At 34.5% G+C, this 144,179-nt stretch overlaps 1 protein-coding gene across 1 annotated transcript; it reads left to right on the forward strand.

Moving 5' to 3' along the window:
- Window positions 1–194: 194 nt before the first annotated feature.
- On the forward strand, window positions 195–91,312 carry LOC140596724 (low-density lipoprotein receptor-related protein 1B-like; the record flags this gene model as incomplete). The annotated part of the gene is made up of 13 exons (XM_072745201.1): window positions 195–311; window positions 1,970–2,143; window positions 3,776–3,901; window positions 9,043–9,207; window positions 23,211–23,372; window positions 46,507–46,681; window positions 50,810–50,914; window positions 51,780–51,893; window positions 72,129–72,205; window positions 79,176–79,266; window positions 80,417–80,561; window positions 83,388–83,486; window positions 84,950–91,312. Coding segments are annotated over 13 exons (1,691 nt in total), but the record flags the coding sequence as incomplete, so codon positions are not given.
- Window positions 91,313–144,179: the final 52,867 nt, after the last annotated feature.

Below are 144,179 nucleotides of genomic sequence, written 5' to 3' on the forward strand. Positions count from 1 at the left end.
CTCTACACATATATTGCACATAAGGAGTAATTGTTTCATTCTTTTCTTTTTACAGTACCGTGATATAGACTGGGTAATTTCTTTAATACTTGAAGAAAAACATCAATCATAATCATACATTAAGAAGCAGAAAAGTAATTTTAAATAATTTCAACTTTATTTTTGTTATTTGTCCTCATGTATTGATTTTGCAGGTCTGGCTGTGGATCATTTTAGTGAACGAATATACTGGGCTGACCTGGAGCTTTCTGTTATTGGCAGTGTTCTGTATGATGGCTCTGATTCAGTAGTCTCCATCAGTAGCAAACAAGGTCTGTGAAGTGCTCTTGTTTCATCTTTTAATTATTATTGAGAATGTTAAGTAATGGTACATAAATATAAATATGAAAGCTTTACATTCCCAATTTCCTCAAATTCTTTTTCTTTTTAAAAGGTTGCTCTTACTATGGATTATATAATTTTCATTCCTACTAAGGTAACAAAGAGGCCAGTCCAGAATTTCCTTAGCATAGGACAAACACGGTGCATCACTGCCCAGATTCAGAAAATATTCGTTCTGTTCCTTCTATAGATATTACATTCTGAGCAGGACATTCAAGTGTTCAAGATTAGTGCCTCTGAACACAAGTTTTTATTTCAAATTCAGTGGTAGCAAGTGGAATTGAATTACTGTATATAATAAAACATCATTGTAACAATCCTACATCCAAATGAAAAGCAGTGTGTAAAAATAACTTACCTCACCTCCAGGGAGAGCAGAATCTACTTGTGCTCTTCTTTAGCTGGTACCCTTTTTTTATCCCCACCTCTGTCTTTTATTCTCAATTTCTCCCGCTCATGTCTCACACCTGCTTTGCCTGGCAATCTCAGTTCTTTCTGCTGAATCTAATTCCTTTCCCTCTGTCTTTCTTGCTCTTCCCTATCACAGTCTCCTCATTTATCCACCACAAATTGCTTACAATATGTACTTAAAGTTTTTGTATCTACATATTACATATACTGAATATAGCTTTGCTTCTGGTTTTTTTAACAGAGCAGAGAAGTTGAAAGAAAAATAATTAAAGTGAACTTTCATTGTGCCTTTACCCAACGTGTGTTTTTCATATGATGACCCTAGATGGAAAAAAAAAAAAAATTCCACATTACTAGAATAGATTACAATACAGTTGACCTATTTCAGCTTAAGGACATTGAAGAAACATGTATAAGTTTTTATTTTATTTTTTTTTAATTTTTATTTATTTATGATAGTCACACACAGAGAGAGAGAGGCAGTTTTTAAAAGGCACTTTATGTTTCACAACCTCTAGATAATAACTATAAATGTTATTTTACTTGTTACACATCTCAGTGTCAAAGGTTAGGTTAATTATTCTTTTTCATGAAAATCTCTTACAATAACAGTCATTTCTTAAAATAAGAAAAACGATGGCCTCTACCATCATTAGCCAAACTAGTCATATGCATCATTACCATTTGCTAGTTTGCTTTCTTTATCCCATTTCTAAAACAGACAATGATAATGGTTTTTTTTTCTTTTCTTTTTCATTCAGGCAGTCTAATTTGATCATTAATTTGGTCTAGAACACAATTCAGAATTTTGTGAACTGCCTGTTTGTGTGCAATGGATAAGGCTGGCCTGTAGCTTTTCTTTTGTCTGCAAAGTGTATAGCAGAGATTACTCTGCATATAGTCAGCCTCCAGCAAATGCTTTGTGATGGTGCAGATGGCTAAAGTGATGATGGAAATGATTTTTATGTTGTGAGTGATATGTTTAGTATTTCACATATTCCTACTGCAAAGAAATTAATTCTAACAACTTTACATCTAATATCAAAAAATATTATAATTCTTAAAGTTTTTTTAAACAGTAGTAAGATTTTCTACATGATCTTGAATAAACTTGGTTTTAAGTCTGAGCACTTATTTACATTGCAACCTTTATAACTCCACATTTTAAAAATTCTAGGCTTGTTACATCCACATAGGATTGATGTCTTTGAAGATTACATATATGGAGCAGGACCTAAAAATGGTGTATTTCGAGTACAAAAGTTTGGCCATGGTTCAGTAGAATACCTAGCTTTAGATATTGATAAAACAAAAGGTGTTTTGATATCTCATCGCTATAAACAACTAGACTGTAAGTATATTCGATACTGTTTTTGACAAAAAAAAACAGTATTTTATAATATTTTAACTATTTCAGTACTTAGCCCTGTAAGTTAAGTAACTTTAATTTTTATATCACCAGATTTTTTTTAATCACCAAAGTCAAGATGCAAATAATATAAAGGTTTATTTTGCATTTGACTGTGTTTTCTTCAAACTAGAATTGACTTGGTTATTTAAAAAAGTCTCATTCTTTTTTTCTAAAATTTTAAATAAAACCAGAGTCTATACATAAACTATGCAGGTATTAAAATTCATCATTAGCCATTTTGACTCTTGTTTCTGATAGCAAGTAATAACCATAGCATCAACATTCCATCTTTAAAAGCAACTGAGGACTACTGCTTTCAAGGGTTATATTTTCTCTGATTGTTTATTATTTTTATTGTTACTTTCCCTACTAGAAAGGAATGTTATTGATGCAATTATCTTGAAATATCTGTCTCAAACACAACTATCAAAAACATTAAAGAACAAAATTAAAAAATGTGACTGAAATTCTAATAATCTGTTTCTATATGTGAGTTTACACTCCAAGAAACTTTAAGATTTATTGATAGTTTTTTTATGGCAAATAAAGAGAGACTTAACCTCATTCGGTGCAACTACTGGAAAGATAATAAGTGATATTTATCCAAATCAGTTTTGGAAACAGATTAAAACAGATCTCCCCCTAAGAACTTCCTGAAATCCTATCCAAACTCTTGTTGCTCTTTACCAATGATCCGACATATTTAGTTCCAAGATTAATATGAGGACACTCTCTGTCATCCTCTAGTTGTGTTTGGTTCTTTTTCATAGTCAAATATTACCACCTTCATAAAAACTATGTAAATAAATGAAACTCTGCCCTGAATACAATAGGTATTTGAGTAGTGATTCTGAGTCAAAGCCACTCTCACAGTCACTATTTCACTACCTGGGTGACATTTATGTTTTGTCCTAATGACAGATTCTTCTAGAAGAGCCACAGGAACAGTTATGACTGCACAGAATGCTAATTGGGTAGAAATTTAGACAAAAATAAATGTGCCAGACATTTACATGCACACAGACTGCAACCTGATGGAAAGGAAACCATGTTAAACGTGGGTTTTATAAAAAAGAGTCCTCTCTTTTGTTTGTGTTTTGAACAGACAAATACATATGTATTTCAAGCCTTTGTAAATACGAAGGGGAAGTTGTTTCTGTCTGTTCAACAGTTCTGAAACTCCCTAAGCTGGGGAGTAGGTCCCCCAAAGACTACAGTTGGCTTTACTGCTTTTTACATAGACCCAAACTATACTTTGTTATCTCAGACCAACACTTTTATCAAAAATAAGTCAGATGGAAGAGCAACAAAGTATGTGTTTGCATAATTTCTTCTCTCTTGTTGGAAGTGTAAATCGGCATAAATCCCCTGTTAATTATGAGTGTTGGGTAGTAATTTCTCTTTATCTATAAAGGGGAACAGTTTGACACTGAAATGAGATACACTCAGTAGGGATTTGATGATTTCGTTGCAACATTGTTAATGCATCCTTTCACCTTGTTGAGTTTTATGCTTCTGAAAATTATTGTACTTATAGTCATGTGTTTCCTTGTTATCCTTTGTTTTAATCAGTGCCTAATCCATGCTTGGACTTAGTATGTGACTTCCTGTGTTTGCTAAATCCTTTCGGAGCTACCTGTGTGTGCCCAGAAGGCAAATATTTGATTAATGGTACTTGCAATGATGACAGCCTATTAGGTGAGTAAACGTCATTATGCTGTAAATAATGAATTAATTTGTATGGTATATTTTCACACCTTTTGAAACCAAACAGAATTAGCCACTCAATTGTCAACATAGATGCCTTGATACTATCAGTTCTTGAATGCCTGCGTAAACCACTGTCTCTGATGATGACTTCCTATCAGTTTATTATACATTTATTCACAAAGCTACACTGAGCACTTACTATGCATTTAAGACTAGATTAAGAACTTTGAAGTCACTCACCAAATCAAGATATTTTTATATAGCTTTTTATCGGTGAAGATAAAAGATGCCATTTCCTTACAAGTTTAAACCCAATCTTAAAATCCTTTATTCATTCATCAGGTTCATAGCGAGCAACTTTCTCGCACCAAACACAAATTTAAAACTGATAATAAGAAACTAAGCTGTACTTTCTTCTGCATAAAATTTGATTCACAATACATACTACTACTAACACAAATATTTTGAGGGCTTGTGAACAAAACATAGCACTAATTTAGAAACTAAGGACTACTTTATAAATAAAACTGACAAGATTTCTTCATTCTTAGAGCTCATATTTTAGAAGCTACATTAACACTGAAACAAACATTTAAGAAAGCAAAACGTTATTTCAGAAGCTTATAAGTATTAAATAGCAAATCAAAAAATAAAATAACAAAAATCAAAAGCAAATTGATTTTGATGAGAAACGAGAAAGAAGAGACCTCTATCTCTTCATTATCCAGGTAGATGACAAGTAGTTCCCTCATAATCAAGACATTAGCCGTAATGGAAAAGCAAATTACTATTAAGAGAAAAGAAAATCAACACTAAATTTTATGGATACAGAGAAAAACACAAGGCTCTAAATTCCCTTGAGGGTCACATTTTTCCAGTGAGATACACTTTGGATCTCTTCATAGCAGGACTTTCTACCTGCAGTATTTTTCTTGGTTAGAATGAACTCTTCACATGAAAACTGTGTCCTTGCCCTTAGTTAGCATCTCTATCTCCATATCATTTTCTCATTGCTCTCTACTGAGAGTTACATGCAATCCAAAGACTTCTACCTTTCTAATATTCAAAGTGTGTTAAACTATCACAATGCCGGGATCCCTGGGTGGCGCAGCGGTTTGGCGCCTTCCTTTGGCCCAGGGCGCGATCCTGGAGACCCAGGATCGAATCCCACGTCGGGCTCCCGGGCTCCCAGTGCATGGAGCCTGCTTCTCCCTCTGCCTGTGTCTCTGCCTCTCTCTCTCTCTCTCTCTCTCTCTCTCTCTCTCTGTGACTATCATAAATAAATTTAAATAAAATAAAATTCTTTATAAACTATCACAATGCCTTCATTTAATATATATTCTTTAAGCACTGGATATGCAAAGCTGAAGAGGTCACAAAGATCATATGATGAATGACTTAAACACCAATAGGTATTTGTGTGAATAGTGATAGCAGGCACAGAAGAGACAGAGTTAAAACTATTAAAAGAATTCAGGGGCACTTGGGTGGCTCAGTGGTTGAGCATCTACCTTTGGCTCAGGTCCTGATCCCAGAGTCCTAGAATCCAGTCCCACATCAGGCTCCCAAGAGGGAGTCTGCTTCTCCCTTGCCGATGTCTCTGTCTCTGTCTCTGTCTCTGTCTCTCTATGTCTCTCATGAATAAATAAAATCTTTTTTAAAAATAAAAAAATAAAGGGATTCAGATAATCATCCAAATAGAGAATTGATTACAGGTTTCTATAGAATATGACTCTAGGATGAGGTCTGCAAAGACAGAGGGGATTCAGATTACATGGGAATGAGGGATCAGAACATTGAGACAGAGGAGCTAAAAAGGCATGAAAATAAAGCATGTAAAGAAAATAGGCAGTCATTTATTTTAGTTAATCTGTAGCACATGTGAAACACTGTAGTGGGTGACCAGGTCAGTAATTTCTTAACAGAAAGCTAATTATGAATCATGATTGGTATTTTGGATGAGTACTTTCATCCCAGTTCTAGAAAAGGGAGCTGTCACTGGCACTAGAATGCACCCTTTCTCCTTATTGATTATCTTTCCAACCAAAGTAACTGTGATCTCAACTATGATGATCAAATAAGAGAATTAAATGGATATTTTCAAATGTTATTAGGCACATTTTTCACTCTCTCCTCTGACATGGTTATGTAGGTAAACTAAGGCCATGTATTCTCCTTAACCTCCCAGAAATAGATCCTTTATAATAGCATTCTCTATATTAGATGATGTGCCGCATTTTTACTAGTTCCACACACTCATAACCAGTGATTTCACAGCTCCCCCTACCCCTATGTACTGTGTCTACTTATACTATTGTTTGGCTGGGAGAGACCCATGAGAGAGATGGGGATTCTGACCAGAATTATTCTATTGATGCCGCCCACCAATGTGACTTTTACATTAACTCAGATGTTATCAGTGTTATTTTTATGGTCAGGTTGCCTACAGTTTTTGTTGTTTTTCCATTATAACTAGACATTAATATCTTTTCTACATAACTTTCCTTTTTTCTTCTTTGCTTAGGATAAATTATTTACCTAAAAACCCAGATTTATTTAGCTAATAATCCAAAAAAATACACAGGAAGATGTTGGCCTGGGGGAGATCTGAGGTAGAGCTCAATTAATTAATTAATTTGTTTGGCCCTGTCCTCCCTTAGTCTCAGCTTCTTTTGTGTAAAATTAGATTAACAAATATTACTATGACTTGTTAATAATAACAAATAATCTGAAGGCTTATGAGCAAGGCATAATGTAAGTATATGTATATTATTGTATTTAATCCCCTCAAATCCCCTATGATAGTATTTTCATTGCCCCTATTTTTACACATAAGAAAACTGAAGCATGGAGAGGCTCAACTGATTGTCTAACATTACGTAATAATGGTGGCACCCCAAGGTGAACCCAGGCATTCTATACTCTTAACCATCATGTAGTACACCCTTATTACCAATGTCCAGAGTCACTGAAAAGACCAGAAATAACATATATAAACTGCCTACCACAATACTTTGGAAAAAGTAGACACACAGCACTTGAAGATAAATCTATCCTCCAGTAGATAAGAAAATGAAACAAGTTTTTTGCTATATTTATTCATCAAACTTTATAGTTTTATGTTTGGAATGAGAAAGCATGTTTGTCTAGATGTACACATATCCAAGATCTAAAACTTTTTAAGCAATTTCAGTTTTACTATTTCAGATTTGAGTGAGAGGCACTATTACAGAAACTTCCCAAAAGTTCATTTTGTAATTTAGAAGAAAATCTTATATTTTAAATAATCAGAGTGTTAAAAAATATTCACATTGGCCTCTATGAATATGTACGTTGGCAGCAGACAGCTTGGACCACCTCAGCGAGGAATATAAATAAGTAGGTTTCAGAATTATTGATTGGTGTAGATAAATGCCAATTAATTTTTTTCTTGACATTAACATTTGATGTAGCCAAGTTTTTCTGCTCTTTATAATTACTTGCCTTTATCTAGCTGCTATTGTTAAATGATGAGACACTGAATATTTTTAATCTTCGTGTAAGAAATTTGAAATTCAAATGCTACTCATTCTTGGAGAAGTATTCACCTGTTCTTTCCTATAGTTGATTATAATTGCTTGAGCTTGGCTTCTGGGGGTGATTTAGTTATTGACAAAAGCAGCCTTCTTTTTCATTATAGAACTCTTACAGTTAGGTTTTGAAACTCCACTCTATTTCATCAAGCTGTGTTCTATTTTAAAATTTCTCGAAACTCATGAGGCATATTGTAGAAATGTACATGTCCTAACATGTAGAGATTTTGAATAGCTATGTAGTTTACATAGGACATTTACAGATGAAAATGAACTCCCCCACAATAATCTTAACTGCGATCATAATGCCTTAAATATTTATCTTCACTGTTTACATTCACAACTCCAATCAGGATACTTTATGCTGAATGAATTGGAAATGTTTGGGTGAATTTTAAACTAAGCAAGTGTATATTTCCACCTGAGATCTTTCTTGAGAATTTAATGTCTGTATTCAACTCTGCTTTGAAATGAGCAAGTTTTAGAGTTGTCTGGTACTGCTGATAAATAGTCTCTATTTGTGGCAGTGGATATGATATTCGAGTCATTTTTTTTTATTTGAAGTCACTAAGGCTCTTTAAGCTGCTCTTGTGATTATTGTAGTGATATATTAAAGTTTTTGCTATGTGTGGGCCAATGGATCTTGAATAAAGAATACAGGCTGTTTTGATTTTTCTCTATTTAACTATAAAAGAGGCATGGCTTTAATAGAAGAGAATGCTTCTTACAATATTCTCAGCCTTTTGTGTTCCATTGGGCATCACGTCCTGCCCTAAGTAAAAGCAGTATTTCTAATGGAGTAAGTCCATGTCAATGCACATAAACTAAAAAATTATTCCAGACCAACTGAACTCATCATATTTTTAAGGATAATTTTGCAACCCCAAGGAATGACCATCCTTTCTTACCCTCAGCCAAAATGTATGAAGTAGACAGATTGTGCCAATCATTTTCCATAGGGAAATTTTACATATGGAAATATTTCTAACAATCTTTTATCAATATCTTATACCAAACCTAAGTGACTTTAGTTCTGAATTATTTATACATAATTAATAAGGATGTATATCAAAGAATGTATTTTCTATACTGTAAGTTCCATGTGTTATATATATTATATATACTATATGTGCACCATAAATTTAACTTACATATTTTAGTTCGGTTTAATATCAAACAGTCCTAAAAATAGGCCATGTTTACTTATATCTTTAAAAAATGTATTGATTGGAAAATATTTCATTTTTAGGAAGTTTCAGTTGGTTCTGTTGTCTAATGTTTTAATAAACACAAGAAATGGTTAAAATTCTTTAAGCCTAAAGAAGAATAAAAATTAAATCAGCATTTGTATTCACTATTCAAGACTACTTAAAATCGATATCCCTGTTTTCAGACAGCATTTATAGTATTTTGTTTCTTCGATTTTTATATTGAGGTATTTATTTGGAGAATTTTATGAAAAAAATAAAATCCTGATATTTCATGTTGTATATGTGAATTGTTCTTATTCTACCGAATGAATAGCATGCTAATTTGCGTGTTTCTTCTTATAACCAGATGATTCCTGCAAATTGACTTGTGAAAATGGAGGAAGATGCATTTTAAATGAGAAGGGTGACTTGAGGTGTCACTGTTGGCCGAGTTACTCAGGCGACAGATGTGAAGTCAATCATTGTAGCAACTACTGCCAAAATGGAGGAACCTGTGCACCCTCAGCTCTGGGTAAATACTTGAATTTCATCATATGTATATTCAAATAACTTACCTTTTTCTTTAAATGTGAAAAATATAAAGAGGAAGAATAGATTAACACAAATTAGATTTAATTATTAATGCAACATAATAGTATTTGTTCTATATTCTGTATGTTGAAGTGCAAGTCACAAAATACAACAATAGCAATGATCATGATCACATGCTGAGTGTGTACAAGTGACAGGGCTCAGTGCTTACAGATGCTGTGCTGGTTTAGAATGATTAAGTAAAACTATTTTTATAAGCCTCATATATTTGATTCCAAAATCTGTTCTTTTAAATATTTTTTTTTTTACTTTTATTTTGATATTTCAAGGTAGAGATTTTTTTTGAATTTTTTTTTCTAAATTCCAGTTAGTTAATATTCAGGTGTACGATATAGTGATTCATCCACTTCTATACAACACCCACTGCTCATCAGAAGTGCACTCCTTAATCCCTATCACCTATTTCACTCCTCCCTCCATCCACCTTCCCTCTGGTAACCATAGTTAAAAATATGTTTCTTGGTTTGTCTCTCTCTCTCTCTTTTCTCCCTTTGCTCATTGGTTTTGTTCTTAAATTCCATACATGAGTGAAATCATATGGTATTTGTCTTTCTCTGACTGAATTATTTCTCTTAGCATTAGACTCTGGCTCCTTTCATGTTGTAGCAAATGCAAGATTTTGTTATTTTATGGCTGAGTAATATTCCATTGCAGATATATATATATATATACCACAGCATCTTTGATTGGGGCTGTTTCCATTATTTGGCTATTATAGATAATGCTGCTATAAACATCAGGGTGCAGGTATCCCTTTAAATTAGTATTTCGTATTCTTTAGGTAAATACCTATAATGCAACTGCTGGATCATAGAATAGTTCTATTTTGAACTTTTTTAGGAACTTCCATACAATTTTCTAGAGTGGCTGCACCAGTTTGCATTCCCACCCACAGTGCGAGAGGGTTCCCCGTCTCCATTTCCTTGCCAATACCTGTTGTTTCTTATGTTGTTGATTTTAGCCATTCTGATGGATATGAAGCTATATTGTAGTTTTGATTTGTATTTCCCTGATGATCAGTGATGTTGAGCATCTTTTCATGTGTCTGCTGGCCATCTGTATGTCTTCTTTGGAAAAGTGTCTGTTCATATATTCTGCACATTTTTTAAAATTATTTTTTGAGTGTTGAGTTTTATAAGTTCTTTATATATTTTGGACACAAACCCTTCTCAGATATGCCATTTGCAAATATCTTCTCCCTTTCTATAAGTTGCCTTTTGGTTTTGTTGATTGTTTCCTTCACTGTGCAGATGTGTTTTATTTTGATGAAGTCCCAACAGTTTATTTTTATTTTATTCCACTTGTCTCAGGAGACATATCTAGAATGAAGATGCTATGGACAATGTCAAATGGACTATTGCCTATGTTCTCCTCTACAGTTTTTATGGTTTCCTGTTTCACATTTAGGTCTTTAATCGATTTTGAATTTATTTTCGTATATGCTATAATAAAGTGGTCCAGTTTCGTTCTTTTGTGTGTTCTTTTTAATTGAACAGTTAGCCTAATGCTAAACCTCATTTGCTATTGAGAATTAAACTCAATTAAATTAGATTTAAATTTAAAAATTAAGTTAAATATAAATACACTATATCAGTACATCTGATAGCAACATAATTCCTATCTAAAATCATAACTAGTTTATTGGCATTGCAATGTAGTGTATAATATGCTTTGAAAATATCAGGTTACTATATGTTAAGATACACTTGAAATTCTTATTAATTTGCACAATAGCTCTGTTTGCAAAAAGTATTTGCTAAAAACATATTTTTTCTACTTAGTGCTATTATATTTAAGATATGTTCCCATAGGAAAAATTAACCCCAAAGCATAATAAAAAATAAATTGTGAATTCCAAAATTCAATGCAAAGGACACTATGCAACTAAGAGAGTGAAATTTATGCACATTTAATTCTACTACAATAAATGCAAATTTAGTCAAATGGAAAATTAATCCATATGATCTTCACATCCCCTACACAGTTAATTTGTCTTACTGGGAGTTCTCACTGTTTTTATTGCTTATGCTATTCTTTGAAGTATTTAGCATAATGCTAGCTGAAAGAGCCACATGAAAAAGCATATTCAATGGAGTTCAGAGGAACCAAACTGTTCTGATTTGCATTCTAATAGTAAAAGCATTACTATTTCTTTAAATTTGATAATTTTATGTCTATAAATATTTTTGGCTTCTGATTAATTGATAATTAAAGTATTCTAGGTGCTTAATGGAATTCTGAAAACATATTCAGCAAGTTGACTGAAATAAAAAGGTACTAGGTCTTACTATATATTTTCATTCTGCCTATGAGAAGCTACTCCTTACAGTAGAATATATTCTATTGTTGTGGGAGAAATTGTACTGCTGGGACCATGCAAATGAAAACTGATTGAATATGTGGCAAACTGATACGACCTGTAATTGTATTTTAGTGACACAGATACCTTTTCTTTTAGGAGAGAAGAAGCTTTTCTTACATAAATGACTTGTTTAAAGATTTTTATTATTTGATTGTTAATTTTCTCTTTATGATAATAAAAATAATTGGATTACAATGAAATGGTTTTCTTCTATTTGCCTTTAGAAATATTTAAATGGAAAAGAGTTTGGTACTCCAAACTACAAGTATCTATTCAACCTGAAATGGATCCACAAAGACAAATCTCTACAAAACACTGAATTTGCTGTCCTATTAATGGATCCAGAACTCTATTGGATATAGCACAACTTTTAATGTTTTGTTGAAGTCATTGGTTCAGATCTTGCTATATTCTTAAAATCTATAGCATATCAATTTTATTTTACTTTATTTTTTAATTTTTTTAGCATATCAATTTTACCTATACACCCAGGTAGATCTTGATTCACATAGATAACATGTTCATAAAAAATTATATTTCAAATTAGTAATATAAATGAGTCTTTATATGAATTCAATTTGAGATATGGCCATATAGTTTATAGTCTTACAGCGTCTAATTAATAATAATAATATCATATCAAATTAAGTCATCTACAAAGCATTTTTTACTTTTAAAAATATGGTTTTATAAAAACATTGTTTGGCATTATAGACTGTAGAACCTCATTATCTCCACACAAATGTTAATTTGTTAAACAAATCCCAGCGGGCAATTCATGGATTTATTCATTGTTGGTTTACTTACAGTTAAGCCTTTTGGCAAATTCCTATGTGGACACTATATGACTAGGGTTTGGGGCAGCTTTAATTAAAATTTATAAGTTTATGACAGTTGTATAGGACTATAATAATTGAACAAAGGAAATGTCACCAGTTAATTAAAAGCACACATCTGAGAGGCATAATTAAAATTTTGCATCTTAGACATGAGTGTTTCCTCGTGCCTTAAGTTTTTTGTTGTTGTTTTTTTTTTATAGAGAAAGCTAAAACTGAAATATGTGGACTCTATCCATACAGGAAAGTACCACAAAGTGAAATCGTTTGACATTGATTATATCGACAAGGGTGCATGTAGTTCATTTCTATGACTTGCTCATAGGAGGATATTAAGATAAAGTTTGCCTTGGGCAAAATAATGGAAATGAGAGTAAAGTACTGAATTATTCAATCATTCTATTAGAGAAAATAGAGAAGAATTTAAGAATGTTTCTCATCATGAATATAATGAGGATATTTATATATATTTACAATTAATCTTCACTTTTATAAATATTTATTTTCTAAAATATATTGTTTGGTATTTTCAATACTCTTGAGTTCTGTTATTTAGACTTTTAATTTTCATATCGAAATGAATCACGATTTTCTACACAGCTGATTTAGAGTAGTAAAGCAAGAGAGTTTATCAATTTGGGGCAATATACCCAAAAACTCCTACTCATAAAGTTTGAAATTACGCAGCGGGGAGGGCAACTTTTAATTTGGGGAATTTGAAAATGCACAAAAGCAGGACTGCCCAGACAAAGGAGTGACAGTGCAATTTTTTTTAGTAGATAATACATTTGTATTGATGTTTAAATAAATATGGAAAGAAGAAAGCAGAAGCTCTCACTGTGACTCCCCCTATTACCACATCTGTGGACTTTGGCAGTGAAAGGTTTTGCTTTCAGAACTGAAACAGGAAGACAGTGGCCCCTGTTAAGGAAAGGAAAAAAAAAAAAAAAAGATTATTCTCACTACTTCTCACTCCAACCGGAAGGGCCTTAAAAATAATAAGTAGATGCAGGACGCCTGGGTGGCTCAGTCAGTTAAGCATCTGCCTTCGGCTCAGGTCAAGATCCCAGGGTCCTGGATCAAGCCCAGCATGGGGTTCCCTGCTCAGTGGGGAGTCTGCTTCTCTCTCTCATGATCCCCCTGTTTGCATACTCTCTCTCTCTCTCTCTCTATCAAATAAATAAATAAAGTCCTTAAAAAATAATAAGTATATGGTAAGACTTTTCTTTCTCATTCATTCAGGCTCTTTCTATCGAGAACACTGCCCCCAGGTATTAAGGTGGCATATATGGCTGCCATCAAATATGGTAAAAAAAAAAAAAGGCTACCCTAAAAATGTTTGCTAAAAAAGCAAGTTAAGCTAAGAACTTTTGGATACCCTCAAAACATCCTGAGAATAATGACAAAACATAAATACTGATGTCTCTTGAGTCACATCTGTACCTAGGACATAAAGTTTACAATCACCTAAATAATATCTTGATAAAGGGTGAACGTGCATTTAAACTGCCCACCTTTGTTTTCTTCCACTTTTATCTAAATGAGAGCTGTTTTTAAGTTAAATTAAGCTTGATGTCCTAACTTCCTAAACATAAATATTGTTTATATTTAGAGAGTACTAAGAGCCCTGGATATTTGGTCCTACTTGCTTTTTAAGGATATAAGGAATATTATATTGAAAATGTAAAAGTAGGGGCAGCCTGGGTGGCTCAGCGGTTTAGCGCCACCTTCAGCCCAGGGCCTGACCCTGGAGACCCAGGATCGACTCCCACATCACTCTCCCTGCATGGAGCCTGCTTCTCCTTCTGCCTGTGTCTCTACCTCTCTCTCTCTCTCTCTCTCTCTCTCTCTCTCTTTCTCTCTCTCACAAATAAATAAATATTTAAAAAAAGAAAATGTAAAAGTAAAAACATAAAAAGGGCATATATTTTTAACAAATAAGTGACATAGAAATACATACCCATAGCAAGAAGACGGCAGAAGACAAGTCTCACACACACATGTACACAAATATAAAAAAGGAAGGGAAAAAAGAAAAAAAGAAAAAGAAGGAGTTTGGAAAGGAAGAAGTGCAGGAGGAGCCCAGTCACACATAGATGAAACCAGCATTCGTAAATCACTGTCAGAAGAAAATGTTCATGGTGCAAATCTTGAAGCAAGCAATTTTGAAGTACTCTCCAAGAGGTTTAAAAAGTTTCTGTGTTCTTTAATTAAATAATGTCATTTTTAGAAACATATTCCAAGGATTACATAATGATAAAACCCAAAATTAGAAGTAAAGATGTTCAATATAGTGTTATTTAGAATATAAAACTGGAGAGAGAAATCTGAATCCAAATAGTTAATATGTAAAATATAGCGTATCTAAAAGATGAATGTTATATGATAAATAAAACCAGAATTGTAGAATATATGATAATATAGGAAAATATTCACATTGTATTTTATTTTATTTTCATTGAAGTATTGTTGATATACAATGTTACATTAGTTTCAGGTGTAAAATTGAGTGATTTGGCAACTCTGTAAGTTATGCTATGCTCATCACAAATATAGCTACCATCTGTCACCATACAATGCTATTACAGTATCATTGACTATATTCCCTATGCTGATTCCTTTTATTCTTGTGGCCTATTGATTCCATAACTGATAGTCTGTACCTCCCACTCCCCTTCACCCATTTTGCCCATCTCCCACTGACTCCCTTGTGGCAGCCACTAGTTCGTTCTGTGTATTTATGGGTTGGTTCTTTATTATTTGTTTTGTTTTTAAATCCCATATATAAGTGGAATTATATGGAATTTGTCTTTCTCTATCTGATTTATTTCACTTAACACAATACCCTCTAGGTCCATCCATGTTATTACAATGACAAAATCTCATTATTTCTTATGAATGAGTATATCCCATTGCACATATGTATCATGCCTTCTTTATTCATTTATCTATTGAAGGATACTTAAATAACTTCGTATCTTGGCTATTGTAAATAATGCTGCATCAATAATCATCAGGGAAATGCAAATCCAAACCACCATGAGATACCATCTTACACCAGTCAGAATGGCTAGTATCATAAAAACAGGAAATAAATGTTAACAGGGATGTAGACAAAAAGGGAATCCTCATACACTGTTGGCAGGAATGCAAATTGTTGCAACAGTGAAGAATGGAATTTTGAGGCTTCTCAAAAATTAGAAATGGAAACATCATAAGATCCAATAATTTACATTGTATTTTAAAGTTAAAAAGCACAAGAAATAGAACTATATAATATGAGCCTAATAGGGAAAAAATGCATAAATAAAGCATCTGTATAAGGAAATAGGTCCTTCCTTTTATGTCTGTTTTTTCCAACTTCCACAATTAACATGCATTGCTGTTAGAATTAAAAATTAAGTAATGATAATAATTATTATTAGAAACTTAAATAATAATTATTATTGCCAGGATCATAGTAATTAACATATATTTAACTGCTTACTGAGTTCCAGGTGCTGTTCACAATCCTTGCGCCTTCACAAAAAACCTGTGAGTGGCTGAAAGTAAGATTTTTAATTCTGCTGTTGACTTTTTGAATCAATTACTGATTCATTTGAACTACATGGTGAGAGTGGTACTGAACTATTAAGTCTTATGGCTTTCTAAGCTAATCTCAGAAGGTTTGAGTTGGCTTCCTTATATTCACAGAAAGGACAAAAATATTTCAGTCTTATTTTCAAAAAAGCTGGCTGAAAACGAACTTTCCAAAAGTATAAATAGATTGTGACCTATAATTTGAAACATGTCAGAATATATTAAGTAGTATCTGGGAGGGCGCTAGGTATGATCCAGTTCCTCCTTTTCTTTTTCAGGCTTTGCTGAATAGTTCTCTGTAATCTTTATGATACTTAAGACAACTCGACAGCTATAGTCAACTTACTAAAATTGTGTATAAATGGGCACTCACTTTCTGTTCAGGAAAACATTATATAAAGTGGAAAAGTAGAATGTCAAATCTCTTTATCAAAAAGACTAGCAATTTTTTTAAGCATTCAAAACTTTTATCACTTGAATCTAAGTCAGAAGTGAAGATGGATTTCAAAAAGCAGAGTGGTCTTGGGCATTAGGGGTCAGGAGATGGGCTTTCTGATTGCAATCTAGTATCTAACCAAATGAGGCTATGGTGACTTGTCTCTCAGCTTATTATTTTTCTCCTATATAAAATAACAAAAATGTGGTTTTTGTTCAAATAGTAAAGATATCGTGAGTAAAGGGTAACTTTCAGATAGTATTTTTGTGGAACATTAAATATAAGCATTTATTAATATGCTCTGCAGTTTAAATGTCAATGAAATTCTATTATCTAGACTCAATGTATTCATCAGACTATTGAATTAAACAATGACTGTATATATTGAAAACTTGTTAGGTAGAAAACATTACAACCAGGAATAAAAATTTATAAGCACCAGACTTACTCAACAAGTAAGGGTTAAGATGCATCGGGGTTCACATTGACAAATGACTATGAATTCAATAAATTGCTTAAAAAGAGAACTGACTAATGATGCTCACTAGCAGGTATCTACTCAGAAATAATAAACACTGTCACTGTCTCATAGGAAGTTCATATGTAATTACTTTTGCTAGCATTCCTTCATGGCAATCAACCACACATTTTCAAGCATTATGTTTAAATAGAAAAAAAAAGAGTAATGATTTATTTGTCCAATATTGAGCAGAGAAGTAATTTTACCTACTTAAAGTCATATAATATTGATTAAATACACTGAAGAGTAGCATATTTATAATCATCTTAAAAACTGTTTATTAAATAAATCTAGCTTTTAAAAACAGACACCAGTAGTATATCAAGTCACTGAAAAATGCCAACAGATACACATTTATAATATTCAAATATGAATATAGGTTTTTGAGCATATTGATTGATTGATATTTATTCATATATTACTTGACCAAAAGATTTATTCATATATTACTTGAACAAAAGCTACACAGCAAATTTTACTCTAAAATTATTAGCAAGTAAATAGTGATTTCTATATGGAATATATATCCAGTAATTAAAATATTTTGGAAATTTAACTACTTAATTTTGTTTATTATAGTGCCTACTACATTTTAAATGTTTAATAAATATGAAAAACTCTGTCAAATTCCTTAGACATATTACTTTATTTAATCCTTATCACTCTATTATGTCTAACATTGTGTTATTTTTCAGATGTGAACTTGAGTGGCTAAGTAAGAACACTAAAATCCAAGAATCTAGGATATTCAAAAGTCAGTGCTCTAAGACATTACTTATTATCACTGAAAATCAGCAATAGTCTGTCCATATCAGAGAAATCACTGGCTATGACTATATAGCTAAAAGTAACATATAATCAAATAGGTCCATTTATCTAAAAACTGTAACAAAATCATATAAATTTAACGTTCATTTAACAAGGACTAATGATAATTTTTTATGCTATCCATGTAGTTACCTATCTATATGATAGAAAAGTTTGCATTTTTATTATATATTTTAAAACATTATTTGAACTGGTATATATGGATAGGATATGGGCATATTATTTTCAAAAGAATATGGAAAAACTGTGTATTGGGATTCCATATGCAGTTTTTTAATAAAAGCATATGTACTCAGTTGTTTAAATAATAAACAATCTGTTTAATAATAATACTAATAGTAATTATAATACCAATACGACTACTACTTTTTTTTTCAATACGACTACTACTACTACTAATACTACCAATTAAGTACGTGCTATGTGGCAGACGTTGTATGATGTGTTTTACCAGCACATAGTAGGCATCATTGACACCATTTTACAGAATGAGATGCAAAATGAGATCTAGTGAGGAAATGTAAGTTTGGCAAAGCCACACAATTAATAAATATCTAACAATATTTGATTCCCAGATCTAATGCCAAAAATAAACAATTTTATTTGTGCCAAATTTATTTAGTTCTTGTTAAATATTCTTATGAACTATTTCAGAATTAATCATTTTTACTGAGACTAGTTTAAGTATGTAAGGGCCACGTAAGACCAGTGAAATTTCAAGAACCCTGTGAGAATCCAAGACATTTCCATTTCTCTCTCTCTCTTTCTTTTTTTTAAGATTTTATTTATTTGAGAGAGAGAGTAAATGAATAAGAACACAAACCAGGGGAGGGGTAGAGAGAGAGAGGGAGGAGACTCCCCACTGAGCAGGAAGCCCAATGCGAGACTTGATCCTTGGGGATCATGACCTGAGCAGAAAGCAGTCTCTTAACCTACTGAGCCAAGCAGGCACCCATTTCTCTTTTCCTTATGATCAATACAATCTTTAGTTGTGTCAGTGAATATTCCTTAATATTGACTATAGATGATTAGCACTTTTAATTATATTTTTGCCATATTTGACATTAGCTACTATTAGTTATCTAGTTAAATCTCAGTAGTTTATCTAGTTAAATCTCAGTAGTTTATTATTTACTTACCTTGTTGCATGAAAATTTGCTGGCACATTTTAGAAGATGTATGCAACAAGTTTCCATTTATCTACGAACGGAAGCAGATATATTAATAATAAATTAATCAAGAAAATAAACTAAGCTCCATTTGTTGTACACAGCTAGTAAGGCACTTTGCTAACTTATAGTGTCGAACTTGAGTATGGAGCATACCCGTCACTGGGAGAAATCACTAGTCTACAGAAATCACGTATGCTACCAGGACAATATTTATGAGAAGAATTTTCTCTCTTGTGGGTCATGGGGGAGTTGATGAGCCTAGGACAAAGAGAGAATGGTCTGTCAGTTACGAAGGACAAGGAGTCCAGAGTGAGAAGACTGAGACTGTAGTATTCAGATAGAGAATTATTGGAGCCATCAAACTGTATTACATCACCAAAATAAGTTTAGAAGAATATATTTTAAGAGAAAGAAAGAGAAAGCATAAAAGCAATTGAAAAGGACAATCAGAAAAAGATACGGACATCAGTAATGGTAATGTCTTAGACACCAAGATAGAATTTTCAAGAGGAGATGCGAAATAAAATGTGTAATAAAAATAAGAAGTTTCAAGAATAAAATGTGTAAAATTATGGAGAACATCTGAGGAGGATGATTGAAAAGAAATCAGTGGATTTAGAGATTAAGAGATCAGAGATAAATATATAATAAAGAAAACACACATTAACTTCTCCATCCCTAAACCTGTTTTACCACTAGGGAATCAGAAGTGCTTGATGTGAACAATACATACATATTGAGGGATCTGTCCTCTCTTCTGAAATAACAAAGAAGTAACAGATTAAGATACCTTTTTTTATATATTAAAAAAAAATTAAAACTGTAAACCCAGTGAAGGATTGGAATGTGACTTTATGATGGAAGATTTTGTTTGGTAGAATTGGAAGCTATGAGTATAGACTAAAAAAAAAAAAGCTCAAGTATGTATCAAAATTTGAAGGTATACAAGTAAATGGACTTGATAAAAATACTAGGTGTGCTTTATTGTTTGTGTTTCTCATGTGGAGTTTCTGTGTGTGTGTGTTTTCTTTTTAAAGTGTGGGATTAAATATGTTGAGAAAGTAAAGAGAAAGAAAGACCCATCCTTCAAAGTTAAAAATGTTGGAGTCTGAGAGTAAGGTTGATGGAGAATTTCTGCTTTATCCCATCGCTGCCATGCAAGCTCAAATTTAATTTTATCTTAAATAAATAACAAACATTAAATGTGTAATTTAAGACAGTTTTCCAAATGATTTTCTTAGAATGTGACGGTGTCTTTTTTAGGACGCAGTTACAAAGTCATAAATGGCGAAGCTCAATAGAAATAACAACAACAGTAATAATAATAAACAATTGGAGCCAAAGTATCATTGTGTGCTCTCTATGTGCCTCGTACCTTTAGAAATGCTTTGCACATATCATCTCATTTACTTTACTTTTCATTTCATTTACTATGATTCTCCCTAACAACCCCATATTATTATCTCCATGTTTTGCACAAGGAAAAAGAAGCAGAGAAGTGATGCCCATGGCCTCACAACCAGTAATTGGTACAGATAGTCTATAACCAGGCAGTCTAACAACTCACACTTTTCAGGTCTGAATGCTATAAAAACTAGACTGAGTAGAGGCAACAGACTGATCCTCTCCCTCCTTCCTCAGGTTAATTGATGCTCTTTTTGATTATACTACTCTTGTAAGCTGTCAACTCCCAAGCTCCCTGGATGCTTCACTGCTATAAATCTATACCTTAGTCTTCGTAACAGTATTGTTGCCTTTTCAAATGCCGAAATTAAATTGAGCTACCTAAAAAATCTTTATAAATAAATCCAATGCAACTTGTTAGGGCGCACCCAGAGAGAGTCGTGAAAATATTAGATGGAAGCCCATTATAAAACTCTGTGACAGGTGGTTCATCTCCCATCAGCAAACAAAAGATCTACTGTATCAACACACAGTTTCAAGTTGGTAATGTTCCCCTGAATATGAAGATTTCTACTTGTCAAAAAGAAATCCTCCTTATAAAGGAAGAAAAAGAGCCTTTTGAAAATAATTCAGCCAGGATCTAAATGATGTGAGGCAGATGCTGGATGTGGAAGTGGGGGGACAACCTGGTCACTCTGCCCTAGTTTCAAAGCAGCTACAGATGAGATGAAAGCATGGTGTCATTCTCTCAGTGACTGGGACAGAATAGATTTCAAGGGCCTTCGTGGGTTGCATTTGTTTCTTTCAAACTTCTTTCATTTTAATGTTTTTCACTCTTAATTTAAAGAAACCTAGAAAATAATGGAGAAAAACATAAATCCACGGTGCTGAAGTCCTACCACCATATGGCACTTTTTATGATTATCCTAATGCATTTTGATTTCTCCTGTATTTTCTGTTCTGTTTGTTTTACATTTAGCTCATGTTAATTTGTGTCCCTGTGTAAATGTTCTATTTCTCTGTAAGGCAGTCACTGGTTCTTGCTGATGAAGAGGAACTACTTCTTTTGTTCAGGGCTTTCATTTACCTTAGTAACTGTGTTCCAACAATTTGCTGTCCTCTTCATCTTCTACCACTATTCATTCCCTTGTTTGTGTCTCTGTCTTTCACCCATTATTGTTCCCATGAAGATATTTTTTTCTATATGTAAGCAACAACTAGAAAATTCACTACCATTATAAGAAAAATATTTAGCTAAAAGTTTTAAAGCCATTTTCTGGGAATGGAAAACACGATGTTACTCAGCTTTTAATGTACATAAAATTTACCTTGTTTCTCAACCTACTAATAGGCATTTATCTGCCACCAAAGTAATAACATTTATGCAGACGTTTTAAAGCAATGCTACTCACCATTAAAAATGTATGTAACTTTCTTCACTGAGAAGCAAAAGCTTCAAGCATGTTTAAAGGTGTGGAGAGCTTTCGATGCAAAATAAATAAATAAATTATGGAACCTCAACTTATTTATTCTCTTGGAAAGGCAGGTGGCTTTCATTTGGAGGCATTTTATTCACTTATGAGTGCTTTTCAAAAAAGTGTAGAACCTATGACAATAGAGAAAACTTATGTCATTTTCACATTTCAAGTCTTAAGACTTCTACTCATACATTTTTATGACCAGTCTAATTATACCTCATGTCTACAAAGGTGAGAGAGGCGATGGCTGGATATTCTCTGCTGCTAGTCAACTGGGTGACACTTCCGAGTCATAGTTAATTCAGATCTATGACTAAATTTCTTTTTTATTCTTTTTCATGTGATTTCTTCACATTTGTACAACCTCCAAACTTCGCTATTCCGCATTACAAATGATAGCTATTATTTCGTTTTGTTTTCCTGAGTTTCTCCTACATAGCTGCTTCGGTACTCCCATTTTCCACCCAGGCCTTGGCATTCCAGCCAGTTAGAGAGACTCATTCTTGATCTAACAGTTAACTGTGTTATGTTCCAAGCACCCTAAAGGATTGCTCACCTTTACTTGTGATATTAGTTTCCACAGAGCAAATAAAGAAAAATATCCATAGATGATCCATTAGATCTACTCTCATGTGCTGTTAACATTAGACTTTAAATCATCTTACTAGACTACAAGGGACAGTCCTTTCCCATGAATAAAAAAACACAAGATGAAATAAAATAGGACTTATTAAGTGCTTACATACTAAATGCGGTGTATAAATTTACATCGATTAAAATAACTAATCGCATAAATATTATAGATGGTATGACCATTTTAAACTTATTAAAATATTTATAAGTCTAAGCTCATGCTTTAGCAGTGGTGGTCCATGATGATTCGACACTGAGAGATATGATCATGATTGTCTCTATTTTATACTCTAATGGCTGATACAATCTACGTTACTATATGAGTAGAAAAAAATGATCGGAAAAAGCAAAATGGACATGAAGAGAGAAGTACAAAGAATAACGTGAGCACTTCAGAGCATAACACACCTGTATAAATGTGTAATTATTCATAAAATGAGCTCTGGTTATTTTACCTGATGTGAACCTGAGTTAATCTTCTAACCTAGGCTTCACTGGAATGTGGGAAAATGCAGACGCATCGAGGTCAGCCTCCTGCCTACAGTCACAGAGGAAGTGTGGACCCACCTTGACCAGCATCTTGGCTTCCTGTCTCTTGTCTAGTGAGGATTCTGTGAAGATAAACCATTCTAGCCAAGTAACTTCTTCGTTTTGTTACCTTTTCTTTTCCAATAGGGAGACCCACCTGCAGCTGTGCCCTGGGGTTCACTGGACCAAACTGTGGTAAGACAGTCTGTGAGGAGTTTTGTCAAAATGGAGGCACCTGCAGCGTGACTGCCGGGAACCAGCCCTCCTGCCACTGCCAGGCCGAACACACTGGAGACAGGTGTCAGTACTGTAAGTGACAGCAACTCCCACCAGACAGTCCGAGGGCATGCGTTGAGGTTGACGTGAAGTAGTTTTCTTATCTCCATGTTCCATCCCTTATCTCAATTTCAGCAGCCCCTGATTTTTCAGGGTCACTCCCTCTGTCACTCTAACTCCAACAGTATTTTATACTGTTCCTCATCCTTCTCATTTTAAAGATTCTATGTTTCTTCCTTCCCTAACTTATAATCCATCACTGTAATCATGACTTAGTATATACCCACAATTCCCTTGTTCCTTCTTCCCTTCTACTGTACTTTCCTAGAAAACTGTAATCACGGTTAACTCCAATTCTCCACCTGTTCTGAACCAGTGCCCCATGGCTGGATGCAACTGAAGAAAATCACATGCTCACTTGAGTTTTTATCACTAATTTCAAACGGGCACTTACTGTGGCTTCTACTGTATTTTGCTAATCTACTGGTATCTTTGTCATATCTTCTGTTTTCTTCCCAAACCTTGAATACCTGCTCCCCAGATTTATCCTGAGCTCAAGAACTTGCTTTCTGTTTCATTGATCAAAATAGAAGCTAACTAAAGAGAACTGCCACAAGCTCCCACCATCACATCTCTCGAATTACTTTATCTTCTACCCATAGATTATCTCCTTATGACCAGGAACCACATGCTACCCCAAATGCTACGCTGTCCACTCATACATCGATCCCTCTTAGCTACTTATGGACACATCTCTTACAACTGTTCCCATCTTTCTCCTTTATCAATATTTTCCTCTCTCCCTAGTTCTATCTTGAACAACCTTGCCTTGTGCCCACACTCCTTCGACCCACAACTTCATTTCCTGACTTACTATTTTTCTTTTACCAGTAGCATTACTCTAAAGAGTTGTTACATGCTACAGTTTCCTCTTTATTTTTCTTTTGACCTCACCTCTGTCAGGTTTTTATCTTCACTATTTTGCTTAAGTATCTTTCATCAGAATCAAGTTAATTTATTTTATTGTCATCCATGTTCTCATATCCAGTTACCAATTCTTATTTTATCCCACAGTCATCAGTAAATCACTCCCTCCTTAAAATACTTTCAATTGAAAAAAATAAAAAAATAAAAAAATTAAAAAAAAAAACTTTCAATTGTTCTTACCACTTTCTTGTTTCCCTTCCCATTTCAGTGGTTGCTTCTTTTCATCGTTTTTTGCCGGTTCCTCCTCTTCTCCCTGACCTTTAAACATTGGAGTGGCTCATGACTGTACTTGAATTTCTTCTTTTTTCTCAAAACACTCACTCCATGAGCCTGTGATTTCTATACAAATTGGAACATTAGAATAAACAGTTTTTATAAAATTTTGTAAGATACAGTTTCCCCAAACATCATCTCCAAAGATTCTGATTCTCTGAGACTTCCATACAGTTTAGTTTTCCACATGTTTCAGATGTGTGACTGAAATTGAAACCTACTGCCTAGATGATTTCAACTAACTGATGACTTTTAGATCATCCAAATACAGATGATTCTGAATGTATATTTCTAGGTGAATGTCTCTCCTGAATTCCAGATTTTGATACCGATGTGTATATATGACAGTTTGAGTTGGCTTTCAATTATTAACCTGATTTTCTTACCCAAAATTGCTTCTACCATAGTTTTCCCTGTGTCTATAAAAGGAAACACCCATCACTCAGATCCAAGTATCTTGAATTCATTATTATTTTTTTGATCTAACTAACTTCATTTTTTAAAAGATTTTTTATATCTATTTTTTCTTTTTTATATCTATTTTTTATTTTAATTCCAGTATAGCTACAGACAGTGTTATAGTAGTTTCAGGTGTATATAATCCAGCGATTCAACAATGCCGTACAACACCCAGTGCTCATCACAAGTATACTCCTTGATGATCCCTATCACATAATTGGATTCATTCTTGACTGCTTTCTTTCTTTTACATGAACTTCTTTCTCATTTTTTTCCCATTAAAACAGGCCCAGAATCTGAACACTTCTCACCAGCTCCATCCCCACTACCTTCATTGAACGAAGCTTCCAGCGTTGCTAACCTGTATTATTACTAATTGATCTCCATTCTTTCTCTCTGCACCCTCTATACCTACTCTCAAAAGAATAGCCACAGCTGTATGTTGTATTCATAATAAAAAGAATTGTTTTCTGTCTCAACCATATGTAATGAGATCTTTCTATACCCAGACACTCCTGTGGTCATTTCTTTTTTTGCATTAATTCTATTAGTCCATTTAATCCCACTAATGAACTAGGTGTTGCTTTTATTCTCATTTTACAGAGGAGGCTACTGACGAGGCACAAGAGCCTCCTGAATGTCACAGTAAATGGGAAGCCAGCATTCTGTCTGGGTAACCCAACTCCAGACCATACCCTCTAAAATCTACTCAACATTCTGGCCTCCAGGTGGTTTGATATCATTGAGGCCCTTACAAAGAGTAGTCTGGGTCTCTGCTCACTGCAGGAGACACATGGAACAGCATCAAATCAAACAATCTGCAATGACTTAATTTGAGAATAAAGAACAATATTAAATATTTTCCTTCTGTTATAGCAGGCAGTCATTTCTGTTGCAGCAGAGACAAATATGGTTTCAGATTGTTGTTTTTTTTTAAGTGTATATTCTGCTCATGCAGGCCAGCATCTTGACATCCTTAGATGCCACTACCCTCAGCCAATGCTCTTTTCACACTGCTTTCCTGGCTTTATCTCTTAAATATGTGTTATAGGCCAGCAGAGCTTATCTAGCAAACACAATCTGGTCATATACAGGTGTCACACCTTGCTTACACACCTTGCTTACGTCCTCGTGGCTCTCCCCTCCCCACTCTCCTCCCAACATAGCAGGATATTTCAGCACAACTTCCACCTACCAACTCATGGACTTTTTCTTTTTGGCTCCAATATTCTCACAACCCTGAAAGACTTCCAAGCATCAAGGACAACACCAACTACTACCTTGCATAATGTAGACCCTCATTACCATCCAGACCACTTTTGCAGCCTCTCCCTTATTCTAGTAAAACCACAGTTATCATGCTTCTCCACTTGTCAATTCCCATGGCATTGCAACTTTCTCCTGTTATTCCCTTCCTCTGGAATGCATTTTCTTTGGATTCTTTCTCACCTTCCTCTCTCCGTGCCAAGTCCTATCTGTCTCTGCCCAGTTTAAAGGATGTTTCCTTTTTGAAGTTGTTTACATCTGCCCTCAGTTTGAATGAATCTCTTTCTCTTTTGAATTTTCAAGTCACTACTTCTTTACCTCTGTCTGTTTCTATTCACTTTTGCTTGGTATTATTAATTGTGTGCATTCCACCTATTTGTCTGAGATGACCTCTTTGAGATTACATCCAACATTGGCCTTTGTCGAATAAATAAATAATCATAGATAAATAAATGAAAGCAGTTTAGAGACAAGTTAATAAAAGAACAATCAACTTAAAGCACAAGAGCTAGATTTAATCAGAGTACAACCATCTGGTATTTTTCTGTGCAGCTTTTCTCTGTTCCCAATTGGTCCATCATCATAGAACGTTGATCTTTTTTTTTTTTTTAACTTTAAAAAAATTAAGCTGAAGTATCACCATTTTTTATTTTTTTGATCTAAGTTGAAAAAATACTATGTGGCCATCATTATAGCAATTGGGTTTCTTAAAAAGAATAAATTCAGTTCGCATATATTTTAATTGGCAACTTAATAGAATCACAGTCTGAGGTAGCCTGATGCATTATAAAAGGCTGCATTATCATTTTATTATCACTATTAGCAGTCATAGCACTTCCCACCTTTTACTGCAAAGCACTTATTAAAATTAACCAATTAATCCTTAGACAGAGGTTAAATAACTTGCTCAAGGTCCCGACGTAGTAATATTACAGTCAGAATTGGACCCCAGGAGTTGTTGATCAAGATGTCAACAAACATTCCTGCAGTATGGTGATGCTGTGCTTTGGCAGCAATATAAGTCTGTGGACAGGGTCATTAAAATGATAAATCCAACAGCTGACAAAAGCATAATAAATTTAGGATCTATTATATGTGAGTCGGCAAGGTTCAGAGGACCTGGTGTTCTGTCAAAATTGTATCTTGCATATACAAAATCTTTTCTCCATAAATGAAGGAATGACATAATGGTTCATTACGGTGCCTAATTAAAGGTCCATTAGTGGGAGGTAAAACATCAGTTCTTAGTTGTGCTGAGTAAAAACATTTCATGATTCTAATGGCAATATAAAATCCTGAGGTCCAAATGCAAATTAATTTTAACTGAAGCACCCAGGGAGAAGAGACAGAGATAAATAATGGCAAAGTAAAATTGGGTATTCTTTAAGCAAGTTGTTTAGGAACAAATATAGCTCCATTTTGTGCAGATCTGGAGCAAGGATTTCTAATATAAATAAAAGAAAAGAGTAAGCATGTATTTTGCATTTAAATCTGGGTGTTAAATATGGGGTCAATAATATCTGAGGTTTTTAGTGGTTAATAGTAATAACATTAGAGCAAAAGGGCCAGGGAGGACCGACTCAATCTGTGCCTAAAAACCTGGTGTTAAAATCAAATAGCAATCTGTTTGTCTTCTCCTTGTTATTTTTAAAGTTCTTGGGCAGCCCGGGTGGCTCAGTGGTTTAGTGCTTCCTTCGGCCCAGAGCGTGATCCTGGAGTCCTAGGATCGAGTCCCACATCAGCCTCCCTCCATGGATCCTGCTTCTCCCTCTGCCTATGCCTCTGCCTCTCTCTCTGTGTCTCTCATGAATAAATAAATAAGATCTTAAAAAATAAAAAAAAAACATAAAGTTCTCTAGTAATCTGCTTGGAGAACCATTATAATTTCATTTAGAACTTTGTTTATTAGAAATACACCTGAATGGTTTATTCCCACTGGCTGCAATAAATACAGACATTAAGTAATATCTCAAGTTTATGACATAAGGAGTACCTGACAGTAGCCCAGACATTTTATCTATTGTAACTGGTATTAGAACCATAGTCTATCAAGTAATTATAAAAGTTATGAATATAGATATATGTCTACCGTATTTGAAGACATGGTGGGATCATTTTTACCATTTGCTTACTAGAGCAATTTTGTTTCATTAGTCAATTTGTCAATAAACATATTTGGGATTTACAAGGGCCTGTCACTATTAGGCACTGAGAAAACAGCAATATCAGAGATATTTCTCACCCTCAAAGGGTTTACAATCTAACGTGATTCTGAAAAAGATACAAAATATATCATAAGACAATTAATGAAATACAGTGGTTTGCAGAACCCAGGAAAGAACACAGAATTTAGTGGATAGGAACGATTTCTTGAAGGAAGTGACATGTAAGCTGAGACCAGAAAAAAGAAGCAGCTAACCAGATGAAGAGAAGCAGTGATTGGAACAGAACTTGCAAAAGCCTAGAAGGAAAAAAAAAAAAAAAACCTAGAAGGGAAAGCCTTTTGAAGTTGATCTTTTCTGTTTCCATTTGATGTTCCCAGGGGAGGGTTGGCAAGGGAAATGACAAGTCACTAAAAATGTATAATGTCTTGGTCACAGAGAAATATGCTGTTAAACATTATTTATCTGAACATATAATGTTTTACCAAATACACAACCCTGTGAAGTATTATTTGTCCAATTTTACAATTGCCAAAGTGAGATTAAGCTATTCTTGCTAATCTGTTCTACTAGAGAAAATAGGAGCTGCATTATATAGCCTCGTGGGTCTGACTCCAAGAGCAGCTTCTCCTGGTGTATTTTCCTGTCATTTGATATCTTGCCCATTTTGCTGCATCTTTTTAGGCTCACCATGGGAACATTCAAAGCTTCAAGACATGCACTGGTTCAACCTGATGGTTGCCAGTTTCGACTCCATTGAAAAGAGGTTTTAGTAAGAATTTTAATCTTGAGTTAATTAAGCCTATATCAGGCCCAAGCAGAAGAGACTAAAGGGTTTTAATAATGACCAGGAAAATAGAATAAAATGTTTTCAGTGGTCCCCGTTAGTATGAAGGACAATTAGAACTGAGCCTAGAACCCTAAGAAGGATCATGAGTTAAAAAGTGAAATTATTAGGGCAGCCCAGGTGGTTCAGCGGTTTAGCACCTGCCTTCAGCCCAGGCCGTGATCCTGGAGACCTGGGATCAAGTCCCACCTCAGGCTCCCTGCATGGAGCCTGTTTCTCCCTCTGCCTGTGTCTCTGCCTCTGTGTGTGTGTGTGTGTGTGTGTGTGTTCTCATGAATAAATAAATAAAATATTTTTCTAAAAGAAAAGTGAAATTATCAGAACTAGCTCTTTCAAGATTCTTAGAGCATTCGCACCTAGAGTGACAGAGTAATTTGGAGCTCTGGCTACTGAGAGTCCTCTAATCTTTTTCTCTACATGAGAAGACTAGTATTGCTTTTATTCAGGCTTTTTGCTCAGATTACTACAACACATTCACTATGTATCTTTTTTTTCCAGCCATGAAAATCTGTTTTCTCTAAAATGTGCCCCTTTGAATTGTTCATACCTCTTTGTCTTTACACGTGGCCTCCTTAACATCTGCTAAACCTCTCTAATCCTCCCACTTTGTCTTCTTAAACTGCCTTTGCCCTAGGACATCCAGCACTTCTCTTTGGCATTTTCACATTGTGTTTATATCATCATTCGTGTTCTCGACTTTCTACTACCCTAGAATATGAAGCAGGCCATGATGTTTTGCATACCTCATCAATCTTGGGGGTGCTTAACTCAGTGCCTGGATTTAGGAGAAGGTATTAGGTATGTGAGAGAATGTAAACAAAGTAGGAAAGTCTTGTTTCCACCCAGCTATGCCTTTTTTTTTTCTTTTTCTTTTTTTTTTTTTTTTCTTTTGTCTGTGCTCTAATAAGATACCACTTAAAAGAGTTCTGGGATACTTGTACTCAGCAGCTCATTAAGTCTTACATTCTATGAGGAATTTTGTGCTTCTATTTTCAGTTTGGAGAAAAGAAAAATAGTCTAAAAATAGAATTAAGTTTGAATTAATGTGCGTAAAGAAAAATAAATACATTTCTTTTCTCACATGACTACGTGGAGAATGATATGCTAAGGGTAAGGTAATGTAACCATTTTATTATCTTACTCTAGGTGGTTTAGATGAAATTGTCAGCATTATAGAAATATTAAAAAAAGAAATATTGATGATAGTTTTGATCTAGTATAAAACTAGAATTATTACAAACAGATTTTTTACTATAATATTATATACTATTATTTGGAAATATAAAATAATAAGAGGTAAAAGATTTAGGGGGAAATGCCTTTATATAAAGAGTTTATTGGAAATAGGCATTTTTCCCCCAAGGGGAGAATATGTCATATGTGAGTCAAAGTACATATTCTGATTATTAAAATTAATGTATTCAACTGATATATGTGAACACTTACTGTTCTAGGCACTAGGGATATATCATTATAAAAGCTCTTTGAAGATACGTGTCCTCATAATTTTTGGAGAATAGAAAAATCAGTGACATATCTTTGCAGATTAAAAGCCAGACAAAGCTGCAACTTAGACTTACATTTTCAAAAAGGGCCAAAGATTAGAAATGGACTTTATTCCAACCTATTTAGAAGCATACCATTATTTTTTATGCAATTGTTTCAAATTCCAACAAAAGTTTATAAAAGATAAGCTTTTATTTCTACGTCACATAACTTATGCTTAGAATATTAGTAATTATGTTTAATAATTTCAGTAATTATTATTGGGGAAAAAATCTTTAAAAATGCTTAATTACTTTATCTGGCATCATAGCAGTAACTTTTTTCCATGCCAGCTTCATTTGATTTTGAGAAAACTCTAATCTCACAATATTCTTCAAACAGCATTTCATCCAGTAATCATGCCAAGTTTAGCTGGTTTAATCTTCTACTTTTATACCATATTAGGGCCACCGACAAGTATTTACCCTTCTTTTTCCAACTTAAGGGAGAATGAGTATACAAAATAATGTGAAGGTAATGAAAAGCAGCCTTAAAACTGCTTTTTTAAAGGTTGAAAATAACTTGCCACACAAGTAAAGAGGAATTTGTATTGAAATAAACTGAACATGCACAGTTGAAAGCCCAGGAAAGGACAGGACAGTACAGGAAAGTACAGGAAAGGACAGGAAAGGACAGGACAGGAAAGGACAGGACAGTACAGGACAGTACAGGAAAGCCCAGGAAAGGACAGGACAGTACAGGAAAGGTCAGGAAAGGACAAGAAAGAGGAGGAGAAAGGCAGGTTTTTCATGAATAGAAGTCATCCATGATTGTAATTCTGCTGTACTTGATGTTTAGTAAACTGAATGGATTCATAAATAATTATCTAGAAATAGAATTGTGTATTTGAAAATAGCATATTACACAAATCATGCACAGAGACACAGATTGAACAAAAATATTTACTTGTCAAACCAAGTAAACTATTTCCAGTTAAATGCATCTATAACATTACTTTTGAAACAATTAATTTAAATATAAATTTAAGAGTAATTTTAAAACACATTCTTTTTATCGGATTTGGAATGTCAACTGACATGTTTTGAAAAAACATCATGAGTCAGGAACCTTTAAATCTTTTAAATGAAAAAAATTAAGATTCCTATCTTATATTTAATTGATAATGTACGTTTTTCACTATTAAAGATTTTTTCACTATGAACTGGTATTATTACTCTATTTTATGCAATAGATATATCTCTTTTGATAGTAAATATTGTGCTAGAAAAAAATTTGTATTCATCCTGATTATCGATAAAAATGGCAAGAGTATCAGGATGCCGTCATTGATTTTCAAGATTAAAAAAAAAACTGATTTTTTTTTAAAGATTTTATTTGTTTATTTGAGAGAGAATGAGTACAGCATGGGGGAGGAGGGGCAGATGGAGAGGGGGAGACCAGCTCCCTGCTGAGCAGTGCCTCAACCCCAGGACTCTGGCATCATGACATGAGCCAAAGGCAGACACTTAACCAACAGAGCCACCCAGGTGCCCCCTAAAAATTCCTAAATCTTAAACTTAGAGCTTTTGAATCCCAGAGTGTAAAAGAGCAAAGAAAGGTAGGAAGACTTATAATTTACCCTATGATTTTATAAATCATCAGATGAAGAAGAGCAGATCTTTCCTTACATCAAAACAGTGCATTAATAATAGTATTTATTGGGCAGCCCAGGTGGCTCAGTGGTTTAATGCCTGCCTTGGGCCCAGGGCATGATCCTGGAGGCCCGGGATCGAGTCCCACGTCAGGGTCCCCGCATGGAGCCTGCTCCTCCCTCTGCCTATGTCTCTGCCTCTTTCTCTCTGTCTCTGTCTCTGTCTCTCGATAATAAACAAATAAAATCTTTAAAAATAATAATAATAATAGTATTTATTTGTTCAATTTTATTCTCATGGATGCAAAAATGTTTGATTTCAAAAGAATGAATATATTTTAAATTCCATTGTTTCCCAACAGATGAAATAACGCTAAAAAGAGCAAAGGTTGGGATCCCTGGGTGGCTCAGTGGTTTAGCACCTGCCTTCGGCCCAGGGCGTGATCCTGGGGTCCTGGGATCAAGTCCTACATCAGGCTCCCTGCATGGGGCCTGCTTCTTCCTCTGCCTGTGTCTCTGCCCCTCTCTCTCTCTCTCATGAATAAACAAAATCTTTTTTAAAAAAAGCAATGGTTAAATAGAAAGGAGATAGCAAATAATTTTTTAAGGTTTTATTTATTTATTCATGAGAGATACCGAGAAAGAGGCAGAGACACAAGCAGAGGGAGAAGCAGGCTCTGTGCATAGAGCCCAACGTGGGACTCAATCCCACGACTCCAGGATCACACACCCTGAGCTGAAGGCAGATGCTTAACTGCTGAGCCACCCAGGCATCACAGCAAATAATTTTTTACCATATGTGTTCAATTATATGAAGATTAACTATTAGGGATAAAGAAACCACATTTATTGACGGTTGCCACTAGAGAACCAGATATATCTTAAGTATAAGACACTTTGAGAAATAGAAAGTCACTTGGTTTGAAATAGTACTAGAAGATTAATCCAAAGGTCAAGTATCTGAATTTGAATTTTTAGATTTGCATTCTCCTCTTAAAGATCCATGACTAAATCCATGGTAAGGAGATGATTTAATTTTCAATTTGATGAAATAATTTGCACTTTAGTTATTACTTCTGATAAATGGAAAAATCTATATTGTGATAATCTGAAATCTTGTCATAATCTGATAATCTTGAAAATAAAATGATTCAAAATTGATATAAAAAATAAGTAAATATAAATCAACATAGAGGCAGAAGCAGATAAATTGGTGCAAGACCATCTAATGCATGATACTTTATTTAACTCCATCAATTATTATCTGAGTCCAAGAACTCAGGTCCCTTCCATGGTATCTTCCAGACCATGAATAACTAGAAGTAAGCTAGAACTTTTCAACTCCAGATCTCTTATTACATTGGATGGTAGTGTGGGCTTCTGATCCTTTTAATAATCTCTTGCCCAAACAGAACAAATTCATCAAAGGTAGTGTAATTTCTGTGGGTTTCTGGAACCTCGCTGAACATACTCTCTAAGTTCATTCTTCTGGAATCTGTCAAGCTAGAATCCAAATGTAAGGAAGAAATACTGAGTGTTAGAGGTGATGGTATGGAATTAAAACATTTTTTAGATCATTTAAAACTATGTAGAGTAGAAATTTGTGGGCAAACAAATAGTATTCTACAACTTTAGACTTAAAATTATTTTCATCATCATAGCTGACACATGATTTGTAAAATAAATAATGATAATAGAACTTCATCTGCTTCTCAGAGTTGGAAGCTTCAAGTGAGATAATTTACAAGAGAAATCCTCTGTAAATTTTTAAATCAAATGCTTTTAACTTTTTTCATTTTTATAGATATTTTGAGTACCTATCATTTATAAAAAGGAATTAAAATATGTTATATATTTAAAGATTATATATATTTAAGTTATAGATATTGGATAATAATAAAAATAAATTTATTCCAATTCGCTTAGATAAGCAGGCCACTACATTGAAGAGATTTATTAGTTTTATGACATTTATGAACACGAGTCACATGAAAATAAGTAAATCAAACCACTGAAAAAAAACTCATCTCTTATAAAGGTATACTTCCACACACAGATTAGACTATGACCATGACCGTAAACCTATTAGAAACTGAAAAGTTCAGTCTAATTCTGTAGAATGCCCCATTTCTGTGAATTTGGTGGGTCGTAGCCTTCATTCACACGGCAGCCTAGGGTGTCTAGTATTGGCTTACTGATGCAGCAGCTGAGTGTATGTTTAATACAAGGACCGAATTTCCAGGGCCCGTTTACTGGGACTTGATGACATCCGTCTCTGCTCGCCATCTGATTCTCCTCTTCCATCTCCCACCTTCTCCCCCACCCACACAGACACCTCCTGGCAAACTTCAGTTAGTTGCAGGAGTGGTTGACTGATGCCATACTTACATATATAACTGCCCGAGGGGTTTTAAAACTAAAAAAATCAGCCGTATTGCTCTTGTTCTCTGACTTCTGAAGTGCCCTGCTTTCCAGTGGCCAGCCATTAATTCAACAAATAATGACAACATCTGATTGCATGCCGGCCACTGAAGCTTGGGATTTAGTCATGAATAAACTGAAAACTGCTTTCACGGTACTTTAGCATTTATAAATAATACACAAACATGTTAGATGTCAGGCAGTGAGGAATGAGATGATGAAAAAAAAAAAAGCAAGGTAAATTAAGAACCTACCTACTTTCTGAATGGAGAAAAGAGCCTATTATGGAAAAAAACATACTAGTTATGATATCGAAAGTTTCTTGCTACAGTATCTTTCAGTTCTCTGTGTGTATAAAAGAGTAATGACTTTATCTCACCCCCTTAAGGATGTTTTCAAAGAACAATAGTTTTTCTAAATAAAAAGGATCTTGGATTAAATCACTTTACTGAAAAAAAATCACTTTACTGACTAAATATAGCAATTCAATGCATACTTCTAATTATGTTAAAATTTAAATGCTACTACTAATAAAATTAAAATGATTTTGTATAGTCTTGGAATTATTATAAGTCTTAGTAAAGTGGAAGGCTGGTTATTATATATCAATAATCTGTTTAATTCCTGCATATCTGACTTATAGGAAAACTGCACATTTGACCAGTAAAAATCTTTTTGTAGCGTGCTACATATTACTCTGCCGGAGGCCTTTTCAAGGTGACTTTCTCACTGTTTTAGTGAACTCTGATTAAATAGTAATCACTTCTATATAATCCATTATTTTTCTTCTTGCTATCACACTAGTGTTGAAACCTCTCTCTATTTATATCTATACTGATAGCAGTACATTGATATATGGAGATACAGATATATATTCTGCAAAGTAACGTATTAAAGGAAAACTAGAAAGGAGGTCACATTTAAGGATATCAGAAATCCTTACTTTGACATTTACATTTGAAGTGAGTAGCTTGGAAGAAGGAAGGAAATAGGATGGAAGTGTGAAAGGGTGAAGAGAGAGAATTATACACAAAGAACTGCATAATCTTTCTAGGATGGCCTCATCTCCTCCCAGTGTGATGATGTGGGATATTCCCTGCCCTCTATTTAGGCTACAGCATGAGGACAGTAGCTTTGTTAATGGTAATTCCATCTGAGGAGCTTTTCCATGATTACCTCCCATCCAGCATTCTTCACTTCCCATCATCTCTCCATGAGATTCTTTCCAGTCTTCTAAAAATGAATTATTACTTTGTGATCTGAATTGTCTTTAAAAACCTACTTCTGGGGCTCCTGGGTGGCTCAGTCAGTTAAGCGTCTGCCTTTGGCTCAGCTCATGATCTCAGAGTCTTGGGATCCAGCCCCTTGTCCAGCTCCCTGCTCAGCAGAGAGCCTGCTTCTCCCTCTCCCCAACCCCACTCATACTCACTCTCTCCCTCTCAATTAAATAAAATCTTTTTAAAAATAAGTAAATAAAGTTAAAAAAATATTTCCATGTTCCGATTCGGTAAAATTTTTTATTGATCTTGTTTTTTTTTTCAACCATGTTAGCCTTGAGGGTTCTATCAAAGTATGAGCATTCTGAGGGCATGAGCAATATTAATCCAACAGATATTAACACTGTAGATGTTGACACATCTTAGTAGGTTGAAATTAATTAAACCTTAATACATATTCCAAGACCTGACAGAGAAATTAGGGAATAAATATGGGAAATGACTTGATTATGGTCACGGAGGTACCACCTTGTATGAGCCTGCTTCATTCTCATGATTTTTTAAGCCATCTTCTGCTTATTCACTTATTTGGTTTTCAGTTAGCATCATCTTATAAAATCATATTTAGCTGTCATCTGCAAGTCAGCTCACTTTCAAGTCTCAAATGATTCTCTACCACTTTATAAATAGTTACTTGCTAAAACCTTTTATAGCTGTATTCCTTTAAAAATAGAAGAACACTCAACCCAGAAATAATTACTTGCTAAAACCTTTTATGGCTGAATTGCTTTAAAAATAGCAGACCACTCAACCCAGAATATGATTATAAACAAAAGTTATACAGGTTTCTCTAATATTTGAAAAAAAAATATTGCCATGATAGTTTTATGAGTTAATTTTTGACTATTACTAAAATGATCGATGCTATCATTGTTAATACACATTTTGAAACAGCAATCTGCGAGAGATTTAATGCTGGTACTTTCAAAATCTCACCCCATATGTTGTACCTAAATCAACATTTTGATAACTTGGCTTTCTGAATTTTACATTTTCCTTTTACCTGGATACTCAGAGATAGCACTGTTTGCTTAGAATGGATTTCATTCTTTTGGATTTTTCAGTGTTCTCTATAGAAATATTTGGGATATGTTTCTATTTTTAGTAATATATTAGAAAATGCTAATTTTCCTAGACATGCTTTCCTGATGAAAATTTATCAGCTCTAATCAGAGTTTTGCACACATTTTTTCCCTAGTGAATATTTAATTGGCATACCTGGATTCAATGTTTTCCTACTTTATTAAACTCAGCTCTGAAACTGGAAGATATATTTAGACTATGCAATAAGTTTAATTATTAAAATATCTTAGGTCGTGTAAAACATTTGAGGACTGTAAAAAAAAGATAATTTTAACATTTCTTAAATTTGTTTTTCCATTTCCTTATATAAGCCTTCAAAGACAACAATCATAAAACTCTAAGCAAATTTATACAAGTTACTTTATATCTTCTGCCTCCTAAACTATGCTAGATGAAAAACTGACCCCAGAGACAGAAAGGCCACAATCAGTCTTGTCAACATATTTAGGAAGCTTTTCCAGAATCCTTCTAGATGTTTTCATCCTAAATGAGATGTCAGTAAATGGTAACACTCCAGACATGCCTCACTTTGTGATTTATTGGCTGTTTTTTTACAAATATTACTTATTTGTGTGGAGGGACTCATTATCAAGCATTATCCTGCTTGATAATGAAGATACCACCATGGATAGCTAGAAGTTTCCTCCAAATAAGGGAATCTAGGACTGTAAACCAGTTATCAGTGGCGAGAGAGGCAAATATTCAATCTGGGTTGGGATGTGAGGCTGAAAACGACATGTGAAATGGGAATGTTTGGATGAGGTGTGGGAATCCAGCTTGAGTTTCTGGGCTCTGATATTGCAGATTGTGGTGGCATCCAGTAAGCTTTCCTGAGCATGCTGCTTTTGATCTACAGGGTCCTTTAACACTTTGGCTGGTAGTGAGACCCTCGGTACCTACATAGATGGGGGCATATTTAAGATACACAGAAAGGAAGGAGACCACCAAAGATATTTAAAATTACTTTCTAGAGGTTTGTTTTATTTTGATGAATAAATGTATGACTTACAAGAAGAATAAAAGTTAATTCTCCAGAGTTAGGCTTGTTTGGGTTTGAATTCTGTTCTCCCACTTACTGTTGTGTGACCTTTGGTGAGGTGTTTAATTTTCTTGTGCCTCAGTTTACTCACCTATAAAATGAGAACAATATGGTATAATGCATGAGACTATAACCAACAGAAGAGCCTGGCGTGAAGAAGACAGCTAAAATCGAGTATTTATTATCATCGTGATCATCATTTCCATTATGGAAAATGGCCCTACTTGCCCTTGATGATATGAAGGGCACTGTTGGGGGCAAGTGGGGGAGGAGGGACTCATGATTGAATCTTAGGCATGTAATGCTGCCTCTGTTCAAAGATGATCAATGGGTACATTGGATAAATTAGTCAACTCAGATGAGGTCACATTGTTAGCCAGAGTAACAACTGAATTTAACCTCCAAATCCTTCCTATTCTAGGCAATGGTTTTATTTCCTTCTCTTTCTTATACACGTAACCCTAGCAAGTGTATTCAAAAGTTTATAAAATACCGTCGTTGGCTGTCTTCCACATTTTAGACCTACATGGAAGCTGCCGTAAACCTCCCAGTAGGGAGGATATTAGCAAAATTCATAGAACCTACTGCTCCTGGGACACAATTAGGTATCAGGGAAGGTGGAGTATGAATCGCACTGAGACTGGAGCTCAGCTATAGAATGCCTGGGGATATGCACTGTGGAGAATTCTCCGTAGTCGTCTTTGTGAAAGTAATACAATCCTACTTCTGGTTGGTTATTGTTGTTGTCGTGTGTAGTCCTAAATTAGCAAATGCTTACTTAAATTATGAATCTTCATGCCAATTCACGTAACTTATTTTTTAAAACGGGGTCAAAATTCAGTCAGTAGAACAACTGCTGTATATACATAGAATTGTATAATTTAGTCTCCTCTGTATGACCATCTGTATTACCCATTAAAGACTCTCCAGTTTCTGCATTATTCTTACTGAATATCTTCAGCTCCTGCTTAGGTGGTTTTATTTTAGTTTGGTTTTATTCTTTTTAAATAAATGTCACACTTCACTAACTATTACAATGTGAGTGAATAGCACAGTTGCAAATATGAGTTAATAGCTAAATAGTCTTGGCAATTACTTTTCAATAGAAAGAGATATTTGGGAAAGAAGTAAATGCAGCTAGAGATTTTATAGACATCTGGCTCCCATGAATATTCATAAACCTGTATATATACAGCCATACAGCCCATATTTTATGGAGTCTATTAAGATTCTCTAAAAATGGGGATCCCTGGGTGGCTCAGTGATTTAGCGCCTGCCTTCAGCCCAGGGTGTGATCCTGGAGCCCCGGGATCTAGTCCCACATCGGGCTTCCTGTGTGGAGCCTGCTTCTCCCTCTGCCTGTGTCTTTGCCTCTCTCCCTCCCCCCACCCCCTCTGTCACGAATAAATAAAATAAAATAAATCTTTAAATAAATAAAAAATCTTAAAAAAAAAAAGGATTCTCTAAAAATGATTAAAGGAAGAAGTATTTCCTTATATTTCTGGTTTCTTGAAAAGGAAAAATAGAGAAAGAGATAAAGAGTGCAATAATGGTATCCCTTGAAAATTACTTTATTTCCATTGCAGAAAATAGCCATTCACTTATTCTCCAGTTACTATGCACTTAATTACCATATGAATGCTCTGTAATTATATATCCATCGTTGTCCTTTAGATTACATGATTGTGTGTAGTGCTACTATGCAGTTCTTAGTGTAATTACCCTACAAAGGTTATAACAATTTTTATATTGTGAATATAAAGTGTTATTATATAATTTCATGGTAATCCCTACTTTCTTAGCACAGATTAATTACATTTCATTATTGCTCCTTCTTATCATATGTGAAACATCGTGATTGTTATGCCATTCAGGTCAGTAAAATGCTTAAAACTTAGGGGATGGAATGTTTCATAAGAAGGAAGATTTTGTTGGTAATAATATTTATAGGCTCTTGCCACAGTGGATATTTTTTGGATCAGTTTTGGTTCTTTTTCCTTCTTGTCTTAAACTTTCAACTGGGTTGTCAGCTCTCTGAGAGCTGGTGGCCTTTCTCATATTTCTGTCCTCTCCCTACAGCTCCCAGTATATAATTAGGCAGATGCGTGTTCCTCAGCAAATAACCAACTATGGATTCACCATTTCCATTTATTGTCATGGTTAAATTACTCATGTTGTTCAAAACAGGATCACCATATTGTTTTACCAGCTTTACTTTCCATAAATTCTAAGTATTCTTTCTGAATGGTTACTGGTTGATCTGGTTAGACTCTTTCAAATCTTTGACATCCAATCCCTTCCCCTTTCCATGCCCTACAACAAAAAGTGTCCTATCACTTATGTTTTCTTTTAATTTGTCTTCTTTTAGTCTACCACATTTTTAAAACTTTCAGTTCCAATAACTATTAAGCCAAATTTAAAATCTGGAAAAAAAAAAAGGGTTATTGGGTTGTGTGTCTCTGAATCTGTGTCTATGTCTGTGTGTTAGAAATTAGAAGACAGTCCTTTTGCTACACACCTTGGTGTTAACCAACCACAAACATCCCTAACTCTGTTTTCTTTGGGAGGAATTATTAAGTTTTTTTTTTCAGTAACATGTCACTTAATCAAAGCTGAATATGAAAAAACAAAAAGTGGAACACTATAAACTTCTGCAAAGGTAAATTCAGAGAAATAATTAAGAATCATAGTGTTACAGGAGTCACTTAAAAGTATTGATATATTATGGGGTGCCTGGCTGGCTCTGTAGGTAGAGTATGTGACTCTTGATCTCAGGGTTCTATGTTCAAGCTCCATGTTAGGTATAGAGATTATCTAGAAATATGATCTTTAAGAAAAATATAGTCACATATTTTACTTAGAAAAATCTTTGTCTTATACAAAGATTACTTTCAAAATGTTTTTAAGTGTTTTTAGTGCTTTAAAGTGGTAAGCTCTTACAGGATAACTATTTTTTAGGGCTCTGGCTGATAAGTATTCTTTCAATGAGCGCTAAACTTTTCTGTCCACTTCAGAGCTTATTTGGTCAGGGTGGAATCCTTAGAACCAAAGGGAGCAGTTGCATACCAAAGGAGTCTCCTTATATACCATTCTACTTCATACTTTGCTAAATTTCTGCTGGATTAGGAAGTGCTAATGAAGTATTCTTTTAATTAGATTAAATAGCTGAAGAGAGACCTAGAATTTAAATATGAATGTAGTGATTATTTGGGAGTATATAGAGAAGTGACACTGGGAAAAATATTGCATATATTTATACATGTTTTGCATAGAGATGCTTGCAATTCAAGGTGGGTTAGAGCTGAGAAGAGAATGAGAGAGAAATGAGGCCACTCTCCAATGACTTATTGTACATTGTTGTCCTGATATTGAGACAATTGGAGAGAATGTGAACTTTGGTTGAATTATCCATTTTATAAATAGCACTATCAGTTGTACCAATTTTTTTCCTGGACTTACATGTAATATGTATCATGATTAAAACTGAAATAACAGAGAACACTTGAAGGAATTATTTTGCTTTCCAATTTATAAGTATCCAATGCTTACATGGTAGTTAAAATAGCAGATGACAAAGTCTCCTATTAAAGAAGGTTACTTTCTCATGTGTTCAGGAATCCTGGAGTTAGGATTAAGAAATCTTTAAGACAGAGACATAGAGGGAGAGAGACAGAGAGAGAGATGAATGGGGGGTGGGGTGGAGAGGGAGAGAATATGCATGCAAAGTATTGGGTCCTAGAATCCTAATAGTGGTGCAGAAAACAATCCAGTTGAACATATAAGTCAAGCAACTTCTGCATGCTCCACATCTGAGGCCTAATAGTAGGAGACAGTCAGAACATTTTCAAAGAAAGGCACTGGGAAGCAACTCTGGCAGGGTCAGAGTATAGTGAGCAGCTCTCTGTCTCTGAAATTCAACATAGCGTCAAGTGTGAAGCATGTGAACTGGGGAAAATGAAATGTCTTCCATTTGAATATCTGTAGAGAAAGAGTTCTGAGTCTAAAATGATTTCTGCCTTTTTTAGAAGGAAAAAAGTGGCATGGCTTAACGGCATGCAATTTAGAATTATTTGTTAAAGTGCAAATTCTAATATCTGCCTATTTCACAATTTTATCTTAAGCAAACATTTCTTTTACATTCTTTGGATTCCATTTTATGCCATGAGGCCAATCAACTGCATTGAATAATGTGCCTCTGACATCCTAGGAAAAAAATACTGAAAGCATTAAAGGGTAGAGAATTTTCTTTAAAGCAGTGAAAGTAGACCATGAATTCCTTTTAATAGAAGTGTCTATAAAGAGAAAACCTATTTAGCCTAGTTAGCAAATTAACTAGAATTTCTAAAATATTGTAATTGTAGTATATTTGCCATTAGGTTAGAAAAATCCTTTTGTTGAAGCATAACATAAATAGGAAAGTTTAAAATCACCAATTTACAGTTCAATAAGTTATCATCAGGTGTACACACCAGGGTAAACAAACATGCAGGTAAAGAATAAACATTATTAGTACCTCAGATGCTCCTTGATGGTCTTCATCACTATCCCCTCTCATCTCCCCAAAGATAGTCCTTTTTGACTTCTAGAACTCTAGATTAGTTTTGCCTTTTGAATTTTATATTAATAAAAAAAAGTGTATATATTTTTGCTCCAGATTTTTTTCTCCTTACTTCTGTGAGATTCATCCATGTTATTGCTTATAAGCTGCACTGTTTTCATTTTATTATTTATCTATGATATTAATGTGTGTATATATACATACATATATTTGCATGTATAGTTCACTGTGTGAGTGAACCACAGTTTATCTTTCTTCTTGCAATGAACATTTGGATTATTTTCAGTTTGGGACTATTTCTAAAAAGGTTGCTGTGCATATTATCTACATATTTTTGAGCACATATGCATGCTTTCCTCTTGGATGTATATTAATAGTGGAAATGCTAGGTCATAAGGTGTGGGTATGTTCAAATAGAGTAGATACTGTTAATTGTTTTCCAAATCAATTGAACCAATTTATATTTCTACTAGTAGTGTATGAGAGTTTCTGTTATTTGTTGTCAATTTGGTGGAAGTGCAGTGATATTTCTTTGAGGTATTAATTTGTACTTCCATGTTTTAAAAAAATATTTTATTCATTTATTTGAAAGAGAGTGAAAAGCATGAGCAGGGAGAGGGGCAGAAGAAGCGAGAGAGGGAGAAGCAGATTCCCTTCTGTGCTCCGAGTCCAATGTGGGGCTCAAATCAGAACCTTGAGATTATGACCTGAGCCAAAGCTCGTCGTTTAACTGAATGAGCCACCGAGGTACCCTTAAATTGTTTTTCTCTGAACACCATTGAGTTGTGTATATCCTCACATTTTTAATCTTAGTCTAAAGCAGATTTAATTTATGCATCAAAATTACATATAGTTAATAAATTGTAGGGAAGTATTTAACTTTACCCTTTAGCACTCTAGGCAAGGAATAACTGTTCCTTGCTACACTGTGACATAGTGCAATCATCAACCATCAGAATGTTAGCCCAATTTTTTTCTATTTTCTAGGGTCTTCTCAGTGATGTGGTTATAAAAACAAACTCCCAAAAAATAATAATAAATAAATAAAAATTAAAAAATAAAAAAAATTCCAAAATTTTGGATTAAAGATTACATTTTAATTAAGGATCACAAAGTTAGTTGAGAAATATGCTGTTTTAGTGTCACCTGGATGGCTCTGTTGGTTAAGTGTTGACTCTTGATTTTAGCTCAAGTTATGATCTCAGGGTCATGAAATTGAGCTCTGCATTGGTCATGGAACCTACTTACAATTCTCTCCCTCTCTCTCCCCTGCTCCTCCCACCCCTGCTCACATGTGCCCTCTCTGTCTTTCAAAAAAAAAAAAAAGGAAAAAGGAAGGAAGGAAGGAAGGAAGGAAGGAAGGAAGGAAGGGAGGAAGGAAGGAAGGTAGGAAGAAAGGAAGGAAGAAGCTATTTTACTTAAATCCAATCCTTTTAGAACTATTGAACAACGTAGTCCTTTACTCATCGGTGAAATTTGTTTAATAAGAACACCATTTCTTATGTTCCCCAGTTCCCAAGTTCTAGTTCCTCAGCCAGTCCCGTGGGAATCACCTGGGTCCCATTTCAGATTAATGAATTTAGAATCTAGGCATGAGTGGGCAGTGGTAACAAGAATGAGTACTGGAATTTACATTTGGAAATAAATCACTTATATGATTTTGATGAATTATCCACTATGGATAAGGACATCACATGAAGATCTTAGAAGGATACATAAGCCAATTTCTCTGTCCCATCGGACAACCAGGATGAAAGGATGACATTTAAAGCAATTGGAGGGGGCGAAATGAAAAGAGCTCTTTGTCAGTAAGAGGTACTGAACAACCTAAACTAATGAGAGCTATTCTTTAGAGATTTCTGCACTGAATAGGGGCAAGAAGATCATATAAGTTGCTGATCATACATTCTTCATAAATACAAACAGAATTCGTAATGTGTACACTATAGCCACCAAGCCTGGAACAAACAGACACCATCATGGATAGATACTAACACTGACTTGGTTTTTAGATCTTCAAGTCTCTCACCTTCTGAAAGTGCTACTTTTCTTAAATATAGCCAAAACCATGTTAATTGACTGAAGCATTGAATCACAATGAGGGTACTTGGCATAATGCAAGAGCAAGCATAAGAATGCTTGAAATAAATTACCATAAATATGAAGCAAAGCTGTCAATAAATTTAATTTCTGTCTGATTTAATAAAGGGCTAGATAAATATACAAACATGAGGATTATAAATTATGTTTTAATTTTCCTCACCCACTATAACTGTCTTACGGCAGGTTAAAGTTTATAAATTGAGATTTTTATCTCAGCTAATCTCATTTAGCATTGCTTCACAATTACTTAGCTAAACGGAAATTGCAGCTTCTAAACACAAAGTCTGAGATTGATCCAACCAGTTCTTTTGCTTGAGATTATTGTATTATGAATTTCAATATTCTGAATGTGTTAAAGTATATGTTCATATATAAACATACATATACACTTGTCTGTTCTTCAAAAGACTGAGTCAGAATGTCTAATTACAAAGATAGTGTGGCTATTGTATTATTACATGATCTTTATTTTTTTCATTCCCACTCAAGAGGGATAGAAATATTTGAAGATGTCTCCTCAAGTAGTTGAGAAAACTATCTATAATGTACAGTAAGAAACATCTTTCCAGGGACACCTCGGTGGCTTAGTTGGTTAAGCATCTGCCTACAGCTCAGGTCATGATCCCAGAGTCCTGAGATGGATCCCTAATTTGGGCTCCTTGCTCCATGGGGAGCCTGCTTCTCCCTCTGCCACTCCCCCTGCTTGTGTTCTCTCTCTCTGTCAAGTAAATAAATAAAATCTTTAGAAAAGAAACATCTTTCCAAATAAAAGGCTCACACCACATAGAGTTTTTCCCTCCATGAGGAGGGAAGTTTGGCTGGGAAGTTAGGCTCTCAGCTAGGAGGGGAACCACAAATAGTCTAGACTTCTGTTCACTTCCCACCTATGATGGATCAGTTTCCCAGTTCACTTTTCTCTTGGTATTCCATGAGAGACACATCTCCTTGTTTGCTCACTTGTCCGGGTGTTCAGAAATAGTGGCCCTGTTCTGCTGTGTGTAGAGGGAAGCTTCTTTGCACCACAATGAGCTGATGCAGAGGTAGGATTCCCCCACTTACCACATACTACCCTGTTCTCCAGATGAAAAAGGTGCAAGGAGAAGAAACAATAAATGACCTCCAAAGACATCTTGAGTATTTCTGTGCATTTCAGAATAGTAGTAATATTGTCTATTAGAAGGAAACTAAGGAACCTGGTTAATTTAAACTTTGAAATTCAGAATCGCAACTAGCATCCTATCAATATAACTTACCTTTCTGTTTCTTTTTTTTTTTTTTTTTTAAGCAGATGAAATGATGCCTGACTGGCAAAAAAGAGGAATCAATAGCACTATTAAAGAATTCTAGTTACACGTTATCACAAACTGATTTTGTAAATTAATCTACTCATTGATTGGCTGTTTTTATATGTAGGTGTTTTAATCAATTTACTTATTTTTATATGTGTTTAATGATTGACCATTTTTAAATGTTAAGTGAAATGGTTACATTTATTGTGACAAAAGAAGAGCATCTTGTATTATAATGTATTTTTGTCTGTTGTGCGTTCTTCCTAGATGTGTGTCATCACTACTGTGTGAATTCTGAATCCTGTACCATTGGAGATGACGGAAGTGTTGAATGTGTCTGTCCAACACGCTATGAAGGTCCAAAATGTGAGGTTGACAAATGTATAAGGTGCCATGGGGGGCACTGCATTGTAAATAAAGACAGTGAAGATATATTTTGCAAGTAAGTGGACATACAGCTTAATTTATTAAAGCATTTGAAGCCAAAAGGTTTAGCAGTTAAGCAATAAATGTGAAAGTCATGTAAATTTTTTTTTATCCTAGAATTCTATAGAGTGACCATTGCATCTTTGTTTTGTCTTATTTTGGTTTGATTACAGATCAAATTCAGTTCATTTCAAGTAAATTAACTTATTCAACTCCTACTATGTACTACTGGAGAACATGAAAATTCATCACATAATCATGTAATTATATGATCAGATCATTCGCTGTATAGACTATTCCTAATAATAAGCAAGAAATAGTGAAATGTAACATACCTTCAAAAAGCTATATGCAATAGCCCTAAATTAGAATAGCTCAGGCTTTTAAATGTCTCATTATTATCATTGATGATGAGTGTTTATTTTTCTGTTACAAAATGAGCCTGTGGGGGAGAAGCAAAAGACCTGTCTACTGGAATACATTTTGATCTTCCAGGTTTTATCTGACTTTAAGTATTATGGTCCAAAATAAGTAGATGGAATAATGTTCCCTAGGAGGCAACTACAATATAAACGTCGAAGTTAGACTTTGGTTACGTTGCCTTTTGCCCTTTGACTTCAAGATCAAGTGAATGGAAAACAGCATCGCAGCTACAGGGTAATGCCATTCGGATTCCTGTCGCGAAACAAGTTGATGCCACTGAGGTTAGAGTTCAGTCCTTACTCTGAACTTCTTTTAAAAACCTTTTAAAAGAAGGGCTAATGAAGCACTGGACTCCATCACTTGTCTTGCTTAGGAGTATAATAAATGAGAATATGAGATAGAGAAGCATGCTGTAAAGTGTTCATGCCATGGCTTCCACTGAGACAGCTCTGTGAGGATGCCAGCCCTGAATTATGTTGCTCTGCCAAACAAGGCCCAATAAAATTTTATTACAGACAGCATCAACATTTTTTATTTTTTATTTACTCTCATTTTAGAATTTACTCTAAATATGATTTGTATTATCATTATGAATGACATTTACTCAAACCCTCAAATTGGGTCATTTGAAAGTACATTATTTTTTAAGTAAAGTAATTGAAAATATGACTAATTATAAATATGTGCCTTTGATAAGTATATAAAAGCAAATGCATTTTCATGTAAACTACCAAAATCATATTTGCTCATTAAGCTCGTCACTTCTTTGTGATGAAACTTTAGCAAGACAGAACTTTGTTTCCATTAGTGAACGAACATACATTTTTCTCTACGTCCAATACACCATATCAGAAATGCACTGTAGTCTCTTGCTTGCAACTCCATTCCATTCATACAGGAAATACTAGACTATCATCTAAGACAGGCTAAAAACTGCAATTGCCTTCCCAGTTTTCCTTAGGAAAGCTCATGTAGAGACAGACACCCTATTTCCATTACAAGGGGAAGTTCCATATGAAGAAGAGTGAGACTCTGGGCTTTCAGTACTGCCTGCTTACAGAGAAAATTAGCTTCATCCAGAAACACCAGAACCTCATAATCTGAGCATGCCACGAAGATCCAACACTGTGATTTTGGACTCTTAAAGGATCCTTTTGGGAAAGAATATGTCAGATGGATAAATAAGAACAGTTGTTAGCAAAATGAGTAGATAGAGGAAGTTTAAAAATAGACGTATAATACTTGATCAAATAGGCTAGATACATAAAAGTGTGATAATACAAACAAGACTCTGCGTATTCTGAAACAAATGAAGACAAACTTGTCTTCATTTCTATGATATTTTTCATCTTAGCATTAAATGACATTTACACTATGTTAGAATTTCTGTCTCATAGGTAAATAACTTACACTAAAACAAAAAACACAACTGAATTACAGTAAATCTTTACTTAAATATGAAAATTCAAGCCTCCACTATACTTGTGATTACAAATAGTCAGGTGTGTTTCTAATGCACAGTCTATGAGCTGTCAACTAGAATAGATACTCTGTCAAGTATAATAAATATAATCTTTAAAAATGGAGCTAATTGTATATTTTTCTCCTTTGTGGAAATCCAAGTAAGTATTGATGAAGAAAGACTTGATCATAATTTTGAATAGCCTAAATAATACCTTTTCAATTCTTTGTGTGTAATGGACAACTGGTAATTAACTTTTGGAAAGAGATATATCACAAACTGTGTGTGTGTGTGTGTGTGTGTGTGTGTGACATGCCTCCAAGAAATGAAATTATGAATAAAACTTGCATTAAAACATGGGCTGAACTCTTTGAAGCATTATAATGATTTGAGTAATTTGTATTTCACATTTGAAATATATACAAATGTCTGTCTTCAATTTAGGATGCAAATAAAACTATTAGAAGGAGAAAGAGACAATATCTTTTATAACTCCTGAAAGCAGGAGATAAAAGCAATGAATACTTAGAATTTTTTCTTTCTGTTAAAAGCTGGTATTTGGTGTATAGTTATCTTTTTTGTAGGAAATCCTTTAATATAAAATGAGCTATGTTTTCTCTCTGGCGTTGTCCTTTTCATAGAACAAGAAACTGTAACTTTCTGCTCTTTGATTTTTAAGGAGGCTGAGATGGGGGACAAGGAAATACAGATCCATTTAACATATCAGACACCAATACCATTAAATGTATACTTGTCTCACTTTGTATCCATATTCAATGCCTCTAGATTTAAGGTATTCTTTGCTAAATCTTAGGAACTTTTAACTACTGCTTCCTTCTTCATGTTTGGCTCTACATTCACATATCTCCATTTTAGAGTGTGTACATAGTTGACTCATTGCTTCTGTTCATCTTGAAAAGAAATGTGATTTTTAAAATCTAGGCTCTTAAAAAATACCTTTAAATTAAACATCTGGAAAAAAGATAAGCCATTTTGTGTTTTTTTTCAGCAGCCTCACCACCTACATGAGGTGAAATAAACATTCACGGAATGAATTAATTAGGATCGCTAACTGATCATTTTAGGCATCTAACCGATCATTGGGAATTACCCTGTGATGGATGTAACGCAATAGATGTCCATCACGGAGAGGATCAAAGTGATCAGTGATATTGCAACCTGATTTACATGTCAAGCTTATATCCAGATTTATGGTGACACCACTGATTGCTTCATGACACCTAGTGCAACATGATCTCATAATCAGAATAGTGGCATGATCTGTTGTAATTCTGCTTTGAGCCAAGGCTTATATGATTCTATCACCCTATTTCTCATACAAGAGATCTCTTGCTAATTTAGAATGTGGATGTACTTTTGTCTTTTCCCCCAATAATTTCCAATGTCCAATCTAATATTATTCATTTATACCAAAATATAACATGGCAAGTAAGAAATTTCTGTATTTTCCCATTAATGTCATGCTTGGTTTTTTTTTCCATAGCAATAGCCATAGTGTTTATTCTTATCTCAGACATGTAATGTGCTGTGAATTAAAATAGTTTCCATAATTTTCCCAAGAAAGCCTAACTCATTACCTTGTTGCCATCCTACATATTGTTCCTATAACACAACACTACTGTTTATTTTTTCAATGAAATTACCATGATTTTTGTGTGTGTTAGAATAAAAAAATTGACATTAATTACAATACATAATCAAAGAGAAACAGTGGGATAAAATGACTATCAGATAATCCTATATTTTCTTACAAAACCTGGAATCTGAAACTCCTAACAGTTTTTTTGGACCAGATTTTACAGTTTACGAGAAATAGCTGAAGCATTTGCTTCCAGAATATTTGATCATGTGATTTATAATTCACACCAATGTCACCAAACCCTAGTTATATGAAAAGGGAATAAATGAATGCTAACGTCTCCCTGTAGTGTAAGTGATTGACATTAGAGCATATTTTTTCACACATATATATAGCTATATTAAAATTTTATATTAAGCAAATGGGTTGAAAATTTGAAAATTACTAAAAGAAAACATTTGTCTTTCATCATTTTGTTAAAAAAAAAAAAAAAAAAAACAACTTTGCCTCCAGGAAGTCTGTCTTTCTGAAAACTTACTTTTAGCCAGGCCTCCATTACTCCTCTATGATGAATATTCTCATCTGCAGAGAGTTTATGTCAGCTTTCAACAATAATGATGCCAGTAACAATGAGATTTCTTTTTTCTTTGTTGCTGCAGCTGCACTAATGGAAAGATTGCCTCTAGCTGTCAGTTATGTGATGGCTACTGTTACAATGGTGGCACATGCCAGCTGGACCCTGAGACAAATGTACCTGTGTGTCTGTGAGTATTGTATAATGTTGTGGGCACTTTGTGGAATGACTTTGTATGTACATGGAATCCCTCCTCTATTGTTCTCCATTTTATTTGGTGGTGGAGGGAGTGATCCATTTTAAGTGAATGTTTCATGGACATCTCTGATCAAGTATTGTCCCTCAGTGGCTCGTGTGCTGCAAAATCTCCTCCTTTATCAATTTGCGAGTGATTTCATAAGGAAGAGCTCATTCAATTATTAGCATCATACACATTAAAGACATTCACAGATCTTTGAAGTTGGAAATGCCAGGGAAAATTATTCTAATTTCATTGACCTTATTCAGATATGGGAAACCCAGGCATAATCATATTTGTGAACACTTGGTACTTACATCCATTCTTTTCAAAAGAACTTGAGGTATCTTTTCAAATGTATAATGCTATTTGATGTGTGTATCAGGTTTAGAGTGTTATATTATGTAAGCCTATTAAGCCCCTGTCTCCTTTGGAATTCATGAAGTTGAATCTGGGTTTTTAAACATTTGGAAAGTATTGGAGATTCTCTGCTTGTGAGAAAATCTATAATTTAATATTCTTCCCTCTGTCCATAATGGACAACTGGAAATAAAACCATTCCACTTACGTGGTTTCTATTTTGAGTTTTCTTTGATCACCGCTGCACTAGAAGGATGACGTCTACCTCTGATCCACATCCACGTTCTGTCCCCACCTTGTCAGAGCAGCATGTGATAAGTGTGAATGAGAGAGAAATGAGCATACTTTACAAAGTTTTATTCATATGTTACTATCTCTGTATGAAATAAATTTGAAACATATTTAGAAAAAAAAAGTCAGACGCTTTATTTAGCTGTATTTTACTGAAATTCTGCAGATGCTCTGTGGGGTTTAAAAGTCAGCGCTGTGACCAGAAAGAGAACCCTTGTGATCACTACTGTCAGAATGAGGGGATTTGCACTTTAACTGCGTTTAATGAGCCGAGATGCAAGTAGGTTTAACCTTCCACTTTACCACTGCGCTTCGTGTGACATCATTTCAGGCCACAGTTCATTGGTTTAAATCATGAACATCCACATGCATTTCACAGTGTATACTTAATCTCGGGGCTCATCTGTGTCACACACACTTAACCTTTGCTTCGCTCACCGACAAGTGTATGCACCACAGTCAGCTAGAGAGTCTAGAAATATAACAGAGGGAATGAAAAAGCTCATGGAACTGTCTAATAAAAATACATTTCCTAGAATAGTCGCATTTAATTAGGGAAGTACAGAAGCGGGGTTTTTAGACCCTATTGCTATAGTCTATATTATATTTGGAATAGTGGCTTCTTTTCAGTAACTGACTTTTCATTTCAAGTGCTGATGAAATAATAATACATTCTTTTGTTTCCCAAATGTTCACCGAGAACACTCTTACTTTAACCAGAAAGACTTCTTTATAGAAGAAATAGGTACATGGTAAAAATTTTGTTTCCTAATAGTTTAAATCTTTCTCTCCTAATTCAACTAATTTGTCCATCCATGTCAAATAAACTTATTTGCTCTGAGAAATTTCAGGGACCACCTTTGGGGTAACTATCAATGTTTATCATGATGGAAGTTATTTCTGCATTTTGCTTTTGAGCTTTAGAGATGGATCATATGTGACATCCCCCTTTATATCCCATGTCATAAACAGAGACCATGACTGGCGCCTCATACTAACCCCATGATGGTGTCACAGTATACTTAGTAATGGTCTTGAAGCACAATTGTATTGAAATTCAGATGTTTCATTATCAAAACTCTACAGTTTTGTTCACAAACGAACTATTTTTTTTATTTAAAAATGTCATTCTTTAGATAATTGTCCAAAAAAATATGAGAAGTGATTAAACTAATTAAACAGGGAAAAATTGGTATTCCTTCTTTTTTTCTAGAAGATATTTGAATATGTCAAACCAATATTCCTACATAAACTACATCCAAAAATAACACTTTAAGTATTAGTCTACAAAGTGTATGTAAACTGATCTTTTAAGGCATTGACTTTTCAGTTCATACTCAGGTTTGCACCTGTGTAAGTGAAGACAGAGGAGACTCTTCAGTTCTACCTCAACATGGCTCCACCCTAAATTTCTTCAGCCATTCAGCAAATATTTATTGACTCTGAGAGTATGCTAAATCCTAGACAAGTGAAGATGAATGGAATTTAACCCCCAGCATCAAGGAGCTCATTAATTAATGGGGTGAAAATTCATACACAACTAATTAACTTATAATAATATAAGTGTGAACACAGGTAAAAAAGAGAGGGCAGTGAAGTCTTAGCAGGGCAAGTGATTTGTTCAGAATGGGAAATGGAAGCTTAACAGAAAAGGCAATCTTTTGTGGTTTATGTAGTTCATGATACTAAGTGAGGTTGGGAAGACCATTCTGCAAAGAAAGAATAGCATAAGCGAAGACATGGATGTGAAACTTAATGGCTTATTTGGGGAACTGTGAGTGGTTGTGTATAGCTAGAATGAAGGGTGACTGTAGTTGGGAGGGGGAGGGGCACAAAGACACAAAACTGAAAAGATAAATTAGAATCTTATTTATGCCAAAGTTAGGGGATTGCATAGGATCCTGAAATGAATGATCAGCCAAAGAGATTTGAGGCAGAGGCTTGAGATGAAGGAGTTGGCTTTTGAAGGTGATGCTCATTGATGTGTGTGGGAGAGCCTTGAGACCAGCTGCAAGGGCCCTACCTGATAAGGTTTGGCATGACTTCATGAGAAAAGTGATGGGCACGTGAACCTGGGCAGTGCAATTGGAGGAAAGAAGAGCAAGGGCAAGAGATTAGTGGATATTTCAGAGTTATTAAGTCCAGAGTGATTGTTAGCCAAACATTGATCTAGGTACCCATGTTACTTCATTTTCAGGACACCGGTAATGCCTATTCTGGGGCCCAGTCTTCATTAATCTTGTCCCTCTTCATTATGTCCAGGCAAAGTACACATAACATTTCAGACCCACCCTCTTCCTTCCTTCCCATAAATAGGTGTAGGACTATGCCTGCCCACAGAATGCCCCTGTATCCCCAGAATCCATTTTTCATAGGCATAGCAGCCCACAAAAATGTTCTCCACTTTTGACTCTTACCAAGTATCATCAGAGGCACCTGGCCTTATAAGATGATAATCAGCCTGTTTTTTAAACTCAGCGAGGAAAAATACATTAATTGGAAAGATTTAGAAGAAAATTATTTTACTTTTGCATATGTTAGTCTCTATGTGCATTTGGTTTTATGGGAATTTTGTCCATGCCTTTGTTTTTTACAACCTAAAATGTATTCTGATGGTAGCAGTAATTCTTACTGAATCCCTCAAATATCTTAAGCTATAAAAAGAAGCATAGAGGAGAGAATGACATTCTGCTGTCATTCATTCATTCATTCATTCATTCATTTGCCAAATGTTTATTGATAACCTATAATGAAAGAGACCCTATGTAAATTCGGAAAGATAATTAATAAGAGCTAAAGCTGACTTAGCAAATACTTTCTGTCAAGCACTATGTTAGGCACTTTATATATTTTATGTAAAGTTAGAATATTATACTGTTATTATTATCATCATCATCATCATCATGTAATTGTTATCCTCATTTCACAGACTATAACACTGAGGTTACATACTAAGAACGAATGGGACTCAAACAACATTTCTTTGATTCTGAAGTTCATGCCCCGGTTATAACTCTTACACTGTACTACTCTCCTTATGCTATACTAATTCCAACATGGTTTTTACTTTTGAAGAACTTAAAATTTATTTTAGTAGATGAATGGGTTTAAAAAACTTAAAATTCCATTTGGCAATTGTTATAATAGTGAAGTGGGTGATGTGAATTAAGGAGGGCACTTGTCATGAGCACTGGGCATTCTGTGTAAGTAATGAATCACTGAATTCTAGACCTAAAGCTAATATTACACTATACCTTAACTAACTGGAATTTAAATAAACATTTGAGACAAACTTAAGAAACAAAAAAAGAAATAAGACCAAAGTGTTGTGGGAAAACATCTCAATAGAGATCAATTAATGATGATTAGTTGGAGAGAGGAAAACTTCATAGATGAAGTGATAGTTTCACAGTAAAAAAAAAAAAGTATAGTATTTGTACAGATGGGGAATGACTAAAAATCTTTTTTTAAGGAGATAGAGAATATATTTGAAAGTAAGGTGATGATTGCTGAGAACAGAATTTAGCCTATGTGGCAAAATAGGAAGAGAGAAGACTAGAGGGAGATATTGGGGCCTCTTGATGAGGTGCATTTTATGCCATGACATGAGAGTGGGTTTGTAGAAAGAGGAATAGAGGATTAAGGATGGAATCTAGAAAAGACTACTGTTTGATACTATATTATAAAGGAATCAACAAAAGTAAATGAGAAAAATAGAAATTGGAGGAAACTTGTCAAAGTAGATTATTTCAATTCAAAGGAGTAGAGAGTATGAAAGAATATGAAAGAAAGAAAGAAAGAAAGAAAGAAAGAAAAGAAGAAGAAAGAAAGAAAGAAAGAAAGAAAGAAAGAAAGAAAGAAAGAAAGAAAGAAAGAAAGAAAAGAAAAAGTCCAGACAGTTTAAGGAGGATACGAAATTATAAATGGTTTATTGGATTTTGCCATTGGATGGCCATTAAGGGAGATGTTTTGAAAATTCTATATGACAGCAGAATATTAAGCCCTTGGGATATCTTCCTAATAGTCAATTATCCTTATGAGGGGAGCTTTTTGGAAATACAGATTTCAGCCTCAGATATCAATTGGTAGTGGACACGTATTTTTAATGAAAAGCTAGTGTGTACTATTTCATCTAAAAGCCTTACAGGAAAAAAAAAAAAAAAAAAAGCCTTACAGGAAACAAAAAAATGCTTTAAAAGATAAGATATGGGGATCCCTGGGTGGCGCAGCAGTTTGGCGCCTGCCTTTGGCCCAGGGCGCGATCCTGGAGACCCGGGATCGAATCCCACGTCGGGCTCCCGGTGCATGGAGCCTGCTTCTCCCTCCGCCTGTGTCTCTGCGTCTCTCTCTCTCTCTGTGACTATCATAAATAAATAAATAAAAAATTAAAAAAAAATTTAAAAGATAAGATATAGTGCTTGCTTAAGTTTTGTTGGTAGTACATTTTTTTTTTTTTCATAGACTGGAAAACTATTTGAATGTGCAGGACTTAATACACATTTGGAAAGTCTATAAAGCATTCAGATCTATGAAGGTGACAGATTTTTTTCCACATAGAAATTTTATTACTGTAGCCTTCAAGTTAAGAAATAGATTTGTTCTTTGAAAGCCTTCACTTTTGTCTCTTGATGGACATTTTCACTTATTACTACATATGGAGGAAAAAGGAAACTCCACAGAAAATCCTAGAGAAAAATAAAACATAGGATTTTCTATGCTTATTTTGAGAGAGTTTTGATATTTTTAAAGTAAGTGATATTGCTTAGGTTAAAACCAAATTTAAAAGAATCTAATGTGTGCTATCTTGACAATATTTTGGCTGTTATATGTTTTTTGTTGTGAGGTTTAAAAATCAATACTGTGAAGAACTATTCAACTCAGTATCAAGTTAACTGTGTATTCCTACTTCTAAGATAACTTGCAAGGGTCAGACTTTCATTTATATGGGATTTAACTTTCTTTAAAACATTCACAGCATTATCTCCCAGCAATATTTACAGTACATTTCCTCTTCCAATAATAAAATCACGTTTGTAGCTACCCTACTTCTCCTATCACTACTAGCATACTTACACACACACACACACACACACACACACATAGCCTTGTCACATTACCGCAGGACCATTCCACTCTTAGATGTTCTGCTCAAACAGCTCATTGAATTGAAATGCTTCTCCTTTTTTCCATTTACCTCTTATTATCCTAATAGTCTCAACTCAGATACCCTTTGTATGTGGCACAAGGAAAGTGAATAGTAAATCTTAACTGACTCGGGCTTAGCTAAATTTCTCAGAAGAAAAGAATCAAAATTTAATGAGGAAAGTATTTTATAATATGTAATATATATTTGTATATTATATGTTATATATATTTATATATAATAACTACATATATCACATTAGTCAGACATAGAACCACGAGGATGTGTGTGTGTGTGTGTGTGTGCGCGCGCGTAGGGAGAGAATGAGAGAGAAAACCAGGAAAGTCATTGGTGTAATTCAGTCCAAATCCAAAGGTCTGAGAAACAAGGTAGTTGATAGGATAAGTCCCAGTATAAGTCCACTATTGTTTTTGGTTTCTGTTCATTCAGTTTCTTAACACAAATATACACTTGCAGCTTATTAGATACTAAAATGAGATCACATGATAGACATTCTTTTATGTTTACTTTGCAATGCATTCTGAACACCATTCCTGTCAGCATATATAATTAGATGCTTTTATTCTTAAGTGGTTGCCCAGTGTTCCATTGTCTGCATTTTCCCTACTTTATATAATTAACCATGTATCATTCAGTTATTAGGTGTGCGGTTTTATTCTTGTGTTCTTGTGTTAACTTTTTCCCCCCAAAGATACAAACATGTATCTAAATATGTTTGTAATTTCTCATTAGTTTTCTAAGACTAACACCCAGAAATGGAAATATTAGGTCCAAATGTATCGAATATATGAATGACACTAGCTATGATTTTGGGCAAGTGACTAATGTCTTTTTGTGTCACATTTTCCTTATCTGTAAAGTGATAAGTTTGGGCTAACCATTCACTTATAAGTCTATGAGGCATAATATATTTAAATCTGAGTCCCATTTGAAGTTTTGCTTTCAACCTGATTTAAAATTTGGTTGGAGTCACAACCACAGATACAAATTCTCCCCAAACCCCTCTAAAACATCTAAGAAGACACTGAGAAAACAAAATGTCCATTAGCAGCAACACTAAGAATAATAGAAAATCTGTTCATACTATGCAGTAACTGAAGAATTAATCATAAAATTTGTGGTTCATGATTAAATATTTTTATTCAGTATTTCTCTATGGTTTCGTAATTTATTTTTCTGACACTTTAAAATAATATGCCAAGGTTTAGCTAAGTGTATGAGTAGTCTCTTTACACTTAAGCTCAAAAGATAATAGTTCTTTTCACTTATTTCTTATTATAACCCCTAGTCTAGTATATAAGTCTATAAGAACTAGAATCTTAGGTGTCGGTTCCCTTGATTGTTTCATATTTTGCCCTCTTAGAGAGAACAAAAATACTGTCAATCTTCTCTTCCTATAGCCATTCCTCAACAAGTATTTATTGAGCACCTACTATAAGCCAGACAATATCCTAGGCACCAAAGAGTTAATCCGTGAACAAAACACAAAAATATTTGACCTGTGTAGCTTAAAGGCTAATGGTTATCCCTTATTGGAGAATTTGGGTAATATTTACTTTTTAAAAATAGTCTTCTGTATAATATATACTTTTTTAAAAAGAGAAGAAAAAAGGTAGTTTTTAAACTTATTTGTGTCATCTGAAAAAAGAGAACCAAAAAGATCTAACTCTGATAGTGCATGGCTTCTGAAATCCTATCAATTCAGGCACTGACTGTTTTGAAAATGGCAGAGCTCCAAGACATTTCTTATAATATATATTATTGCTTCTTGCCCATGGCAAGAACCATTCTCCATTTGGTCAAAAACAAGATAGTGATGTTAGTTTTTATGTTTTACTTCTTCATTTCAAACAAAAGCTAAAAATAACGTACTATGAGCATTTCCCCCCAATCTATTACCTTTTCTTTTTTTTTTTCCCCCTTTTTGGTTTAGTTAGATTTTTATGGGTATCTGGTTTTTTTGTTCATATTTTTTAGGAAAAAATGGTTTCCAAAGAAATTATCTCCTTTCTTTGATCATTCGTGAGAGTATGTGTGTGTGCTTCCATTTTTCATACTCCACTATGATATTCCATATTTTATGGCTAGAATTGACCTCTCATCTGTGTGTGGCCTTTGGACATGGAACATATTTCTATGAAATTGGCTTGGGAATGTTGCCTGTTGTACACTCTATGGCTTCTTTAAATTTATATGTCTGTTTCTCTCTGGAAGATTGTAAATTCCTTCAAGTAAGAAGTTGTGTCTGATTTATCTATTTTGCCCTAATAGCTAGCATATGTTCTGCACATAGTATGTTCTTAGCTAATGTTGCTAAAAAATAATTTCTTGGTGCCTATATTGTATTGTGAGATCTGACAGCCTATGATATGATCATCTTTCTGTCATCATTATAATACCACATCCTACTTTGTTATTAAGTTTTCAAAACTACAAGAGTCAGGAAAAAAACAGAAAAGTGATTGATCTTATCATGATTTGTTATTCTCTTTCTCACCTTTATGATACCATCTAACGCTACCCTGAGGTGTTTCCTGAGTGTTCTGGAATCCAGGTTAAATAGCTCTCTGTAAAGATCTAAGTAGGTTTAATTCAACATCTTAACTTATTAGAAGAACATAATTTTATTTGTTTTTGTTGTCTCTTCTCCTTGCTTTTTGTTTGTTTATTGTTTTTGGTCTGGGAATCTCTATCAAAAATAGACAGGGAAGAAGGGGAAAGTAAGATATAGCCCCTGCCCTTGAGGGCCTGTGAGTCTATTTGAAGAAAAAGATGAGGGAAGAAGGAACATGCCAGGGGCTCTGGGGATTTGAGTAATGTAAATAAATAATGCTTATAAAGGAGGATTGGACAATGATATTAGACAGTGAAATAATTCTGAGGAATATAGAATGCTTAGCGAGAAATTTGAAATTCATTCCATAAGCAATAGAGGAACACTGATAATGTTTGAAATATGGAATATCACAGCCATCTGAATGTTTTAGATAGATTTTGATGACATGGTGCTATGCTGGAACAAGAAGCTATGGGTTTGCAAAAAAAAAAAAAAGAAGAGAGAGAGAGAGAGAGAGATTTAAAAATTAATCCCAATTTGCAATGAAAAGGACAAAGATATTTTTCAATTAAAAAAATGACTTTAAAAAAATGACTTTTTAAAAGTGTTTTGTGGTAAACAAGGCATACAAGAGCCGAGTGATAGAGGATATTATATCTCAGGATTGCAGTTTGTTTTGGTTGTTTAGTTTTAATCCTCTGGCTCTTTTGTCATCTTAATATGGAAATGCTAATAGCATGTACTTTCTACAATTGTTTTAGAAACAATTTTAGAAACAATAGGATTAAGAAATATAATATATGTAAAGAACATAGAGTATTGTTCTTCAACATAAACATTAAAAAAATTAAAAAGGAAAATCTTAAAGCCATTGTAATACACCAGACATACATGATCAGAACCTGGTATAATCTGGGCTTCTAGGAGTCTGAAGGTGAAAAATAAAGTGCAGCTTTTTTTTTAAAGTGCTTCTTATTGAAAATAAGGTGCTATGTGGCATAAATAAAATGCAAGCAGTGCACGGATAGTAACTGGGAGGGGACCTATAGTAAGTAAAGCCCAGCTCAAGTCCTATTGAGAAAGAAAGGACAATGGGTCTGCCCTCAATTTCCTTAGAAAACACACAGGAGAATTAGTTTTATAATCATTTTCGAAGTAGAATTTTTAAATGCAGAAAGATGCAAAACAAATATATAAATACCAAAGGGACATTCATTAAGAGAGAAATCTGCATTAGGTGTTTCATCATTGTCTTTGGTTTTGTGATTGTTCCAATCTAATTATTTTATTAAAAGTTCAGCATTATTTTCTAAGTCCTTAGGGTGAGAAACACGTAAGGAAAATGTACAAGTACTAGAGAAGCCTTTGGCGGGACTTTTGGGAAGAGGATAACGAGTTCTGTTTCTGTCACAAATTTTAAAGAGATAGGAATTATTCTCTAGGTTGCAGTTAATTAAGGCCTTGGTTTCTGAAAATACTGGTCTTGCAGAAAGGAGACTACAGGGTTTGCTCTCTGTGGTCTTGCTGTCAGGCTGAGCAGCATTTCTCCATGTGGACCAGCGACCTTGTGGCCCCGTAGAGAATATTTGAGAAGAACCAAGGAACTTGTCATGAGTGATTTCAAACAGATCACAACTTTTCAGCAGGGGTATTGAGCAATTCAACTTTAGGGGCCTGGGTTGTCCACATTGTAAGAGTCAGGTCATTGCACATTCCTTATTTGCTTTCCTGCCCCATGGCATATGTTCAAAACAGAAAATACGAGATGTGCACGTCTTTTGGAGTAGTAAGGCCAAGAAAAGCTGTCACATCAATAGCTATCCTATATGATCCCAGGTAACAAGTTGTAACTTGTCCTAGCTTTCACCATGCCGGCAGTGCCGTGGGGAAAACACACAATACAGATATCACATCTTTCTGTACAAGTTTTTAAGTCTAGTTTTCGCCTTGACAGTACAGTGGCACTACTTAACAAAGAGCATTTACTACAGAGTTATATATATTGGGCAGCTACAGTTATAAATCTTTGATGTTCTCACATTATCTTCCCTTGATTTGGGGACACATAATCATATATATGATTTCACATAATCAGCAAATCGGAATAACCAAAGAAACCACAATATAACCACATAATATTTTCATTTGTTAATGTTGCTTCTTTAACAATTAAATATTTTTTTCTATTTAGACTGCTTTCCCCAGATTTTACTGCAATAGAAAACAATCACAATTTCAGATACTTTTAACAAAAAATGCTTATTTCTTGCTCCTATTCCACTGCTGGGAAAAGTCAAGAAAACTAAATAGTCACTCTAAGGCCTCGTACCTGACCCCCATCTAATTTTATACACTTTCCAGAAAAGGATTGGACACATATGGTTTAAATACCAACGTTGATTTCAGAGTAAAAAAATAATTAAAGATTCCTTATACTATCATTATTTAAGAAAATATGTTCTTTCTCCTTTTCTATAGTATGACAGTAACAGAAGTCATTATGTTAAAGGAGTATAAAATCTTAAGCCTAATATACTTCCTCTAATGAGCATACAAATCAGAAATTACAACTATGTAGATATTGGCATGAGGTATACAGCCTTTAAATTTAATAATTTAATATTCATAATATCATCATTTGCATTAAATTAAGTTAAATGATGTGTAAATTTTATACACATCATTATGTCATTTAATATCCCAAGGAAGCTTTTTTTTTTGGATTTTAAAATAATCAACTTACCTTGCAAAAAACAAGGAAGGAATAAGGAAAAATCTTTTGAGGCAGTAAAAGGAAAACATAAAAAATAAATAACAAACTAAAAAGGATGTGGATTTGAGGGGAAAACAAAGGTGATGTCATATGAGGCGATATCTATGGACAATGTGTGACAAAGCAGGAAGTATCATTCTCTCTGTCCTGTTACTATAAACTAAAAAACTGAAATGCATGAATTGCCTATGAGGAGGGGAGGAGAGACTACAACACAGGTCTGTCTGATTCCAAATTCACACAAATGGCAATTTGTATCCCTGCATACCAGCATTTTAATTTCAGACAATAGTTTAAATTAAATGATTGAATTAAATTACATTTATTTTTTAAATACTTTTTTTAAAAATATTTTATTTATTTATTCATGAGAGACACAGAGAGAGAGAGAGAGGCAGAGACACAGGCAGAGGGAGAAGCAGGCTCCACGCAGGGAGCCTGACGTGGGACTCGATCCCGGGTCTCCAGGATCACACCCTGGGCTGCAGGCAGCGCCAAACTGCTGCACCACCGGGGCTGCCCTTAAATTACATTTAATTGATATATATATATATATATATATATATATATATATATATATATCATCAGGCAAGTGCTTTCATCAGGCAAGCACTTTTAGAATTTTTGTCATGAAAGAAAAAACATTTCTTTGTTGACTGCATCCTGAGACAAGAAATGAAATATCACACAATTTGTATCATCGAATAAGTAAATTTTTTTCATGCCCAAGTTGCTAGAATGGTATCACCTGATTTTATAAAGGGAAGAATTAATGAGTGAAAGAGGGAAGGTAGGGAAAAGAGAAGCCAAGAAAGAAGGAAATAAGAAAAAAAAAAAAAAACGAAGGAAAGAAGGAAGAAAATATTTGCCTATTACTGTGGTTCTTTTATATGAAGTGTTTCCCGTAGTGGATCAATATTCCTTTTAGTGAGAAATGACTGACTGACAACTAATTGAAAGCAAGTTCTTATGAATGGTGCTACACATTCTTCATAATAAGCACCCCATATGTTTATGAAACTTCTCTCTATATAGTCGCATATTTATATGTGTTCAACCATGCATCTTCCCTGCCTCGTGGATCTATTCATTCATTTAGTTAAATGGCACATACACACTCTGACCATGTGCCAGAGACTGCTCAAGAAATAGAGAATACAGGGACGCCTGGGTGGCTCAGCAGTTGAGCATCTCCCTTTGGCTCAGGGTGTGATCCTGGGGTCAGGGATCAAGTCCCACGTCTGGCTCCCCGCAGGGAGCCCGCTTCTCCCTCTGCCTATGTCTCTGCCTCTCTCTTTGTGTCTCTCTTGAATAAATAAATAAAATCTTTAAAAAAGAGAAATGAGAGAATACAAAGATGAATAATAGACAATCCCCACCTTAAGTTCATCACAATCTAGCATAGTTATAGGCAAATGCATGTTCTAGATACTTATCATATGGAAATATGCATATAGAATATACCATATTTATGATTGTATGCTGACCAAATGAATAAAAATATTTATAACCCCAAATTGCAGTTTTCTCCATAATGTAAAATTATGTAACTGTAATATTGTATGGCATTTTAGATTTATTGAAGATATTTGTCTCTACTTTCTAAATCAGTTTTTACCCATTGCCTGCATAAACCTTCTTACCTTCAGTCAGAAAGTAATCAACATTTGGATTAGGAAAGAAATGTGTTAATGGGCATCTTTTGTCCTAAGGTCTCCTTGTTTCTGCCTGCAACATGATTCTATAAATGTTATAAACAAACCTGGTGACTGTTGTATGACTAACATCTACATGGGATATACAAATTGTTTAATTCATACTGAATCTTGACTTTAGCAAATCATTCTCAATCTATCTCATATGTCTCTCTCTCTCTCTCTCTTTTTTTTTGATTACTTGTTTTATTTTTTAAAACAATTAAATGTAAAACAAATATTTTGAAAGTTTAGGTCCTAGATTTTGAGGAAGGCTGAAAGGTGGTAATTGGGAAGCTGATATTGATACTAACACAGGGTGCCTTAATCAAGTACAAATGATTGATGGGAAGCTTTCATGTTAGCTTTTGGAGAACATGTAGTAGTCTTGTAAGTAGACTAAAGGCTATGCTGAAATATCAGAAAGCAGAAGACCATTTTGATGTCAGAATCATTTTTCAGTGATTTGGGCTATAAATGAGTCTGACTAACATCAATATCCCAGCACATGAGTAGTGCAATAGAAAGTAAATTAAATATATTTTTTTAGAGAATTAAAGTTATATCGGACTTAAAGACATTCATACACTCAAAACCTTGTGATAACACTTCCAGATCTTCCTACCATTGCCTCAGATTTGCATGGGATTAGTGTATCTTGAATGATTCTTAAAAATGTAACAGTTAGATATGCCAGACATCCTCATAATAATTTGTTTCAAATTTCATCACTGGCACCACACAAAAGCCCTAAGAAATAAGAAGGGCATTCATGAGGTGTTTTTTTTTAATAGAAATATTCTTTATTGTTCACCTTTATCATGTACTAAATCACAAAATATTCAGGTGGTAAAATAGTTACTTTGTGTCCATGGCACTAAGCATAGAGAATCCCACCCCTTATGGTTTGGTAGCTTTTTAAGACAATTGTAGGATTGGCCTTTTGTCTTGGCAATGTGTAGAGAGAGCCCTCTAATTGTATTACAGCATACATTATGTTTTTCCTCTCACCTTTACCTATAGCATTATAACCACTGTTTCTAACGTAATAGCCTGCTTTTAGGTCTTTAGTTACATCCATCATATTACTTAACACTAATTTTATTATTATTCCTATTCCTTTTTATCCGGTGCATGTAATGTATTCAGTGAAGTACAAATTGTCTACTCAGTCTAAAAAACACCTCATGCTTTTCAGATCTGCTTTCAATAAAATTTTCTGGAGAATATCTAGATGATAAACTTTTCCATTACTATAGATTTTTTTTTTTTTTTAGTATTTATTCAGTCATCATTTCACACTTTGGTGGCCATTTCTGCTCAAGTGGCCTGTGCAAAATTATATGTTTAAACATTTCTAACTTAAACCACTCAATCTTAACAAACTTCCCTTTATGGGTAATTACTTGGCAAACTAGATTTCATCTTCTTTTATTCCACCTTACTTCTTAAAATAAATCACTTTTAAAAATCCATTCTATTAATTTTATTTCTTTCATTGCCACCTTTTCAATTTCTTATTAATTTTTACTTTTCCTAAAATAATTACTGGTCAGATTTTATTGAATATCGCTCTTTTTTTTTTTTTTTTACTTTATCACATTAACATTTCTCAAACCAAGAACCCTTTCTGATCGAATTTTTCTTAATATTAAAGTAAGATTAGTTTTGTCTTACTAATCTTATCAGTACTAGATAACACAATGATTTACTGTAATATTTTCAAACAATTAATTATATTCTTATAGAGTAGAATCAAGTATACTTATAAAAACAAACATAAATTTAAGCTACTACCCTAAGCCTTCTGAAGAAAAAAAAAAAAACAAGGTAATACCTGCCTTTTCCCATGTAAGAAGTAACAGTTAAATTTAGATTGAGAATAGTACTGCATAAATAGAAATTGTAGTGCAAAATTGTATGTAAAAAAATACCAAATAAGTGAAATAAGGGTCAATAGTTTTGGAAGTTCAAGAGTGGATTGAGTAATAATATAGATGAACTTATAGATAATGGATCTTTAAAGATATATTAGACACATGTACAATATTTTGGAACAAATATAAAGATGTGAAATTGATATCAAGAAGGATATAAACACTCTTTAATAATATATTCCTCAGTTTCACTGCTAGAGACAGAAAGTTAAACATTTTGATCACAGGTCTGAGGTAATGTGGTAATTCTTACAAATCTACGACTCAAAAAAATACACTATTTCCTTTTGTTCAGACAATATTCTGACTTTTTATTGAGAAATTGGTACTCTCCTGGGCATAAGGGACTAAAGAAAAGCATTTCTCCCTACTCCTGCATTGAATTAGAATGATCATGGCATTATTGCAGAAAACAATAATGAAATAATGACATCACATTTTATTCCTCTACTTAAGCTATTTTTTTCCTGGCAAATTATTTGAATATGCACATCCTCACTTCACATAGTAATTCCAACTCCTAGGTTATTACAAGAGTGAGTAATAGTATTTTTCGTATGAATATACTTATCCTAAGATCTGGCACAAAGTTCAGCAAATGTTAATTGGATCTTATGCAAAATTTCACATCAAAGTTAGTACGGGAAATTTAGGGGGCATGTTACAAAAAATATGAATCATTATGTGTATATGAAATAATTTTAACTCAGAAAGTCATGAAACAATAAGATATTGAAAAGTGTTTTACAATAAAATTAACAAACCGATGAATAAATATCTGTCTACATAACATCTTACAAACTACTGTTCGCATGGAAAGGGCACAAAAGATACTGGGAATTACACAACAGTATAGAGAGTCAAAGTGAGTCAAAGTGAGGAACACCATGCAAATGTAGTCATTTCAACACCAGAAATTTGCAAAATTAATTGGACAAAGTATTTTGCCAGTGCTTTTTTTTTAAATTTCTTTACATAAATATGGAAATACTACTATATAAATCTAGTGCACAAAATGTAGTATTTTTCATTTTTTTTAACTGAAGCTTTTGGAACACTAAAGCATGCATGGCACTATGCACAAGTTTTCTAAGGTTTCCTTAATCCCTTTGTGCCATTTTTTCCCCTGTGAGTTTTTTTTTTTTCCCTGAATGTCTCTATCATCATGGTTAATAAGCGTAGCCTAGCACATATATCGAGGAGAAGAAATTCAATTCCAAATTACTTTAAGGTTCACCTTTGAATTTTACTTTGGTTGGTCAGAAGAGTCCCGTGACCTTTAAATTTGATGAAAAAAGGGAGTAGATATTAATCTCATTATTTTATTTTGAACTTCTCCCAAAGCAGGTGACTCTAGACCACATTTCTGCAAAATGACATTTGTAGTCCATGTAAGTTGATCATTGTTATACAGTGAAAGGTAGTATCTCAGATTTTACAACACCTGTTGTATTTTGTATCTAATATTCTCAATTCTCAATCACTGTACTACTTCAGAGATAGCAGCATTTTGGACAGTTTAATTATATGTCTTGTATCTATGCTTACATATAAAAACTGTTCCTTTTAGAGATTATTTTTTATCCCCTTTATATTTGCCAACCTGATTTTGATATTCTGAAAATGTTTACTATTCTTCCTAGTAATATCTGTTCTGCTATTGCCTTTACATAAAGGCATTCCCTTGTGATACAGAATATTACAATTGAAACAGAGTATATTATAACTATACAATAATTTCACAAATTTTTAAAGGACACAGTAACTACTAAGTCCTCTAAACACTACTTTTTAACTAACTGCATATTTTATATAGTAACATTCAGATGAAAATTAGTTATCAAAATCAAAAACTTACTCAGCTTTCTAATACTATGTAAAGAACTTTTACCAATATAATTTAATCTTCTGAATAATCATGCTGGGCATGCATATTATTATTCTCACCCAAAAATTTTTTTAAAAGATCAAATAATATTTGATATAAGGACAAAGTCTATGGGACTATAGCAATAAGTTGTCTCAAATATTTCTTGAAGTGTGATTTGTGAATTACTTGCATCAGAATCACTTCGTCAAAGTAAAGATTTCTGGTCCAAACTCCAAGCTACTTAATGAAAATCCCTGATATAGGGGACTCTAGAATTTCAATTTTAGCAATTTTTTTTTCAGTTTGCTAACCATACTAATATAGTACATAATGAAATATCACAAAATATATTAGAATTCAGACTATTTTATACATATAGCTATAATGTAAGTGGAAGAATAAGATTAAGAAAACAATGCAGCAGTAAATAATCTTCTTTTTAATGTCAATAGCCTTAGAGAGAAGGGAAGAAGTCAAAAACTGTAAAATCTATAACACTTTACCAGGCAGCTATTGACTTCAAGAAACTGCTAGGAGCCATAAAAAAGGAATGAAATCTTTCCATTTGCAATAACATGGATAGAGCTAGAGAGTATAATGCTAAGTTAAATACGTCAATCAGAGAAAGACAGATACCATATGATCTCACTCATGTGTGGAATTTAAGAAACAAAACAGATGAGCAAAGAAAAAATTAGAGAGAAGCCAAGAAACAGACTCTTACCTATAGAGAACAAATGGTTACCACAGGGGAGGTGGACAGGAGGGTGGGAGAAACAGAAGATGGAGATTTAATTGTACATTTATCATGATGAAAAAAATGTATAAAAAACCTGCCAGAAGCAATATCTTTATATGATGATGTGAAAAAAAGAAAGATAAAAGATAGTTTAGATAAATAAGTCTCTCTCTACCTCTTTCTCTCTCTTTCTATCTATGTTCCAACAATACTTAGTTAAAATTCACCAGTGTTAAAAATGTTAAATAATTCAGACTGCCATAGTGGTAAACACATAAGAAAAAGAAGGGGATTTTTATTGTCCTAAGGTTAAGGATAGTAGGAAACAACCTATAGAATAAGAGTAAAAGGAATGACACAGAAGTGTTTGTGCTGGTAAGGAATAAAGAAAAGGCAGGTAGTCATCTGTGGGGCTCAGTCAGTTAAGCATCAAATTCTTGGTTTCTGTTCAGGTCCTGATCTCATGGCTCATGAGATTGAGCCTTGTGTTGGGCTCTGCACTCAACAGGAATCTGCTTGGATATTCTTTCCTTCTGCCCCTCTCCCTCCCTCCCTAAAATAAATAAATAGGGGATCCCTGGGTGGCTCAGCAGTTTAGCGCCTGCCTTGGGCTCAGGGTGTGACCCCGGGGTCCCGGGATTGAGTCCCACATTGGGCTCCCTGCATGGAGCCTGCTTCTCCCTCTGCCTGTGTCTCTGCCTGTCTCCCTGTGTCTCTCATGAATAAATAAATAAAATATTTTAAATAAATTAATAAACTTTAAAAAACATTTAAAAAATTATTTTAAATCTTGGGAGGTACACGAAGGATTTCCTTGAAGACAATTATCTGAAGATAACTAGTAGGTAGCAGTGGATTACAACAGTACAGATTAAAGGTGACCGGGGCATGGACTGTGGATTTTACTTGAGGAATAATGAAAAAGAGATGCCAGAAATATCATAGTCAGCACAGTAATGCAAATGATTCAGTGAGGAATTGGACAAGAAATTTTGATGATCCTCAGATATTCCGATTCCTAAATGTTCTGCCCTTAATAGCTTTGATCATTGTAGTCTATTCAGAGTATAAAAATTTATGAATTTCTTTAAAGATGGTAAAAGTCCTTGGTCTTAAATCAACCACTGGAAGAAGAGCTCGTGGAGCAGCAAATGCCTTAAGTAGTCATTTTGTAAGGTAGGCAACAAGAATAATGACTTCTATTTGATTTAGTATCTCAAAAGAGATAATTTTTTAAAAATGTAACAAATGTTGAACAGTAGAATACATTTTATCTTTGGCCATAAAACATTGTTTTATAAGGAGTATAGGGAAAATTGCAAGGTGATCATCAGCTTATTAAGATGTATAACTGTTAAAATTAATTATTTCTCCAGCACCGTCTTTGAGAGTTTTTTCCAGTATGTAATAAGTAAAATATTCCTTGAAGATTAGGAATTTAAAAGTGGTTCCACAATTTAAAAGAGAAGAGATTTATTACCATTAGTAGGTGATTTCTTTTATCCATCATAAATACTGGGTTCCAAGCTCTGGATAAAATAGATAATTAGTACAGTTCAGAAACACCACCTGTCTTACCTAAATAATTCCAGAGTTTGGAATTAAGAATAACACTATCCTTACTTGTTTGCTTAAAAATCTCTTTTTATTCTTCTGGGGTTCTAAAGCCATATATTTCATCACTTCCTAAAGTAATTAAAATATGTGATGTTCGTGTCCAAACACAATCTGGTAATTTAGCATTTAATCCTCCTATTTTGAGCAATTTCACTTTTTGACTTCTAAGCATCTCAGTGTAATGATGAGCCCAGAGGTACTTATCTCTAGTAATAACATAACAAAATGTATCTCAGGTCTTTCTTCTTATTTAATATGAACCCTGATTTAGGTTTCTTTTTATTTGGTTATCAACGAAGGTAATGTAAAGAGCCAATTTTTATATTTTAATCAGTAATTCAATATGCCTGCACAAAAATAACCTTGAATACATAAGCTATATAATAAAATTATTAAGCAATCAGTATTGGTCTTTTTTCCATTAGTATGTAAAACTTCCTCAGGAAGATTTGACAAATGTAAAGCTATGTAAAACAGAAAGAATTTTGCAATGATCAGAATTCACTCCAACAACATTTTACAAAATCATCCTAAACACATTATTTTGAATTATCTGTGGACTGTGTCAAGAATTACAAACTGTAAAGAATTGGAACACTTTTGTAGATCGATCATCTGTAAAACCACAGGTGAGGAAAAGAAATGACTTTTAAAAATCAATGATTTTATCCATTGTTCACTTTATTATAATTTTGTAAAAATGTGCTCATTCCATTACCTTACTTCAGGAATGTAGACAGAGTCATTGACCTGGCCTTAAAATTTATTTACTTTAATGATTTATTGCATTATGGTATATAGTAAATGTGTATAGGAAATAGATACATAAACTTGTTATAAAAAATCTAAACAAAAAGGTAAGATGATGCATGAATGATGACCTAATAATAATATATTAATATTCATTTAAACCATAATCCATACTCATACTTTTACAATATCATTATTAATCAAATAACTATATTCTTGAATTATAACATTATTGTCAATTATGCTGACATTAATATATGCTTTAATGAAACAAATTTTTGTTTTCATGATTTGAAGTTTTCAGTCATGATGATTTTATGAGCTTTCACCCATGTTTTAGGAGAGCCAACGCTGTACTCACAGATATCCCAGATAATTCACATGGCATCATCGAAGCCTTGTTCCAAGCACAGCTTCAGCTATCTGAATTGACTATGACATTATTGGCAGAAACCTTGAAATTGCAGTTATTTAGTTTGGCCACCATGCCCAGAGAGATCTACTTGAAATGGTTCTGGAAGCTGTTCTTTCATTGTGTGCAACTATTCTTAATATGGTGACATTTGACAGTCATTTTAAATAAGAATTGAAGCCAATTAAGCGGTCTCTCTGTGGATTTCCTCTGACAGATGCACAGAGGCATCTTGGGCTAGCCAATAGGCATTATTGAAATGTAGCTAAAACCATTCCAGCATTTATTTTGATGCATCCAGCTAATTATATGGCTGTGATTTATGTTTAAGTAAAGGACTTTAACCAGATCTATTATTTTCACCCTCTGTGAGACTTTTCATCATAGTGTCATGGTACCTATATGGGGAAGACTGCTTCTTCCACTAAAAACTTGGGCACGTTTTCTTGATTCCATAGAGACAGAAGTCTGATTTTAAATGGGAACGGACTGCATTTCCCTATGCATGATTAGAAGAGTAAAAATTCTGCAGTTTGAACTGAGACAGATGACCATTTGCTGTTGGGTTTTAATTAAACTTTGGACATAGAGCAGGCCAGGGGGAAAAAAAGTCCCAGAAACTTAAAGATTGATCTGCTTGACAGGCCAACTCAGTTTTTATTGTGGCTACTTGCAATTTTCAGTACTTCTTAAATTGATTCCTAATTCTTAATTAAGATTTCAGTTTTGCTATAAAATATACTAAATTTAAGTTTTAACATAGGATAAAGAAAAATGACTGTAAACCTAAATTTTAAAAAAAAATTTTCAACAAATGACGTCCAGTTGAAACTACCCTCCACATACCGGCAATATACAGGACATTAGCAGAACTCTATACCTAATATTTATGAATCAGTGATGGCTGGCCCTTCATTTCATTTGGTTAAAGTTATTATATTAGCAGATTTGTGAGTTTTATTATAAACCAATTTTTCTTCTTTATTTTTTTAATTTTTCTAGATGTTCCACCAACTGGTCAGGCACACAGTGTGAGAGACCAGCCCCAAAGAGCAGCAAGTCTGATCATATTAACACAAGTAAGTTCTTCAGGTTAATATATTGGGTGGTGGGTGTTCCATATGGTGCAGGAATTGTATTGTATGCCATGACTGGGGGACTTAAATCTTGGAAAGTGTCCTTCACGGAATTCTGCAGGAGATGCATTGCAATCCAGTTGTTTTTGGAAAGATGAAGCACTGAGCTCACCTGGTGACAGGTTCTAGCATTTATGTGCTCTTTCAGACAGCAAACTTGGGCAGTTTTCAGAATGCACATTGTCAAACCTAGCATAACCTTTTCTGGAGAAATGTCCATCAGCTACCAAGGCTGCAAATAGCACAATGGATATGAAAATGCTCCAGGAAAAAAAGTAATTCCATGTTTTAATTAGACCAAAGTGTATTTTCTTGGATTGCATTTCAGTATGTCGTTATAAAGCAATCTTGACTGGTAGACTTAAGGAAAAATATATTAACAAGCAATAAGAATCGTGGTTGATTTATTGCTTCTTTGTCTTCAAAGTATTGGTTTTGAACTGTATTAAAATATAGCTCAGCATTTTACAAATTGCTTTATGCAGCTGTAGTCTCAGGACTACATCTGGATTTGAAAGTCCATCTACATCATCATTGTGTGTGTCTGTTGTGTATATTTTTAACAACTTTAAACGATTTTATAAAGATTTTCAAAATGAAAGTCAAAAATAAAGTTTCCCAATTCACACATATTGTCATGCATTTTATTATGAGAGGAGAACTTTTGAAATATGTAATATCTAGTAAGTGGGTAAATATATTCTTGAAGAAGAAAAGTAACTTCACTGATGGACAAATGCTTGCCTTACCAGTTTTCCTCTGGTGGAAAAAAAAAAAGTTTCATGAAAACAAAAAAACGTATCATGGAGTTTGTGAAAAAGTAAAGACTGTCAAAGTGAAAAGAATGCCATTTTTGTACCCTACACGCAGGGTCCCAGTGTCCTATTCTTTTTTCCCAGGATCTAGAGCTCATACACATGTTGCCAATAATAGTTCTGGAGGCACACTCATTTACATATGATTTTCCAGTTACAAAACTCAACAATAATTAAGAACATTGGGGTTTTTTTTTAGATATTTATTTATTTATTTATTTATTTATTTATTTATTTATTCATTCATTCATAACAGACAGAGACAGAGAGACAGACAGACACAGGCAGAGGGAGAAGCAGGCTCTGTGCAGGGAGCTCCACGTGGGACTCCATCTCCAGTCTCCAGGATCACACACCTGGCTGAAGGTGGCGCTAAACCGCTGGGCCACCGGGGCTGCCCAACAGCACTGTTTTTAAATGAAAAATGCAGTTCAAATGCATTTGAACCTATGGAACACACTGAATTTATAAGCTGAGAATTATGAAGACAAGTTATATGTTAGGCTTTTATTTCCGGCAATCTCTCAATTATCTAAGATGACTGAAATACATAGCCTTTTAAAGAGTCGAAAACAATTTTAAATATTGATAAACTCTGAAAAGGAAAGAAGGATATAAAGTAGCACATCCATTCAATTTTCAAATTTTACATAAGTTCCATCCACAAAGGAAAGTTTGGTGTTTGGAAATGGTTTGCAGGAGGGGAACACCAGATGTTTTTATTGGAAGGTGAAGTCTCCAATTATTTGCAGGGGCAAAAAGCTCCCTTACAAGGCAGAAGTCTCTAATCACATACAGCAGTTCTAAAACAGAGACTGCATCAGACAGAAAGAGTCGCAAGTATTTGTAATCCTTTATCAAAGACTCTAATGTCCTTCCTTCCATCACTGATTTAAAGTCATTAAATTTAATAGAAGTATCAATGCACATTGAAAGGGCTATTAGCTATGTAAATGTCAGATTTTCTTAAATTTGAGCAAAGTTGACCACATAATGACACTATTAAAAGGTACTTATCATCAGACATTTATGCTTACAGAAACTTGCCTCAATAACTTTGAAAGAAGGGGGAAAAAACTAGTTAAACTGATCCTACGTAAGATAAAGCCCAATAGTTTTAAATGGTTGTCAAATGTTCCCCAAACTTGGGGAAAAATCATCTGCCCGATAAGATAGGTAGACACTTTAGCAGTGTGTTTTCAGATCTGCGTTTCCACTAACAGTGAAGCATTCCATAACTGAACCCTGGAATAATAAAGAATACACTGCTTCTGTTGGCCTGACTGCTGTCAGCCTGCACGGAGATTTACCTTTCTAATTGATGCACAGCTTCTTAATCATCTCTGAGTACTCATACTGATGTTTTCTGGCCTTTGTTGTTTTAAGTATCTAAAAAAATCAGCCTGTGGAATTAAGTGGATCTATTAGCCTAGCATGTTCTGCTGAGGTTCCACTTAAAAGAAGCTAGTCTGACTCTTCTGAAGTTTTTGAAGAGTTTTAAATTAAATATGATAAAATATTCCTTGGGCACTTCTATTTAAATTTCACCTCAAGTTTTAAGGGAGTGGATGCTCAATTTTTGAATTATGCTATTCGTATTTGCTAAAATAAAAGAGGATAAAAATATACTCAGCATTTGTGAGGCAGTAATATTGAGATGCTCTATTTTAGTGCAGTGACAACAGAGATGTGGTATCTGTTACGGAATTGTGTTTCCTCTTTTCCTATTTTGCCTTTATCTCTTTTATACCATCTTGTTTTAAAATAGAAAAAATGACTAATTATGTGCACCAAGGAACCAACAATTTGCAGATATAGAGAGATAACTGAAACATGCAACAAAATAATGCTTTGTCCTAATTCTTCCAAATCAAATATTTATTAAGCCTCAACAAAGTGTCAAGTACTGAATGAGATCCCAGAGAAAAGTGAGTGAGTGAGACAGACAGTGCCTCTTCAATGAAGCTGACGTTCTAGAAGGGTAAACAGAAATAAAACAAGCAAGGAAACAAATGAGTAAGCACGGAGATTTATGAAATAATTGTAAATTTTGATTGGTTTTGTTAAGGAAGCAAAAATAAAAGCAAAAAATAGAGAACGGCAGAGGAGATCTGAGGTCAGGAGTGATTTCTCTGAAGTGATGATATAGAAGCTGAGATTTGAAGGATTAGAAAGAGAAGAAGCTGAGGGTATTTCAAACACAAGGGACAGACAGCAGGTATGGAAACCCTGGAACAAGAAAGAGAGATGCTCAAGGGACTTAAAGACCAGTGTGCTGGGATCAAGGGGATGAGAGAGAGTGATACAAAGTGAGGATATTTTCTTTATAATTTTTGTTTATCATAATGCTCAAAAGAAAACATCCTAATCACAAAAATATATCTACATTCACATTTATACATGTATGTGAACATGAATTTAAGAGCAGAATATGTAGCAACATGTCAAAAGAGATTAATTGTAATGGCATATTTAATGCTTATATTTTTCCACTATAAATTCAACCAATAAACAAAGGTTGAGATTGTCTCGCTCTGACTTCCATGATACTGAATTATTCTGGTTCTCTTCTTACCTCTTGAAGCAACTCTCTTCTTTGTGAGATACATTTTCCCTGTCTCTTCTTGAACAACTCATTCGTCACTTACTCTTCATGTTGGTCCATAATTCTTGACCTCACTTACCAAATTTATGTCAATTACCCCTAAATTTCTATTATCAATCCTGGTTTGTCTCCTGAGTTTGAGACATAGGTCCCACTGCACAATTTCTATATCCATGCCCATGGCAATATCTATATCATTCAGTATTCCATGGAAATCTTAAGTTCAACATATCCCCAAATGATCTCACCTCCTTCCCCCACTCAAGCGCAGTGCTATGGCAATAATATGTTTTTAATTATTTAATAAACATGTATGTCGCACTTTCTATATAATAGACAATCCTATTTACATTACTATGAGGTGGTATTAATGATGACATTCATTTTATGGATGAGTGAACTGAGACAGAGATAACTAATTTGCCCAAGTATAGTTGTTAGAAAGCTGAGATTTGGACAAAGATAGTCTGGCTCCACCGTTTATTATCTCAACTGCTGTGCTATCCTGCCTCTCCCAGAGAAAGGGTCTCTGCAACCTAACAATCTGTATAAAGAAAGATTTGTATTTTAAGTGACAAGGTTATCGAGATGTCGAGATACCCTGTCTATCTTCAATAAGTACTGAATGTGCTTTTTAAAAAATCAGCTTAGAACAATCCACCAATAAGTTACAGCTAAAAAAAAATAACCTGCAGTAAACTTTGATTGATATATGTTACAATATATTTGCTGCTATATATTCTACTTATTTTGAAAAAAAATCTGTCTTCTAATTCTAAAGATATATGTTGTTGCCAATTATTTTCCTTGATATAAAAATTTTATAAAACCCAATTTTAAAAACTTGCCCAACTGCCACCCTGCATTATTTACTGGCTACACTAAGCATTATTACAGTTGTGTTTTTTTTTTTTATATAAACATATTAGAATTCTAGGTTCTAAAAGGGCTACAGTGTAAGGAGTTGGAACTGTCATCACAAATGGGACAAAGAAAAAGAAAGAGATAGGTAAATTTTTTAGTATGTATATATAACAGCATTTCTACCTTAAATAGGAATAGAGGAAACTACATAGAATAAGTAAAATATATTTTTAAATAGTGTACAATTGGCAGTGATGGGAAAGTAACTTTGTATACCCTAAGACCAGAATTGGTAAGTATTTTATATCTACCAATTTACCACAAATTATAAGGGAAAAATATAAATAATAAAGTAAGAATATTTATAAAGTCATGATCAGTCAGTTGAAGTCATAGTTTATGAAGATACCAAGCTGTTCACTGGTATTTAAAAATTTGTGAATAAATGTTAATTACTATCCAAGGTGCCAGATTCTCTGCTTTCATTAATTACTAATAAATTACACATTCATATAAAGTTCACTTTCCCAAAACCTAGAAGGTAATATAATATCAAACACATGAAGTTGTTGTATAGTTTTGGTAAGAACATGAAATAATAAAATTAGTTTTAGGGACCCCTGGGTGGCTCAGCAGTTGAACGTTGCATTTGGCTCAGGTCATGATCCTGGGGTCCTGAGATCGAGTCCCACATCGGGCTCCCTGCATGGAGCCTGCTTCTCCCTCTGCCTATGACTCTGCCTCTCTCTCTCTCTCTCTCTCATGAATAAATAAATAAAATCCTTAAAAATAAATAAAATAAAATGAGTTTTACATTTTAGGAACTGACTAAATAAAGCAAGTCATTTTTTTTTCTTGCATGGAAGGGTTAGTTATTTTACTTTTTTTTAAAGAAAGGAAGATTATCTTATATGTGAGATTTCCTTAATAAAGACTTTTTGGTATTTTGGTAAGCAATCTCCAGTATGGACTATGTCATACTGATATCTTCTGTCTAGAGCTATCAAAACTGATCTATGTTACTATTTTATAGACCTTATGCAGCTGTTTATTGTGCTAAATATTAACAATTTTTCTACCATATTATTTTTACATGTATGTGTATTTGTAGAGGAAATTCATATATTTCATAATTCCTAACATTTCATTCTTGAGGCATTCCAGATCCCCACAAAAAATTTCAATTTCTTTTGGGACTCATTTGTTTTAATTTTAAGCGGACTCAAATGAATCAACCAGATGTTTATTCTAAATAGACAAAGCTTTTTTCTCACAGGCTCTAGATATTTGTCTGTTGGAAAAATTAACATTACACTGTTGATCAAGCTACTTAATACTCTCCTGTTATTAAGAAACCCTCACATTCAGTTTTCTTCCTGCATAAATGACACAACGGTAGGTGTTTTCCTGTGGATCACGTTAGCAGCAAAGGGGCATTGTCTCCTTCCTCTGGGAAGACAGAGATAGTTGCTCTTGTTACCAAGGCAGAAGCAGAGGTTCTCCCCTATGCTCAGATGCATAAAAACTAGACCCAGTTTCTCTGACCACTCTTGGAGATCTATTTCACAGATCATTTATTCCATTTTGAAGATAGGTGATTATAGCCTAAGATAATTTTTATAAATACATGAAAAATGTGAAAATGGACATTTACAACATAAGGCCAAATCCTCAGATTTATTTTGCTGACATTATTCTGGAACTGGAATTTAAGAAAGAGAATCCCCCTTGCCTCCCCACACCCCATTCTAATAGCCCTGTATTATAGATCTCCCTGTCTCTGTTTTATTGGTGAGAAGCAGAAGCCCTCAGTTTTAAATAACCTATCCAAGGACTCACTCTAAGGAAGATGTGAAACTGATATTAGGCCTATGTATATCAGTATCCAACACTGATGTCCTAATTGGCGAGGCTGCAATCTGACTTGCCGCGTGTACTCCTTGAAAGTAAATGTGTGTAGTGAGAATCACACTCAGACTGACAAATCAGTATTTCTAACCTCAAGAGATTTAACTGCAACATATTAATGAAAGATATCTAAAGAAACATTTCCAGCAGATCAAGATACTTAGTTCTAAGCCCTATATTCTGGGAGTTACCAATTTTAAAGAACTTTTGTGCAATTCAAAATGAAGTTTTTATAAAGTAATTGAAAGTGGTAATACAATAACACTTTCTGTATAAAAGTATATATTTTATGTGATTTATTCCTACTAAATGAAGTGCACTACTGCCTCATTAAAGACTCTTGTTCCCAGAGCCATTAAGTGACTAAGGAACACCACTGTAGCGATCTTAAGCCCCGCCTCCACCCCTCACAGTTTATTTGAATACTAAATTGTGCCTCTTAATTTTTTGTAATGCAATAAAATCAGTATCTAGATGGTTTTTAAATGTATTCTTTGAAAATTGTTTTATGTAAAATAAATGTTACTGAATTATAAAAAAAAAAAATCTTAATAGGAGAGTGATTTTTCAGTAACATGGATATGAACTAAGAATATAGATGTTTGGCCTGAGCTTTCTTTTCATGATATCAGTGGTCAAATCATTTGATATAATATTCAGTTATATCAGATTTTAATTCATTTTATTTATGTGTTCACCTATTCATTTATTTATTTTTCAGGAAGCATTGCCATCATTGTGCCTCTAGTCCTCCTGGTGACTTTGATAACCACCTTAGTAATTGGTTTAGTGCTTTGTAAAAGAAAAAGAAGGTAAGATTCCATGGTTTAGACAGTCAGTAAATAAATTACACATATAGTTACAGATATGTAGTGACTTTCCCCTTTAATTTTTAAAATTCTTAACAACATGATTTAGTTATTCCAAGTGCAAAATATTGTTTTCAAACTATTTTATCCTTCTGTTTCATTTTAAAGTGAGTATAATTTAGACAGTTTTCCCTTGTTATGTTAATAGAATGGCTCTATTTATATATTCTAACAAAACTAACAAGAGGACATGTTAATTAAAATTTCAGTTGAATTTTACAGCTGTGGTAATTTTTCCATGAAACAGCAAGAATCTCCGAAGTGCATCCTATTATCGTAATGTGTAAGATTAGTGATGTCAATACAATGATGCTGAATATGTCTTTTATATCACATGTGTGCATTTCATTCAGAAATTCTGCATTGGTATAGTTTATAAATTCCTCAAAGTGTAATTTTTCAATTTATGTGAATATGCAGTTATAAAGATCTGGAAGGTATATGTAGTCTATAAGGTTATTATCTAGAACCAAGTGTTTGTGAGAGTTTTGTTTTTTTTTTAAACAGATGACTTGGGGATTGAAATTTTATTTCAAAGGTTCTTTATCACTACTTTTAGTCATGATTTTCAGAAATCATAGGTCAAAGTGAATTTAAAAAATAATGAATTAGGGGATCCCTGGGTGGCGCAGCGGTTTGGCGCCTGCCTTTGGCCCAGGGCGCGATCCTGGAGACCCGGGATCGAATCCCACATCAGGCTCCCGGTGCATGGAGCCTGCTTCTCCCTCTGCCTGTGTCTCTGCCTCTCTCTCTCTCTCTCTCTCTCTGTGACTATCATAAATAAATAAAAAAATTTAAAAAAAAAATAATGAATTAGTGAATATTCAGTTTCAATTAATGTATTAATTATTTAATAGGAATATGTTCCAAGTGCATTTTTTGCAGTTAAATCTAAATAATTCGAGGAAATAACTTACCACATTAAGACCCTTTTTGTTCTATGGCTTGATAAATATCGTTTATTTTGAATGCACTTTATTTATGAACTCTCTATGAGTTATATTGTTAGTAAATCTACAAATAAAATGGCTTTATGTATCATGATTTTAATATTGAGACAGTTTACACTTACATTAATGTTCATATATTCTAGGACAAAAACTATTAGAAGACAGCCTATTATCAATGGAGGAATCAATGTAGAAATTGGCAATCCATCTTATAACATGTATGAGGTGGATCATGATCACAACGATGGAGGTCTTTTAGATCCTGGGTTTATGGTAGATGCAACAAAGGTAATATGTTTTAAGATGATGAAGAGTAAGCATTAACATCCCTGAGTCATTTATCTGTAAGACAGTCCTGAATTTTAATATTTCCTTTATCTCATGTTATATTAAATAACTTAAGGATGCATTGAATGTTACAGTCTCTTTTAAAGAAAAAATAAAATTATGGACCTGAAGCATGAAGTTAAGATAACATATTTTAGAATATATGCATTTATTCATTCATTTAGTTTATAAATGTGTATAGTTTATTTAAAATGTCTTACCCAAATGTATTGACATGCTAAAATATCTAAATATACAGCCTAGTATAAAAATACTGTCTGATTTATTTTTTAATAATATAAAGAGTGCAGTACTTCATTGCCAAAGTAAGTATTTTATTTCCAGTAGTGTTTTGTTTCACTGATTCAACTAAGCTGTGCCCTTGGATTTGTTTGTAATCAAATTACTTTTGGAAAATATTTTTTTCTGCCATGATAGCCTTCTTATTGAGTCATGTCATTGATACACAAAGCCGAAAAATCTGACTTTTTTTGGTAAATTTTCTGTTCTTATTATATGCTCAGATGAGCAGCTTTAAAGAGAAATAGATAAATAATACAATTATCCATATAAAGTAAACTTGCAAAGATCCACTACACTGTATTATCTTCATATTTTACAATGATAATTATAGAATATTTTATTGTGAATTAAGAACATTTGTTTCCTATTATGGAATTGATTTTTCTTAGCGTATTCATTCATTTATTAAATGGTTAATTTATTTTCTCATATATTAAAGGTCTTTTGCCCTAAATCCACATTTACATTGTAAATAATCACAGTGACTGATCTATCTCCAAATGGGTTCAACTTATAGCAAAAGCTGCTCCCAAAGATGTTGAATTGAATAGGGTCCCATACATTTAGGCTAGTTCTGAATCCATAGTGAGACTGAAATTGATGGTCAAATATTTATTTCTCCAAAAAGGAATCAATTGTTACTGTATGTATAAATCTTTACACTATAAAAAGATATTATAGTATTTTTTTTCCTAATTAGAAGTAAATTTGTATTTACTATTAATTATTAATTAACTCTTATATTTGAAATTGTTCATGAAATAAATCTGGAACCCTAAGTTTTGCTGTTTTCCACTTGAAAGTGAAAGACTATACATATGGTACACATTGTTATTTGACAATTTATCTATGAAGAAGAAAGACATATTAAATAATAGACTTTTCTTATTCTTTGAATTTTTCTTAGGAAAAAGTACAGTGTATATAAGTAGTATATGAACTGATGAGGACATACTTTATATACTTTTCAGAAAGAGAGTTCTCATTTTTTCCCCATCATTTTTATTTCTAGTGATAGAATTAAGCCAATTTTAGATACTTAAAGAAAATAGCTTTTTAGTACTCCATTTAAATTTTTTTCTATTTACTCAAGGAAGATTAAACTATGCTTCAGTGCCCCCCAGATATACTTTTAATGTACTTTGCACATGACATTCAATAGATATTTATTTACCAATTTGCTGACTGATTGACCAAAATTACATTAATGTGACTTAGATGGCTGAGTCTAGCTAGCTCTGATTTTTGAAATGTAAATATGAATTGTTGCCTAAGAAGTAACTACAAAAAAACACAATTAGTCCTAATAGGTATAAGCACTTTTGGAAAGCAGGAGGCTACACTGAAGCAACCTTAATGATCAAATATTTTTCATACAGTATCTGCTGAGTCATGATGGTTTGATATAGTCATGATGTGATCAAATAAAAACTGTATTACACATAAAAATGATTTTATAGAGCATTTTCATTATTTTCAAAATGGATAAATGTATACTTCAATCATACCTTTTAATCAAAATAATTGAAATAGTAAATACGGTTAATAAAAAAGATTTGACTATGGAGATAATCACAGAATAGTTTGAAGATCACAAAAAAGAGAAATTAGTGTTTACTGGTTTTATATCCAAATTCATCTCAAACCTTAGATTATTTTCAATATTTTTTCAAAGAGATCTTTGTGGGGGAAATGCAGAGGCAGTATTGACCTGAGTTTATATTTAAAATCTTTTTCTGAGACCCTTGCCCTTATCTCAAACTTTGTGACTATTCATTGTTAAGAATTGACAGCTTTTTTTTTCAATTCACCTTTAATTTACTTCAAATTTGAACATGATTTTTATGCTTTTCAACTTCTTATCTATTTTTCCCCCTTTTGGATTGCTATCCCAAATATGAGTGTACCTGACTGACTAATTCTGCTCTTAGACCCAAGAAAATCTAAAGTCAATGTTCTTGCATGGAGTCTTAGGAAACCATTTTAATTAGTAATTCATCTGGAGAGTCAGATTTCAAAAATACAGAATTTTTTTAAGTGCCAGATTTTTATTTGTTTAAAATACAGAATGGTGATGAATCTTTAATTGGAAGCAGCCAGATATTTGAGTGTTCAGAATATGCTACTGTCAGAACTTTTCAAAGTTGACAAACCTTAAGTGGGGGGAGGCTTGTGTATTTTTCACAGAGCAGTTAGCAAAGATGATTTCTTTGGGAAAGATGAAGTTAAATAAATAGAAATGTATGGAGATTACTTGAGGCATGGCATGTCTATCAGGAAGATGTACATACTAAAACTGTCTACTTATGAAGCACAGATCCAATATTAACAGTTTTTTTCTTAGTTTATTAAAGTTACTATGAATACAATATGCCCGAGGGCTAATGAGCATCTTTATGCTGTTCTTATGACTTACTATGAGTTTATGTCAATGAAAATCGTTCCATGATATTATGGAAACTAAAACTCTCTGTTTACATACAGGCCAGGTATATAGGGGGAGGGTCCAGTGCTTTCAAGCTTCCACACACAGCGCCGCCCATCTACCTAAACTCTGATTTGAAAGGACCACTAACTGCTGGGGTGAGAGAAGAAAATTCATTATTCCATATCCATTCCATCACAGAAACCCTCGCAATGAAAGATGATGGCTAGACTTAGATAGGGCCTGTCTTTAATTGAGTTTTTAATTAACAAGAGATTTCAAAACAGCATTAAAATCAGAGGCTTATGTTAGACGTCCTGCTTATGCAAGACTACATATAAAACATGTTATCATTTTAGACAAGCTATTAAGTAGAAATATCTCTTCTGCTGATTTTGAAAATGTCATAGCACTTTAACAATAAAAAAATGAATATTTGCTATTTTTGGAATTCTCTAGCCAGAAATTTAAACTGATTAATTTAAGCTTAAATTCATGTTTGGTTTGATTCACTTCCAATTAATGTTGTGTTTAGTATATGTAAGTTTGATGTTCACTTAAATAAAAATATACTACAAAATATGCCATCATATTGAGAAATTAGAAGTGGTCTAATAAAAGCCACTCTTATTTATTTTATTTTTTTAATTAAGTGACTAGATTCTAGAGGAAAATACTCTGTCTTAGGTTACATAGTTCATGGTAGATGGAAGAGGTCTAAAAATAAGGGTATAAAGATTCACAGGAATGAGTATGTTCTCCCCTAAACATCTCTCCCATCAGCTGTTTTCATTCTCATTTTTTATCATGTTTGTCTCATTTGCATGGCTCAAAGATTATATGTTTCTTTGTCGGAACTAAGATTTAGTGTTCTGTTGATGAGAAGACAAAACAAAATTAAACAAAAATTAGGCAGTAATTTCTTGGGTTAAGTTGCAGTTAATAAAAAACAATGAATGCTGCATGTTTTTCAACTGAAATAGATCACTTTTACATGTATCAGTTCTACTTCAAAGTGCTCTAAGTATGAAAATTAAGATGACTGTGAATATCACAATTCCTTGGAAGAGTCCAAAAGTATTTCCAATGATAATTACGTATGAGTTGTTTGAAGCAAAAATATTGTCTATTTTAAAGTCTATTCCACCAATATATTTTACTATTATTTTCTTTGTTTTCCTGATTTTAACTTCATATTGAAAAAATTCTAAGCCTCAAGCAATTTAGATAATTTTCTGTAAACACATCTTTCCTGCCACTGCAACAGCAATAAGGGACAAATGTACGGACTGGAAATAAGATGATTTAGTTTAATGTTTTATTCTTTTAAATAAAGTCTCAGTGAATATTGTCTTCACAAAGATATCCTCCGGCTTTTACTATTATGTCAAAGTTCCACTTAGATTCACAAGTTACCTGAAAAATGTACAATTATGTTTTTATCTAATACCTCACAAAAGTCAACTGAAGTCTGTAAACAATTTAAATTACATTTATAAGCTACTATTTAGAAAATTAAATGTATTGCATATAAATGTTGTTAACATTAAAAAGACATCCTAGAAAATAACCAATGTGATCAAAACTGATGAGAAAAATTTTATTTCTTTTCCTCCTTCAGCCAACAAATTACTCCAATCCAGTGTATGCAAAACTGTATATGGATGGGCAAAACTGTCGAAACTCCTTAGGAAGTGTTGATGAAAGGAAAGAACTGCTTCCAAAGAAAATAGAAATTGGGATAAGAGAGACGGTGGCATAATCAGCGATACCTTTTATATGCTGTATAAATGTATAAAATATAAGGATTACTTTTGTATGTTCCAACAGTATTATACTTGTTTTGGCATCAGCATTACCTCTTTCTTTATCTTACTCCTGGTTAATTGTTATCTGAGTTTTCTGGGTTTTATTTTTTGCTGATGACTATTGATTGACCATTTGTATGGTATTTTTATGAAAAAGAACTGCACTACAATACAATTTACAACAATGCTGCTGATATGACTCACCTTTGAATTTGTTAAAATTACAAACAACATATTCCTTTGTAGTGTGAATATGAGCAATCTATTTTATATGAACTTTTTTGGTTCTACTTAATCAACAAAAAGAATCTCTGCACTTTTTCATTATATGGTCTGAAAGCTGTAATACAATGTCATTTTATTTTTCCATTTAAATTGATGGAAGAATGATTGAATGGTCAACTCTCTTCCTTGTATCCATTAAGATTGATTCAGACTGCTGAAAATACCTAGCCCTCACAAATCCAACGTCACCTGCTTTGAAATTAGCCTTAGATTGCCAAGTGATAGATAAAAATTTTGAGGAAAAAACTTTTAAAAATATATACAATTGATAATTTGCATGAACACCTATGAATACATTTGCCAAAATTTAGTGGACTCTCTGTGATATACTAAACATATACACCCTGTAAACAATAGTTATATTTAGGTGATAGAACATAGCAAAAATATAACCAGAAGTGGAAAGACTACATTTGCTATGGATAAGACCTTTCGTTCTCCCTTGGTCCTGAGGTGAATAGCCAGCCTGGAGCACAACAGGGCATTGGGTCCTCATGCCTTAGGAAGTTCTTCCCAGTCATGTGCATTTTGTGGAAGATTAACCCAACCCCTTACTACACAGAACACTGAACAATAATATATAAGCACACAAATTGATGACAATTTCAATGATGCGAATGCGTTCTCTTTGCTCGGTCAAAAGAGGCAAAATAGCCATTATCGTATAGAGTAATTAGTAAATATTTTCAATACACAGTATGACTAATCCGTTATTTGCCCTATTCAAAACATATTCTTAAAGAACTTTCCAGGTTATAGGAAAACAATTACCTGCCCATAATCAAAGGTGGAGAGTGTAAATGCTGACCAGTTACTCTGGGACTCTGGTTTCTTCCAGTTATGCAAAACACATGGACCCCCGCCATTCACTTTTTGGTTTTCAAATTTTGATTGAAACAAGTACGATTTATTTAAGTTGTATAAAAAAGGATAGCATTTTTATACAGATATCTTTAAAGGCACAAAAGATTTATTCATAAGGTATGGAGGGCTTTTTGTTCCTCTGATAGACATGACTGACTTTTAGCTGTCATAATGTATTAACCTAACAGATGAAATATGTTTGTGGTTGCTCTTTATCCCTTTGTACAAGCATTAAAAAAAAAAAACTGCTGTTTTATAAAGAGACTTTTTGTTGTACTATGTGCATGCATACTACCTATTTCTAAACTTTGCCATATTGAGGCCTTTATAAACTATTGATTTATGTAATACTAGTGCAATTTTGCTTGAACAATGTTATGCATATCATAAACTTTTTCAGGTTCTTGTTTAAGTACATTTTTTAAATTGAACAGTATTTTTCATTTTGGTTATAATAGTCATTTTGCCTATGTTTCTACAATGAAGTGTTAAATACTTTATAAAAAATTGTTGACTGACTTATTTAAATGAAATTCTACATATTTAAGTGCTTGTGTTGGGTAGTTTTTAAAAGTAAGAAAACCCCTTTCTTTATTGGGTGTAATATCCCTAGAAAACTATTTTACTCGACATGAGACATAATTTTTGTTAAATCCTTAGAGCATACTTTCTGGGTTGGATAGATTTCATTGCATCATTTTTAAAAGCACAATAGAGAAAGCATTTTCTCTTTTCTTGAAGCAGAAACATTTTTCTGGCTTTATATTTTTCCCCCTTCTTACATTGCTTATTACAGATTCTTATATTGTGATAGAGAAGTAGGCCATATACACAGTAGCATGGTGATTGTGTTGAAATAAGCCAAAGCTCTTCCTGCCTTTCCCATTCTTAAAAAAGTGTACTTTATTGGAAAACTCAGATTCCTTTAGATGCTATTTAGGCATTATTATGTACCTGGAATGGTTATTGGTATACTGACCTGCAGTATCAGCCTGGAGAAGCAAATGTAGCAGGGTCTGACTTACTGGAAGTATCATTGAGTTATATTATCCAAAGGGGCCTTTTTATATCAGAGCTTTATATATGTAACTGAAATTATTATTTGAAAAAAAAAAAACAGAACCAACAGATTGAAATGATCTTGATACAATTAACAGTGGTATAAATATCTAGCAAGTCATATATGATATACAGCCAATCAACTAACACCCACAGTCTGGCAAAAAGACCTATTTTCTCACTAGGGCATTGATGAAAGCCATAGTTGAGTTTACATTATCACAATCCTTATGTCCATGTTATGCCTCACCATCCCATGCCAGTCCACATCAGAGTTCTTAGCTTTTATTTTTGCAATAATTTTGTCTTTAGTCTTTACTGGACAAAGATATTTTTTCAACTACTTAAATTTACTCTATTTATTTAGATCTAGCTCTTTCTATTTCAATTATTTTATCCAAAAAACTCATATAAATGCTACCAATTCAGATGTGCAATTCTCCACCACAGCAATCATCCTTTATAAATGCCATCACCAAAATACCTCCTAAAACATTCCTTCAAGATTTGATGGAACACAATTTCTAAAAATGAATGCTTCATGATAAATTCTTCTTCCCACCCAAATTACTATTCATCCAAAGTAGAGGTTTTCAACCTCTAGACATATTGGGCCAGTTAATTCTTTGTTGTCCTTTACAAGGTAGGATATTTAGCAGGATCTCTGCCTTCTATCATTAGATGTTACTAGTACCACCCAAAGTTGCAATAACCAGAATGTCTACAGACTGCCAAATTTCTTGTGGGGAACAAAACTGCACTTATTAAGAACAGATGACAAAGGACTATGTTCTGCCTTCCACTATTAAAAAACTCAACTGAAACAGCTAAATCAAAAAAAGAAAAAAAGAAAGAGAAAGAGAGAGAGAGAGAGAGAAAGGCCTCTCAGCATCAAAATCATGGTGTGCCCAAGGTTTTTTGTTTGTTTGTTTAGTTTTTAATACCAATGATGCATGAGTTATAGAAATTTGGTATTAGTAAAGTGCCTATACACTAAAAATAACAAAAACAAAAACAAAAACAAAAACAAAAAACAACATAAACAACAAAACATTACTAAGAGAAAAGTTTCATTTAGAAACTTTTACAGTTTTGTGTAAATTGGGCCATTGGATTCTTGAGGTTGAGATTTAAGCTTGCACTTTCCTTGTATGAATGTTACTTTCCATTTTTATGATGACTAAGATATGAAGAAGTTCAATACTCAATGTATGTTATAGCTACTATAAATGAACTATAAATGCAAAATACCCACAATTTCCAAACCCTAACTGGAAATATTGGTATATGTGATGAAAGGAATAGAAAAATAATACACTGCTTATTTTCCATTATCCTCTCGAGTGTCCATTAGCTTCAAACAGATACTTTGAATGTAAAAATCAGATTCCTCTCTAAGAATACTTCTACTATTTAGAGTCAACTCTTTCATGTCGTTTTACTTAAAAAAAAATAAAATATAAGAGACTAGGAATCCCACAGATTTGAGCAAAATATAACTCACCACTATTTGAAAGCTGTTTTCTTTACCTAATGCCCCATTCCAGTTTCCATCAGTTTAATAAAACTTCTTCAAAATTAGATGATATAATTTAATGTAAATTAGAGTCATCTAAATAGAAATTCTTGAATTGTAACCTGTAAGAAAAGGAGAGGCTCAAGAACTTCTTTGTGAAGGTGACTACCATATAATATGGCAAAAAAAATTTTTTCCACATATTTTGGAAATGTGAAAAAACAACAAAAGTGCCATAAAATGGTTCATTTTTTCAATTCTCCTACCAATTCCATTGCTAACATATTCAGAAAGTTAACAAATCAAGAAAAATATAAAGATAATTAACATTATATGGAAGTAGTTTTATTCAGAACAGCATTTAGTTTTTGATGGAATAATATCCAGAGGTCCAGGAACATGTACTTCATAATGTGCTATGCATGTATCTCTTCTAAAAAAAGAAAAAGAAAAAGAAATGAAAAGAGTTGTCTGGTTTAACTTTTTTCTAGTAGATATTATATCTAAGTGGCTGTAATTTATTCTGAAAAATAGTTTCTAGTGAATCCAATCATTTTTTTTAATCCAAAGTGATCAAAAATCAAAAGAAAAATTGATACTAAAGATGGCCTATTTGATAAATTCTATGCTTAGAATGTGTTCATTCTCTCTGATGGATAGTCTGCCGCTTTAGCTGGGATTTGTAAGATAACGGTGAACTTAATGCAGTACCGATGCTTTACTCATTTGTTCACCTCAAGATAATTTTTCAGCTGTAGTTTCCTCTGCAGTTTTAATACATAAAATATGAGACTTCTGATGCAATTGATTTCTAGCTATTTATGCCATAGTGGCTCGGGGAACCAATAATAAAATGTTGTAACTTTTCAAAAGATAATGTCCATTGTGAAAACCATACACATCTTACCCAAGTCAGTAATTTAAGTGAGAAAATATTTTTTCACACAGAGAACAAACTATGAGATATAATTGAGAAAAAAAATTAGGATTTTGAAATATAAGGTTGCTTAAAGAGATACTTAAAAAAACAATAGACAGAGTTGAAGTTTAGAGTAACTTGACTAATGAGGTACAACATTTCTCAATAGATAATGTCAAAAATTAGGTAGGAAATAACTGGACAGTGAGCTTGCAAATGGGACTAACCTCCATCCCTACAGTCAGCTAGCATCAGTGGTATGTTTGTGGAACTCTATATAAATACACAACAACACACAGCTTGCATATTTTCACACACTGGCTTTGATGTCCCATTGATTGTGAAGATGGCATTTCTCTCCTATTTTATATAAAATTCAATTATGTTTAGCTTCTCTGGTTTATAATTTCAGAAATCACTACCCTTATCCAGAGTGATAACTAAACCCTAGGTTCTTCTTCCTTAATATAAAATCATCATAGTTCTCTCCATTTGCTTCTTGTTTTTTTCTATCCAAACTGACCGTACAGGAAGCCAATATTCCTCTTAGATTATTTTGTTCTAACCTGTATTTCTTAGTTATTGTAAAGAAAAAATAGTCATTTTAGAAAATTTAGTAAATAAATATAAAGAAAAAATAAAAATTACCAATAAGTTAAAACACTAGAAATAACCAGTTACCATTTTAGAGAATTTTCATTTGTTGTAGATTCATGTATAAATTTAAATTTTCTACCCTGCTTTTAAAATATAACATTATAACATTAAAGTATTCGGGTGTATGTCTTTCCTGGGCTTTTATTTACTTACTTTTATTCAGTTTCTGTTCATCCTATTCAGACTTCATATTGCATGGTTTTATTTTTGTCTTTTGATTTGAAAGCTATTTATTATTTGTTTTTCTGTTAAATATTTTAACTTTAAAAAAATGTACTAAAAAAAATGTACTAAAAATTAAATCCAAAATTTAAAAATGTCTCTTTTTTTCCCCTCTAACATGAGACATTTAATATTCTTGGATTCCCTTCATGTCATTTGCCCTCATAGTCTTTGATACAATTTGTGGTTTTATTTTAACAAACTAAATGATATATTTTTATATTTTTTGTTTTCTCTTTATTAACTGGAATATTTTCAACTATTTTTACATTTAACATTTCTCTTTTAAAACTTAAAATTTCTTTTAGTATATGATTTTCCATTCTTAATTTCTTTATTTTGATGTAAATCTTATTTTATTGGTATATTTTATCAAGTATACTTATAAAAAGCCTTTATCTGTGGTATATTTTGCTGAGCTATTGTATTTATACAAACATCTCTCTAAGGTCTTCAAAAACAAATGTCAACTCAACTCATGTATGGAGATTTTCCATTTCCTGAAAAATTAGGTTGCACTTGCCTCACACTGCCTTCTGTTATTCAATGTTGTTAAGGATAAGTCTGAGACCAAACAGGTTTTCTTTTCATGTAACATTTCTTCCCAGACTTAAAAACACAAAACTAATTGTAATAAAAATATTTTGCCACATATGCACGTTTTTATTAATTTTGTCTACTTACAGGAACCTGTTTTTAGCTGAGATTTGTTTTCTTCAAGATATCTTTATTACTTTTGTCCAAATTGATTTCTTTAATATACAGAAGTTTTTAGGTTATAAGTCTTTCTTTTTTCTCACACATGTATCATTTTAATAATTTTTCTTTTTTTCCTTCTTATTCTAGAAGAGATTTTCAAGTTTCTTAACTGTAATTTTAGTTTACTTTTGTCCCAGTAGACTCAACTAATGTTTCATTTGTGCATGTATGCATGTGCCTCAGGAACTAGTCCTTCATTATTTTACTCACCTTCCTTCTTAATTTAGTTTGTTGTTGTTGTTTTGTTTTGTTTTGTTTTGTTTTTGTTTTGTCCTGCTTAGTCTAGTCTATATTATTTTCATGGCTTTCTGCTGAGGTGCCATAATATGCTTCCTGTTTCCTACTCATGATGCCAGTCAATTTCATAAGTTCTCTTTTTCAGCATGTCCTTGTGCTCATATCCTTGTCTATGAAATTTTAAAAAATAATAATAGTCCAGGATTCTTTTTATTTTTTTCTTTTTCATTAGTGATGTTTAATTACAGAGAAAACACTGTCCCTCAAGTGCTGTCCAGTACATAGGGTATGCAATATTTGTTCCCACTTTCCATCAGTTTTATGCCTCTTAAATATCTTTCTTAGGCCTATAACTCCTGGACCATTTCTCCCTCATATTTCCTAATGGGTCTTTCCTAGAACACAGTATGATTATTTTCATTCTCATATCAATATATTTTATTTACTTACATAATAAAACAAAGAAGTGCATAAAAACGTCGATGCTCCTGTATGTCATAATACCAGGATTCTTTCTGTAATCCACAACCAGCTACATCCCCAAATATTACATCTTATGTTGGGCTCTAACCTTCTGTAAATTCATTGGGAGAGAAAAAGGCCTCTTTAGTGCTTCCACACCCCTTCTCTTTCTTCAAAATAGTCCTAGATATCTGCGCTATTTTCTGGTAGCATCACCTTTTGAAAGATTGTAGAAGCCTGGATTGGGAACAGTGGAGGTAGGGCTACCCACTTCCTTTTCTAATACAGATCCCAGGACTTTGCATCTGGATAAAAAAAAAAAAATGGGGAAAATATAAATCTTCCCTAGAACATCTCAGAACCATTTTTCATATTTCCCTCAGATTTATAATCTCCCTGGTTTCCCTTTTGCTGATCCCATCCCTTTTTAGCTAGAGAAAGCTCTTTGTGTTTAAGGGCTAATAGGATTAGATTGATCAACTTGGATAATCTCTTCATTTTAAGGTCCACAACCTTAAATCTGCAAGGTGCTTTTTGCCAAGGAAGGTAACATAGTCACAGATTTCAGATATTAAAGCACGCACACATATATTTAAACTATAATGCACTCTTGCTTCCTGCCCTGAGGCATCTCTGAGCTGGTGCAAAAGGCAAGCTCCAGATGTTCTTGCCATGATTCTTCCTTGCTGGTCCAACACCTTTATATAAAATCCACTCTAGGAATGTGCTCTCCCTCATATCATCCAAGTTTATAGCTCTGCCTTACTCAAGCTGCACTTAGTTGTCCTTGATTATTTGACAACAAATAATATAAGGACTGACCATGGGGAGAAAAAGGAGTTCTACGGGAACCCATCTGAAACTCAAACATGTGTGGCCTGAGAATATGAAGGTGTTAATGCTCCAGAGAGTAACCATTAACCAATGGAGCAACCATTAACCAATAAAAAATGCCCCTTCCTCCTTTTAGACGGCTAGTTCTATTCTTCATTATTCCTGTTTCTTCCGAAGTTCTCTGAGAAACCAGCCTAATTTTCCCATTGTGGTAATCAACATGAAAATACCCATCTGTATAGCTTTTGTACTATTCCCAGTTTCCCCTATATAGTCTCGACTACTACCCAATATAAACTGCTTACACAAAGCCCTTGTCTCAAGCTCTGCTTTGGGAAATATGAAGTGGGTCTGTCAAAGTAAAGTATTAGAAAGGAATTCTAAAATGGATTCACCCACTAGCCAGATATAATAAAGACCCCATTGTTGGTGGTAAGTGGGGTGATGATTACCCTAACACGTAGTAGCACTACAATTTCTAAGAGCCCTGCTAGCAGTGACTAGGATGAATTATAGATAGAGGATTAAGGGCCACCTGATTGGCTCCATTTAGTGTTTGGCTCTTGATTTTGGCTGAGATCTTGGTTTCAGGTTCATGAGATTGAGCCCCATGTCGGGCTTCACACTCTGCCAGAGAAGTATGCTTGAGATTCTCTCCTTCTCCCTCCCCCTCTGCTCCTTCCCTCTGCCCCTCCCCTCACTTGCTCATGCATTCTCTCTCTCTCTCTCTCTCTCTCTCTCTCTCTCTCTCTCTCTTTCTCAATCAAATAAGTAAATCTTTAAAAGAGAAGAAGATCAAGCACTGGCTTATATGGTAGCTGTGGTACTTAAACAATATAAAACAATAATTATAAAGATTATGTTGTTGGATGACTTATTTAAAGCATAAAAAAGAAAATGATAAACTCAGGTTAGCTAATAATCAACTCAAGGTGCACTGTGTAGGTCAGAAGACAAAGGATTGTATGTCAATTACCAGTCTTAACCTTGCAATGAGAAAAAGAAATATTCAGAACTTTTGAGGATTGTTGGATATCGCATCCAAATTGATGAAGATTCTAAGGTACCTTAAAATCATCATGCCCCTCATTTAGTGGGAGCCTGTAGACTCCACATAATGAATAAAGTTCTGGTCCAAGTTCTCTTATAGTAGATCTAGTACATCCAAGGATTTAGACAGAAGTTATTCTCTGCTCCCTCGAAGTTTCCCAAACTGCCCTATCTTCTGGCTGAATAGTAAAATAAAAGCAAGTAGAAATTTCAGAGACTTATGCCACAATTAAGGATTTAAAAGATGTGATGATGGTGATTCCCATCTTAAACCATTTACCTAAATAAAAAAAAGAAGCAAAACAAACAAACTGTGGCACTTCGTAGCTATTGACCTGGCAATGCATTCTTTTCTATCTGTATCAGAGAAAGGGTCCAAGTTTTCTTTTATGCATGAAGTATAGCAATATAGATTCACTTTGACCCAAAACTATGTTCACCTCTTTTTTTAAAGATTTATTTTTTTTGAGAGAGAGAGAGAAAGAGAGAGAGAGAATGAGTGAAAGGGGCAGAGGGAGAGAGAATCCACAAGAGATTGCACTGAGCATGGAGCCTGACACAGGGCTCCATCATGTGACCCTGAGATCATGACCTGAGCTGAAATAAAAAATCAGGTTCTTAACTGAGTGGGTGCCTCCACCCATTTTCAGGATCCTGAAGCATCTCACATTTTGCAGAACCACACAGTGACATGGGGAAGGTCACTCAAATGTTTAGTAAATATAGGCATGTCAAATACAAACTTTCTAGGCTAATATTTATAGCTTTAAAAATTTTCAAATCATTTGCAAAACTGACATTGTGACCATTTTGATAGTGCTATGTAACTCCAGGCACAAGGTGAAGTTTAAAACTGAATTAATTTTTGCTTAAATGTTTTCATTTTAAGTAATTGGATGCTAAACACTCCCTCAATTCTACATTCCATTTATTTTCTACGGACTCCTCAAATTTGGTGTATTTGCCCTTTATTATTAATATAATTTTTGTTCAATTAATATATAATCTTTGTCTATAGAGCTCTTTTGCTTGTTTAATGATATTTAAAATAATATACTTTTATCCACCTCGAAGATTGCAACAGAAAACAAAGTTTTTTGAATATTTACTTTGCCATCATTATTACTTGCAGCATGATGCCAGCACATACATGGAAATGCTCCTTCTTGGCCTATATTAGATTGTAAAATGAACTCTGAATCCTGTGCTTGTAAGTGGATGTATATAAATATTTGAAATGAATGTCTTCAATGGATTCTGCAAGACAAGATCCCGACCCTTGACTCACAATTAATTAGTACAAAGAAAGAAAATCTAGACAAACAGCCTCCCCATTAATTTGATAGCTAATTAAAATGCATCCTCTGTAGAAGTCACTTGACTCTCAATTACAATTAAATATGCAAGGTTATCAGAACACTGCAAAGCAGAAAGCTGAAAGTAATCTTCCTGTTAGAGTGAACGTATCAAGGATGGTTCTATGTGGTAAGGAAAGGTTTCATGTATCACAGCTAGCTGTGTTGTTCATTGAATGTTCCCACAGGGCAATAGAAACAATAATGTCACTTCTGGTCCTAGGATCCCATCAACTGTAGTAGGCTCAAGGTTAAAACCTAGTGAACTGTTAAAAATGTTTGCGGACCCCTCAAATATCAACTAGAATGGTCTAAAAAAACTGGCTGTCAAGATTTGCCTGTTGCTCTAATGGTGTTGGGTTAATTTTGTCATAAAATTAATGATGCACTTAAAATGAAGAGATTTATGATATCAGCGAGTACTTCTAATTGAGTTAACCCAAGAGAGTAGCTTCCAATTCATGCAACTCCAAAAAAAGAATGATTAATAAGGTGTCCAAATTGTATCCTCCCTTTTTGACTGAAATCTTCAATAGGCTATTAAAATAATTACCTCATTTTTACTTCAATTATTGTTTTTTTTTTATCAGAATCCATTTTTTTCATAAGATGACAGTGTTTTTCATGAATTCCAAGCTCAATTGTTTCCTTATGTTAACCTATGAATAAAAGCCTTTTGGAGCCTTAGAAGAAAACCTTACTATATGTGTGTAATTAAAACATGGTCCCTTTATTTATTTAGTATCTATTTTTAAAATGTAGGCTGATTTTATTTGGCATTACCAGCTGAATTTTAAAGAGGCATTCGTGCATTAAGTCATATACTGAAGAGACATTGATAAAGAGGCCTATACCTAAAATGCTAAATAGCCTGCATATTTCAGTGGAACTATTATGACAGGGATAAAGAACAACAGGGCCACCCTGTTCCCTTTGATGGCTATATCTGAGACAGAAATGGCAGCTTGAAGATTGTAACAAGACCTGGTTAAATGTGTGTCATTTCTTCTTTACAAAAATCACTTTCATGCCACTAGATTTATGATGTGCCAGTTTCCCATTACAGACCTTTTGGCTGAGATGGGATATAGTTATCGCTATGTCCATTTCACTGTGTGGTAAGAGGGAACTGCCAAATTTGATTCATCTTCTAGTGCAGATTTCAACAAAAGAACCATCAGTTTTGTATAAATGAAACAACCAGAAAAATCTGGCAAATCATATTTAAAATTTTAAAAGGCACATACTCTACATATCAAAACTACACAAAAAAATGAAGAATTTCAGACTTTAGACCCTTATAATTGATCCGGGCTTCATAATTAAGCCAATGGCATCTGTTGACCATTAAGTACGAGGCCTTTGTTTCCTCTGTCACTTTGAATTATCCATTTAAGTAACTAGAATTAATAAAGATAATCTGTGATTAATGGAACCTTTGTTTTTAAAGTGCTATCTATATGGAATGAATCTTAAATCTACTATTATATCTTTCATAATATTAATTGTATTAATATTAAGATGTATTTATGATAAATGTAATTTAACTAAATTTAAAATTGCTTTCTTTCACCTGGGCTCAGGGATTAAATCATGGATGTTAAATCATGGGTTGTGATTTCAATGATTCCTTAAAATCCTAGTTTTATCTTTGAAGGTGGTATTGAAGTACCTTATGGACAAGCATGGCAGTTGCTTGTCTTAAAATCAGCCCCTACCTAACAAAGCCATGCTCAAACAGTACAACTTAACCCGTGTGATAGTAATTTTAGCCCTTTTTGAGTACATACATTTTTTAATCTATACAAACTTCCAGAGTAATACATTTCATGGATTTCATTTCAATACATATAGACTACCTATATGCTTACATGTCTAAATTGTGTTTTGGCTAACATGGCTTTTTTCAAGTATGCGGGGAACTATTTCAAGAATTCAGTATTTCTGTGTATTTGAGAACACATTGTAGGCATGACGTTCCGAATATCAGAAGACATGTCCAATGTACCTAATCCATCTCCTTGCATTGAAATGAGCCCTAACTTAGCATGGTTTCCAAAAGACCTATGCAATTTCTTTGGATGCTATTAAAGAAATTGTGTGTGATGGGGCACCATTTCCCTACTCTTTTCAAGTGCGCTCTGTGTTTAAAATTTCTCTTAGTATTATAGGATAATCTGAGATTTCTTTTTTTTTCAGGTTTTACTAAATTCCAGTTAGTTAATATACAATGTAATATTAGTCTCAGGTATACAATGGTGATTCAACATTTCCATACAACACCTGGTGCTTATCACAAATATCCTCCTTAATCTGCATCACCTGTTTCTCCCAATGGCCCTCTCATCTCCCTTCAGGTAACCATCAGTTTGTTCTCCAAAGTTGAGTCTGTTTTTTGATTTACCTCTCTCTCTTTTTTTCCCCTTTGCTTGTTTGTTTTGTTTCTTAAATTCCACATAGGAGTGAAATCATATGGTATTTGTCTTTCTCTGACTGAAAATAGTAATTCAGAGGGATACATGCACCCCAATGCTTAAGGCAGCATTACCCACAATAGCCAGATTATTATGGAAACATCCCAAGTCTGAGATTTCTTAACAATATTTGAGATGAAATTTATAAAATCCTCATTGATCATGAAGCTTTTCAGATTTCTATATTTTCTTAGAGGATATTAAAAATGGAGTACATCATTACTTTGGTTTTCAAGGAGTTTAGTTAACCCCTGAAAAATCTATGTTGACATGAAAATCACAGATATGGCCAGTTTTTGTTTTTGTTTTTTAGGCAAATTAAAATTTAGATGCATCACTGAAAATATCTAATTCCCTGGAAGTTACATTAAGAGCACCTGTGTATATAAGACCTGAGATATGTTGGAACTCAATAATGATTGACAAATATATGCAAATATGATTGGCTAGATGGATGAATAATTAGTCTTTCCAGATAAACAGCACTGATAAGTAAAATCTTGATTATTTAGAATGCCGTAAGGTTTCCTAGATTATATTTCAATCATGTATATTAGATTACTCCATAATAGCCAGGATTTTATCCCTGTTCTGGGTAAAATACACATAAGGGTAGCCCCGGTGGCTCAGTGTTTTAGCGCTGCCTTCGGCCCGGGGTGTGAGACTGGAGACCCTGGGATCGAGTCCCACGTTGGGCTCCCTGCATGGAGCCTGCTTCTCCCTCTGTCTGTGTCTCTGCCTCTCTCTCTCTCTCTCTCTCTGTGCCTCTCATGAATAAATAAATAAAACCTTAAAAAAATATTGGAGGAGGACAAGGTTAAGTATTGTCCATGCCTATGAAATTGAAAGATGACACTTATACTGAGAGCATTGTAGTGAAAATTCACTTTCTATGAAAAAGAAAAAAAAAAAGATATAATCTTGATTCCTATCAGTTCTTGTGAATTTCGAACCTTAATCTCAATATTTATGGTTCCCAATTTATAATGGTTCAATTTACAATTCTTCAGCTTTATGATGGTGCAAAAGCTAAATGCATTCAGTAGGAATCATACTTCAATTTTGAATTTTGTTTTTTTTCTGGGCTACCAATAAGCCGTATGATACTGTCTCATGATGCTGGGCAGTAACAATGAGCCACAGCTTCCAGTCAGCCATGTGATCACAAGGGTAAATGATGGATGCTTTTACAACCATTCTGTACCCATACAACCATTCTTTTTTCCAGTATTTGATGGATTACATCAGATATTCAACACCTTATTATAAAATAGGAGGATTTGTGTTAGGTTATTTTGCCCAACTATAGGTCTAATGTGAGCATTCTGTGCACTTTTGAAGTAAGTTAAGCTAAGATATGGCATTCAGTAGGTTATGTGCATTAAATGCATTTTAGAATTATGATAGTTTCAATCTATGATGGGTTTATCAGGACATAATCCCATTGAAAGTTGAGGGAGATCTGTACTTGCTGCCTATATTTCTCAATTTTTCTTCCCTGTCTTTGTTTTCCATATCACCACACCCACTATCATCACTGCAATGAATATTCACACCCACTCTGTTTATTTCATTCAGGGATTTATTCAGCACTCATATTATCTTCCTTTGGAATTTTCTTTCATTTACCCTATCAGAGTAGTCATGTGATCATCTACTGAAAAATAGAAGAGAAATTTCAATACATGCTAGGAAAGGATGAACTGGATGTGAAGATGGGACTTAGAAACAAGAGTAAAGATGTGCATTTTCTTTGAGTTTCAGTAGTTACAGTTTTCTAGTTATTACTGCTAATTGAGCATCCATAAAAATTAACTCTTATATGCAGTTTTTCAAGTGCCTTCGTAACTTTTACTCTTGCTTCCATTCCTTTATACTGTTAGGAGACCAAATGAACCTCCTGGCTACCACAAAGAATCCATATCATAACATACTGTAAGTACCATAACCAATCAAATCTAAAATAATTTGTAACATGGTGACTATAAAATAATACAACATCTTCAACAAGAAGCTCCTAAACAAAGATTATCTGTTGGATGAGTACAAATTTGGGCAGAAACAGGCCTTTGCATCACCCCTTTGTTTAGTCACTGGCTGCCTTCTCTAGAAAGGCTTGATCTTTACTCAAAACTGAGGCAGACTGACAGCTGAAGGATTTCATACAACCATACATTTGCAGCTAAGCAGTGCAGTGAGCCCTTCCTTGAGGCAAAATCATGGTTGCAGATCTCCATTTCTGGTATAATAACATTTTTTGGTATTCACTTGATATTTACTGGATAAAAATAGTATCTACAATTTGTAAAACTAAATTGCTAAAACAGGCCCAATACAATACAGAATTTGACATTATATATTTAATTAGAACATAAACATGTAACACTTGGGTGGCACAGTCGTTTAAGAATCCAACTCTTGCTTTTGGTTCAGGTTGTCATCTCGGGGTCATGAGATGGAGTCCTGTGTCAGGCTCTGCACTCTGCTTAAGACTCTCTCTCCCTCTCCCTCTGCCCCTCCTCAGTCCCTTCCTCTCTCAAATAAATAATCTTTTATTTTTATTTTTTAAGATTTTGTTTATTTTACAGAGAGAGCACAAGTAGGCAGAGTGGCAGGGAGAGAGAGAAGCAGATTTCCTGTTGAGCAGAGAGCCCAATGAGGGGCTTGTCAATCCCAGGACCCTAAGATCATGACCTGAGCCAAAGGTAGACTTTTAACTGACTCTGCCACCCAGGCACCACAGAAAGAAATATTTAAAAATAGATACATACATACATACATACATACATGATAGAATATATACACAAATAACTAAATAATTATCTCTACACTTTTCCCTGAGCTGGTCTTTTGCACTGAAGGTCTCTATCTACAGTCATTGCTGCCAATCAGAGCCATGATTGTATGTATACTCAAGTGACTACTTCTGGGTTTCCATTTAGTGATTTGTTTTGCCTCCGTTCACAGGATGGTGCTTCCATGTTCTTTCACCTTAATCCTGATCAGTTAGTAGTATGATATCCAGGAATATTTCAGTTTCCCTAGGAACAGCTATACTTGTTTGCACAAGGGCCTTAATTACCCTACTTTTCTCAGGACATCTCTCCCCTACCCAGAACTAGAACCTTCTTTTGTACCACTTTTCACTTATCTATACACTTTTATAGGCTCCCTAGAACTATTACTCCCCTTCTTGACTTCTAATTATTTGAGTATCCCTTTGGATTCTTCCTTCCATGGACTGAGCCACAAATGAATGTCTTCAAAATGACCATATGAGAATGCAAGAAAGAATCCTGGCCTCATGAGCCCTGTGCCTGTACTATTTGTTTTCATTCCCAACTCAGCCTCTTAAGTTAAGGCTCCCCAGACCTATCAATACATGGAATTTCCTTAAAAAAATATGAATTGCTTGTACTATATACTTTGGGGGAGAAAAGAAAAAATATATTAAATATGTGTTGGTTGTTAATTGTTTAATTAGATGAGGTACAGGTAATTTTAGGCTCATCATCAAATGTTTAATTTCCTGTCATTTTAAAACTTTTTCCCCTAAATAAAGCAGTTGGTTCATTAATAATTAAACCCCCATCTCTCTGAACGAGTGTAAGGAGTAAACAAGCCAATTAAAGTAATTCCCTTTGCAATACTGATATAAAAACCCTAGAGGAGATGCATGAAGGAACGCAGATTCAGCTTCTAATAGTCAGGGCTAAGCCAGGAATCTCTGTTGGAAGCCTGAACTCAGGGCACGAGAATGTGGAAGGATGCCTCTTGTTTATTGGGAGCTATTTAAAAAATGGAATTTGAGCACCCCATGTGGTAGCCCATACCCCTCTGTAGTGACTTTGTAACTCTTCTTTATAAATAGAGTGAGATAGAAGCAATAGTGTAGCCATTCTGAGGCCAAGCCTTAAGAGGCATTGAACATTTTTGCTTATTTTTTCTTGGCATCATGTTCAGTTGCTGCATGAGGGCCTGGTTGAACTTGACGAAAGATGAGAGACTGTGAGGATAAGAGGTTAAGTCACTAGCTGAGGCTTCCTGGGCCAGCCAACCCTCACGTTAACTGGTGGGTGATGAGACCAGTCTACCCAGAACTACCCACCTGAGCCCAGTTCAAGTTGCCACACCATAAAGCTATATTAAGATACAAAATGTTAAGGTGGTTTCTTATGTAAAGAAAGCTCACTGATACACCCAATAATATCCACAATGTTCTTCTTAAAAATGTCACTAGCTGGACAATTATTGCCAGTCACATTTATTCAATGCAGGAGGCCTGGTCCATGACTATTTTGTCCTGACACTAGTGGTTGGAGAGCGTAGAGGACAGGAAATTTGGTTCTTTCAATGTTTTGTCCACTATGGTAATACGCACAGATACTGTCCTTTTGAATTAATGGTATCCTGGGTGAATAAATCAATCAGAGTATGTAAGTATGTCATACAATACACAGATACTAAGGAATTTTCAGTTTCCATTTAGTTCAGGGTCATCTGCAGTATAATCCTAACTAATACAGTCCCCTCTCCACTGGCCAGGATACAGTTAGATCTGAAATCTAACTAACTTACATTAGTTAGTAAGTATCATGAAAGAGGTCAAACACTATGGCTTAGAGAGTTAATGACTACAGGTGCTCAGTGATTACTTCCTAGATAAAAGGGATGTGAGGCAATCCTAAAAACATGGATAGAATCTCTACATGGGAAAAAAATGAGATAAAAATATTCAAGACGAGGAATTATTTAAACCTAGAGCATATGCTTGAGTTCCAGTGGAGGGAGAAGGAAAGATTTCATGAAGGTGGTTGGTGGTTCGAAAACATAAAATAGGTTAGGAGTCAAGGAAAGGAATGCCTCAGTGGCCAACTGAATTTGTACCTAACTTTGACTAATGCAGCATAGGCTGTTCCTAGAAGTTTCTGAACAAGCAAAGGACATAAGCAGAGTTGGTCTTTATAAAGCTGAACCACACAGCAGATACAGAATAGATTTTAGGGGTAGATGAGCTATTGCAACTTAATAGACAAAGAGTTAATGGATTAGAGAAATAGCTACATATATGGTGAAGATAATCAGAAGGGATTTGTGCGTGATGCAATGTAGACTTTTAAGGACTCGAAAAAATTTAAATTATTGGTTTCTAATACATTGGTATGTTTCAGACAGAAATACGAAACTGAGATAAACAGTTGTTTTGAGACTGAGTTCCTACTTTTTTTTTTGTATAATGTCAAATAGTGGCAAGAAAGGTAACACTAAATCTTAGGAGATGGAGCATGTAGTGTTCCTAATAGTTATTTCAAGGTATACTAAACTTATTGGAAAATAATTGAGAAGCAGAACTTCGGGAAAAGGGGGAAAATAAGAAAAAAAAAACATGAATGTCTTTGCAAAATTCATTTCATAGCAATGAATTTTAATTTGCTTGCTTTTTGTTTTATTTTTTGGAAAGAAATCAAAGAAAGCAAGCAATATAGAAGGAAGTATGAAAATGTGACAAATTTAAAACTGAACATCTGCATACCACAGAAAGAAAAGTGAGACAAAAATTTGACAAACATTTCTTTTAGCTCAGGATTTATTATGAGGTGTTTGCAAATTATCTCTCCAATTTTGAATATAAATTACAGAAGAACTAATGCATACTTGTTATTGTGTAGTTTGTGTCATTTTATAATTTGAGTCTTGGAGCTTATTAACTTTTCTTTCTTATAGAAGTTGATTCAAAGAGCAAAATAACTCCTGAAAAAAGAAATGTCAAAATATAAAAAGCATACTCAGTGCTTCAGATAGAGGAGGAGGATGATAAATACATGACTTATCTTTAAGTAGAATTCTTTGTCATACTATAAAATAATTGTAGATATTATATGTATTCATACATCTATATAGTTTGTAAGAATTCATGCTCATATCTAGCAAATAATTTAGTAAATAGCTTTATACTGACTGAAAGGAAAATGGAATAAAAGTGTAAAGAAAAAAATAAGCCTTTTTTTCTGCACTTTTTGAATATACTATTAAAGCCAAATGGTTTGGAAGAAACAAATCATAGGATGATACATGCTATCCAGTTACATCAGAAAACCAGAGTGAAGTGTCAAGCTGGAAAAAAATAAAACTGGTGTTTAAATGTATCAGTTGCAACCAGAATTTGATGAACATTAATATATTCCTACTATTAAATCTTTATTTTCTTAATCAATGACCTGTAAAACACTTAAATGATAGGTTCCAGGCAGAGTGTGGTGGGAAAAAAAAACAAAACAAAAATATCTGACCATCCTTCAGAGTACCAACTTAGAACTGCCAGTATATCAGTCATGCTTATTTCAGATGTTGCACTTTTAAAAAAATAAAATTCTAGAGTGTCTAAAGTAGGAAAAAAGGAAAAAAAGGTCTATATCCAAAAAGAACACATTTTTATTGCCTGTGAGTTGGTTAACTATTTGGAGTATTCATGTGGTTTCTGTGGTAGTTTGGGAATGATAAATGGATGAAACCACTCCTCAAAGTTGATTCATTTACACAGTTATTCATTGAAAAGGCATTCCGTGGCTCATCGTAGTTACATAGTTACGTTAGAGAAAAATAGTGATATATTATCTGATCTGAAAGAAGTAGCCATAAAGACAATGAATGAGAAAACAAATACTTATTAATTGTTCTAAATACGTGAGTGATCCAAACAATGTATGTGATTGGCATAGAGGAAATGGAGGAGTGGGTGTGTGTCTATATTTAGACATTGTGGTTTGAGAATGCCTCCCTGCCTAGGAAATGGTTAAGCTGAAACCTGAAAGATGAGAAGGAGCTCCAAGGGAACCCATAGGAAAGAAAATCCAAGCAGTGAAAAGCTTGCCCAAGGGTCACAAAGTCAGAATAAATGTAGTATGTTTAAAGACATGAAAGAAGGCCAAAATTCCTGGAATATTGAGAGTTACGAGGAGGTCTAAAATAAGCTCAAAAAGGGACCAGATCTGCTCTCTCTTTTAGTAACTGTCTACCTTTGCTATGTAACAAATAGCCTCAGAAATCTTGGTGTCAAAATATAATCAGCATTTATTTCTAATAAGTATTAGTTAATCTAAGGTATTTCCACTTCAGATTGGTGGTAGGTGATGATCTGCTCCTGTGTCCATTGGGAATATATTCTCATGTCTCAAGAAGGAAGTCCACTGAACAAGCAAGTTGTAAGCCATTGTTTGCATAATAATCGTAACATGACCTTGGCCAAAACAAGTCACAGGGCAAGCACAGAGACAACCAATGGAGAAGAAAAACTTCTCTGGTAAGAAAATTTGGTGAGAGAAACGTCAAAGCTACATTGTGAAGAGTGAGAACCATGTCTCCTATATCGTTGTAATGTATATTTATAACAAGTTGCCTCAGACATACTAGGTACTCAAAATAGAGACTAAGACATTCAAAATGTTAGAAACATGTAATGCAAAATATCAATAGCATTGGTCTTCGTAGTCCCCTCACCAATGTGAAAATGCCTGGGTCCTTTTTAGTATAGGGAGACTTACCAAGAGCTTTCGCAGCTCAGTCTTTGTCAGTCATCCACACAGATATCAAGTGTGAGCAAAACAGAAGTTTCAGTAGCCAGTGGAAATATGAGTTACTCTATGTAAGATATAGAACTTACCTATCTGACATGCTTTCATCTCTTTATTATTCTTCTGGCAAATATCCCATTGTCTTTTTTCTCACTTTCCTTTTTTTCCTCCTCCTTAACATCTTTCCTCTACTTCCTCATTATTCTATAAAGGGATTTCAAAGGTTTATGTCCTGAATTTGGAACTGATTCTATCTTGTGATTCAATCACAGTTTAGGTCTCTGCTGTAAGTGTTAGGCTGAGTAGATACGTAAAAAGTGCTTTGATCAGCTCCAGGCATATAGTATGTGCTATATTTATCCTAAAAAACTTACCATTGTGCTAACTACAAAAACAGAGAGATGAGGAACTAGAACAACTTTAAATAGAATGGAGCTACTGACTGAAAAGAACACAGATTAGAATTCTTTAGTATCTAGCTCGTGAGTAGCATGAACTAAGTAAGCTAAGTGGTAGTATTGTAGTGTCTTACACATAACCTACTTGGCTTACTTGTATATATGTAGCTTATATTCAAGGAGGTCCTCAAAGTGTCATGAAGAAGCTTTTTATATTTTAAATGTGCCATGGAGATTATCTGAGATGAGCAATCAGGGATGGCCCAGTCTTCAGGCTCTACATTGCAAGGGAAATCCTTCTGAATGGTATTAATGCAATTTATTAATAATAGAATAACCCTCCCTAGAGACTATTTTTACCAGAAGCTGTGAATTTTCAAAAAATTTTGACCTAGATGCACAGGTGGCTGAATGTAAGCAGCAGACCTATATACTACTCTGATGAGAGGTTGTTCAAGATAACTAGTCAACTACTGTGACCCAAATGCATTTAAAAACAACAGGAAAACCCACTGAATTTTGGTAGTACTTTAATTCTGGCTGTTTTTGAAATTGACTTCCCTTTCAGTGAAATGCCCAGTGTAGAAAAACAAACAAACATATATTTATTTTTTTAATTATTGACTACATTCTCTATGCTGTATTTTTCATTTTTCATTCCCACAATGTGTTTATTTTGTAGCTGAAAATTGGTACCTCTTAATCCCCTTCACCTACTTCACGCATCTCCCATTCCTGTCCCCTTTGGCAACCACTAGTTTGTTCTCTGTTTTTATGAGTCCATTTCTTTTGTTGTTGTTTTTGTTTGTTTTGTTTTAATTCCACATGTAAGTGAAAACATGTGGTATTTGTCTTTCTCTGTCTGACTTATTTTACTTAGCATAATACCTTCTAGGTCCATCCATATTGTCATGAATGGCACGATCTCATTCTTTTTTTAATGGCTGAGTAATATTCATACACATACACACCACATCTTCTTCTTCATTCATTTACTGATGGTCACTGAGGTTGCTTCCGTATCTTGGCTATTGTAAATAATGCTGTAATAAATATAGAAACCCATATATTTTTTTGAATTGGTGTTTTTATTTTCTTTAGCTAAATACCCAGAAATGAAATTGTTGGATTGTATGGGTTTTGTTTTGTTTTGACTAATCTCCGGGCAGTTTTCCTGAGCAGTTGCACCAATTTAAGTGTGCACCAGCACTATATGAGAGTTCCCTTTTCTCCACATCCTTTCCATCCTGCTATTTCTTATGAAGAAAACATACCTTGACAGTGACCAGTAGTATAAATATCTCAAAAATGTATAGGTGAGGGCAGTGGCCAGGATGTAGGGCATGATTACAGAAAGAGGGAGGATTCAGGCCAGAAATTAGAAAAGCTTTTTTGGGAATGTTAATGTAGGTGGGACTGCGCATACATTTGAATGATGAGTTATGGAAACTGCAAATAATATATGTTTTTATAATTTTGGATAATCTATGATAGTCTCCTTTGTCATAGATTCATTTTTGTTTTTGTTTGTCTTTTAGTTGGCAACAGAGTAGATCATGGCTTTCAACTAACTGTTGAATCTTTCATTTATATTTAATTAATCCCGACAGGATTAATATTTAATTGATCCTTAATTAACTATTTAATTAATCCTGCATTATTCTAGAGTCAAACAATCAAAAGTTACATATTTTCTTCAAAATAAACAAGATTTCCTCCAACTTTAAAAACTGGTGGCTTATATTTAGCCACCAAGCCTGTAGGAAAACTTATTAAACCCAAAGAAGTTGGCATTTATTAATTTATATAAACTTATTACTGACCTAAACTTACTGCTTTATTCAGAGCATTTAAGGAACATGTGTTCTGTGTACACAAAAGTCTGTTATTAGTTTGAAAGTTTGTGGGCAACATTATTCTAAGAATGTTATTGAGCTATCTGCTAATAATCAAAGGATACAACACATATTCTGCATTTCTATTTCCTAACATGAATAAGTAAATGCATTAGCTCGCAAATGATAATGACCACTCATAATAAATAGAATTCATAGATAAAATCTGCATTAAAAGATCATTAGCATTGGGGATTGAAAACACAAAACTATGAAAATGAGTTTCAAGAGCTTAATTTTCTCATTCTGTCTTCTCAGAGTTAGATGCATACCTCAAGGTATAAGTGAATCCAGAGGGCAACTTTAGTGGCATATAGGGTAGCATATTCCTTTTTTGCATTTGTAATTAGAGAAAGGGAGTTTGGTATCTTAGCCACAGTACTGGTTTAAGCCTCATGGACGTTTTCTGAGTTTACTCAATGATAGAACACCAGCCTTGGATAGGCCCTAAACCAGATGTCACATGAACACATCACACAGTGCTACCACTGTGCTTTCACTTCAAGTCTGCCTTTGGTTTGGGATGGGATGGTATAATATTTCTAATTTTCTTTCCCTCCCTGGGTCATAAGCAGAATACTCTACTTCTCCCAGCCCTTCCCTCATTAGTTTTTACCAACCACTCGTGTCCTGTGAGCCTTCAATGAGCTACGACATCAGAGTGCTCTGCACCCTAAGCAGCCTGTGTTTCATTCAGCAAATATTTACTGAGCACATACATGTGTCAGCACTGTTCCTGGAGCTGTGGGTGCAGCACCAAACAAAACTCATTTCCCTCTTCTGTCTCCTGACATCCCGGTGAAGGAGAAAGGCAATAAGCCAGGATGAAAGGTAAACCAGTGTGTACAAATATTGATGGGGTGTTATATTAAATAAGGTGGCAAGGGAAGGCCTCCATGGCGAAATGACATTTGGAAAGAGATTTGAATCCAGTGAGGCTGTGAGTCATGTGAATATATGTGGGAGGTGGGGAGGATGCTCTAGGCTTGGTGACAGGACATACAAAAGTAAGCAGAGAGTGTGGTTGTCCATTTGGCAAGCACAGAAGGCTGATGTGTCAAGGATGGAGTGAGCAAGTGAAAGCGATGGAAGAATTGAGAAGGAGGTAGTTGCAGTCAGACCATAAGACCCTAAGGGCACTGTAAAGGGTTTCATTCTATCTTAAGGCTAACAGATCATAAGTCACAAATATGAAAAATAAATTTATGACTATAGCACTAATAGCTTCGACATACGCCTAGTGAAAATGTCTGATCAAACACTGAAATTGTTTTTTTATTCATAATCAGTCCTAGATAACGATATGATTTTATATTGTGTGTAAATACCCTGAAAATCCTTCTGAACTGTCCTTGTGGGGTGTTTTTCAACCATGAAAACCAGCAACCTGGCCAGCAGTGAATATGAATGCATCAACAGAAAGAAAATTCCTGGATTGAGGCATTTCTTAAGGTCACATCTGAAATTATTTTTGAATACGAAATGCATTTGAAATGCCCTTTAGAGATTGTCTCTTTAATCCAAAGAAAACAAAAAATAAATATTTGTGTTTGTATTTTTAGTAGGCATTAACCTTCAGGGAATTGAAAGAGGTTGGAGAACGAAGAGGTGTTTTATATTAAATTAAATGTATTCAGCCCATTTGATGGTAGACATTTTACCTGTTCTTTTTTTAGTATAACTTTTCCTACACCTTAAAATAGTCTGGCATTGAAACTCTGTAAATACAGGTAGATATCTTGGTCCCACAGGAACATAAAATAAATATAGATTTGCTCCCAAAATATATGCTGTTTTCTCCCCAAGTTATATTAACTCAAAAAAAAAAAAAAAACCCAGCAGGCTTTGGGGTTACTGAAAAGCTGTGTAAGTCATCTAAAATCAATACTTTTGGTCTTGCCTAGTCTAATACCAGGTGATGTCAAACTTAGAGTTTAGAGAGAAATGGCTCCACTAATTAAATGTCTCACAGAAAAATGACTTTTCTTGTCAAAGAGACTATACCTTACTCTGGATGGAGTACCTGCTAAATGCCAGCCTTACGTAAGGAAGAGTTTCTTTAAGTTCTAACCTGCAAATTTTATGGGCATGAATTCTGCCAAAAATGTAGATATTATCCCAACTGTTCTAAACTCCTATAGCTAAGGTATGAGCAACTGTGTCACTGCCTCCTCAGCACCTGCCAGAGCCAACTCCTCTCCCCTTTTTCCCTCTTTCTCCACACTCCTAAAGCAGCTCCCTAGCTGCCTGCCACTAGAAGTTTTCTTTGGAAATCTTTTCATTTGAAACTTGCCTACATAAAGCAGTTACATTTAGCACAATATTAGCTATGACACGACTCAGTGCTACAGTGACAGTATTTAATTTGCAGGATCAGAAAAGGAAGTCAGAGTGGATGCAAACTGTCAAGAAAAGTAGTTTGGTACTTGTGAGGTTTCTTCAAGGCTGTAGAAGGGAACTTCTCTTGTTAAAGGTGGAAAATATATCTATTCCAGTCTCTGAACTTTAAAGAATATCTCTCTATAAAATAGCAATTACCTTAATACAGAAATGCCTAAATATGATCTAGAAAGCGTTTTCTGATGTCTATATCAACACTGTCTTTTTAGACCACTCCCCCCACCCCGATTCAGACCTTTGTGTATGGTTTGAATATTGTTGTGTATAAAAGGGTTACCAGGTGCAAATATATGCCCATCCTGATGCTTAAGTAATTCTGATTTTTTTTCCCTCGAATTGATCTTTGGAGTACATGCATGTGATAGGGCAAACATATTCTTTTCTGTAATTTTTCAAATCAGAAGTGCAGTTCTCAACTGCATAAAAATGTAAAATATTACTTTAAATTACAACCCTATTTTACTGTTACACAGCCCATGTGCTACTCTGCACATAAAACAAAGTCCATAATTATTATAATTGCTTGTCATCATCAGATGCTTTAGAACCATTAGTTGCTATATGAATTATAAACATGTTGATGAACAGAATAGTTACCATTAACATCATGGTCAATGGTAGGTTTCTCACAGTTAATGAAGTTTTAAAAAAGGAAATTCATTAATTTCCTCTTAGGAACTTGCTCTTTATTGGTCTCTTAAAATGTCTTATAAATTCTATTATTAGAGGATAATGATGGTATGGGGGGGAGATAGTCTGAACAATATGTACTGAAATCAGTAAAACCTGACTAGTTGTGCCTAATGACAGGTTGTAAAATGATCTTTGTATAGAATATTTCCTTCGATTTTGCTGTTCTTCATCAGTTCACCAGAACAGAAAGGGAAAAATATCAACCTGGCATGACTAGAGCTGAGTTTTTATTTTTTTTTATTTATTATTTTTTAGAGCTGAGTTTTTTATATTCCTTATATAGAAACCCTGAGATGCTCAGGAAAAGTACTTTCTAATGTGCACAAATCAATTGCAATCTTCCAGTGAAAAAACAATTAGAAGGTTGAATTAATATTACAAGGTGTTCATGTCAGAGGACAATGCTATTTACACGGTACTACCTATATGCCAGGTGCTATGTTAGGTAATTCATATTAATTATCATATTCATAATTATAGAAGAGGACACTGGAGCTTACGGAAGCAAGGCCAGTGTCTTAGAGGACAGAGCTGTGATTTTAACTCAGGCATTTGGACTCAGAAACGATATTCTGGTGCTTCTCCCAAATTATGAAGATATAATGGCAACATTTATTTAAACATTTCCCATGCTAAATATTAATATGTTATTTAATTTTCATAGCAGACACTATAATTTATCACTATGTGTTGTTGTTTGTTAGGTTTTCTATTTCTCAATAGCAGGAATAACTGTGTTGGGCATATGCACCTCCCATAATGCTTTGCAATGACTTGTAGGTGTTCAATAAATGCACATGAAACGTACAAATCATGTACATATTTACTCTGTACCATGAGAGGAAAAAGTGACTCTATGCATTTGGTAGCTTCATAATTGTAATTGTACAATAGGCTCTGCATTCCCTTTGTAATTTGCCTCTGAATTTTATTTGAATTGTTATTATGGCTTATTGAACCTTAAAGTTTTACCATACAAAATCCTTTCACTGTTATCATATTATAAGGAGTAAGGATACAGTATCTATTTTATGTAACATGTTAATTTCACGTATTTAGTAAAAGAAACAAGTGTACTGCGCTCCAAACAAATCCAAGATGACAGAATTTATTAAACCACCCCAGTTTCCTTCTAATGATATAATTGCAAACATTTAAAACAATAACAAAACAAAAACCTTTTAAGTTTACCTATTTAATTCATTTTCTGAGAGGCCATGACAGTAATCAAAACAGAGTGACTGAAAAATCCTTGGACTGGCAAAGAAAATAATTTAATTGTTATGGGCAAAATATCCTTATGAACTATAGTTTGTCACCATATGCTGATATGCTTTGAGAAAACAATGTCTCAGCATTAAAAACTTATTGATTACTGAAAATATTGTATACTAATCATTAATTTACCTTATCTACTTTTAAATTATCCCATGCATGTGTTTACTTTTAACTAAAATCTCTTAAATTTTGTTTCAATTTTTTTTGATTTTATTTTTGTTCTTTGTCTTCCCTTAAAAAAAATTCATTTTACTTTCCATTTGACACGTTTTCTTTCTATTAACCTTCATCTTGTTGTCTGCCTGTTTCATATTTTACTGTTGCTATTCTCCATTTTAAAGAGGAACCTTATTTAAATTCCCAGGATATCCCTATGCAACACGCTGTTCTCACTGGATGCTAACAAAAGAAGTATATCTAAGTAGCCACACTGATTTCTTCAAGTATTCACTGTTGTCTTCCATATGTCAGGTGTGTTCTAAGTGTTATTGCTAGAGCAGTGAAGAGAACAAGATCCCTGACTTTTTCTAGTGGATAAACTAATAATAACAACAAATACAATTTTACTGTTAATTAATGATACATGTTATAAAGAAAACCAAACGAGGTAAGGTGATAGAGAGCAATAAAGGAAGAAGAGGCTATTCGGTGATAAGAGAAATCATGTCTGAGGAGATAAAATAAGAGCAGAGGAGGAAATTAAGAGAAGGATACAGCCATGCTAACATCAGGAAGAAAACATCCTGAAGAGGGAGCCTGAGGTGGGAATGAGCTCCGAAGGACACCATAACTCTGGTGGGATAACAAGGATAGAGATAAGGCGGAAGAGGACGACATGGGAGTCTTTGGATTTTGTTCTAACTGGGATGGGAAGGGATGGGAGATTTTAAATAGAGTAGTGACAAAAGCCCCTAACCTCTTGAAAGGATTATGTTGGCTGTTAGATGCCAAAATGAGCTATCGAGGGGAAAATTATATATATATATATATATATATATATATATATATATATATATATATATGAATAATAGAGGAAACTGAATGTAGCTGGCTTTGAAATATATTTTTTAAGGTTAGAGATGCTAAAACTCCCCAACCAACTGGATGTGGTGTATAGGAAATTTGAAGATACCACAACCCAATCACACTGTACAGAAACCCAAACAGTAAATGGTATTTGGCATTAATGAAGCTACTCTTCTAACAGCATAAATTATTAGAAGCACTCATTGACTTGCAAATATTATTATCAGTGGAGAACCGAAATGTAACATGAGAAAAAGGCTGAAAATTTCCAGCACTGGGTGCTGTTCCAGAAGTAAGCAAGATGGTTGCAGGGACGTGAAGCTGGGAAATTAGAACATGAGAAAGTGATTCCAGGATCACGGTGTTTCTTCTCACCAAGCTCTGGGCAAACGGGCAATGGGATGAAAGGCAGACAGCAAGATGGAAACGGGAGAAATCTACTGACCCCCACATTTGTTCTCAACAAATATCGCCAGCCACTCTTTGCTGTAATCTTAGTAATATTAGCAATACTAATATTATTTCTCAGTTACCTAAGGCTTTATTAAGTTCCATAGATTGGCCAGGGGACATGCTCACAGGTATTAAACATTCTTTCAATGGGGAAATCCATGCTGAGTTCTGAAAGGCCACCTTACAAACAAGCATTGTAAGCAAGGGTCTGTCTATAGACTTGGGAACTGCATATACTCGGCCCACTTTGTGATCTTCTTCCCTAGCACATTCATATTTACAACTATGGGTAGGACACTATGCTAGAACTGCCCAACATAGGAAGGAATCGAGATCGGATTTGAGTTTTTTTAAACATGATTTACCTGTTTCTATGATCACAATTTTAGTCAAACTATAATGTTAAAAGGAATGATTTTGTAGAAGACTCTTTGAGATTAGATTTGCTCATAACCAAATCTGGTATCCCACACAAGTCTTCTGTCTCTACAGCTGGGCTTTTTCCCACTATTATACACTATTTTTCTAGCAAATTGCTCTGGGGGTTATATCAGAAGAGAAATTATAACAAAGGACAAGGTTCAGAAAGAACAAAAATGAAAAGAGAACTACACAGGACGATTTCCCTCAATCGCTCTATAAAAAGGCTGTGCTGTGCAAGAACAAAGGATACATAGTAAGTCCACCAGACTGGGTTGTCACTGGAGGGGGGTGGAGTGCAATGGGCTACAAAGGCATGCGTGAATAAATATATCCATTATAAAAGCAAGTAAATGTCTTAGGTGGACAAATGACAATGATGTCATGAACTGAGGCACCTGCTTCTGAGCTTCAAAACAACCACCACCACCACAAACAGCAACAAGATGAGTTGATACAAAACTTTGAAAGTTGAAGTGCATTTTCCCTAAAAAATACGTTTTTACTACTCATTTAGAAAGCTCATGTTTGGCAATCTATTTTCCTGCCTACTTAGGCACCCTCTACATCTCTCTTCCAAAGGAGATGCCAAAGGAATCTGTCTTATATACCATAACACACCCTCCACCCTCCACCCTCCACTCCCATTTCTAGAGCTTCCTAACAGGTGCTGCTTCTACCACATGTGTTCTCCATCTATAGTTCCTGACTGCATATTATTACCCATTTTATTTTAGGGTCAGATGTAAGAGAGCAAAGGAAGTATGCTCAGAATGCATCTAATTTGGACTTCCACTTGGTTTTTGCAATGTTCTTAAAATAATATACACTGTTAATTTTTCTCAACAGAAAGGAGACCTTTCTGTGCAAGTTGGACATGTTGATTAGGAAGCAGGAAAGGGAAAGACAGAGATGCCAAGAAAAATGTGCTATTTTAATATCAAGCAACACAAAAGAGGCATAGGGTTATTTCCAGCCTGAAGTTGGAGGCTACATTTGGAGCAGAACTCTAAGATACCAGATGCTTAACTCAATCTTCTCTTTTCAATTGAGGTGAAATACATATCACATAAAATTAACCATGTTAAAGTGAACAATCCAGTGACGTTTAGCACATTCACAATGTTATGCAACTATAACTTCTATCAAATTCCAAAATATTTTCATGATCCAAAAGGAAAACCATTAAGCAGTCTCTCCCCATTTTGCTCTGCCCAAGTCCCTGGCAAACATCAAGATACATTCTATGTCTATAGATTTATTGATTTCAGGTATTTTGTATAAACAGAATAATATAATTTGTGGCCTTTTGTATCTGGCTTCTTGCATTTAGCATAATGTTTTGGAGGTTCAGCCATGATACAGCACGGATCACTATACCATTCTGTTTAGGGATCCATAATATTTCATCTTATGTATATACCAAAATTGGTTTATTAATTAATCTACTAATGAATGGAGACTTAATTACAATGGTTACAAACACTGTAGTTTTTTTTTTTAAGGTTTTTTATTTATCCATTAATGAGAGACACAGAGAGAGAGAGAGAGAGAGGCAGAAACACAGGCAGAAGGAGAAGCAGGCTCCCTGCGGGGAGTCCAATGCGGGACTCAACCCACACCCTGGGCCGAAGGCAGGCACTAAACCACTGAGACACCCGGGCTGCCCTATAGTTTCTTAAATATAGCCAATAAATCAAGGTTATGTTTCTCCAACCCACACAAAGGTTCTCAGTCACTCTATATTTGGGGGGACTTTCACAGAGGTATCAAATACGGTCTCTTCTACCTTCATGTCAGTACCTAATACTCAGTTACCAATTTTTCTGCTAATTTTCACCGACTGCTAATTGTGCCTCAGAAGTTTATTACATATTGAAAAGGTTTTCATTTACCCCTGTTTTCTTATTTCTGTTATATTTGGTATTGAAGAGTAGACTGGCATTGAGATGCCAAAGAATAAAAATATCAGCAATAACTGAAATACTTTTAGGATTCCTTTTTATTTTTTTAAAGACTTTATTTATTTGAGAGAGAGAGAGAGAGAAAGTACGAGTAGGGGGCAGGACAGAGGGAAAGGGAGAAGCAGATTCCCCATTGAGTGCAGAGCCTGGTGCAGGGCTCAATCCCAGGACCCTAAGATCATGACCTGAGCTGAATTCAGAAGTTTAACTGACTGAGCCACCTATGCATCCCTAGGATTCCCCTTAAAACTCTTAAAAATTGGACTACCTTTGGCTCGGGTCATGATCCCAGGGTCCTGGGAATGAATCCCACATCGGGCTCCTCATAGGGACCCTGCTTCTCCCTCTGTCTCTGCCTCGCTCTCTCTCTGTCTCTCATGAATAGATTAATAAAATCTTAAAACAACAACAACAAATAAAAACCACTTAAAATTTAGTTTCTCTTTCTTCTTGTGGTTTTAAATTTATAGTCTTGGAGCATGATGAGAGGAATATTTAATTTTTTTAGCTATATATATATATCTGTGATTTTTTATGCTTAATTCATATCTCAATATTGGAAATGATCCAAGAATTATTATTTAAAAAAACAACTTGTCTTTCTGCTGCAGAATCAAGTTGAATTAGGGATAAATCATACTGTAGCGTAGCGGAGAGACCCCAGGAACAAGGAACCACAGCCTTGGCTTTATGTCCTAGCTCTACTCATTACTTTCCCTGCTTCTCCTCCAGGGAATATACATTCCTTCTCATTAAAATAAACCAAGTTTAAGAGCTTCCCCAAAAGATGCTAATACATTTTAAATGTTAAAAAAAAGTTTTCACATTTACATAATATGAGAAAATATTGGTTTCAATAAATAATGAACATATTTTGTATAATGCCTTTTGCAACTTAAAGAATGAGCATTGCTGATTTTGAAAGACAGTTAGCCTCTGTGGCCCTTCTCAAACATATTTGATAATGAAAATGTATTTTTTAAAGAAAAATCTAATAGGACTGCTATTCAGGAAAAATAAAATTAAGATAATGTCTAAAATCCTCTAAAAGTCTAAGGACTAACAAATATCAAAATATATCGTGTCATAAATGAGAGTGAAAGCTATAAAATATGAATGATTATTCTTTAAAAAGGATAAAAAATATAGTTATTCCTTTTTTAAATTCTGAATTTGGATTTTGTCTCCTTCTTATTAGTGAAGTAAAAGTTTAAGATCTTGCCAACAAAGAACAATATGGCACTATTGGCTGCTATATAAGAGCAGAAAGAGTTCCAGGGTTAGTGGAATAAGAAAGAGCCAAGATAGGAAGACTAAATTACTGAGTCTTTTTAGCAGCAAACATCATGACATTCAAAACTAAACAGACTCTCTCCCTCCCTCTCATTTTGCCTAGAATTAATCAGATTCATGTCTATTCACACATATACACACATGACACACACAAAATCTGATCTGGTGATGTTACTGACTGGTGATGATACTGAAATCATTAAAATATTCTAGTGTTTCACTGCCCCTGAACTGAAGCTGTAAATTCCCCCATCATCTTCCTCATTGATTAACGAAGATCATTATCTCCCAATTTATGGTTTTCATAAATCAATATTTATTCAGTGCCAAGAGGCATGGAATGAAATGCTGGGGCTTTAGAAACAGTGGTTAACAAAGACAGCATTTCCTGCTCTCTGTAAATTTGCAATTTAGAAGAACACATAAGAGACAATGAAGATTTGATTAAAAAAATTCTTTTTTTTTAATTAAAAAATTTCAATGAAGTTTAGCAATAAGAACAAAGAGTTGGTGTTTGTAAAAAAAAAAAAGAAAGAAAGAAAAAGAAAAGAAAAGAAAAAAAAGAAAAAACACCTCACACTTATAAGGGCATCTGTGAGTCTCTGCTGGTTAGGCATCTGCCTTCCTCTCAGGTTGTGATCCCAGGATTTGGGATCCAGCCCTTCATTGGGTTCTCTGCTCAGTGGGGAGTCTGCTTCTCCCTATCCCTTGCTCCTCCCCAAGGCTCATGCTTTCTCCTGCTCAAGCTCTCTCTCAAAGAAATAAAGACTTAAACACACACACACATTTATATATCCCATCATTAAATACACCCCACTTACTCTCAGAGTTTCTAGGTAGTAGACTGCTAAATAAAATAGGACCCACCCTCTTAATTTCTAATAAGAGTTAACAAATAAAACCAATTAGAATACAGGAAGAACTCATTATGGAACAAGAGAATGCATTCCCTATTGCATTAATAGATGAAAATAGCATAGACATTTTTACTATAACAACTAGTATTAGAGTTTCAAGAAAACTGTAGTGAAGAATTCGGGTAAATAAATGAACAAGCACAAATAAATCAAATTAGAAAGTCCACGCAGTAATCAAGCATAAATGCAAATAAAAGGATCACAAAGAAAGCAAGTTTCTTACAGCCTCTTCATCAGTAAGAGATCGATCATATTCAAGGCTCTTCAGACATATCCTGACTGGGAAAAACTGATACCAGTGTATGACCAGAGAGTATCTGGGAGCTGAATCAATGGTAATCTGGGAATGGGGGCAGTGGATGGGGGCAAGACTCTATGGGACAGAGGTGTCTTCACCACTGTGCTAAGAGTAAAAAGAGTAGAAAGTCCATTTTCTTTTGGGATGACAGAGGTCAAACAAAAGCAAGGAGAGTAGTATTTTTGTTACCTTGTATTTTTAAGAGTTTTAAATACTAATTTAAATAACCTCAAAGCACTGTTTTTTTGTTTTTTTTTTTTTTTTTTATAGCAGGTATTTGGGATTCACTGGTGAGGATCTACCCAGGATAATATTCCATCCCTGCTAGAGTAAAATTGAGCAGTAGGGATAATCCACAATAGTAACAGAATGTTCCAATCCTAATTGTTAAACTTGGCTTTGCTTCCAGATTAGTGAAGCCTTTCAGATGCCATGATACATTGAATTAGAACAAAGAATTTGCTGTTCCCCAGAATCATAGAATCCCTTGCCCTTGTACCTCCTTTTTTGCCCTAAACACTTCTAAGCAGCCCCCATGTAGGGTGGGACTCTTCTCAGCCCTCTGCGGGACCTGACGAATGCTTCTCCAAGGTATTTCCGGCTCATTTTATTTTCCAGCATTTTATAGAAATCTGCAATCCTTGGGCACCAAAAGTTGCCAGCAATGATCATTCTGTAAATAGTATTTTTTTTTTGAGCACCTATTATGTGTCAAACATTGCTCGGGGAACTGGAGATTCAGAAATAAGCAAAATAGCAAGAATGTATATTCTCATGCAGCTTAAATATAGTAGGAATGGGGAAATGATAATAAATGAATATAAGCATACCTCAGTTTTATTGCACTTTGCTTTATTGTACTTCACAGATATTGCATTTTTTACAAATTGAAGGTTTAAGACTTCAGTGGAGGAAGTAACTGCAGGTGTGGTGGAAATAGCAAGAGAACTGGAATTAGAAGTGAGTCTGAAGATGTGACCAAATTGCTGCAATCTCATGATAAAACTTGAAAGGATGAGGAGTTACTTCTTGTGGATGAGCAAAGAAAGTGATTTCTTGAGATGAAATCTGCTCCTGGTGCAGATGCTGTGAGGATTGTTGATATGACAACAAAGCATTTAGAATATGACATAAACTTAGTTGCTAAAGCAGTGTCAGGGTTTGAGAGGATTGAGTCTCATTTTGAAAGGAGTTCTACTGTGGGTGAAATGCTATCAAACAGCATCAATGTTACAGGGAAATCGTTTATGAAAGGAAAAGTCACTCGATGCTGCAAACTTTGCTGTCTAGTGTTAAGAAGTTGCCACAGCCACCCCAACCTTCAGCAACCATCAACCACCCTGATCAGTCAGCAGCCATCAACATTGAGGCAAAACCTTCTACCAACAAAAAGATTATGACTCACTGAAAGCTCAGATTATGGTTAACATTTTTTAGGAATAAAGTATTTTTTAATTAAGACATATACGTTCTGTTTTTTATAAGAATAATGCCATTGCACACTTAAGAGACTACAATATAGTGTAAATATAACTTTTATATGCACTGGGAAAAAAAAACACCTCATTTGACTCCCTTTATTGCAATATTTACTGCAGTGTCTGGAACTTAACCCACAGTAACTCCAAGGTATACCTGTACTTATGTGTGTCATGGTAATCAGTTTTGTGAAAAAGAGGGCTGAAGCTGGAGAGAAAAGTATGGTGGGCCTGTGGAGGATGCTATTTTAAAAAGAGTGATTGAGAAAATTTCCTAAAGTAACAGTCCTTAGAACACAGGCTGATAGTTGTGAAGAAGTGAGCCAATCTGATTTCTGAGGGGAAGACCTTAAAGATATGGGATGGAGCACGTGAATAAATTAGTTCTATTGGTCTCCTGTCAGATAGTGGTGAGGGTAGAAGGGATGGAATTCTTGCCAGGAACACTCAGAACTGCTTCTTCTCAAGCAATTGTAAACTGCAAGAACTGAGCAGCTCAGTGGGCATGGCTCTCCCATAGTTCCTTGCTTTTAAACTTACAGGGGCTTCCTAACCTACCCTCGCTTCACAGCTCCCATCCATATGTGCCTTTCTTACCTTCCTTTCATTTTCTTAGCCTTGACCTATTTTTCATCACCTCAATGGCTCTCTAGCACCCTATGTTCTCCAAGCCCTTCTTCTCCTTCAGCACCACAGTGAACCTTGTGATAAGGACTGCAATCCGCCTCAACGACTGCAATGGCCTTTTGGACCTACAGCCTCAGTTTCTCCAAATCCACAGAGCCATCAGTGCTAACTTTTAGAAGCAAACTGGATAATGTCACCCATCTTCTTGAAATCCTCTCATGATCCACCATGACTCAGGAGAGAGCAATGACTCTGCAGTGTGATATTCAACATCCACCATGATCTCACTCTACCAGTATGGCAGCATGGTCTCTGAGTCTCCCTGCCTCTGACTTTATGCTATAATTCCAGCCATCATCTTAGAGTCTCATATTCTTCATATCTCTCCCATTGCCTCAAGTCCTGCACTGCTTTCCCTGTCTTCCTTTATCCCATTTTGGAAATTTTGCTGACACTCTTCTCTCAGCCTTCATTGAGAACCCCTATGCCATTCTCTTAGGATTCCTTATGCTGACAATTATCATTAAACTTGCTTATTTATATTAGCTTTATTATATGTCTGCTCCTATCCCACAGCTAAGGTAAAAAAACAAAACAAATGGGCAAGCAACAAGAATAAAACAATGAGATTTTTACCCCCAGTCCTTTAGCACTGATTCTGAACATTTCAAATAAAATAAATAAATGTATGCATCAGTGAATGATTGATTTGCTAAGGGGAAAGTATACAACATTACAGATAATAAAAGAGATGAAATGGAAATAAAAACATTTGAGTTAGATTCTGATATCACGGAGGAAGTTGATGTAATATCTTAAAGGTATTTATGAAAATGATCTGGATGATGCAGACGAGATAGTTAAGTGATCATCATGGTTTCTAACAAGTCAAGTTTCTTAAATAAAGAATGACCTACAAGTGACAGCATTCATTTGTTGATTGATTCTTTTTATTTCAAATATATTCGAGGAGCTCCTGCTATGAGTCAAATAGCTTTTCAGGCATTAGGAATGAAATGGTGAGCAAGAAAATGAGCTGCTCTTGCTTTCATGGAGTTTAATATCACAGGAATGAAACAGACATAAAACAGGCATATTCATTTTGACTCTGAATAAAAACAATATGGTCCTTTGGAAATAAATAACCTAAGAATCTGACCTGGTTGAAAGGATCAGGGAAGACTCAGCTGAGAAGTGAAAATTGGGCCATGAGCTAAAAATGGTAGGAGTTAACTGAACTGAGGCTGGAATTAGAGAAGAAAACAAAGTGGAAGAAGAGAAGTACAAACATAGGTGTGTGAGAACACAACAGAAGAGAATAAAGGGAAGTAGAATCTTTTTTTTTTCAAGATTTTATTTATTTATTCATGAGAGACACAGGCAGAGGGAGAAGCAGGCTCCACTCAGGGAGCCCGACGTGGGACTCGATCTGGGACTCCAGGATCAGGCCCTGGGCCAAAGGCAGGTGCTAAACCACTGAGCCACCTGGGAATCCCCAAGGGAAGTAGAATATTATTAGTGTGTCATAAGAGGGCAGAGCAAGATAGTGACTCAAGAAAAATGACAGTAACTGCTAAGTTTATTGGCTTATCAAGCCCTTATCATGTTGCAGATACTGTGCTACATGTTTTTACCTTGTATTTTGACCTAATAATGGCAAAAAAAAAAAAAATCCTATGGGAACTTATAACAACTTTTCCCATTTTTCACATAGCAGAACTATACATACTATTAAATTGTCTATAGTCTCAGCTAGTGAATGATGAAGTCCCAGCGAGAAACTCTGGGCCATGTGTTTATAATCAATACTGCAGAGTAGACAGGAAGGGCTGGAGTGTCAGACAATGTGCTCCTTCACTCCTGGGCCTCCAAAGACCGAGCTGTTCTTTGAATAAAATTTCATATATTTATATTTAAGAGAAGTTTTCCACTTAATACTTGTGTGCCATCTCCTATAAAGGGCAAAACTGAGAGGATAAAATGTGGGAACTTCTGGTGTATCAATTTATAATATAGTCTCTCCACTTTTTCGCTAAAGGCGGGTTGCTGGTGGGCAGGAACAAGACAATACAGCATTGAATCCACTTTATAAAGTTCCTTAGAAAACTCTGGTTTCCACGGATTTCAGAGATATGAACAGAGAGAGACACTGCCAGCATCTTGTTCTCTAGTCTTTCCGCGACAGCACACCCTCCTAATGGCTTTCCTGAAATTGCTTGAGTCTTGTCATCTGACACAATAACTGAGGCAGGACTTTGAGAGGTGGAGAGGGGACAGAAGTGTAGATGCTGGTGGTGGCTTCAGATTTCTCGCCTTCCCAGGGGCAGCTGTGATATTGCCACTGCATAACAATAGCCAGTTTTTCATGAATTTACTTTGGAGAAAATGAGTCTTGAGATGGCCTCAATTTGTCTTCAAATGGTAAGCTATTTCTACATTTGTTTAGTGTCCCAATACACCAAAGAAATGGAATACATAATATTATCCAGATCAGTAACTGGATTCATGGAGCGCCTGGGTGGCTCAGTAGGTGAAGTGTCTGCCTTCAGCTCAGGGCATGATCCCCAGGTCCTAGGATCGAGCCCCACATCAGACTCCCTCTTCAAATGGGAGCCTGCTTCTCCCTCTCCCTCTGCCGTCCCCCTGCTTGTGCTCTCTCTCTCAAACAAATAATTAAAAATCTTTTTTTTTTTTTAAGTAACTGGATTCATTACAGAAATGATAGCTGGTGTTCATAACAGAGTAAGGAGAAAGGTTGACTTATGGGCAGTTTCTAAAATCTCCAGAGGTGATATGCCCAACCTAAAGTGACAACAGCTAGGATTAGCCCCCGTGGCAGCTCTTACTGACTTCTACTACCAACCACATCGGAATCCTGACCCCCGGCAGTGATGTGCTTACTGGGCAGAGGTACCATGAGGACTTTGGGGCATGCTGTCAGCAAGCTGGCAAGCATTTCTCTCGCTGATCTCACCTTTCCTAACCATGCATTTTCTTTACCGAAGCAGTAGTTACATTAAACACTTGTGTTTTCATACTAGCATTTCATTTTTTAAACATAAAAAGAAATGATCACTGTCACATACCCTCAGCCATTTGGCAATGGGGAGTAAGAAAACACTGGTGGCTTTTAAAGCTTAGAGAAAATAATTTAGGTGATTAAAATAATTTCAAATACCATTTTGGTTAAAATATTTAAGTGCATGGGTTTGCAACTTGGATAAATAAATGGTGTCAGGTAAAATACAAATCACAGTGAAATAAGAAATAATTACTGTGTACTGTCTTTGGTTCTGGGATAAGGGAGGGGAGTGTACTTTCTCTTTTCAGTCACCAGAGGGAAAGAAAAAAGTGCTGCTGTTATGGTTATATGGTATTTCAAATGCTGCATCTTCTAAGGATTACTCCAAATATAGTCTATGAGAGCACATTTCTCCCTCAGATTCATTATAAGTCAGTTTCACTGCATGGAAAGCAGATGCTATTGGAGACAGAAAAGCTGCTTTACTCACACATTACCAAGCATTCTACAAAACAAAAGCAAAAAACAAACAAATTATAATGCATACCTCTGAAGACCAACGTTGAAACATTTGCCACAGAACGGTGCATTTTTTGATGACTTCTAGATTTTTTTTACTTATGGGTCCAATGTCTTAATTAAAAGTTAAGCTAGTTTTGTATATATATGTTAGAGTCACTAACTTAAAATAAGTGACATATTTTAGAAATCACCCACCCACACAAATGGACAGAAATTTAACTAAACTTTCTCTACTGAGCCTGGTGATAAAATGTAAATTGTTACTATGGGTTTAGAGTTGAATACTATCAATTAACATTTTTTTCCAGTTCACTGAAGATATACAGGAAATTTTTCATCACACACACACACACACACACACAACTTCAGATTTCAGTGAAGAGTACTTCGTTGGAAATGGTCAATACTCCTGGTATTGCCTTGAGCAAATGAAACAGATGCACTTCTGTAAAAGGAGGTGTCTCTGCTGCTATTTTACTCTGGTTAATCGTTTAAGAAAGGAAGAAGCTGTGCTTTTCTCCCCAGACTTCAGTAATTTTAATTGCTGACTTTATTCCTGATACTTGATGGTCAGGGTGTTCTAAGATTTTGCAGTCCTCAAAACTCTTTTCAGAAAGCCCCTTCAGGAGACCTGGCAGGGACTCTGGCCCCAGCATCAAAATATGGTCATAAAATTCGTATTTTACTGCTCTTATTGCCTTAATAGGAAGCACTCCAATGCTTATCCTGTACCCCGTAAAGGTAAGGAATGTTCGAGATTGGCACAATCATGCCGGCAACTCTTAATGACATGCTCAAAATAAGTGTTGGCTTCTGAACCATGTCTCTTCTGGGCCTACTTCTTCTGCCCACTCAGGGTTCACTGTCAAAGAACCTAGATTCATTTAGAGAAGATTGAGAGGAAATACCAACAAAAAGAAAGAATGCAACAAATAAATAGGATCTAGGAGTGTTTTTACTTTTTTTCTTTGAGCGGGATTTGTTATTCCTTTGTGTGTGTGTGGAATCCAACAAATCAAACTCTGGGTTATTGGTCCATAAGCAGAGGAATGTATTCATGCTCACACACACCACGCTCCTCTTTATCTTTTTCTGAGCTTCCCGGCTCCAGTGTCTGTTTTGAAGGACAGGTGTTGACATTAGCTATTTTAGTTTGTTCCACCAACCCAGGTGTTCAATTCTTGTGCCAGATTCGATTTCCAACAATTGTGTGTTACGCATTTAATACCTGGTATTTAGTCTCCTTTGACTGTGAAGAGTAAATGGACAATGAAGAGTGAATGCACAGTGCATAAAGCAGTTCACATGGGGAGTCTCAGGCAGAATTGGATTTTATAGTTAGTACTACCAGTCGTCTTTATCATTGTAGATCCCCTTCTTCTTTGTGCTCCTTTTCTTAAATGACCTCCCCCTTAAACTCTTTAACCTTCTCCTCTGTATGCTCAACCTAGTTGTAAAGATTTTCTAATTATTATCAGCAGATAATAAATGGTATGTACCATCTTTGAGGGTGTTTGTATTGAGGAGTATTCCATGTCAAGACCCCTTAAATCGTAACATTATAGGTCTATCCACTCCATCTACTCTAAGAGCTGATTTTGTTTCACACATAAAAGGATTTGACTACTTGGCCAGGAAATTCAGTTATGGTATATAGACAACCTTATAAAATGTTCTGGCTGGAATTTATAGGTTGTTTTACTCTGTTGAGCAGTCATAATTTCAAAAGACACAAGATCGCAACTCTCAAGGTTGAATAATCACTGGTGGTGTCCTGAAGAGCCAAAATGTCACAATAAGGCTAAATGGCATATGCTTTTGACCCAGCTGTCAAGTGTTATTAATAGGCTGACTTAAAAAATGAAAGCAGTAGGGGTGTCATCTATATTTTGAGGTCCATATGCTTAATGCAGTAAAACACCTGCCAGGGCTAGTTTCTGGTTCCAAATGAAGTAAATCAGCCTGCTTTCTTACCCCCGCCCCACCCCAACAGTTAAAAATACATCAACACCTACTCAGAATGTTACAATGTGCCATAACCCTCAGGCTATCACCTCTTCCACTCTGAACTGCTTGCGATTCAAGGTACGAGAACTGTTTCAATTCTTGTCGCCTTTGGAATAAACCTTTTTATATATATTCCTTTGCTCTGTGTGTGTGTGTGTGTGTGTGTGTGTGTGTGTGTTAATTGGGCCCCTCATCTTCCTCATCTTTTATTATCTTCAAAGTTTACTAAGTTGAAATGGAAAGTCTGTGCACTTACAACATGGAAATCAAAAAGCATTTGCGAAATTCTATCTCAAGATGCTAAACTGTGTTCATGATTAGATATATCAGAAAGTAACTCACACTTATAAACTATTATCTGTCAATCTATAGTGATTCTTTTCAGAGGAAGATACTCTGGTTTTAAAATCATTTATTTTATATGGGTTCATTTAAAAGAGAAATATTCAAGTTGTTGGGTTATTGTGTGGGTGTAACTCATTGAGTTTGACTAGGCCTGAGCTGAGCAGATAGGAATCTTAATTAAGATTTGGTCAAGCTGGGCAGCCCCTGTGGCCCAGTGGTTTAGCACCGCCTTCAGGGTGTGATCCTGGAGACCCGGGATGGAATCCCATGTTGGGCTCCCTGCATGGAGCCTGCTTCTCCCTCTGCCTGTTTCTCTCTCTCTCTCTCTTTCTCTCTCTGTGTGTGTGTGTGTCTGTCATGAATAAATAAATAAAATCTTAAAAAAAAAAAAAGATTTGGTCAAGCTGAACAATCCAAAGTCACTTAGTTTTTCGATTAGAATAGGTTCTCCATACTTTTATAACTATGATATTAGTAATTATCCCATTTTAGCAAGAATCTATTATTCCTTGTGTCCACGAGTAGGGAGTACAGGACCAGGACGGTAGGAGAGGGAAGAAAAGGAGAATAGAGTGTTGGTGGTAATTCATGCTTTATCCCAAGCCCTTGCTTGAGCCTATTCACTTTAGCAGCTTTTATTATTATGCTTCATTTCTTTTGGTAATCTTTTAGTTTGAATTTTCAATTCATTTTCTTCATTTTCTCGGAGAGTTTAAAAACTTATCCTCAAGACAATTCCAAAACAGCAGTTCCCCAAATTTTTCTCAATGATATATACACTCTATTACTGTACATTCTTCCAGAGTGACTATTTGGCAAGAGAAGTTTCATTTGACTAGTAATATATTTTCCTTTTTCTAAGTCTTATTATTTTTTCCCATCTTATACTTGTTACTTTAAACACCAAATCTGGGGATCCCTGGGTGGCGCAGCGGTTTGGCGCCTGCCTTTGGCCCAGGGCGCGATCCTGGAGACCCGGGATTGAATCCCACATCAGGCTCCCGGTGCATGGAGCCTGCTTCTCCCTCTGCCTGTGTCTCTGCCTCTCTCTCCCTCTCTGTGACTATCATAAATAAATAAAAAATTTAAAAAAAAAATGACATTTAAAAAAAAAATAAAAAAAAAAAAATAAACACCAAATCTTTCACATCATTTAACAAATGACTATGCAGTACTGACAACTATCATTGAACTTTCATATGCATTTGATATACTGTCAGATGTTGACCACCAAGTTGAGAGAATCTGATTTATTATCATCTACCTCATCTTCCCTCTTTTCTCCTGAGAAATAATCAATCCCACTTTTAGGCAACATGTCTCCTGTTGCCTTACCCAAATAATGTTTACAAGAGTGTTGAAACAGCAATGAAAGTTCATACCAAATTCCTATAACATTTCTAATGTTAGAGATGAACTGAGTTTACTTTTCTGTGCATTGTGGAAAAGTATAAAGGTAATAATCGGATGTCTCAGCAAAGATTGTTGGTAGATAATTTCATGAGTAAATGTCAGATCAATAGCATTACATTCCGCTGACATTTCTTCCCTTGGGTGCCTCCAGCTTAGTTGGAATCTAAACTAAAATCACCTAATAAGCATAACCAAAGAGGTACTGCCATTGATTGTTGGTCTAATTGAGTTCTTTTTCAGGTGTTCACACCATCCGAAAGGAAAAAAAAAAAAGATATTTTCTTTAATTCTGTGATCTTAATGACACCTTCTTAATTCTACATTCACTGTGCCTTCTTTCCTTTTTTCTTCTCTGGTTTTACACTGCATCCATTGGATTGCTTTATTATATCACTTTTACAGTCACACAAAGACACTTACAGTCAAAAAAATGGTAGTGTCCTTGATGATAATTTTTATATCACTGTTCAATAGCCTTAGTTAAAACTCTAATTTTATGCATGCATACCAGATAAAAAGAGCTCAAGGTCTTCTCAGGCAATAAATACGAGAAGTCCTGTCTTTCACAGGCCATGAAAGTAGGTTCATTCTCCCAAGAATCAAATCAGAGACATTATGATTGCTTCCTACTATTAGTCATTTGATGTCTCACTGGTACTGGATTGAAAAGTAAAAAAAGAAACACACACACACACACACACATATATATATATTATAATAAGATTTTATTTATTTATTCATGAGAGACAGACAGGCAAGGACATAGGCAGAGGGAGAAACAAGCTCCATGCAGGGAGCCCGATGTGGGACTCGATCCGGGAACTCCACCCTCACGCCTGAGCCAAAGACAGATGCTCAACCACTGAGTCACCCAGGCATCCTCCCACCAAAAAAAAAAAAAAAAAAAAAAAATCTTGATTGTAAATTTCCTTGAGACACGGTACACTTGCACTAAGTAGAACAATTACCAATACAAGCCATAAAATAAAGATAGAAGGAAGAATGTGGTAATCAGTTTTTGAAATGTTTTGGAAATGGCAATTTGACCACTTAGATAATTTAACCCTAATATAGACTTCTCTTCAAATAATATGGAAATATCAAAAATATATTACTATAAAAAATAATGATAAAAGTGTATTAAATGTTTTCACATTTTATTGGATCCTATTGGACTTTTTCTTTACATGTCCATTTTACATAGTGAATCAAGAACCACAAAGATATTTCACATTTGACTCTTTTTCTTTTCATAAACTACATCTAATTCGTACCAAATACTTTCTGTTTTCCATTTGAAATACATTCATAATTTCTGCACTTCTACTACCTCTACTGCCACCTGATTTCAGTTACCTCAATCTCTAACATAAATTATTGAAATACCTTCCTAACTGGTCTGCCTTTGGGCCTTGCAGCCTTGAAGTATTTTGTCAGCACAACAGAGATGTTTTCAAAACATATCAGATTGTGTAATTTTTCTGCTCAACAATTTTCCAGTCTATATAAGTCAAAGTCTAAGAGTGCTAGCCAGTGCTCTACCCTGTGTGCAACTCCCACCCTAGCCCCTACCTCTCTGTCTTCATCTCCCACTAACATCATCTACCCTTCCCCCATTCTTGCTACATTAGCTTCCTTGTTGTCTACATGCTAGGGAGCACATGATGTCTCTTTCCAATCCCAACTCAAATGTCACAGAGTAAGACTTTCGCTACTACCCTATTTACAAGTGCAACCCTTTCACTTTCCCCCTGCACACCCAATACTCATTCAGACATCATCTTTCTCCATAGCACTTGTTAACCAATTGATGTATTATGAATTTATCAATTTATTGTCTTCTCCTTTTCCTCTTAAACATAAGTTCCATAGAGGACAAGGATTTTTTTCCTGTTTTACTTATTGCTAATATTCCCAGTCACTAGGTCACTAGAATAGTCCTGGTTATAGCATACGCTTAATAAGCACTTGTTTGAATGAACAGAATGAAAGAAACGTGCTTGGCAGAGTACGTTGGACATGGTAATTACACCGTAAATGGTGGCCATTGTTATAAAGATTTTTTTCCTAGGAAAGCTAGATTATACATAATATCCAGCACTCTAACTGTGGAGTAAAAACTACATTTGAATTCCCTAATAATGAAAACTTGGGAAAGTTATTTAGTTTCAATGAACATTTATTTCTTTATCTATAAAACAGAACTGCTAACACCATATAGATTCCAGTTTCACAAGTACTGGATGACAATGAAATGACAAGTTTGAAATGTCTATTATAGTACTTGGTCTAAATCAACACAGATTTGCTTTTTCTGATTCCTATCCATCCCTTCCTAATGTTCTTTGATAATTACTTTTTGGATGCCTACCATGTGCCAAGCACTGATTGCCACTGGATGTCAAAATATGAGATACAGTTCTTGCTCTCAAAGTGCTTACAATCCATCGAGGAGACAAACACATGAATCATTTTTTTTTTACTTTAAAGTAACAGAGAAAGTAAAATAATAGAAGTTGTCTAGATTAGATAGTACCGAAGCTAAATTTTGAAGGATGGCTGACATTTACCCAAGCATCCAAGCTCAGAAATAAGGGAAGCTTTTCCTGGGGAAGAGAATAGCATAAGCAAACATGCAGAAGCACAGGTGAAGAAACACAGCATGTATGGAAATTTATGACCAGCTGTGTAAGGCAAGACGGCAAGGCAAAAACCAGGAGTAGCCAGAGATGAGGCCAAGAAGGCTGAAAGACATCAGGCTCTTGGAAGTCCTGCATATCATACCAAAGGACTTAGTTTGCATCCCCTTGATACCAATAGGGGTGGGGAAGGAGATGAGAGTATTGCAGAGTCATATGTATGTTTTAGAAAGATAATTATGCCAAATACGTGAAGGATGGATTTTAGTGAGTGGCAGAAACAATAGCGCTTTAAGAGTATGGAATTTGCAACCAGACTGTTACATTCCAATCTCACTAGTCCATCATTTCCTTTAGTTCCCAGCCTACTAACAGATTTGAATTCTGCTAGCAACTTCCACTTACAAACTAGGTGTCCTCAGAAAGTTATGCACCTGTCCCAATGTTTCTATCTGTAAAAATGGGATTAAAACTAGGATGGTTTTCTTCAAAGTGTTATTATGATCATTAAAGACATTAAAGTTATAAGTTAAACCTGTAAAGTTCTTACAAGTTATTTAACTTGTAGACTTAAATAATGCATTTAACAAAATGCTTTAATGATGGAACATTTAAAATCTGTACAATTAAGAAATACAGGACACTAATTAGAAGGTCATTATTTCGTTCTATTTGTAAAATTAAAAAGGATTATGGGAGTCTAATCAGTATAGTACTCTTTTCCATTAAGATATCAGTGGTAATAGTGATAGAAAGGAGATGGATTCAGAAGTTTTTCTGAAGTAAAACCAACAGAGCCTGATTTTGCCTTCTAGGCTCATACAGTAGGTCACAAATCACCACAAATTCCCATGCATACTGTGTTTTTTCAGAACTAGTGAGTGACCAGCCAGGTTGGGAAAAAAGGTAGTTAAAGGAGCCTGGGACTTCTTAGGTAGAGAGTTAGGAGTCTAGGGGTTTCTAGTTCGGACAATTCTGAATGTCATTTTATGAAATCTGGGATAAAGAAAGAGATATTTTATATATCCCAGTTCTATCTATACCTACTTTTCACCAAATATTTATTTGGTACCTAATACGTAACTGTATCATGCTAGGTACATATATATAATATCTGCCTTCATAAAGCTTAAATTATAATGATAAAAAAATAATGATTGACATAAACATTTAATTAATGAAATAAATAACTAATAAAGTAAATGACATTAAATTATAAAGATATTGTTATACAACAATGTAATAAATTAACTGTTACTTAAAAATGACAGAAAAACCGGGATGCCTGGGTGGCTCAGTGGTTGAGTGCCTGCCTTTGTCCCAGAGCGTGATCCTGGAGTCCAGGGATTGAGTTCCACATTAGGCTTCCTGCAGGGAGCCTGCTTCTCCCTCTGCCTCTGTCTCTGCCTCTCTCTCTCTCTCATGAATAAATAAATAAAATCTTTCTAAAAAATGACAGAAAAGAGACCATATATAGCAAAGGCACTGATCTAGTCTAGTGAGATTGTAACATTTAAAAAATCTGAGAGATAAGCAGTAGATAACAAGGATATATATAAGATGAAGCTAGCAAGATAAACAAGGGTTAATTCTTTCTGTTTAACAGATCTTTCTCCTTCCCAGGGCAAAAAGGTAATTTCAAAGAGTAGGTAACTTCTGATGTAGCTTTCCTGCCCCCTTCATGTATCTAGGCCCTTTCTGAGTACATGAAGCTCACTATGCCATGTGGCTTCTTATTGATGGTGATTTTTCTTCTATGGTCCTATTCTTCATCCTTGAAGTCTTATCTTTGTTGTCTACCCCAAGTTCCTTACAGTTAATCAGACAAATCTAGGTCTAGAGCACAATGGTGTACATGGTTCAAGTTTTATTCTATTAGATTCTTAGATGTTAGGCAAATCAGGAACTTGCCAGAAACTACTTTAATCTTTATATATCCTATCCATCCTAGAAGCTTAAGCTGGACTTACAAGAGGCTGTCATCCACTTTTTTTTTCTTTTTTAATTTATTCATGAGAGACACACAGAGAGAGGCAGAGACAGTGCAAATCAAGGCCATACAAACATTACTATTCAGCAATCATATTATCACAGAACAAATAGGTTATGTTTTTATATACTGGTTCAGGAGTTCAGAAACCAACAATGAACTGGTGATTTTCCTTATGTTGATTCAAAGCAAAAACTTGATAAAAATGTCAATCTTCTTATAATTCTCTGATCCAAATCTTTAATTCTTCAACATTATTATAGCTTTTAAGATGAATTTTTAACCATCTGAGGCACATGGACTTTCATTATCTGGCACTTGCCTACCTCCATACTCAGTTCTACTTTTTTCTCCTGGAACATTTTTCCTTCCAGCCCTTCTGAGCCTCAAAGAGTGCTGCCTCAAGTTTCTGTGTCTTTGAACATGCAGTTCCCCTGGGCCCCGGCCTCATTCATCCCTAGTCTTCCATCCTTCCAAGCTCAGTCCAAGTGCACCACATTTTAGAGAGCCTTCCTTGATTCTCCACTGTGAAGAGTCAGATCTCCTTTAAAGAGATAACAGCACTTAGCTCAAAGTGTGCAGTTAGCTGGCAGGCTACAGCTGTTAACCCCTTCATGATTCATCTTGGCTCTTGAGCTAGTATCATGCTTCAGACCTGGCTCTTACCAGGGGCCATACTCAGTTCATTGCCATGTGAGTCTCTCCATAAAGTAGCTCAGAAGGAAGCAGCTGACTTCATCTGAGTGAGCAAGCAAGATCCAGAGAGTGCAAATGAGATGAAAGCCATACCTCTTTATGACCTAATTTCAGAAATGAAACTCCTTCATGCCATATTCCCTTCATTAGAAAAGAACTACTCAAGGAAAGAGGTTACACAATGATGTAAATACCAGGGAGCCCAACTCATTGGGAGCCTACCCCATGTGGTAAACTGTTTGTCAACACTCTGCGGTTTCTCTCTTCATCTTTTCCATGAGAATATTTTCAGCTTAGATCACAAGTATTTATTGAACACTATGTACAGGCATACTTCAGAACTATAACATGAGTCTTCCTTTCTCATTACTTTATTTAGCACTCAACTTATTCTGTAAAACTTTGACTCCTACTCATTTAATGCATATTTACTAAGCATGTACTATGCGCCTGAAATTGTACTAGATATTGGTATTTCCAAAATGAATAAGGACTCAGAAACAAATTTTTAACCTCCACCAATTTTATGTATAATTTTAATTAGCTTCATTTTACAATAGAAGTGACCTTTTAAAGCTTAATCCTATAACCATATTTTTTATAGAAAAATAATTATTCTTTGGTATAATGCATACTTCAAGAATTATGCTATCAGGTTACTTATATGTTTGGGTTTTTAGAACATGGCAGGATAAATACCCTTATTTGAAAATGCATTATTGCTCCTGATTTTGTTGTTCCTATTAATGTTTTGTTTATGCCATTAAAACAGCTGCAGTGATTTAGATTCCTGTTTATAATAATGTGTGAACCCAGACATTTATAGTCGGAACATGAAAATGAACTAGCCTGGCATATCCACAATGGTTGCAGTACTCTCACTCTCTCTCTCTTTTAATACTGCTGATTGATTGTACATTAGTTTGCATTAAACTTAAAGTTGTATTCCTCTTGCAAATTGCTTTTCTCCTTTACTCCAAAATATATCATAAATTAATTGTAAAACTACTAAGCACATAGCTACAGGATGGAAAACAACTGCTTTAAGCCAGGCCAAAATGATACATGTAGCTCCTAGAAGTCTATCTACTGGGTTGTGTATCACATTAAAACAAGTACAGCTCGATCTGACCAAGAGTTATATGGGCTGGTTCTCAGAATCATTCTGCCTCTGTCACAGCAGAGGGTGGAAAGTACAGGAGATAAGATGTGATAGATCAGTAGCATGGAGTAATAATGACAGTTTGAGATTCTGAGTGTAAACAATCTGATAATAACTGAGGCCAAGGTAAAAGAATAGAATGCAGGACTAGTAATAAAGAGATTTATTCAGGGAGAACCATAGTTATTTGGAGGCTATTTTTTAAAAGTAGGTTCTATGCATACATAGAAAATTTTTAAAAATTAAGTAAATAAATAAGTGCATTGCTCAAAATCCTAGAAATTTTTTAAAAATTACTTAACTTTTGACTCTGAATCCTTATTTGGATGTTTGGTAAAACTATTGGGGCAGATGATATATAAAATATTAACTTGTGGCATAGAAGCACTAACCATTGACAAATGTTTGTTCTGCTGACTTCTGACTCAATCTGGAAGATTTGGGGTTATAATTACCCCTGTGCTGGGGTGCCTGAAGGGCTCAATAGATTAAGTGTCTGCCTTCTAATCAGGTCATGATCCCAGGGTCCTGGAATCAGGCCCCAAATCCTGCTCTCTGCTCAGCAGGGAGCCTGCTTCTCCCTCTCCCTCTGTACCCCACCCCATGTTGTGTTCTCTCTCTCTCTCTCTCTCTGCTCTTTCTCAAATAAATAAATAAAATCTTAAAACAAAACAAAACAAAATTACCCCTGGAGGACAAAAGAGAGATTTTACCAAGGTTCAGCAGATAAAAGATATAAATTAATTATAGTCTCCCCAAGATTGGAGAAGAAAAATAAAACCTAGATTCTAGGCATGAGATTGACAACACTTTTAAATGAACTTATTTTGATAGAATCAGTTTACTTCCTTTGGCCAAAGTAGACAAAAATGCTACTTTGAGAAGAAAGTGGTGGGGTGGCAATTTGCCTGGATCGGCCATTTAGCAATGTCTGAGACATTTTTTTATTATTATACTTGGAGAGGTGATAGTGGTATCTAGTGAGTAGAGGCCAGGGGTGCTGCTAACCATCCTACAGTGCAGAGGATAACCTCCCACAACAAAGAATTATCAGGCTTCTAATGTCAGTAGTGCCAGGGTTGAGAAACCTGAGGTGGGCATTAAATGAACACTGAGAGAAAAGGTGGAGAAAGGCATAGTAGGGAAATCTGATGTTTGTGTCCCCTTTTCCAATGCAAATTAAGAGGAAGGAACCAAGATGTTCCTTGCAAGACATAGGCAAACCTAAATGAAGAAGAGACATGTTTTCTAAGTACAGTAGAAGAAAACAAGCCAACAAATATGCCCTGGAGAAAGACAGTGACATCTAAGCATGAAAGGTACTCAGATAAGGTCCTTAGTTTCCCACAGGTCTGAAGGTTGCCTAAGAAGATCTGTTAAGTTCCCCCATAGGCCCAGAATGACCTGCAGGGCTAGCTGGGAGAGTAAGCCACAAATCTACTGCAAGGCAAAGGGTGCTCACCTCAGACAGGTATGCATGCACTACACATGAGACCCATGAGGAACTCTTAGGGGCTGGATGGGTGCAAAGTCCAGTGCCTGGCTCTGTCCAAGACACACAGACCTGGGCACATAGGCCAGCCCAGACCAGCTCTGGAGTATAATAAGACAGGCTGTGTGATTCCTACCATGATGCTGTTCAGCTAAGACCCTAAAGACATGAGCCCCCTCCTTCTCTTGCCACCACCTCACATGCTCCGTGCTGAACTACACCTGGGAACCAGTACTATTTCACATGACTTTCAAAATAAAATGGGAAAGAAGAAAGACCTTTTAAGGAGAGAACAATGACATAAAAATGAACCTTTGAGCATCACTGAAGTGCTCCTGAGGTGGCTAAGCTCTTCTGAAGTGGCCTAAAACACCGTGCAGTAGGACAGAATTTACCTTAAAGCTCATACAATAAGTTCTCTGGCAAAGGTTCAAAGTTTGGTCAAGACAAAATATATTTTTTTAAATACCTCTGTTACACAGACTGTTGTAACTTGAAAGATCATGCCTGTTACAACACTTCTGGTGCTTTTTATTTCTTGACATTGTAAGAGACTGTGAGACAGGACTTCTGGTATAACTGATTATTACTTTCTCTTTGCTTTCAATCTTAAAAGTTGCATCCCTTAATGACATGGGCTATCTGCCAATGGTTTACTCATCCCTTTTCCTCTTATTAATTCTTACTAATTCTTTTTGTCTAACTTAACTTCTCTTCCACCTGGAAACTTTTCCTGACCACTCTAGATTAGTTTAAAAGCCCCCCTGAAATACATTTTCATAGTACTTAACAAACTTTATTGTAATTCTTTATTAAATTATTCATTTTCTTTGAAGACAAGGTCAGTGGTGATGGCTTGTCATGGACTCCCCAGTGCCTAACACAGTACTTAACATATTTTAGGCATTAATGAATGTAGGTTTTTCTAATTAAGATATTAAATATGTTGAACCCTGCAATGATGGTTAAGTTTTAATAGCTAATTATCACTCTTGTAATTTCTCCCCAATTTTCTACATTAAAAAGCCCTATTTGTGCCACACCTATGGATATTATTTTTGAAAATTATTAGTTTTTAAGAATCAATTTTGAGACTGTGTAGCTTCCTATTTCCTGGGTGATAAAAAGTAGGACCACGGCTTTTTTTTTTTTTTTTTTTTTAGGACCATGGCTTATAAGACAGAGATTATAAATTACATGTTTGAGTTGGAGGCTCCCAAAGGCAAGATGTTGTGCTGTTTCATAGAACCAGATACACATAACAAATATTAACTGGTTTCCCTTGAATGAGGAAGAAAATGTGGAGAATACCATAGGCTTCAGAGGCTCGCAAGGCCAATGTAGCAGAGTGTTGATTCCACTGCTTACCAATTTTGTGATCTTAGAAATAACCTATTCAGGCATCTGTTTCTTAATATGCAAAAATGGGCATAATAATACCTAATTATATTTTTGCTGATTACATATTTATGAGAGGGAAGGAGAGAGAGAGAAAGAAAAGAGAGAGGAAGGAAGAAAAAAGGTAAGGTAAGGTAAGGAGAAGAGAAGAGAAAGAGGAGAAGAGAAGAGAAAGAGGAGAAGAGAAGAGAAGAGAAGAGAAGAGAAGAGAAGAGAAGAGAAGAGAAGAGAAGAGAAGAGAAGAGAAGAGAAGAGAAGAGAAGAGAAGAGAAGAGAAGAGAAGAGAAAGAAGAGAAGAGAATTTTCATCTAGATCCTAGTATAGGCTGAAAAATAATCCAATTTCTCCCCATAAAAATATTAACTATCTACCTCAGATTTCTAATTCTGCTGATGAGAGAAGTCAATTGGTTTCTTTTTTTTTTTTTTTTTTTTTTTTGAGAGAGAGAGAGAGAGAGAGAGAGAATAGACACTGAGGTGAAGAAGGAGGAGAGAGAGACGGAAAGAGAATTTTAAGCAGGCTCCATGCCCAGCATAAAGCTCAATGCGGTTCTTTCTCAGGACCCTGAGATCATGACCTGAACTGAAATCAAGGATCAGGTGCTTAACTGACTGAACCACCCAAGTGCCCCAGTCAATTAGTTTCTTAAATGACACCTTCTACCAAACCAAAAAGGCCCTGCTGCTATCATCATCATCATCATCATCATCATTCTTAAGTCTTCAAGTTCCCCAACAAATGAGAATAATCCAGGTTGCTCTGTTCTCCCATAGCCATAGTTTGTGATGCAACATTTGCTGGATCCCTGGTAATTGCTTTCTGAGGCTACTCCAACACCAAAACATTTAAGTTTAAGAAATTTCTTAAAAATAAAGAATGCCCTTTGACAAAACTTGCTAATGGGGGAGGGGGGGAGTGTTCTCTTTCCCCTTAATGAGCTGAATTGAGGAAACCCAGGTCTGTAGTATGTCAAAAAGTTGGTGATGCACAGAGTTAACAGGATGGAGGTACTGAAACTGAGCTATTTTGTGATAGAACTGATGATTAAAGATGTAATTTGTCTGACTTTTTTTAATCCTACCATACTGAATTGGAGGAGAAAGAATAATTACATATGGTTCTAAAATCAGTTATTAAAAAAGATCCTTTAGGATACAAATTTAATATCAATTTTATGATTAAATTATGCCATTGTATTCCCAGAGCCTCTGGGTCTCTATGGTTTGATACAGATTCCTGTAATCTGCCTCTTCCCTGTCTTTCCACCTCCTTCCTGTTGCTCATCCTCATTATATACTTACTCCAGTCATATTGGGATACTTGTGATTCTCAAATAAACTGTGATATTTTACCCTTTTGTGACCTTGCCTTCCTAAGCAGAGGCTATCACTTCCACCTATTATACTTTACATTTCGATTCATTTATTCAACCAACATTTATTAAGTACCTCCTATATCTCAGTTATAGCAGAAGGTTCTCAGAAAATACAATGCTAATGACATGATCTCTTTCCTCAGAGAGTTTGAGGTCCTATAAAGGGAAACCTGTAGATAAATGTTCAGAGATGATATGATGGATGCAATAGAAGAGAATATTGCATACAGAGGTAAGAAGATTTGAAACAAGATTCAGAGAGGTTATCACGACTGAGCTGAGTTTTAAATGAAGGCTAGAAGGCAGAGAGAGCTGTGGAGTAAAAAGTAGGGTTATGAAACCCCCTGGTGTGTTAGGGAAAGTACTGTGAGGAACCACAAACATAACGGCATAGTGGTGAACAATTAATAAGATAGGCTTAGAGTCCAAGATCAGAGTCTGGATTCAGACTCTGGGTGCCTGTCCCTTGTGTATACACTCAAGCCTCTCAATTCCCTCATCTATAAAAGGTATATAATCATTTTCCACGGTGTCATAAAAATTAGTTGAGAGCATATAAAGCACTCAGCTTGAGCACATTATAAGGGCACAAAAACATTTTTTTATTGTTTATGTTATTATTCTGGAGGCTGTTTGGTGTGAGGGAGTGGTGTGTGGTGAGAGACAGTATTAGAAAGATAAAATGGTGCTAATTAAAAGGCTTGATATGCCATATATATGGTAGACAAAATAATAAGTACCCATATCCTAATCCCCAGAGCCAGAAAATATGTTAGTTTATGTATCAAAATGGACTTTGCAAATGAGATTAAATTAACAGTCTTCAGGTGGGAGATTATCCTGGATTACCTAGGTGGGCTCTGGGTAATTGCAATGGTTTATAAAGGGAAGGGGAAGTAGAAAAGTCAGAATCACAGGAGATATAAGGAGAGAAGCAGAAGTCAGAAAGAAGAGAAATTTGAAGATCCCATGCTGCTGACTTTGAAGATGGAGGAAGGCATCATGGGTTAAGGAATGCAGGTTGCCTCCAGAAGCTGAAAAGGTGAGGAAACAGACTCTAAAGCTTCTAAAAGACACTATGGACATCTCAATTTTAGGACTTTTTGAACTTTAGAAACTATAAGATAATAAATTTGGGTGGTTTTAAGCCAGTAAATTTGTGGTAATTTGTTATAGCAGCAATTGGAAACTGTAACACACAGAAACATATAATGATATTCTATCATTCTGTCATCAAACATAAGATATTTTATTTTATGATCAGTAGAAAATTATTAGGATTTTAAAAAAGGAATCAAGCTATCAGGTATGCAATTTAGAAACAGTTTCATAGATGTAATTTTTAAAAGACTGAATCAGAGATAAGTAATTCTGAAAACAATGGAAATCAAATGAGGAAAGTTTTGAGAACCTCGGATGAAGAGGGTTGGATAAAGGTGCTATTAAGAAATGGAGGGGGGGGGGTGTCTGGGTGGCTCAGTTGGATAAGCACTGGCTCATGGTTTCCGCTTAGGTCATGATCTCATGGGTCGTGAGATCAAGCCACACATCGGGCTCCACACTCAGTGGGGGAGTCTGCTTGAAAATATTCTCCCTCTGCCCCTCCCCCTACTCTCTCTCTGTCTCTTTAAAAACAAATTAATTAACCTAAATTCCTGGATGATAGAGACTGTATCCTACCTAATACAGCATTTGGATGAATGACTATTGTAAAATATCAGCTTTAATTGAAATGTACATACACTTTTGAATTTTAAAGAAGTATGGCTTAAGTTTTGTGGCAGCATTATATAAACTAAAAACTTAGGATAATTTCACTTAATGTAAAAACTCTACTATGATGTGCACCATGGGCTATAATTATAGTGAAACTATTTTATTTTTTCATTACAGAAGGTTTTTATTTGTTTTAGAGAAAAGCACCTGAAAATCTTAAAACAATAATTTTAGCCATATAAAATTATGATTAGAAAAGAGCTAACCACTTTTTAAAAATTTTGTTAAAGATTTTATTTATTTATTTATTTATTTATTTATTTATTTATTTATTTATTTATTCATGAGAGACAGAGACAGAGAGAGAGGTAGAGACATAGGCAGAGAGAGAAACAGCTCTCCCATGCAGGGAGCCCGATGTGAGACTCTATCCCAGAACTCTAGGATCTTACCCTGGGCCAGAGGCAGACACTCAACTGCTGAGCCATCCAGGTGTCCCACAGCTAACCACTTTGAGTTAAAAAAGCTTTCATTTCAAAAAATATATATTAAAAATATGTATTACTACACTATACAAAATATAACAAAAGCAAATTCATTTTTTGGCATCATAATTTAATTAGATCATGAGTTAATTATGATCTCTATTTTTTTATTTTGTTGTCCTGGTAATATATTAACTCTAAGTTTTAGTTTAAACCAAGTCCTAATATTATTTTAAGTATAGAAACAGACTGTCACTCCATTGCAATACATTTATTACACCTAATCAATGCATTTGATCCACCAAGGGTGACAACATCTACCCACAAAATATTTCACCAAGACATTTTACTTAAATGTTAGGAACACTACACCAAGAAGAAGTTAATTCTGTGGTGATAATTGAAGCATATAGCCAAGTGTGTTCTTGTCTAGGCTTTGAGAGTATAAAGGATGTAGTTTGGAGAATAAATTGGTATTTTAATCAACATCTTTCTACAATAAATCAGGTGGCTAAATACAGTTCTGATTATATATTTTTATCAAATTCATTAATGTCATCTTAGTTGTATTTGGTATATCGCTGAGGACTTTCATTAAAGGTAAAGAATGATTCTTGGAATGACCCCACTTGTACGTGTGTATGTGTGTTCAAGTGCATATATATAAGAAAGAGAACAGAAGAGTCATGACTTCAGATAACTGTGAACAAGTTAAAATCTTCCATGCTTGTTACCTCAGAGTTCCAAAAATCAAGTGGCACACCAAAGATTAGCTTGTCTATGACAAGTAATTTAGTTTTTCAAGCATCTACTCTGTGTAGGACATGGTTTTGTGATGTTCAAGAGGATAAAATCACATCTGAAGTATCTCTAATATCCACCTATCCAATTTGCTATGACCAAGATACAATTAAATACCTGGGAATTATGTAATTTAAAGGATGTCATATTTATTCTCCTTTTTTACATCCATTTCTTCTAAAACCTGAGACACGATCACTATAATATCCTCGAGGTGAGCAAATCTTCCTTGTTTGAGAATGAATTTCCTTTTTGAAGTAGCCAAAGAGAAACCAATTTAGATGCCATCCTGGTGAATAATGTGCCTGATCAAACTGGCTTATACAATTTTTGGTCAGAAACAAGATATCACTCTAAAGAAATGAGTTTGATTTATTTTTGTGACTGGAGAGGCAGGTAAGACAAATCTAAAATGGTTTTGAATAATGATAGGCTCATAAAAAAAATAAGCAATGCATTCCCAGTCAGTGATTAGTAAAGGGCATCAAGATTTTTGTGTATGGAAGCTAATGATTTAGAGGTTTCTTTTAGTCTGTCTTTTTCCTTCACGATCCTGACTCATTTTATTCTTATATAACATGCCCTTTATATTGTAAATACTGAAAGCATGGAAACAATATCGACTTAATTTTCTGCAAAGTATTTACCCTATATTGTCTTGAGACCCGAATAACCTGATTTAATTCCAATTAGTAATTAAATAATTGAATTCTAATTATATAAAATGAGCTCTAGATACTAAAAAATTGCACAATTGATGTATAATTTATCCACACCAATTAGGATGATGTGATTATATTATTAACTTCATACTAATCCTCTTCTAGAAAGAAGGTTAAGCCAGAAAATACTGAACAGTAACTCAGATGATACTTGATAGAGAATTGGGAGCCTAAGAATTAAAAAAGAAAAGGTTATAGCTTAGTGTTCAAATAAAACTCTTCGAAGTTCAAAACTTTTAATTACTCAGAGATAGAAATTTAATTCAGTAAATAGAAATAGCAATTTACCTTCAGATCCTTTGCTAGTCTGTTGTATTTCTTGGTGTGGTGAATTAAAAATGAAATGTGACCAGCATTTTACACTGATGATTGCAACTATTTCTTATCTTTTGCTATATCTTAACCAAACAATCACCAGAGTGCATTTAAAACAATTTTTAAATTAAAAAAAAAAATAGTCCAGGCCCTCATAAACACACAAAACCAAAGATCTGCCTTGAATTTTTTTCTTTTATTTTCCTTCTGTCCATTTTTATTGCCACTGAATTATTCTGAATGGATTGTATATTAGCTTCATTTATATCAAGGCTCACATATTTTAATAATTTTGCTACTCAGAGAGATTCAGAACATATGATTATAATTAGTGAGGCATATATAAAAGTTGTATTTTTTCTGTGATATAGAAAACTTCATATTTATTTTCATTTCTCATTTATTATTGTTTTAATGACAAACTGACACTAATTTGGAACAATGTAAGATTCTGTATAGATGAAACAAAATATCTGCATAAGAAATACAAGAAAAGGAAAGCCTGGGTGGCTCAGCATTGTAGCGCCTGCCTTGGGCCCAGGGTGTGATCCTGAAGTCCTAGGATCCAGTCCCCTGTCCGGCTCCCTTCAGGGAGCCTGTTTCTCCCTCTGCCTATGTCTCTGCCTCTCATGAATAAATAAAGTAAAATCTTAAAAAAAAAAAAAAAAAAAAAAGAAATACAAGAAAAAATATTGCATCACTTTTATTCTCCTTGGTGCTTTGTTTAGAATATAGTAAGTATCCATTTGCAATTAAATATCATCTGATTGTTAAATCTCCCATCTACTGAAAAAAGGTTAACGGAGCAACTCAGGCCTCTTGGATACCTTTGGTAGAGCCAAAGTGCTTTCATAGAAGTTTGGCAACTCTGTAATTTGTATTATTGATACAAATGAATTGTTATAAAAATTGCCATTGGCACTTATATTTAAGGCTGTTTTTCCTGAGATATTTATAAAGCATGACTCATTAGTGCTAATTTGGAAGTGCACACAGGTGCATATGTGGGTGCACGCGTACATGCACGGAAGGATACACACAGAGTTCCCAAACTTCATTTTAAAAATTCCATTAAAAAAATCATTTTATTTGATTTTTTAATTAAATTCAAGCCAATTAACTTACAGTATATTATTAGTTTTCAGGGTAGAGTTTAATGATTTATTCCTTTGCATATAAAAAAATTTCATTTTAAAGATAACCATTACCAGCATTGGGATATATCAATGTGCAGTACACTGGTGAGCTGGAAAAGGGCATGCCTTGGCCTTATCACCCCAGTCTCCCACTGTCTTTCCTTCCTAAGGTGGGAGCTAGTTGGTAGGTAAGCTTGCCCATTGCATACCTGCCAACTTTTTGTCACTTGTCTTCATTCTAGATCATCTTTCATTCTGCCCTACTTGTCATTTATCACTTACAGCTCTCACTTTAAATATATATTTCTGTCACTACCTCTTCTCCTAAACTTTTCAGTTTCTTTTATTTTTAATTTAAACTAAGTGGTTCCATACCAAGTTATTTTCAGAAAACTCCCCTTTT

Source organism: Vulpes vulpes, unplaced genomic scaffold (genome assembly GCF_048418805.1).
Source record: "Vulpes vulpes isolate BD-2025 unplaced genomic scaffold, VulVul3 Bu000000637, whole genome shotgun sequence".
Classification (NCBI taxonomy): Eukaryota; Metazoa; Chordata; class Mammalia; order Carnivora; family Canidae; genus Vulpes; species Vulpes vulpes.